This window comes from Equus caballus, chromosome 1, assembly GCF_041296265.1.
Source record: "Equus caballus isolate H_3958 breed thoroughbred chromosome 1, TB-T2T, whole genome shotgun sequence".
Lineage (NCBI taxonomy): Eukaryota > Metazoa > Chordata > Mammalia > Perissodactyla > Equidae > Equus > Equus caballus.
In genome coordinates, this window is record NC_091684.1 from 87,013,149 (window position 1) to 87,152,952 (window position 139,804).

General features: G+C 45.4%; 1 protein-coding gene across 2 annotated transcripts; it reads left to right on the forward strand.

Moving 5' to 3' along the window:
* Nucleotides 1-31,054: 31,054 nt before the first annotated feature.
* NID1 (nidogen 1) lies at nt 31,055-108,691 on the forward strand. 2 transcript variants are annotated; one of them, XM_001916503.6, is made up of 21 exons: nt 31,055-31,199; nt 31,467-31,738; nt 50,711-51,010; nt 53,109-53,335; nt 55,754-56,127; nt 58,682-58,831; nt 62,103-62,354; nt 64,594-64,794; nt 66,778-67,023; nt 68,026-68,169; nt 73,359-73,484; nt 77,024-77,173; nt 78,236-78,358; nt 92,293-92,520; nt 94,167-94,339; nt 98,310-98,436; nt 102,124-102,295; nt 103,265-103,422; nt 104,684-104,807; nt 105,525-105,637; nt 106,620-108,691. In XM_001916503.6, the coding sequence occupies exons 2-21, from the start codon at nt 31,514-31,516 to the stop codon at nt 106,739-106,741; spliced, it is 3,735 nt and encodes a 1,244-aa protein (XP_001916538.4). In that variant the 5' UTR covers nt 31,055-31,199; nt 31,467-31,513; the 3' UTR covers nt 106,742-108,691. The 2 variants fall into 2 exon arrangements, with proteins under 2 accessions (XP_001916538.4, XP_070120517.1); XM_070264416.1 differs by lacking the exon at nt 31,055-31,199 and having other exon boundaries at nt 31,257-31,738.
* The last annotated feature ends 31,113 nt before the right edge of the window (nt 108,692-139,804 follow it).

Consider the following 139,804-nt stretch of genomic DNA (forward strand, 5'->3'; position numbering starts at 1 on the left):
AGCTGCCCTTTGAGCTGAGTTTTAAGGGACAAGTAGAATTCACAGATGGGTAAGATAGAAAGGCCAGTCCCACAGAGAGAACAGCATGGGCAAAATCCCTAAAAGTGAAAGATCATGACCCATCACCGAGTAGATGACAATACAGGACATGTGTGGGCAAGCAGAGAGATGGTGCAAAATATCTGAGCAAAGGAATTTGTTTTCCTTTTGCTATGCTTAAGAGGTCAGGGTTTCTCCTGTAGGCAACGCCAAACCATTGAAAGTTTTAGACCTCACTGTGCTAGCAACGTGGAGGTGCAGGCTGGAAGCTGGAGACATCAATAAGCAGTGGCATTGGTCCATGTGAGAAATGATGCAAGTACAAAAAGGGATGACCTGGGAGATGGAGAGAAGGATGCAGAGGTGAGAGGGTGGTGCAGGGCAGTGATGAAGAGCTCGACCTCTGGAATTAAACAGACCCAAGTTTCAGTCCAGCTATCTGTCTATTAGCTCTGTGACCTTGAGCAAGCTCTCTGTGCCTCAGTTTCCTCATCTACAAAACGTTGCTAATAAGAGTACCTACCGCATATAATTGGTGTATTAAATTAAAATGTTAAGGATTACTATGATGTCTGGCACATAGGATGCCCTCAATAAATATTGGCTATAATTATTACTACTGACTAGGCATGGGGGGAAGATGGAAAGGGAGAAGTCGAAGAAGACTCAGATTTGTAGATGGAGCAAGCAGGCAAAAGATGATGTCACAGACCTAGATGAGGAAGCCAGGTGGAAGAGCACTCTTGAGGGAGATCATTGGAGTTCCAGTTTTGGAAGTGTTGATTTAAGATGCCTATGAGACATCAATGCAAATGTCCATTAGGCAGTCAGTGGAGAGATCTGGGCTGGCGTTGGACATCTGGGGGATTCACAGCACAAAAGAGAAAGTTTAAGCCAGTGGAGGACATGACATCATTTGGAAAGGGACCTTCAATTAGGAAGAGGACACCCGCATGCAGAGGGGGCAGGAAGAAGGGCGCCCAACACGATGCTGGGGATTGTCGCAGATGGAGGAAGGAGGACCTCCAGAAGCCATGCAGCCGAGGAGGAAGAGAACTCACTCAGAACCCACTGTGTGCCTGCGTTCTGCTGAGCAGCTCACTAAGATAGGTAAGACACCAGCCTGGCCCTCCAGAAGCTTACAAGAAGCTCCAGGAGCTCCAAGAACCTCACTTTAATGGGCTGCAATTCTGTTAGTTGTCTCTTTTCTTTCTTCTCTCCTCCTTATGAATAAATAAACTTCACTTGCAGTTTTGCTGCCCATCTCTGTCTTTGCTTATAGGTTAGTGGCTGTGTGAACCCACGGCCTCAGCCCTTGTAGAGAGGGCAGGTCTGCTGAATGCGTTACGTGGGTGGACCAGATGTCCTGTGTTGCCTTCCAGCTCTGCAGAGCTTCCTCCCAGCCGCTGTGGCACACGGCCCCAGACAGTCAGTACTTTGAGAAGTGAGTTAAATACTCTGGCCAGGAAGAAAGGAAGTGTTGGAAGTCTGTGGGAACATAAGGCAGCTGCTTTACAATCTTTGGCATTGCAAAAGATACATGCATTTCAAATTAACTTTAAAGCATGTCTAGTTTTGCAACGATGCCATACATGCCTGGGGCAGGCAAGAAGCTATCTTTATGCAATTCGACTGATTAAATATAACCATGTGTTAGGAGACTGACTGAGTGGGAACTCATGGGTGGGAACCCTCAATATTTGTTTACACCCCAGCAGGTTATTGGGAACTGTAGCTCTCCAGCCTCATTGCCTGGCAAATTCTCCCCCCACCAGGACGAAAGGGTACCCCGATGCCAATCTGCAAAAGATGGTCCTGAGCTCGCTCTATGAATTGGACAGCTCTGTCCTAGAATCAAAGACTGGGGTGCTTGCTATGATGGCTCTTGCCCACCCCCCTACCCCCTGCTGAGGGTGCGCAGATTCTGAGAACAATCTGAACAGTTATTTTTGTTACAGTGCAAGGAAATCTTGGCGTGCCAGTGAAATCCAGTTTAGTTAGCGGATAGGTACATAGTGATGAGTGATGAGGATGATGGCAAAAGAATGGCAAATACATCCCTAGGGCTTAATGGACCAGACATTGTTTTACACACTTTACATGCGATAACTTGATCCTGACAACAATCATATGAGGTGGGTGCTATTATTACCAAACTCGATATATAGGGAAACTGAGACAGAGAAGTTAAGTAGCTTGCCCAAGATTGCACAGCAGGTAAGTGGTAGAGCCAGGATTTGAACCCAGACAGCCTGCCTCAGAGTCCATACTCTCAGACTTTTTAGTTGCTGTATCTCTGCATAATCTTATATGTCTCGATTAGCTTTGCACAGCTTTTTTTAAAACTGAAATCTCTTTTATCCTGTCCTATTCCCATATTTACTTCTTTCTGAGAATTAGCTTGCTCTAGTTCCCCCCTTCAGTCAACCTTGGTGCCCTTCTCTCCCTAGGGCCTCAGAGCTCCCTGGGTGCTTCTTTCAGAAGTCCCTGCTCCTGGCAGGTCGCTTCTCACTCACTTCACTTGGACTGTCCCTTCTGTTTCCATCAGGGTGAGGAGGGCTGCATCCAAGACCATCCTCCAGAAGGAAAGGCAGAGAAGCCATCTGCCTGGGTTGGAGGGGAGTCAAGGAGACCAAGGACAGGTTGGAAAGCCATTGAAATTGGCCCAGAATGGCTAAAATGAAAAAGACCAATAATATCAAGCGCTGGCGAGCATGAGAACAACTGGAACTCTCATATGTTGCTGGTGGGAATGCACAATGGTAACCCCTCTTTGGAAAACAGTTTGGCAGTTTCTTATGAAGTTCAATACACACCTATCATACAGCCCAGCACCCCTACTCCTGGGTATTTGCCCAGGAGAAATTAAAACCTATATTCACATAAAACTTGTATGCAAACGTTCACAGCAGCTTTATTTGTAATAGCTAAAAACTGGAAACAACCCAAACGTCCACTAGTAGATGAATGGATAAACAAATTTTTGTATATCTATACAGTAGAATAAGACTCAGCAATTTAAAAAAAAGAAGAAGAAACTGTTACCAAACCAAAGTGGGTTCCCTCCTGGTGAGTTAAACCAGACTCTGCACCAGAAGTAGTTGTCTCACGAAGTAAAGTATATTTGTGGCAAATAGGAGACCATGAGGAATCATTTCCAGAGTCATGGTTCCCTGAACAAAGGGAAGCAGGGACCTTTTATTTCTGATGGGGGGTGAATATTCAAAAGGCAGAGGTGGGTATTCGCTTGCACAGGCTCAGTTGGAAAACACGCCTCCGCATGCACTGCAGGTTATGGTAATAAGACCTAAGGTCCTCCTGGAGAGATCTTAGCATGGAAAATAAGGCAAAGGTCAGAGGCAGAGCTCTGGTGGGGAGGCTTGGTCTGGTTCAGGGAGCATGGTGATTGAATCTCCCTGACATAACAAAAGGAAAAAGAACAATTTGGAAAAAGTTAAAATATCCAAACCCACCCTTGAGTGCCTTGGGGTCACTAGTTGGTGACAAAACTACAAATATATGCAACAACATGGATGAATATCAAAAGCAGTATACTAAGGGAAAGATGCCAGACACGAAAGATCACGTACTACATAATTCCATTTTTGTGAAATTCTAGAAACAAAATTATAGCAACAGAAAGCAGATCAGTGGTTGCCAGGGCTGGGTGGAGGAAATGGATTGACCATAAAGAAACACAAGGGATCCTTTTGGAGTGATGAAAATGTTTCCTATCATGATTGTGATGGTGGTTACACAGCTGTATGCATTTGTTAACACTTGCCAATTGCGTACGTAATGTTGGTGAATTGTACGTAAATAGTACCTCAATAAGGCTGATTTAAGAGAAGAACGAATAAGGAAAGCTTTCACAAAGAAGCAGAAAAGAGAGAGAGCAAAGCCTTACCAGCTAGGTGAACTAGGCAACGTGTAACTGCTCAGTGCTGCTATTTCCACACGCATAAAGTAAGGATGATAATGCCTAGGCCTCAGTAAATGTTCGGTTTCTGCCTCCTTTCCTTTCTTTTTTCCTTTTTCGGTACCATCAGACTAGGCTGGCTATAAATCTAGACGATCATCTAGCAGTGGGATGGGGCTTGTTGCTACAGCCTCTTTCCTCAAGGTCGTCAGATAGAAATAGTTCTCTCCAAAGGGGCGATTTCTCCCCCGCAGATAAAAAGACACGAAAACTCCTGTGTATTATAAGGGGAGCACAAATTGATACAATATTTTCAGAGTGGAATTTCCAAATATTAACAAAATATTAAATGCACATGCCCTTTTCCTTAGCAATCCAATGCTAGCAAAAAATTGCAAAAAATATCCACGTAGAAGGATGCACATTGCAGTTTTGTTTATAAAAGCAAAAATCAAAAACAACTCAAGCTCCATCAATAAGACTTGGGTCGGTGAGTTAAGGGACCTCTATTCCTTGGAATACAATGAGCTGGCGGACAACATAAAGTAATCTGTATGTACTGACCCAGGGAGACCAACTCAAGATATTGCTAAATGAAAAATCCACTTGTAGAGCAATATGTACAAAATGATACCGTTAAAGACAATGTGTCGGGGGCAAAGAGTGCTGGCTGTTTCTCAGCATCCCTTCTTTACTTCACTTAGCAATAGAATTCTGGCCTCCTCCCACCCCTGTCCATTTTAAGTGGGCAGCTAAAGACTGCATGAGCTTCGGTGGGTGTGAAGATTGCAGGGGGTGGTGGAGCTGGATCCTACATGTAAGGTATACACAAAAGCTTCCTTTTAGCCAGGTTTGGCAGCGGGCCTAAATTCTGGCCAATGGGACGTGAGCAGAAGTGATATGTGCAACCAAATGGTCACATCCTTCCAAAGGAAGCCAGTTGTTATTCCCTTCCTCTGTCCCCTCCCTGCAGCTGGACCCCAGAGATAGCACTTTGAGGCAGACAAGGACCCTGCTAGGGGATGAAACTTCATGGAACAGAGGCAGCTACGGGCTCAGTCCCACTCCTCCAACCGTTTCCAGAAAGGGAAAGAAATGTCTGTCTTGTTTGAGCTACTGTAGTTTGGGGTCTCTGTTACAGCAGCTGATCCTGTGTCCTAAGTAATACAGTGTGCGTTTACAGTATTACCACTACTACTAATGATGACCAGCGCACATCTAATGCTTATGATGCGCCAAGCACGGTTCCAGGCCCTTTACATGGAATAACTCACTTAATCCTTACAACAACTCTATGAGGTGGTTACCGTAATTGTCCCCATTTTACAGATGAGAAACTGGAGTTCAAGGAGGTCAAGCAACCTGCCCAAGGTCTTCCAAGGAGAGAGGCAGAGCCGGGCCATGCCCCTAGGCAGTCCAACTCAGAGGCTATGTTCCTAAGAGAAATCCCAAATTACTTCTGGAGTGTGGGATACAGGGAGGCGAAAGGAGAAATCTTCCTTTTTACGTTGTACATTTCTGAATGTTTGAATTTTTCGTAACAGTCGTGCCTTATTTTTATAATCTAGAAAGGGGAAGACATTTGTAAAGTCTAAATATTTTAGTGAAAAATAAACACAACGGAGAGAGGTAACGTTAACTTAAAATACAACTGAAACAAGAAAAAAATCCACTTATAAAGCTTAATTGCTCCCTCGGCCTCAGAGAGAGCAGGAAAGCTTCTCTTGTGATATTACAAGACGGCAGTGCGGGATGGATTGGATGCCGAGACGAGCGGAACGGGCCCGAAAATGCTCGGCAGACGGGCCAAACCAGCCAGCTGATGCCGTGTTGTCCAAACAACCGTTGAACGCATTTCTCATTTTTCATCATTTGTTTTGCCATAATATATCTTCAATGTAAACCCAGAAAAGAAAAAACCCCTCTCAGTCAACCACTCCTCCCCAGAGAGGGTCTCAGGCATACAGTCCTCTTTACATTCGTAAATATTTACCACTCTGGTTCCTGGAAGAAGAAAAGCGCTCAACTTTCGTAAACCTTCCTGTCCTGCGTGACAGCCCCGCGGAGAGGGTGTTCTGAGCCGAAATGTCGCACCATATTTGGACTGAAATGAGTGGACTGCTGGTTGTTTTCGTTTCAGATCTTCTAACTGGAACGAAGGATGTTAGGTCCATACAGTTACCAGGTCCGCAAGAATGAATGGACTCAGGGGTTTCTGCCAGTCTGTTTCTCTGCAGTTTCGTGGCAGAGAGGAAATGCATGCACATTACACAGACTGCCGCATAAGCCGCAAGCCCGCAAGTTTTAAGTGCAAAGGGCATTTTACATCTCAGTTAGACTACTTGTAGAAAATAATATCTGAACAAGTTTTAGGTTAAAAAAAATCCACCCACAATACAATGTGTCCTGCTTTTTTTAAAGATGATATGTTAGTAAGAGCTCCATAACCGTTGTTTTACTCATTGTTTTTAACGATGTAATAATCAGCTGTGTTTTTCTCCTTAATATTATCTGTGGAATGTTATGTGGACAAATGAAGACTCCACTTTGAGGGTAACGATTTTGAGTTATATTTGTTTTAAACACATACCTGCAAATATCTTCTCTCCCTCAGGATCTTTCTGAACACAGACCAATGACTTGGTCTCCCACTTAGTGTTTGATGTCAACACCCCATGGAGGTGGCTTTGTTATCTAGTTGGCTTATGTCTGAGTCATTCTTGTTGAGGACACTTTGCTTTGAACAGGATAGTTTCTGCTCCAACTCCGTTCAGTGAGGTAAGGATTTCATGAGCACCTTCTCTGTGCTCCCTCCTGTGGCAGGACAGAGAGAGAGACAAAGAATGCAGCGTCCAGTAAGGAAGAAGGACGATTTTTCACCACCATGATGACAGAAGTATAAAAGTGAAACTATTCTAAGGCATGAGTGATGCAGTCTGTCTTCTAAGGGGCAAGAAAAGGAGAAAGAAAACTTGAGGAGGTAACAATTGAGAGATGAGTCAGGGGTCACACAGCAGCTAAGAGGAGGAGAAGGGGGTGAGGCTCAGGAAGCAGCAAGGGGTGCAGAATGGCTGGAGGGTGAGGTCGGGGGCTGGGAGGGCCTTGTGGGCCCCATTGCAGAGCCTGGGCTTCCTCCACAGCCATGGTGCCTGAGCACAGACCTGGGACCAGAATTGTTCTGTGACAGAGCATTCATTAGTCTATGGTGAAATTGTTAAAAGTTCCATGTATTATAACTACATATTATATATATAATCACACCTATATAATTATACATACATACATATATACTTCATATAAAGTGAATTTTTCATAGTTAACTATATTCAATTAAATGGACTCTTTTATTTTGACACTGTGTCATTCCTATATTTTGGTGTGAAAATGTCCTGTCATTAATCAAGATGTGGCAACAACAAAAAGGGGGTGATTCTATGTTGGTCCCCTCAATTTTCACTTAAAACTTCATAGGCCTAGGGGTTCCACAGTTCTGGGAGTCACTCAAAGGGAAAACAGGGGACAGCTGAAGGACTGCGGGTTTGAACTGTCCTTTATGAGAGCTCAGGCTGGCGGTGGTAGGGAGGATGGGTGGGTGCAGGCCAACCGGAGACCACTGAGGATCAGGACAATAGTTCATGAGGGTTCCAACTCCCAAGGCCCATTTCTGTTTATATCTCAGCGTAGAAATCGCTCAGCGTAGAAATCTCCCTCTTAAGCCTGAATTCAGGCAACCCAAGTCACAGCTGTCCTAGAGTTGCTGGAGATGCCCCCAAACAGAGAGAGCCATCTGCATCCCCCGCCTCTTGATATGCATTGACTAGGGGTGGAAGGGGGAGGTGGGGTCTTTCCTTTTTCAGGAAATGGTTCATTTTTCCTCCTCCAGTAAAGATCCAGATAAACAACCACTAAAAACATCCAACCCTTTCCCATTCGGTCCTTTCAAAGCCTGAGCCTTTCATCTCTAATAGGAAATCCTTTATTTTTTCCCTTCATTTCAAATCTGAGCAGTTACCTGAATGTTCTAGTAGAGTTTTCAGCTCTCCCTTAAAACTGAGGCCCCCTAATCAGCTTGTATTCCCACCTCTGGCTCTTCCCCATGGGTCAGGAAGAGCGAGTGACAGGCCTGGGTCGAGCCCGGCAGGGACTTGAGAGAATCAGGTGGAATGATCCAGCAGCTGCTCTTGCTGCTGGTGCCACATTTGGGAACCACTGGCTAGTGTCCCCTCCCAGAGGTCTTCCTAGATGCCCCTCTCCAGGTAGCATGCCCCATCTCCTTACCCGCAGCTCCTTCTCTCCATCCCCTCACTCTGCCCCATTTTCTTCCCAGCTCCCATCAGCACCAGACACTGTAGGGGCCTGTTTATTATCCATCTCCCCACTTTTAGGAAGCATCATGAGAGGAGGGACTTTATTTTGTCTCCTACTGTTTCCGCAGAACTGTGCCTGACATATAGTAGCCACTCAGTAAATATTTATGCAATGAGGAGGGCACACAAAAGCAGAACAAATATAACACAAAGCAGAGTAATCCTGCTATAAAGGAGATACAGACACAGGGAGGAATTCATAGTCATGGGGGAATGAGGAAAGGCTCACCGGGGTTCAGAACATTTGATCCAGACCCAGAAGAATGAGGAAGAGCTCAACAAAAGCCGAGAGAAGAGTAGACAAGCAGTGCAAGTTATTATTATTATCAGACAGATACAGAATGCAATATAATGAATAAATGGGTCAAATAAGAGTTACATAATTTGCAGGGCTTCCAACTGGGGTTTGTATCGGGTACACCCTCCAAGGGTTGCACAAACTTGGGTAGTTTCAAAGGAATTTGTTTCTAGATCCTCAAGTTCCATTGCATTCCTTCTTAAAAAAGATCCACCTACTTCTTGTGAGTCTTAAGCTATTTCAAAATAAAAGATTATTTTAAAAATGGGAAAAATAATACAACTATGTTGTATATTTTTTAAGTAGAGGAGATAAAAACCATTTATAATAGAATCACCCAAATACATAAATTATTAGCATGTTGCTGATTTCCTTCTAGTCTTTTTCACCTGGGTATATGTTCTTACATAGTCATAAACATAATGCACAGACTTAAAAAAAATCTGCCTGAGAATACTTGAAAAGTTGAGGTGTCACACTGTGTCTTAGTTTGCTGGGGCCACCATAGAAGCATGCCACACACTGGGCAGCTTAAACAACAGACGTTTGTATCTCACAGTACTTGAGGCTGGAAGTCCAAGTCAAGGCATCAGCAGGGTTAGTTTCCCATGAGGCTGCTCTCCTTGGCTTAAAGATGGCTGCTGCCTTGATGCCCTTTCACATGGTCTTTCCTCCATGTGTGTGCACCCCTTGTATCTCCTTTGTCTCCAAATCTCTTCTTCTTATAAGGACACTGCTCATATTGGATTAGGGCCTATCCTAATGGCCTAATTTTCACTTAATTTTCTCTTTAAAGGCGCTGTCTCCAAATACAGTCACATTCTGAGATACTAGGGGTTAGAACTTCAAGGTATGAATTTTGGGAGAGACACAATTCAGCCCACACACACTAGTTTCCCATTTCTAGCATTTTTTTCAAAATTACCCACTTCTCACTTTACAAAAGAAAGTCATTGTCTTCACCCATGCCAAATCTTGCTGTGGTGCATTGACTTGGGGTGTGAACACCTTCTGGGCTCCAAATAAAGAAATAATTCAAAATCCTGGTGTGGTGTTGAGAAAGTCTGTGAGTTTAATTACAGGTAACAAATTCATTTGTGCATCAGATGGTTTGCAATTCTTTGACAGAGGACCTACTCAAATTGTCACCTGACATCTATTTTCTGTCCCCCCGCCCATCACCAAAAATTATCCTTTGCCTTTCCCCACACACTTCAGGCTGACTTGTGCTTATGAATTACTTTTTCTTTCAAGCCTGCTCTTAAGTTTCATATTAATCTGATTTAATCTGTAATCAAATATTGAAAAGGGGGTTAACAGGAATGTGTTGATCTCACACCCTCCTATATCCTTCCATAAAGGATTTGAGGAGACTTACAATGAAAATTACTACAAATTCAAAAAATTGAGAATGAGGATCATATAAATGGGGACAGAAGATCAAGATGAGGGGAAATGATAAGGGAGCTAATACAGCCCATCGGGTCTGCACAGTTTTAAAGGTGAACTTTATATTTTGCTCTGATAGCTCCATGAGTGGACAGTCAGTCAGTTAAATTTTTAGGGGGAAACCTATAGTACCTTAGGGAGGGTGAAACTTTTCCTGGCATTTGGATTTGATGACAATCTAATGCTCTGGGTAATATTGTAAGCAATGTCCTCAACAATCCACAGATGATAAATGAGAGTGTTCCTTACAACTTTCTCTTCCAGAATCTCCTTTGGTGAGCCAAGGGCAACTTTATGTGAGCCAAGATACAACACAGTGTGAGTAACTCTGAATGGGGCCAATAACCTGGTCAAGGTATACAGCTTTCTGATGTTCCAGAATGTTCCAGGGTCATCAGAAGGATGAGTAGACTGAATGTTTCACACAACCAGCCTTAAAACCATAACTTTCAACCAGGCTTTTGCTGACTGTTAACCAGAAAACCAATCTTTAGGAGAGACTATAAGCAGCCCTTGAGAGCTACCCATTAAGGATAGAGCCACGTTCTTTAATTAGTTCCATAATCCTATGGATTGAGGGTCAGCATCCAGAACTTTTAGGATGTTTTTGCCTATGAGTAACTGAAATCCCTACTCAGAATGGCTTGAGCCACAACGTAATTTATATTATCTCACATAATGAGAAATCCAGAGGTAGGGCTGGTTGATTCAGTGGCCCAACAAGCTATAGGGGTCTAAGATCTTCAATGAACTGCCTTATACTCGCTTCACTGCTTCCAACAAATTAGTGGAAACTGACCAGTAGTAACCTTTCCAAATTGCTTTTATTTGTTATAGGATTGTTCAAAATAAAAATTTTCTAATACAGAGTTACTTTATCTAAACATTTTTATAAATATACATGCCACGCATATAATATTCCTTTTGGGTATAGGTTAAAAGGTCCATACTACCCAAAGTGTGGTCAACAGACCAGTGCTGGTCTGTGGATTGTTACCACTCCTCAATGAGGCAAGTACAGAACCTGAGAGCAACTGTGATGAGAAATTTTATAGCCATTTGACAGAGTTATTTTATGTTTGTTCAATCTAATAATTAAAAATATGAGATTCATGTCTTTTTTAAAATTTCATTTTAATTGTATTTTACTAAAGTATCAGCCTACAACAGGTTGGACCTTTGAAAGCTGGTCCTTCCCCATGGGTAGATTGAGAAGCACGCCTCCAGGCAGGCACCTGCACTAGTCTATCAGTCAAGGAGTAGGCGTAGATGCTGCTCTCCCCAGAGGCTGCCATGTCCTCATCTGGACCGGATCCTGTCCGAGCAAAGTCCAGATTCAACCTGCAGGCACCGGGAAAGCAGAGAAGCAGAATGTGTCCTGAAGGGGAAGCTTGTGCCATCAGCTACGTGAGGGGTTGGGGTTCTCATACTCTGTAGAGAGGGTCTCTCTTTCTGGAATGGGTGCCCTGAAGGTGTCGTGCTTTACCCTTCAGCATGATTCCTCTCTCACAGGGTGGAAGTCTGGAGGGCAGCAGTTCAGGCAAGGGGGCGGCTCCACGCAGCCATTGGGGACCCTTGCAACTCACTGCAGCATCCTCCCTCGGTGTGCCCCACGGTTCAGGTAGACTGCTGAGCTCCAGTTAACACACCTGCATCCCAGACAATAGACACAGGAATTAAGAGGGGCTTCCCAGAAGTCCCTAACTAGGGAAATATGGAGGATACTTTTAACAAAACCATTCACTTCAAAGCACCCCTTGGTTTGTGAGTTCATTGGCACATATGGTTTCTAGGCCGGGTCTTTTCCCACTGGGCCACTCAGACATTAGTAGGACGTGGGTCGAACTGCTGTATATTTCTTCTCAGGATTAGAATGAAGAGAGCATTGAAATGTCCTTCTCTTTTTTTTTTTTTTTTTATTTATTTTTTTTTTATTAATGTTATGATAGATTACAAGCTTGTGAGATTTCAGTTGTACATTTTTGTTAGTCATGTTGTGGGTACACCACTTCCCCCTCCGTACCCTCCCCCCACCCCCCCTTTTCCCTGGTAACCACCGATCAGATCTCCTTCTCAATATACTAATTTCCACCTATGAGTGGAGTCATATAGAGATCGTCTTTCTCTGACTGACTTATTTCGCTTAACATAATGCCCTCGAGGTCCATCCACGTTGTTGTGAATGGGCCAATTTCGTCTTTTTTTATGGCTGAGTAGTATTCCATTGTGTATATATACCACATCTTCTTTATCCAATCATCAGTTTCTGGGCATGTAGGCTGGTTCCACGTCTTGGCTATTGTAAATAATGCTGCGATGAACATAGGGGTGCAACGGACTCTTGAGATATCTGTTATCAGGTTCTTAGGATAGATACCCAGTAATGGGATGGCTGGGTCATAGGGTATTTCTATTTTTAACTTTTTGAGAAATCTCCATACTGTTTTCCATAGTGGCTGTACCAGTTTGCATTCCCACCAACAGTGTATGAGGGTTCCTCTTTCTCCACAACCTCTCCAACATTTGTCGTTCTTGGTTTTGGATGTTTTTGCCAATCTAACGGGGGTAAGGTGATATCTTAGTGTAGTTTTGATTTGCATTTCCCTGATGATTAGCGATGATGAACATCTTTTCATGTGTCTATTGGCCATATTCATATCTTCTTTTGAGAAATGTCTGTTCATGTCCTCTGCCCATTTTTTGATCGGGTTGTTTGTTTTTTTGTTGTTAAGCAGTGTGAGTTCTTTGTATATTATGGAGATTAACCCTTTGTCGGATAAGTGGCTTGTAAATATTTTTTCCCAACTGGTGAGCTGTTTTTTTGTTTCAATTCTGTTTTCCCTTGCCTTGAAGAAGCTCTTTAGTCTGATGAAGTCCCATTTGTTTATTCTTTCTATTGTTTCCCTCAACTGAGGAGTTACAGTGTCTGAAAAGATTCTTTTGAAACTGATGTCAAAGAGTGTACTGCCTATATTCTCTTCCAAAAGACTTATTGTCTCAGGCCTAATCTTTAGGTCTTTGATCCATTTTGAGTTTATTTTGGTGTGTGGTGAAAAAGAATGGTCAATTTTCAATCTTTTGCATGTGGCTGTCCAGTTTTCCCAGCACCATTTGTTGAAGAGACTTTCTTTTCTCCATTGTAGGCCCTCTGCTCCTTTGTCGAAGATTAGCTGTCCATAGATGTGTGGTTTTATCTCTGGGCTTTCAATTCTGTTCCATTGATCTGTGGACCTGTTTTTGTACCAGTACCATGCTGTTTTGATCACTGTAGCTTTGTAGTATGTTTTGAAATCGGGGATTGTGATTCCGCCGGCTTTGTTTTTCTTGCTCAGGATTGCTTTAGCAATTCGCGGTCTTTTGTTCCCCCATATGAATTTTAGGATTGTTTGTTCAATTTCTGTGAAGAATGTTCTTGGGATTCTGATTGGGATAGCATTGAATCTGTATATTGCTTTAGGTAGTATGGACATTTTAACTATGTTTATTCTTCCAATCCATGTACAAGGAATGTTTTTCCATCTCTTTATGTCATCGCCTATTTCTTTCAAGAAAGTCTTGTAGTTTTCATTGTATAGATCCTTCACTTCCTTGGTTAAGTTTATCCCAAGGTATTTTATTCTTTTCGTTGCGATTGTGAATGGGATAGAGTTCTTGAGTTCTTTTTCTGTTATTGTTAGTGTATAGAAATGCTACTGATTTATGCACGTTAATTTTATACCCTGCTACTTTGCTGTAGTTGTTGATTATTTCTAATAGTTTTTCTGTGGATTCTTTGGGGTTTTCTATGTATAAGATCATGGCGTCTGCAAACAACGAGAGTTTTACTTCTTCGTTACCTATTTGGATTCCTTTTATTTCTTTTTCCTGCCGAATTGCTCTGGCCAGCACCTCCAGTACTATGTTGAATAGGAGTGGTGAAAGTGGGCACCCTTGTCTTGTTCCTGTCCTCAGAGGGATGGCTTTCAGCTTTTGTCCATTGAGTATGATGTTGGCTGTGGGTCTATCATATACGGCCTTTATTATGTTGAGGTACTTTCCTTCTATACCCATTTTACTGAGGGTTTTTATCATAAATGGGTGTTGGATCTTGTCGAATGCTTTCTCTGCATCTATTGAGATGATCATGTGGTTTTTGTTTTTCATTTTGTTGATGTAGTGTATCACGTTGATTGACTTGCGAATGTTGAACCATCCCTGTGTCCCTGGTATAAATCCCACTTGATCATGGTGTATAATCTTTTTGATGTATTGCTGTAATCGGTTTGCCAAAATTTTGTTGAGGATTTTTGCATCTATGTTCATCAGTGATATCGGCCTGTAGTTCTCCTTCTTTGTGTTGTCCTTGTCAGGTTTGGGGATCAGAGTGATGTTGGCTTCATAGAATGTGTTAGGGAGTTCTCCATCTTTCTCAATTTTCTGGAACAGTTTGAGGAGAATAGGTATTAAGTCTTCTTTGAATGTTTGGTAGAATTCTCCAGAGAAGCCGTCTGGTCCTGGACTCTTGTTTTTGGGGAGGTTTTTGATTACCATTTCTATTTCCTTACTTGTGATTGGTCTATTCAGATTCTCCATTTCTTCCTGATTCAGTTTGGGGAGATTGTAGGAGTCTAGGAATTTGTCCATTTCTTCCAGGTTGTTCAATTTGTTGGCATATAGTTTTTCATAGTATTCTCTTATGATCTCTTGTATTTCATTGGTATCTGTTGTGATTTCTCCTCTGTCATTCCTGATTTTATTAATTTGCGATTTCTCTCTTCTTTTCTTGGTGAGTCTGGCTAGGGGTTTGTCAATTTTGTTAATTCTTTCGAAGAACCAACTCTTTGTTTCATTGATCCTTTCTATTGTCTTTTTTGTTTCAATATCGTTTATTTCTGCTCTTATTTTTATTATTTCCCTCCTTCTACTGACTCTGGGCTTTGTTTGTTCTTCTTTTTCTAGTTCTGTTAGGTGTCGTTTGAGGTTGCTTATGTGAGCTTTTTCTTGTTTAGTGAGGTGAGCCTGTATTGCGATGAATTTCCCTCTTAGGACTGCTTTTGCTGCATCCCAAATGATTTGGTATGTCGTGTTCTCATTTTCATTTGTCTCCAGATAATATTTGATTTCTTCTTTAATTTCTTCAATGATCCATTGTTTGTTGAGAAGCGTGTTGTTTAGTCTCCACATTTTTGCACCTTTCTCTGCTTTTTTCTTGTAGTTGATTTCTAGTTTAATAGCGTTATGATCAGAAAAGATGCTTGATATTATTTCAACTCTCTTGTATTTATTGATGTTTGCTTTGGTTCCCAAAATATGGTCAATCCTTGAGAATGTTCCATGTGCACTTGAGAAGAATGTGTAACCTGCTGTTTTTGGATGAAGTGTTCTATATATATCTATTAAGTCCATCTGGTCTAATTTTTCATTTAATTCTATTATTTCCTTGTTGATTTTCTGTCTGGATGTTCTGTCCATTGGTGTTAATGGTGTGTTGAGGTCCCCTACTATTATTGTATTGTTGTTGATGTCTTCTTTTAGTTCTATTAAGAGTTGCTTTACAAATTTTGGTGCTCCTGTGTTGGGTGCGTATATATTTATAAGTGTTATGTCTTCTTGGTGGAGAGTCCCTTTTATCATTATATACTGTCCCTCTTTTTTTTTTTTTTTTCAAAGATTTTATTTTTTTCCTTTTTCTCCCCAAAGCCCCCCAGTACATAGTTGTATATTCTTCGTTGTGGGTCCTTCTAGTTGTGGCATGTGGGATGCTGCCTCAGCGTGGTTTGGTGAGCAGTGCCATGTCCACGCCCAGGATTCGAACCAACGAAACACTGGGCCGCCTGCAGCGGAGCACGCGAACTTAACCACTCGGCCACGGGGCCAGCCCCTATACTGTCCCTCTTTATCTTTCTTTATCTGTTTTGCTTTGAAATCTACCTTGTCTGATATTAGTATAGCGACACCTGCTTTCTTTTGTTCATTATTAGCTTGGAGTATTGTTCTCCATCCCTTCACTCTGAGTCTGTGTTTGTCTTTGGGGCTGAGGTGTGTTTCCTGGAGGCAGCATATTGTTGGATCTTGTTCTTTGATCCATCCTGCCACTCTGTGTCTTTTGATTGGGGAGTTCAATCCATTTACATTTAGAGTGATTATTGAGACGTGGGGGCCTACCACTACCATTTTGTGTCTTGTTTTCCGGTTTTCTTCAGTTTCCTTTGTTTCTCGTCCCATGGTTTAATCTGTTCTGATGTAGAGCTGCTACTCTCTGTTGTCGTCCTTCTACTTATCTCCTCTGCTCTTGGTTTTGTAGCCCCTTTCCTTTTTTGGATTTTTCAGGAATGAGGGTTTTCCTGAGGATTTCCTGAAGAGGAGGTTTTGTGGCAATGAACTCCCTTAATTTTTGTTTATCTGGGAAAGTTTTTATTTCTCCATCGTATTTGAAGGATATTTTCGCTGGGTAGAGAATTCTCGGCTGTAGATTTTTGTCCTTCAGATTTTTGAATATATCATTCCACTCTCTTCTAGCCTGTAAAGTTTCTGCTGAGAAATCTGCTGATAGCCTGATGGGGGTTCCTTTGTAGGTTAGTTTCTTTTGCCTGGCTGTCCTTAATATTTTCTCCTTGTCGTTGACTTTTGCTAGCTTCACTACTATATGTCGTGGAGTTGGTCTTCTTGCATTGATAAAGTTTGGAGATCTATTGGCTTCTGTCACCTGAAGATCCATCTCCCTCACCAGATTTGGGAAGTTCTCAGCCATTATTTCTTTGAATAGGTTTTCTGCCCCTTTCTCCTTCTCTTCTCCCTCTGGTATACCTATAATCCTTACGTTGCATCTCCTAATTGTGTCTGATAATTCTCGGAGAGTTTCTTCATTTCTTTTATGTCTTGCTTCTCTCTCCTCCTCTGCCTGCAACAATTCTATATTGCCATCTTCCAAATTGCTAATTCTTTCCTCCATATTATCGGCCCTACTGTTCAGAGCATCTAGATTTTTCTTAATCTCCTCTATTGTGTTCTTCATTTCCAATATTTCTGTTTGGTTCTTCTTTATCGTATCAAACTCTTTTGTGACATAGCTCCTGAACTCGTTGAGTTGTCGGTCAGAATTCTCTCTTAACTCATTGAGAATCTTAATGATGGCTGTTTTGAAGTCATCATCATTTAGGTTATATATCTCATTTTCTTTGGGATTGTTTTCTGTGTATTTGTTACTTTCTTTCTGTTCTGGAGATTTAATGTATTTTTTCATATTGCTTGATGTTGTTGATTTGTGCCTCCGCATGGAGATAGAGTTTAGTTGCTCCTTTCACTTGTTTCAGCTGCTGCGGTGGGGGGAGCAGCTGTTTATACTTCACCAACCAGGAACCCTGTCCGTAGTTGCTAACTGGGCCTGGGCCCCTCTTCGTAGCCACAGTGGCCCTTTGGATTCCCTCCTCTGCCGTGGGGGCCGTCACAGGGGGGCTTCAGGCTGCAGGTGCCTACTGTTGTTGCCCACCTAGATGTGCTCTCTCCTTGGGGTCTGCAACGGTGTTATGGGCTTTTCCAGCGGCCAGGGGTGGGATCACTTATATTTGTCGCTCCGTTGCTGTCGGCACCCACCAAATCTCACTTGTCCTCTATGGGTCGCAGGAGAGCTATTGGCATCTTCTACAGTCTGTGGTTAGTACACCTAGCTATGCTGCTTTTGCCCTGGGGTCTTCCAGCCTTGTGGCTGGCGGCTGGGTGCCTTCTACTGGTGCTGTGCAGAGGCTTTCCCTAAGGCTGCTGTGAGCCTGTAGGGTTTCCCCCTAGGCTAGTAAGCTGGGTCTCTGGAACTCTCTCCAGCCCCAGTCCTCTCCGAGATCTCCGGCAATCCCTAGCCTCACGGGGTGGGCAACGGCAGCTGGGGGTCGCCCCGCCCTCTGGGATTCTCTCCAGGCCTCTCCCGGAGCCGTGAATGCTCAGCGTGGCCCCTCTGCTAACGGCACACAGAGAGTTTTGTCTGCTGCCCGGGCGGAGCTCCGGCGCTTACCCTCCGGGTCGCAGAACCGGCCTTTGAAAGTTCCCCCAGCCCCGGTCCTCTCCTCTCCGAGATCTCCGGCAATCCCTAGTCCCACAGGGCGGGCAACGGCAGCTGGGGGTCACCCCACCCTCTGGGCTTCTCTCCGGGCCTCTGCCGGGAGCCCTGAATGCTGGGCGTGGCCCCTCTGCTAATGGCAGACAGAGAGTTTTGTCTGCTGCCTGGCGGAGCTCCGGCGCTTCCCGTCCGGGTCGCAGAACCGGCCTTTGAAAGTTCCCCCAGCCCCGGTCCTCTCCGAGATCTCCGGCAATCCCTAGTCCCACGGGGCGGGCAACGGCAGCTGGGAGACCTCTGTGCCCTCCGTGTCTCTCTCTGGGACCCTCCGGGCGCCCCGAGCACCAGGCTGGGTCTCCCCGCCAATGGCGGGGAGAGACTCTCCCCGCGGGCTCAGGTGTGCAACTCCAAAGTTTCCCTCTGCGTTTAGGAGTAATTGCGGGGGGTTTAGGTAGGGTTCTGGTCACCTGTTTCCACCGTCGCTCCTCTGTTGTGCTGTCGCTCCTGCCCTAGATGTGTGTGGATCCTCTGGGGGCGTCCGTTGGAAGAAAGCCACTTGCGGGTACTAGGCTGCCCGTCGGGGTCGGTGAGTTTTCACCTATTTCCACATCCTCCCGGAGGAAAGTCCATCCGCCTTCCGATGTATAGTCGCGTGGGTGTCTCAGACGTCCTGAGATGCTGTCTGGATATCCTTTGTCAAGCGATAAGTGTCCAGATAATTGTAGACTCGAAGGGCAAGAGACAAAGAGGACTACTCACGGCGCCATCTTGGCTCTCCAGCCTGAAATGTCCTTCTCTTATCCGCTTCCATCATCTAGGTTTAAATTTTCTTTATTCTCCTACCTTTGTGCCTAAGGAATGGATAGTTTGTAATCAGAATCAAATGAGCTGTATCCAGGAAATCCCCTTGTGATAGGAATTATCCCAAACGGAACCAGGAGAGAAAGTCCAATCCTGACATCAGCAGATCCTCAGCTTTGATCAGTGACTCTCCATCAGGGGTACTTTCTGGATTCTGTTTCAACTTTCAAACTGCACTTGCCTTCCCACCCCCTCCCCAGATCCTGGCACACCCCCAGGCTTATTGGAACCCAGGGAAGGTCATTCTGGTTCTTCTGCCCCCTTCCTCCCCTCCCACCTCTCAGTCCACCCTGGTGGGAATCACTGTTCTGGAACACAGCTGGATGTGCTCTCTTGAACCTGGTGGAGTTTCTGAAAGCTGAAGAGGTTGCCTGGCCATGCGGAGAAGTCAGCATTATTTCAAAAGCCAATGTCTCCAACTCTCGGGACAGCAACCTCTTCGGACAAAGACAAAAATTTCACTAGTGATATGAGTTGTCCATTTTTAGCTGTGTAATGGAATGAACCCTGTGTTTGAAGACTTGGCATTGTCTCCTGCTAATTGAGTGTCCTTGGGCAAGGCATTTACTCTGAGTCTCAGTTTCCTCATCTATAAAATTGAGATAAAAATACTGCAGATTAAATGGGGTTGTAGATGTACTTTGTAAACTAAAGAGTTCTCAGCCGAGATGAGGCGTTGTCATAATCACTGATATAATAGGGTGTAGGAAAGGGAGAGTTGAATTCTCCTGGGGGATCTGGGAAGGATTTTCACATAAGATAGATGAGAGCTGGATCTACGATCTACGTGTCTTTTTTCCCCAGTGGGTGGTGATTTCGTCCATGTCCTATCTGTCTCAACTCCCCTTGCCCGCACTCACAACAGAGGCAGCATATATCAAGGGACAAAAAATGTTCACATCCTTTGACCCAGTAATCCCACTCTGGGGAAGAGGATTTGAGGAACAAATCCCCAGAGAGAAAGAGCAACATTCCCTGCAGATGTTTCTTAATAAGAGCCCCAAAACTGGAAACAGCCTAGATGCTAACAGTAGCAAAATGATCAGATTAATTATGCTCTAATACACGCCACGTATGTAAAATAATAATGAAAGCTATGTCACAACATGAAAAATAATTACACTGTCATGCTAACTGAAAGAAAGTGAATACAAAATGGTGTATGGATACAATAGTGGCAACCCTGTATAAGATATTTGCATATTAGAACAGATTAAAATACAAAAAAGAAAAATACTTGTATTTGGGTAATAATCTTATGTTGGTTTAAAATTTTTTAAATCAACACCTGACTATCGTTACATTGGCAGAAAGAGTATTGTGTTTGGAGTCAGAAGATCTCACTTTAGCCTGAGCTATGCCATTTATTAGCTGTTGAGACCTTGGGCAAACATTTAAATACTTTCAGCCTCAGTTTCCTCACCAGTCAAGTGGAGACTATCATACTTACCCCACAGGGCTGCTGTGATAATTAGACGACATCATCTATGTGATCACATACTTTGTAAGTGGTACAGATGTGACCATCCTCTTTGCCTCTTGGGCAGTGAGGGAGTCAGTCCCAAAACCTCATCCATTTTCTTGGACCTGTGAAGGATAAAGGGAGGGAGCAGGAGCAGGGAGGGTGAGTCATCAGTCCTAATGCCTGTGAAAAGAGAGAGAGAAAGGAGGATGGGTAGAAAGACACTCAGGCAGCAACGTGAATTTTGGCCAGGCCAGTGGGGACTCCTTGGCAAAGTTACCTGATGGAGGAGCCTGCATGCTGCAGGAATGGACCTGTGCAGTGGCTCTCTGGGCTCAGGAAAGTGAGGCCTCGGCGTGATGTGGTGGTGGGTGCAGAGGGCCAGCAGCAGGGGCTGTATGTCAACTATGCTCACTGGATCCGGCCTACGACATTTTCATGGCTACCACATTTCCTTCCTCTTTTTCTCTTTATCGATTCCACCTCTGTAATATATGGATACCTTCTCCACTGTCCCTGATACTTCCATTTTCATGCAATTTCTTGACTAATTCCACCTAAACCAAACTGACAGAGTAACCTTCACAGAACACAACTCAGCTTACGTCACCACTCAAACACTTTCAGTGGCTTCTCATTGCCTAAGAATACATCATGTCATGTCTCTAACCTGGTGAGATAGGCTGGGCCAGGCCTGTCTTTCCAGCCCCCTCTACGCCTTAACCTGACTTTCCACGTCTATGGACTGATCATCGTTATATAGCTGCAATGCGACTGTTCGCGTAATTACTATTTCACCTGTGGAAAACACAGAAAGTCGGTTACATAGTCAGAAATTGTATATGGACCCTGGATTTTATGTCCAGGGCACACAGTTTGCTTTTGCAACCCAGTGGAATTTCAGGAAATGTGACTGGGGGTATAAGAGGCTTAATAAGCCCCCACTTGGCGTTTTCTGCAACCCAGCAGCATTTCGCTTGGACAGGCAGAAAACCATTGCCACCAGCGCAAGTAGTTTTCCTTGAGGCGGGGGGAGCCTTGGGAAGTCCTGCTCCAGAATATTCCTCAGCCAATCATGCCCCCAAAGATTCCTCTTAGAGCTTATTCCAGTCAGCTCTAACTTGTATAAGGTTTCCATGTCAAAAACCTCACTGTAGGCAGGCCTCCCACCTGTCCCTTTGGACAGTCACAGTTCTGTCGAGTTTATCCTTAATTTCATCTCCAACCTTGTTTCCACTTGATGACTTCCGGTTACCCCTCCTTTCTAATGAGTTCCCGGCTCACTATTTGCCATCTAAATGGATGACTGTGTGTGGTTTCCAGTGGGCAAGAAGCCAACGGCTGGAGCAACTCTGAGAGGAGATATGGAATAGGCATGATGCTTTAGAAAGATCTGGAAGAGGAAATCCCTGGCCTTCTGTGGGGAGACAAAGTTAGCCCAAAGGGAAGAAATCAGCCAGGTACCCTTCAGTCCTACAGTGGCCTAAATGTCATCACTCTCAAGGATGGCATTGGCAGATCAATTTTTCCTAATGTGAATGACACTGGAGAGAAACAGGTAGATCCAAGGAAATCTGTATATTACTTTTTTTTAAGATTGGCCTTGAGCTAACATCTGTTGCCAATCTTTTTTGTTTCCTTCTTCTTCTCTCCAAAGCCCCCTGGTACGTAGCTGTATATTCTAGTTGTAGGTCCTTTTAGTTCTGAAACGTGGGACGCGCCCTCAGTGTGGCTTGATGAGCGGTGCTGGGTCCACGCCCAGGAACCGAACCAGTGAAACCCAGGGCCGCCAAAGTGGAGCGTGGGAACTTAAACACTGCATGTTACTTCTGTTGCGTTGATATCTGTCGCTGAAATGTGACAGGTTCTGCTAGATTGCAGCGCATGCATCCCTGAAAATCTCAGCAGAAATGAAAACCATAGGGCTTATGGGGAAAAGGGGGTTAGGGGCACAACATGCCAAAGCTTCAGCTGTGAAATTTAAAAACAACACCACAGGCACCAAATGAAAATGGTAGAAAAGGTTAATACATGTTGGATGGTTAACAAATGCACACATACTACAACAACTATGGCTTTTTACCTTGAAAAAGACCTGAAGTTCACTTGTGAGAGTGTGCACCCAGTTCCCAGGCCCGCCACCTGTGTGCGAGAGGATGAGAACAAAATAGAGAGAAAGGAGAGATAAAGGGAGAAAAAGAAGTGAGAACAGAGAGCAAAAATACGAAGTAGGGGGGCTGGCCCTGTGGCCGAGCGGTTAAGTTCACGCGCTCCACTGCAAGTGGCCCAGTGTTTCGTTGGTTCGAATCCTGGGCGCGGACTTGGCACTGCTCATCAAACTACGCTGAGGCAGCGTGCCACATGCCACAACTAGAAGGACCCACAACGAAGAATATACAACTATGTACCAGGGGGCTTTGGGGAGAAAAAGGAAAAAAAAAAAAATACGAAGTAGGCTGAGCAGGAATTAAAGAGAGAGGTTGGCTAGGGCCACAGGGCCAGGATGGCCTTTGCAAAGGTGGCTGCTTGTGAGTCAGTGTGAAGGGGTGGAAGGAAGAGTATCTGAGATCTGACACAAAGTTGTAACCCAGATGGGGATGGGTGTGGCCCCTCGTCTTAGGGAGAGCCATGCATGTGTGCGTTTTACATGTTCCTAGAGAGCTCAGTTCAACTAGGTGCAGTTTTCTGTGTTCATGTGATAGTTCTCTTAGACAAAACTTTGCATAAGCAAATGCAAAAACACATTATGCTGAAATGGTTTCCTAATATAGCTTTCATGTTGGAAGAGATTTACATTTTTGAAACAAGTATTATAGCAGAACTGACTGTACTTGAATTCGAGAAGAAGACAATAGAATTTTGCTTTTGGTATTTCTGCCTTTCCAATGACAATGTCTGATTTAGTCTCATGCTGCAGTCGTTTCTCCTCTTGACTCTCTTCTACTAGATTTGTACAGATTATCTCCCACGTTTTCCATAACCAGAGGCAGCCATTTAACTCTGTCGTGAAAATACATATTCCGGTCATTTGGTTGATCCTTCTGGTTTTGATATTGCCTACTGAACTATTTTCAGGTACTTGCTAACTGGCAAAAGTCCTTATTGGGTTTACCCCTTGCTCACCCAGCTCCACCCACCTGGACCGCTGGCCATTCTCGGAACAGAGAGAACCCATTCTTGCTAAGGAACTTTACAGCTGCAGTCTCGGGGCCCAAATACGGCCCCATCCAGACCTCTGCCTGGAATGCTCCTTTGCCTGACACACATGTGGCTCACTCCCTCACTTCTTCGGGTCTCTACTGCAAAGGTACTTTCTTGAAGGGGACTTCCCTGGTCTTCCTAAATAAAACTGTCCCTTTTATACCCACCCACATCACTTTGTAAACCCTAACCCTAAGTTTTTTTTTCCTAATTTATTTTTATTTATAGCACTTTCACTCATCACAATCCGACAATATATAATTGCTTATTCATTCCTTTACTGCCCACCTTCCCCTACTAAGATATTTTGTTCTCGAGTGTGCCCCAATGGCTAGAACATTGTCAGGTCCATAGCAGATGCTCAATAAACATTAACTGATGAAGGAATGATGAGTGAGGTTATTAGGTGATTAAATTAACATATGAGAATCCATTGTTGGAGTAAGAAAATTAAGAACAGGAGCTGAGAAGCTATAAATATAAGCTTTTTAGATTAATCCTCTAATAGTTTCCTGTAACTATTTCCTATAACATCTTGTCTTGGGATGAACATTGTCTCGGAACATAACATAGCTATAAAAATATTCTCACAAATGATGTTGGAGAGGAAAAAATAGAGAAGAAAATTGATATTACATGAAAAATTTGAAAAATAGTGATTGGAAATGGAATTGAAAATATATGCAGATGCTTTACAAATTCTGAAAATGTGAAAGATAATAAGTCTTTGTTAATAATAATAGTAATAATTCTGGTGCTTAGGGAAACATTACTGAGTAATTTTACTTTCTAAAAAAATTAAGTGGAGAAATCTGGCAGACACCACCTTAGTCAACTGATCAAAGTTAGCATCACCAATAATGGGACAAAAATGACATCATGTGCCTCGTGATGTATTGCACAGAGAAGGACACCATGTCAGTTCCACTGTATTCCTGCCAGATTGCACAGCCTTACTCTAATCATGAGAAAACAATCAGAAAAACCTAACTTGAGAGACAGTCCATGAAGCTATTGCCCTGTTCTTTTAGCAAATGCCAATAACATGCAAGACAAAGAAAGGCTGAGGCCCTATTCCAGATAAAAGAAGACTAAACAGACAGGATAACTGAATACAATGCATGATCTTGGATTAGGTCCTGGATCATAAAAAAAATTTACTACAAAGAACGTTATTGGGACAATTGGTAAAATTTGAATATGAATTGTATATTTAGACAAGGGAATTTTGTCAGTGTTAAATTTCCTAACTATCATTATAGTACTTTGTTTTTAGGAGAGAGATGCTCAACTGTGTAGGCCTGAAAGGTCATGATACCTGTAATTTACTCGCAAATGGTTATGCAAATAACAATAACAATAATATACAAAGAGAGATTGAAAGAGATAAAGCAAATGTGGCAAAATGTTAACAAATGGTGCCTGTGGATGCACTCTCTAACAAATTTTCTCAAGTTTTGAAATTTTTCATAATAAAGAACTTTAAAAAAAAGACTACCAACAACAAAAAACCCAAGCAACCCAAGTCAAAATGTGCAAACAACTTGAATAGGCAGTTTGCCAAAGAAGATATACAAATGCCCAATAAGCACATAAAAAGATGCTCAAGATCGCTAATCAACAGGGAAGTGCAAATCAAAACCACAAGGAGACACCACCTCACAGCCATGACGATAGCTACTCTTAAAAAAACATAAAAACAAAACAGAAAATAACAGCTGTTGGTGAGGATGTGGAGAAATTGGAACCCTTGGGAATGTAAAATGGTGCAGCTGCTATGGAAAACAGTATGGTGGTTCCTCAAAAAATTAAAAAATAGAATTACCATATGATCCAGCAATTGCATTTCTTGGTATATATCCAAGAGAATTGAAAGGAGAGGCTCCAACAGATACTCACACATTCATGTTCATAGTAGCATTACTGGCAATAGCTGAAACATGGAAGCAACCCAAGCGTTTGTTGAAGGACGATTGGATAAGCAAAATGTGGTATATACATACAGTATTATTCAGCCTTAAAAAGGAAGGACATTCTGACACATGCTACAATATGGATGAACCTTGAGGACACTATGCTAAGTGAAATAAGCCAGTCACAGAAGGGCAAATGCTACATGATTCCACTCACATGAGGTACCTAAAGTAGTCAAATTAATAGAGACAAACAGTAGAATAATGGATGCCAGGGGCTGGGGGGAGGGGGAAATGGGGAGTTATTTGTTTAATAGATACAGAGTTTTGGTTTTGTAAGATGAAAAGAGTTCTGGAGATGAATAGTGGTGATGATTGCATAACAATATCAATGACCTTTAATACCACCGAACTGTACACTTAAGAATGGTTAAGATGGTAAATATTATGTTATGTGTATTTTACCATGATTTTGAATAATTTGTAAAAAAGACCATAGGAAGAAAAAGCATTTGGCAACCATCACAATAATAATTGATTCTGCAAGAATCATCAATGGAGTTTAAATTAAAGGGTAAAAGCTTGATGAAAAACAGGATATTTACAGTCTCAAATTACTCCCTACAACATACTTATTAATTACAAAGGAGAATACAGTAATTTTATAGTGGAAAAATCTAGGAGATGTGAATGTACTCCATGATCAAAATGAACACCACCAGGGGCCTACCCTCTGGTGGAGTGGTTAAGTTCGGGTACACGGCTTTGGCGTTTCAGGGTTTCACGGTTCAGATCCTGGGCACGGACACGGCACTGCTCATCAGGTCATGCTGGGGCAGCGTCCCACATAGCACAATCGGAGGCACTCACAACTAGAATATACAACTATGTGTTGGGGTACCTTGGGGAGAAGAAGAAAAAAAGAGGAAGATTGGCGATTGGCAACAGATGTTAGCTCAGGTGCCAATCTTTAAAAAAAAAAAATTCTAATATTCCATAACAAAAGAAAATGAACACCACCTGCATTAGGACCAATTGATTTCATGTGCCTCCTGATACGAGATGTGCTGAGAAGGACACCCACGACCTCTGTGGTACTCCAGCAAAATTTATGCAAAAATCTGATCTAATTATAAAGGATAAGTCAGACAAATCCAAATTTAGAGACAGTCTACAAAATAACTGGTGTGTACTCTTAAAAAGTGTCAAGATCATGAAGGATAAAGAATGACAGAGAAACTTATTCAAATTAAAGAAGGCTAAAATGACAACTGAAAGGAATTTATAGTCTGGGATATTCTTTCGCTATTAAAGGACATCCTTCTGACATTTGGTGAACTCTGAATAAGATCTGTAAATTAGATTATAGATAATAGATTGTATATAATATATAATTGTATCAATGTTAATTTCCCTTTTTTGGCCATTGTATTGTGGCTATGTAGGAGAATGTTCCAGTTTTTAGGAAATATATGCTAAAATATTCAGAAGTAAAGAGACATCATGTTCGAAACTTAGCCTCAAATAGTCTAGATAAAACTATGTGTATGTGTTTGTGTGTGCGTGTGTGTGGGGGGTGTGTGTGTGTATAGAGAGAAGAGAGAGACAGGGAGAAATAAAGCAAATGTGGTAAAATATAACATTTGAGGAAATCTGGGGGAAGGGTATATGAGAATTTTTTGTGTTATTCTTGCAAATTTTATGTAAGTCTGAAAACTACATAAATCAAGACAAAATATTAAAACAACAACAAAAGGCAAGTGAAACCTAGGCAGCTTCTGCTGGAGGTCTGATGATAATGAACAGCAAAACATCCAGAGGAAAACAGGACGTAGAAATAGAAGGATTAAACTCTATCCTGAAAACTTCAGCATCTTCCATACCAAACACATAGATGGACATAATTGTGTTTCCCCAAAGTACCTTTTATCCAAATCTTCTTTGAAAATACAATAAGTTGAGTACCAATCCTCCTGATTCTCGTCTTTTGTTAGAAGACGGTCATTTAATTTACGTTATCCTTATCTGAGATAAGAATTGAGCTTAAGTTGTTTAAAACAGCGATCATCTTATTCATGAATTAAGTGAATTCCTCTGGAATTGAACATACTTAACTCTACATGACATCTGGTAAATAAAGGAATCTTCCATGGCCATATGTGGTCAGTGGCCAAACCTCTCAGGAGAGTGAGATTAGAACGGATGTCTCCTTCAGTGAAATCTGTATTGCCTGGAATTCTGTCTGAATGAACCAAATAGAAAAATTACCTTTGCTTCTTATAGATATAGCCTGTTTCTTAAATTTTGTCTTCCTGACTCATCTAAATGACAGCAGTCAATGAAAAATTACAAGTCTTAAAAGAGCAGGGTATAGTTTTTTTTTTTAAAAAACAAAACATAACTGATGTATTATGTAATTGTGGGTGCACATATCGAATGATTCTGAAAAGTACTCGAGTTCTTAAACTGTTAACTTTTACTAATGTGCACACAGCATTGGGCTAGGCTCTGTGTACCTTAGAAAACAAATAAAACACATGATCCTTGCCCCAAAGAGCTTAAATCTGGGGGAAAAAACACACGAAGTGACTAGAGAAAAATACCTAATTATTATGTACACTTAGAAAATGACCAGAGCACAATATGAAAATAAGTATTCTATGATGAAGATTATGATTATACACTAAATGTATATGAAACTAAAAATTCTAAAGGAGTGGCCGGCACCCAGCCACTTTGTCCTGGTAAGAGACACAGCACAGGTGTCATGTCCCCCAAGCACCAGGCAATGTGCATTGAGTACAGGCTATGAATAGGAAATGACAGATCGCTTACAGTATGTACTAGACTGACTTAAGCAAAACGATACCAATGAAATTAGGAAACAGAAGCATATGTAAATAGAGCATGAACAGTATGTATAAACAACGGAGTAAATATACCTTGTGAATGGAAATTGAGGGAGAAACTTCTACAGAAAGGCAGGAGGTGTGGTAAAAAGAATATTAGCTTTGGTTTCAGACACACTGGGATTCAAATCCTGGATCTTCCACTAAATGTGTGAAACTGGGCCAATTATCTAACTTCCGCAAATCTCATTTTCTCTACACCTCATTTCCTTACATCCCCACATCCCTACACCTACTATGAGGCTACTAGCTTGTGCAATTGTTACTAGTATTAAATTCGATGCTCTATAGAGCATCTAATAGAAGCAGGCGTTCAAGAAGTGGTAAAGTGGCATCCATCGCTGCTCTCCGTGTATCTGTTAAGCATTCCGCTATGTGGCTGTTGTGTGTGTCTTCCCCAATAGACTGTGAGCTGCTCACAAAAGGGATTATGTCTTAATGGTCTTGATATTTCCAGCTCCTAAGGACAGTGTCTGACTCATGATGGATTCTTAGTAAACGTTTAAATAATAAGAATCATGAAAACTATACATTTAGATAATAATGATGGCCAAATATTAACAGAGTACTTAAACTTTGTGCCAGCTCTGTGCTAGGAGCGTTTCATGGATTATGTTATTTAAATCTCATAACAATCCTTTGACTGCAGGTATGAATATCCCATGCCAATGAGGAGGTATTGAGACTTAGAAACCTGCCCAAGTTTATAGGGCTAGTAAGTGGTGGACCCCAAGCCTCAGCCAGGCAGGACTCCAGGAGCTACTCTGAATCGGCAAAGTGGAGAACAGCTCTTGCTCCTGTATCAGCAGAGAAAAATTCCACGGACCAATAGGAGTTTCAGAAGCTGTCTGAGTACCAAAAAGGGAGAGAATTCGTGAGAGGGGTGAGAGCATTCCAGGCACAGGCAACGGCTTCAGAGTCGGCTCTGATGTGAGACAGAAGGTGGGATGGGGGTTTTGAAGGAGGAGAGGTCTGAGGCGGAGCACGCTGGGAGCTATGGCCACGCTGTGTGCAGGTGAGCACAGAGGACAAAGAAGAGCCTCCATACGGAATTCTCCGCCGTTGGAACCTGCAGTGCTGGGGCCCAGAAGCCCAGAGATGGTTGGTGCCTCAGTGGCAGCTGTGGGTGCCATAGCTTGAGCCAGGAAGTGCTTCTGGCGGGGGGATGGGCGTTCGGAGAGCGGCAATTCCGGGAGGGAGCTGAAGGAAAAGCCACCGGACTTGGCAACAGATGGCAGGCAGCATTAGTCACTCTTTAACAACGTGAAAAAAAAAATGTAGCCATACGGAGCCACTTAATGTAGTGGTCAAGGCCGTCCTGGAGTTCGACCACCTTGGGTCCACTGCAGACTTCCAGCTGTGTGACCTTAGCAAAGTGATTTAAACCTCTCTGGGTCTCCAAGCCCCTCTTCTGTAAAGTGGGGATGGTCTCTGTTTCCTGGGGTTATGTGATTGCAAAACGAATTAAAACCTGTAGAAACTTGATAAATGTTATCTCTGATGGCTAATGAATGTAAAAGAAAAAGAAAAGGTGTCATGAGGAGATCAAAGACTTTATGTTCAGAGGGTGTGTTTCATTTGTTTTTTTCTTCACGTTTTCTACTGACTCAGGACTCACACTCTCTAAATATTGCATAAAATTTGCTGTTTATTGGGAGATTATTCCGAATTGGGTCCCAGGTCCTTAATTTTAGCTAGTGACAGGCAATAGGGATGCCCTGTTCACTCCTCCAGGTTAACAGGTCTGAGGTTAAACACTATCCAACTCCCACAGTCTCAGCTTCTCTCCCCCGACTTCAAAGGCAGCACTGGTTTTGCAATGCCCCGGGCTCAAAACCTTGCACCCAATTTTACTTATTTTCTCCCTCCCTTCTCCCCGCTTATCAAATTTATAATCGGGTCTTATTCCTGCTTTCATTGTAATGCCTCTTAGATTCATTTCTTCTCAACGTCCACTTTTCCTTCCCCATCTCTACGTTTTTTTTTTTCTATTCAACAGTCCTCTGATGACCTCCCTCTACTTTTAACCCAAGGCCAAATTAATGATCAACTGATTATTCAGAATGCCGCTTACATCGCTAATCTCCGTTTGTCAGGAAATCTCAGTAGTTCTCTGAGTGTTAGGGCGAGCTCAGATTCTTAGGTTTGGTATTAAAGGTTTTACGTCGAAAAGTCTTTTCCCAAATTCTCATTTGGGGGATGGTGCCTTGAGTCCCTCCACAGCTCACGCCCCCACTTTCCAGAACGTCCCTTCTTCAGCCTCCCGATGAAATTCCACCTCTTCCGAAGACCCACTTTGCCTCCTGCATCCCACACGAAGCTCTCCGTGGCCAATTATTCCAGCCCTGTCCTCCTTTATCACATGGCGACCTCACCCCACCTAACACTGAATTATGTTATACGCTTGTGACCTTGTCTCGGAAGATGGGACTCGATTTCTGGCCGAACTTCCACACTACCGAGCACAGGATCCCGCACTGAATACAGTTGAAAGAACGGACAATGAGTAAACCAACATGCTCCTGGCCCAGTCCCTTCTTTGCTAATTCCCAGCACCACCCCTCCTCCTACCAGAGTGTGACCACATCAGCCCGACCTCCGGGCGCCGCCGAGGAGCACTGGGGCGGGCTGTGCTCCTGAGTCCAGGGCATTTCCACGTTGCCCGCTCTCCACGACTCAGCCCTGACCCGAGGACAATGGTGCAGAGCCCTGCTCTCCTCTCCCACCTCCTGAGGGGCTGTTCGGTGGGAACTTGGTTGGTTTCGGGATTGCGACCACCAGCGCCCATCACCCGGCCGGGGACAAGGTCGACGCAGCCAGAAGGGGTGGAGGATTTGGGGTCGCCCCTCGCTGTCCCCCTCGCGGCCATTGGGCAGCCTCCGCGGCGCGCCCTGTGGACGGGGCGGGGCCCTCCCCATCTCCCCTCGGTTCCCTCCCCTATTTCCCGGGGTGGGACCGTCGGGAGGCGGGAGGCGTGGAGGGGCTGCCGAGGGGCGTCCGGTTACGTCTCCGCCTTTTTCAGCCTCCGGCCGCCGAGCCGCTGGGTTTGCGGGACAGCAGTTGGGGAACATGTTGGCTGCGATGCGCCGCAGCGGGCCTGCGTGGACGCGGGCGTTGCTGCTGCAGCTGCTGCTGGCGGGGCCCGGGGGCTGCCTGAGCCGCCAGGAGCTCTTTCCCTTCGGCCCCGGACAAGGGGACCTGGAGCTGGAGGCCGGGGACGACCGCATCTCCCCAGCCCTGGAGCTGAAAGGGGCGCTCCGCTTCTTCGACAAATCCGACATCCACTCGGTCTACGTGAGTGCGACCCGGGGCAGGAGGTGGCGGCACTCTGGGGAGGGCGTGGGGGCCGAGCGGGCGTCGGAAGGAAGGCTGGGGCGGGCCGGGGGCGCCGGCGAAGCCGGATGGACGTGGGCGTCGTGGGCGGGGACCGGGACCCGCTGGCCGCGGGGGCTCCGGGTGCGGCGCTTGGTCTCCAAGCCCGAGGGGGCTCCCACCTCCACCCGGCCCGCCGACGACTCCCTCCCGCCTGGTCACTGTCGCCCGAGGAGTACGCGGGTCTGGGGAGCTCGCCCGTCTGCGCGGCCCGCGCGTGCCGCCCGACTCAGGGACCCCGGGACCCGGGACCCGAGGCAGAGTTTCCTTTCCCGTTGCTGTGGACGGCAGCGCCGCCGGGAAATCGATCTGCGTCTCGCCATTGTCCAGTGCCCTTGGGCACAGGACTCGGTCCAAATGGGCACAGGCGGGGCGCGGAGCCTCGGCAGGGCAAAGGCCAGAGCTGGGTCGCAGCCGGCGCGCGGGCCCCGGGACTCCCGTAGGTGCGGAGGCAGGAAAAAACCGCCCAAGTGGCCTCTCGGCCCCGGGAATTTAGCCGACAGTCCCCTGCATTTGTGTGTGTGGACTCTGGATATGTCTTGGCAATGATTCTGTTCTCGAGTTGAACTCGTTTCAGTCCAGAGTTCACGGCTGGGAAGGCAGGGTGCCCCGGTGATCCAATTTCCTGTAGCCGAGCATTGTCACCGTGGGGGGCCCCCAATGGGGAGCGGGGCCAGGTGACCTTTAGCTCTCTGGAGCCTTCTCGGAACTGGCCGGCCCGGGGACACTGTCAACTTTGTAGTCTTTTCGTGCCTCCGCCTTCCCCAGCCGCGCACCATGTGGATTTCATATAAAGCTGTGCGCATTCCAGGAGTGGGGGGAACACCACAAACAGCGGCTGGAGCCTGTCCTGCCCTTGAAATGGCTGTGCTCCTCTTCTGGCCGGGGCAGACTGCGCCCGGACAACACCCACGTGGAGCTTCTCGGCTTTGCCTAAGAAGAATGAGACCTTAAAGTGTCCCCCCGCAGAGAGTGTCGCCCTTGGTGGTTGACTGCCCAGACTTGCGTGGGCAGTCTGGTGAAGCTTATGAGACCCCTTCTTAGAGTAATGTTTTTAAATGCAAAAAGTAAAATCCACAGGATTGCCAAGGAAATCAATTAGGTTGAAATGCAGATCAAAATATTAAAACAAAAATTGTATGAAGTAATTTTTGCATTTATTTTTAATCACATTAAATAACAAGGTGTAGCAGTGAACCCAGGGGTGGGTCAGCTAATTACTGAACTTTCAAGATCATGAGAGCTGTAAACAACGCTCAGAGAGAACTGCCGTGGCTATAATGTGATATGAGAATTTGGGTGACTTCGAAGAATGGCAAGGTCATTAAGTGCTTTGTTGCTTATATTCATAATCGGAGGAAATGCTAATTATCAGTTAGGGGTTGTTGAAAATAAAAATGAAATGTCTTGTTTCCCTCTCAGTTAACAGACCCACTGAATTCTATTCCTGAACCCCTATGGGGGTCATTGGACCCCAAGTTAAGAACTCTTGTGTTAAATTTGGGGCCTCCTGCCCTCCTTTGCTTGTGGCATCAGACTAACCATATTACATTTTAAAGACATAGGAAATCCACTGTTAAAAGTTGATTCCTGTCAAACCATGCCTTCTGGGTCTATTTGGGTTGAATCTGCATTTCAGAGAGAAAGAATCCCAGAGCTCTCTTTGGGTCTTATATCTATGCTACAGGCTGGGTTCCAGGAAGCTGCCTCTGAGATGCAGATTAGCAGGCAGGTTTAGGGTGAGCGCCTCAGATCCACACCTATACAAGGGAGGGAATGAAGAAGGATTGAGCAGAGGGAGGAGCTGAGCTGCAATGGGGTCCCAATAAAGGTCTCAGCCAGGCCCTCAAAGGTGGGATGGCCTTTCCGAGCTGTCTCCAGTCTGTGTGAGAGGGCTGGGCCTCTGGGCCCTCACAGCAATCAGTCACTGGGTGACGGCTGCCCTGGAAGGAGGTGTGACCCTGGGTGAGGCAGTCTTTTCCAGGGAGGCAATCTTCAAAGAAGGCTGACAATTGAGGGCTGCATTCCCAGGAGCTGAAGAGGGATCTGGTGACACATCACAGCATCCGTCATTGTCTGTGGCTGTGTGGATGCTCTTCGGAGCTGAGGGAAACCCTCAAAGGCCCTGAGTGAAAAGGTGAACTAATGGGGAGTGTGAGCATGAACTAAGTGGTCTCTACTGTTCTGGAACCCCCACCAAGAAGGAAAACAATCAATGGATGAGTATGTCTACGTGTGTCCGAGACTTGCTAGTTTTACATTATTTAATCCTCAAAACAACTTGCCCCTTTTTTCAGATGAAGAAATAATAATAATAATAATAATTATTATTATTATTATTATTACCCAAGGGCATACCACCAGTTAAATGCCCAAACTAGGATTCCAGCCCAAGCCGGTGTCTGACTCAATGCTTTCAAGCATCAAGCTTCAAACGTGACAATAAACGTGAAGGATTATTGTGGGCTAGAGGAGTGAGGGAGACCTTCACAGGGGAGGTTACATGTAAGACTTGAGAGACAGGTCCCATTTCAGTAGGTGGAGGGGGAGTGGCGAGGGCGCTTCAGCTGGGAGGTGCAGTGGGAGGTACTGCAGGGGCAAGTGCTGGAGGATGAGAACAAGCTTAGCAAATGCTGGGAGAGGGAGGAGTCTGATCGGACTGGAGCAGAGTGTTTCTGCTGGAATAGGAGGTTTCTGTCTGGATAGGCAGGCGGGGGTCAGGAGATAGAATGTATCAGCGTGCTTTTGCTGTGTAACAGGCAACCATAAAACCTCAGTGGCACATAGCAATAAGCATTTGTTGCTCCTGTGTCTGGAACCAGCAGGTGGTGGGCTGATCTCAGGTGGCTTTAGCAGAGGCAGTTGGGACGATTTGGTTCTGCTCCACGGTTCTCTCACCCTCCACAGCCATTTTGTCTAATATGGTGCCCATTAGCCATATGTAGCTGTTTAAAATGGAATTCGTTATAATTAAATAATATTAAAATTTCAGCCTCTCAGTCACGCTAGCCACATTTCAAATATTCAACACTCTCAAGTGCTTTTTCTAGCCTCTGCTTGGACCATATCTCCTAACATCTCATGGACTAAAGCAAGTCACATGGCCGAGCTGAGGAACGGTGAGGCAGGTCACCCTACCCATAGTGGCAACAGGCATGGATACAGGGAGAGGTGAAGATGTGGGGCCAAATGATGCAATACACTGCATGGAAGGTCGTGAAAGATGGCCAGAAGGTCGGTGGTTGGCAGGTTAAGCTGTCTATAGCTGGTCTCAAGGCATGCCCATCTCTAGTAAGGTAAGTCTGGCAGCGGTTTGCAAGACAGTGTGGACAAACAGGGAGAGCCAGGGAGCAGGAAGCCAGTTCCATAAGCTGCTGGTTTATCCAGACATGTGAGGATGAGGGCTAACAAAAAGATGGGCAAGGAGAGAAGAGGGGGAACCTGAGAGGTGATCTAATTGGCATCAATAGGACTTCTGACCAGTCACCTGTGGGAAGTGAGGGAGAAGGCAGGAGGGAGGGGTTCTCAGTCTTGAGGAGTGAGAGAGTGATGAGATGGCTGGGAGGGCTGACTTGAGGGAAAAGGTGTCAGCCCAGATTTGACGCTGTGGCATTGGGGACCAACGAGGGGACCAGAACATGAAGATGCTCTGTAGCCAGCAGGCCTTGTAAGGAGCAACCGGGCTGGGGAGGCAAGTGGAAGCCTTGAGACACTGGTTTACGGGGGGAACTAGGATAGGAAGAAACGAGCTGAGAGCTGGCTTTAGAGCCCTTGGAAAGGATGCCACTAGTGAAGACCTAACATGGCAGTTCTCAAAGTGTGGTCTGGGGTCTCCTGGGTGTCCTGGAGACTTTTTCAAGAAATTCACAAGGTCAAAACTCTTTTCCTGATAATACTAAAATATTATTTGCTTTTTATACTCCCATGCTCTCGTGTGTATGCAGTGGAGTTCACCAGAGGCTACATGATGTGTAATATCTATCACAACAGATCAAATGTAGAAGATAGGAGAATCCAACTGTCCTCCATTAAGCTGGGCATCAAATTGATTTGCAAAAATGTGAAACAATGACACTTCTCTCCCTAAGCTCTTTCAAGTTTTATTTTCATAAAAAATAATGTTATTTATGTTAACATGTATAATGAGTTCATTATTAACCATTATAAATATTTAAATTTTTCTCAGTTTTAATTCTGATATGATAAATATTGATTGGTATAATCTGTATAAACACAAACTTTTGGGGGTTCTTTAATAATTTTTAAGAGTGTAGAGGGGTCCTGAGACCAAAATGTTTGCGACCTTCTGATGTAATGGTATCTAGACATTATACACCTCTGCCTTAATTTGAGAGCTGTTCAAAGGTGGGAGAAGGGTACTGCTGGGGTAATGTTCCCTGCATGGGTGAGGAGCCATCTTGTTTGCCAGACTTCCTCCTGTGGCCCAAGGCAGACCTCCTACGTGATAAGGTCTGATTCTCTTCAAGAGACAACCTCTTATTTTTGGGTGGTAAATCAGCATGGTTCCAGCGATGAAGCCAGCCATTCTTTGAACCCCATCCTGGGTAACGAGTGCCGAATGGGCCAGTCTGTAAATCTTCTCATCCAGCCCCCTGAGCCATTGGACACGTCACATGAGCTCTGCTGCCTTGGCCGATGAACTGACCTCCCTGGGCAAGAAATCTTCAATTACATAATGAGGTTGCACAGAACAATAAAAACATTTTCTTTCTTTGACTGGAATTTTATCATCTTGATTTACTAATCCTGGTTATCTCATGCTGATCAGAAGCTCTGATCAGCTCTGCAGACCAATAGAAGAATTTCTAGAACATGGTTTCCTTGCGTATTAAATTACTTGTCTTGATTCATAAAAATGGAGAAATAAATTAGTTATTATTTAATGAGTTCAGTTTGTTTTGGAAATAAAACCCTTCATGCTATAAAAAAACAATAAAAGGAAATCCCTGATAGCAAAAAGATTCTATCTTGATTCATCTCCCTGCCTCTAGTCTCTCTCATTCTCTCTCTCTCTTTCACACACACACACACACACACACACACACACACCCCGACACACACACACACACCTTCCACAAACAGATTTTCATCATACCACTTACATACAGGAATCTTTCCTTAAGTAGGGTAAATTTAACTCATCCTTCAAGATCTTCTAACTTTCTATTTTTACCCTAACTTCTCTGCCAATACAGGCCACTCACTGTCTTCAAAACTTGATTCATTCCATCAATGTTTATAAAGAGATTCTTGTATGTGTAGAGGGCTGTGTTGGTGCTGAGGCTATAAACTGTACAAGACACAGCAACTGAGTATGACCAGGTCCGTGCCCTGCAGGACGTCTCAGTGCCGTGAGGGAGCCAGAGATGAACAGCTGATTCCAATGCCCTGTACTATGAACCGTGATAGAGGATCGACCCCTAGAACTTGGGGGAGCTCAGAGGCTCCATGAGGAACTCCATGCAACCGGGTTCATTCCCTGACCCCTCTGTAGACCAGAGGTAAGTCTATACCATACTGTGATCAGGGCAAATGTTTCCTCTGCTGCCTGTCCACAAATAGATCGTGAAGCCTCTGGAGTCATAGAGTATAGTTTGTATTTCTTTTGTCAATTTTTCCTTTCTCTAGAGATCTTGCCAACCTCTATGGCTTCGCTGCCTGCTCCATGGCAGTGTCTCTGCCTGTGACCTCTTTCATGAGCACTAGTCCTAGATTTTCAAAATCATACCAGATGTTTCCACCCAAATGCCCATCTGTCACTTCAGGTTCCACGTGGCAGACTGGGAATTACTCACCTCCCTCCTCCCCTCAGCTTTTCGCTGCCACTTGCTTTTCCTTGTTAATGGTACCCTATGAGGGTTTTCACATTGCCCTGAGGCTGCCTGGCCCCCTTCCCTTCATTCATTTATTCTACAAATACTTATCAGGTCTACTATGTGCCAGGCACTGTTTTAGTCACTTAGGATACAAGTGAACAAAACAAAGAACACTGTCTTCAAGGAGTTTATATTCTAGCAGGGGAGCAGGAGCCGGAAAATAAACAGCAAACATAGTAAATAAAGTAAATTATTGTTGTGCGCCACATAAGGACGATTTGATCAACAACGGACAATACATACAAGGTGGTCACATAACATTAGCATCATACAACCTAGGTGTGTAGTAAGCTATATCTTTCAGCTTTGTGTAAGTACGCTCTATTATGTTCACACAATTACAAAACTGCCTAATGACGCATTTCTCAGAAGATATCCCCGTCATTAAGCGACTCATGGCCGTATAGTATATTGGTAGGTGGTACACTACTCAACATCAGGGGTCTGGGGTGAGTCTGGAGTTTGGAAGACAAGGCTGGGCTTTGGATATAAATTTGGAAGCCGTTGGCACATAGATGGCAGTGTTTAAAACAAGAGAACTAAGTGAACTCCACCAAGGGAGTATGTGTAGCTAGAGAAAGGGGTCCAAGGGAGCCTCTAACAGCTCAGGGATAGGAGGAGGATCCAGCAATGGAGACTGAAAGGGGGCGGCCCGGAAGCCAAGTGAAGAAAGTGTATCACGAAGGAGGGAGTGAACCACCATGTTAAATGCTGCTCATGGGCCAAAAAGATGAGCACTGAGGCTTGACCACTGGGTTGAGTAACATGGTGGTCATCTTGGCAAATCACCAGTTCTCCACTTAACCTTCACAGCAGGCCCTTGCATCTGCATCTTTCTCTTCACCTTGGAAATAACACTTTCCAACTGCATTCAGTTTCTTTAGTGCCCTCCCCCATCCTAACTTCAGAGGAAGGTGGACTCCTTGGCCTGGATTCAGGGCCTCGCCCTACCTTTCCAGCTTTATTCCAGCTTCGCCATAACACTTCCCAGAAAAGTAAAATAGGTCTTACTTTGACTCTTTGCTCATTCTTTTACTCTACCCCTTCCTCCATCTCTTACCCCTCAGATTCTCCCCCATTCTCCCAGGGCCAACCCGAATCCTTCTTCCTTCCTAACTGACCAGGGCCAGCAGACAACATTGATCTCTGTCCTTAGAACGCTCTGTAACTCTAATATTGTCTTATTTGGAGGTTAATATATTAACAAATGTTCATCTATCTTAATTTTAACTGTTCAGTTAGATTATCAGCAGGTAGCATGGAAAGAGCGAGGTCTTTGGAGCCCAAAAGATGTGATTTTGAATCTCTGTTCTGCCACACTAGTTGCGTGATCTTGGATAAGTTATCCAACCTCTGTAAGCCTTAGTTTGTTCATCTGTAAAACAGAGACATCATTGCCTTCCTCATGGAGTTGAGAACATTCATTGAATTAATGTCTTTAAACAGCTCACCGCGTGGTAATGTGCTCCAAAAGTGTGGGCTTTCTTCATCTCTTTATTCTATACTTTCCTCTGTAGTACTTTGGTATTAGATTATTGATGTAACTTTTGGGAAAGATGTTCCATATGCAACAAGCTAATGCTAGCTCTGCCAAAGACATCTACAAAAATATGTTGCTCATATTTCTACACTTAATATACCAAACTACAAAATCTGTCAAGGTGAAGGCTTCCTGGAATTTCTTAATGTATTGGAAAGTATAGCAAGGCAAAAGAAAGCATTGCATACAAATAGTGTTTAAGCATTCTGACATATATAGTGTTAGTGTAATTGGAGTGCAACTTATCTATACGTACGCACAAAATATTTCAGAAGCAAGTAAAGTAAACAGAAGCACCAGTTCTTTAAATGAGTCTTTAAAGTAATTTAAATTATGCTTGATTGCATAGACAAGCAAGTCTCTGATAGTTCATCCTGTTCCTTCGAAGCAACACTCATGCCAACAGGACCTGTCGACACTGTGGTAGTTCTGTATTGAGATCAAGACGTTTCTTGAGGCCACTTGGTTTTGTGGTGGTGTTGGCATTGTAGTGCTACTCATTGTGTCTTCCATTTGTTGTGTTTGAACATCCAGCATTTCCGATTGGTGTCCACATTGGTCTGTCAGGGCAAAATCTTTTCAAGGTTCCTACCCCTCCCTGTAGCATCCATAGACCTAACCACACGGCCGTGGACTTTGTTACCTTGCTCATAGTTCGATCTTCTGCTGCCCCAGCATCAACCCTGGCACTTACACTCAGGATTTAATTGCCTGGTTCTTCTGGCAGATTGCATTTTTGGTGTGTATTCTTTTTTTTTAAAGATGCCAATCTTTTTTTTTTTTTTTTTCTGCTTTATCTCCCCAAACCCCCCCGTACATAGTTGTATATCTTAGTTGTGGGTCCTTCTAGTTGTGGCATGTGGCATGCCGCCTCAACGTGACCTGACGAGCAGTGCCGTGTCTGTGCCCAGGATCCGAACCCTGGTCTGCCGCAGCGGAGCACGGGAACTTAACCACTTGGCCACCGGGCCAGCCCCTGGTGTGTATTCTTGAAACTTCCGTATTGTTTTTCTGAATGGCCGTTTCAATCTTGGTCTTTTCAGCCTTTTCTTCTTTCTCATATTTTTTGGCATTCCTATTAAGTTCTTTTACAGCAAACTTCAAGTTAAATATGTGTTTCTCCATGTTTGACGTGGTCCTGTGACCTATCTTGGGAGGCAATACCCAGGTTTGATGGAAGGGTGCATGGGGTCCTGTCCTCGTCCTGAGCTGCAGGCTGGCCTGGCTCCTAGAGATGGTATCTTATTCCTCTTAACATCCCTCGTAGAGCTGTCACATTTAGGGAGTTTGTGATCTGCCGATCCAGGCCAGGGCTGCCACCGTGGTTCTGCAGGTTGTTTGCAGCACAAGGCCTCTCGCCTAGGGGACAAGCAAGAGCTAAAGTCTACGGGCCACTCAGCGAGCCCTGAGCCTCAGAAAAGGCACCCGTTTCTAATTTGCCCAAAGGCACCCTGTGGTCTATCAGTGGCCCTGTTGAATCACAGAATACTTAATAGAGTGTTAATTTCCAGTGGAGGCTAAAATGGAATTGATTAATCGTGTTGACCAGCTTATAATTGAGGTCAAAGCACTTCATATCTCAGCCTCGTGTTATTCCGGGTCTCTTTTGTTTATAAAATGAAGAGGTTTGACAAGATCATCTCTAAGGCCCATTTTATTTTGGATCTTTGATGTTCTTTGACTCAGTGACCAGATGTTGAATAAGTACATTTACTGTTTCAGGACACTGGATACTATTTCTCATAAAATGCAGTGCAATGTTAAGACACGTCATCTAGTCTTTCAACAAATATTTAGTCTGTTGCCTAGTATGCCAGGCACAGTGCTAGGCTTTGGAGATACAGACGGAAACCAAACCAGTGTTGTTTCTGCTCTGGCAAAGTTTACAGTTTACTGAGGAAGACAGACATTAAGCCAATAATTACACCAATAATTGACCAGTTGCCACTGTGATGAACGCTATGAGAGAGAAGTTCAGAGTGGGGATATCTCGTGGTGAAACCTGAGCTAGTTGGAGGGGTCAGAACCTTCCCAACCTAGCTGGAACCAAAGGATGAGTAGAGGTCAGCTGTGTGAAAGAGCACAGGAGGCCAGACGGTGGTTCAAACGCAGGAAGCATTGCTGGACATGAGACCGTGAGAGTATGGAGAGGAGGAGCTGGCATGTCACGGGAGCGGAATGAAAGCCAATGTGAGTGAGGACGGTGGTGCAAGAGCTGAATCAGACCTGGCCACTCTGGCTCAGAACCTCCTGGGATTTTCCTTTGCTTTTAATGACATCCAGACTTCTCACCATGCATCCAGAAAGCCCCCTGTGGCCCAGCCTAGCTGGTCTCTCTGACCTCATCCCTTACCCTGTTCCCCTCACATGCCAGGCTCCAGCCACACCAGCTCTCTTTCTCTCCCTTGACCACAGCCAGCTTGTCCATCCAGCTCTTAGCACTTCTCTTCCTCTGCCCAGGACTCATGGCCCTGATTTCCCAGTGGCTGCATCTTGCTGTCATTCAGGTCTCGGCCCACACGCAGACCCCCATTTGTGATGGTTGGTTGCAGTCTATCGTATTTTCATCACAGTGTATAAAGCTACCTAAAAAATTAGCCTATTCGTTTGTTTACCTGTTGTTGCCTGTCTTTTCCATGAGAGTCTGAGCCCTGTGAGGGCAGAGCCTGGTCTGCCGCACTCACACCTTGTCCCTGGTACTGGGAGTAGTGCCTATGGCACAGGGCGGGTGTTCTGCCATGATTTGTTCAATGAGTGAATGAATGAATGCTAGGTATTTTTTACTTTATTCTGTGAAGCAGTGGGATGCCATTAGTGATTTCTAAGCAAAGAGTGATGTGATTTATTTTTAAAAGACTCCCCTTCTTCAACAAATAAATGGCATGGAAGAAAAAGAAGGAGGGAGAACTGGTATAGATGAGAAGAGATTTAAGAGCCATAGTAACCAAATGCAAGATGAGGACTTGGCTGGATCCTGATGGAAACAAAGCGATGGTAAAAGGACATCTTTGAGACAAACTGCTTTCAAGAAGAGATGAAGTAAAAATATTTCAAGAAAGAAAAGTACATATGCACATGTGTGGAAGGAACAGATGAAACAAGAACTGGAGCATGATCGTGGGAGCAGATTGATGAGGATATGGGTGTTTGTTGTACTATTCTTCTGTGTGTGTTTGAAAATTTCCCTGCACGACGCCACTCACACCACATGACATCACTCACCACTACATGACGCCACTCAGACTGCATGACACCACTCACCACTACATGATGTCACTCACACTACGTGATGCCACTCATACCACATGACACCACTCATACTGCATGACACCACTCACACTGCATGACATCACTCACCACTGCATGACACCACTCACACTGCATGACATCACTCACACTGCATGACATCACTCACCACTACATGATGTCACTCACCCACATGACACCACTCACACTGCATGATATCACTCACACTGCATGACACCACTCACACTGCATGACATCACTCACACTGCATGACATCACTCACCACTACATGATGTCACTCACCCACATGACACCACTCACACCACGTGATGCCACTCACACCACATGATGCCACTCACACTGCATGATGCCACTCACACTGCTGCTATGAATGTTCGTGTACAAGTTTTTGGGTGGATGTCTGCTTTCAGTTTGCCTGGGTATATACCTAGGAACGGAATTGCTGGGACATATGGTAACTCTATGTTTAACATTTTGAGGAACTATCAAACTGTTTTCCAAAGTGGCTGCACCATTGTCTATTCCCACCAGCAATGTATGAGGATTACAATGCCTCTCCATCCTTGTCAACACTTATTATTATCTGACTTTGTGATTCTAGCCATCCTAGTGGGTGTGAAGTAGTATTTCATGTGGTTTTAATTTGCATTTCCCTGGTGGCTAATGACGTTGAGCATTCTTTCACGTGCTTATTGGCCATTTGTGTATCTTTGGAGAAATGTTCATTCAAGTCCTTTGCTCATTTTTTAATTGGGTTATTTGTATTTTATTGTTGAGTAGTAACATTATTTAACAAGAATACTTCAGGAATGAAGCTCTATGTGTCATATTGTATAACATTAGGAGGGAACTGATGTCCGGTGATTGCTCTGCTAGCTGCTGGTGATAAGGAGATGACAGCTAGATCATGTCTGTAAAGTTACGTTTTCCCCCTTTGGAACAGTAAGCAAGCTATGGGGTGACACTTTGGCCTTATGCTGCTGCCCCTTGCCCACTGACCTTTTACCTAATGTTTTTAGCATCCATTGATGATTTTTACCTGAATCAATTATTAAACTAAAGGTTGCTGAATGGTGTTTTATTTCGTTTTGTTGTCTCCTTGTTTCTATCTTTCTACATTTATTAGCTAGCATACTTTTGTAAAGTATTTCTCTCACAAATTGGGCTTGTGGTTACACTGACATATGGTTCGTTCTGGAAAGGCAGATGAATGCTTCTTTCCCTATAATTCTTGATGTTCAAATTAAGGGATTGGTATAATCTGAATTAGGGGAGTACTGTGCTCCAGTTGGCACAGGTAAATTTCTGATACCTACATCCAAGGTGTCAAGGAGGAGCACACACTGCTCCCCAGAGGCTCAGGGTTCGGGCGAGGCCATTCCTCCCTTCCCTGATAGTCTCCTGTTCTGGAATACTGAAGGACACCACTCCCTCTTGTTCCATACATACACCAGAAGTTAAAATTTAAAGACCCCAACCATTTTCAAATGTTGGAAGGTAACTCCAGGTAGAAATTTCCTACAGAAGAGATTGGTAACTGATCCAAAGTCTCTCATTAGACGTTAACTAGATTAAGCTGAAAATGTCGACTCATCTCTTAACTATTACCCATAGGTTGTCCCTTGTTTTTATCTGCTAATCCTTTTGTTTTTATTTCTAATTCAAGCCAGAGCCATTTCCCTGGCTCAGTGGGGTTAATGGAAAAACATTGCAATTTGAACTCCAGAGTTGTGTTCTGGCACCTCTACTGTGTGATCTTAGGCAAGTCAAACAAACTGAAACTCATTTTTTCTCAGATGAAGAATGGAGATGATGTTATTGCCTACTTTACTAGGTTTAATGAGACAACTGGAGTAAAAATGCTTTGTAAACTGTTAAGTACCACACAAGTGGGTCAGGCCCCAGGTCCCCTCTGGACCCTAGGCTGAAGTCAACTTCTGCCTTGATTCTATCATGGATTTGGCTATTTCCTGGACTTCTTTATCAGATTTTTCTTTTCTTTGGCCCTTGTAGTTTTCCAGCTTTGTCTAGCTGTCCAATTTCTAACTGTGAAGCCATGTCATGAAGCTTTGCAACTTCCATGACTTTTGCTCCCAATATCTCTGAACTAGGCAGCTGACTACAGTAACAGAAAGAACACAAGTTATGGACTCTAGCAGATGTGGGTTCAAATCCTGGTTCCATCACTTGCTGGTTATATGACATTAAGCTAAATTAAGTCTCTTGTCATTTCCTTGTCTGTTTCAAATATGTGAAAAGAGGATGGTTGTATTAAATTTTTTTAAAATGCAAACAGTTTTAGTAAAGAGCCTCAAACTTAGCAGACACTCTGTAAATGCTGCTTTTTCAGTCTTTACCCTAAATTATTTCACTTTAAGTCTCTGCTTCCTCCTACCCGAGAGTTTCCTTTTGCAACTCCATGCAATTTCATTGTCTTCTCAGCACAGCTATTTGCATTTCTCAAATGTCCCCATTTGTTTCTTATTTGTGTCTACCTCAAGTATTCTCTAACCACATCTGTTTTGAAGAAGGCTTTCCCCGACTATTGCAGCAGCTTTCTGCCCTTGGGACCGCTACTGGCTCATGTAAGCCTGAAAAGATGCTTATTGTTTCACTTCTTCAGTGTGCATTTGAATATAATTTTAATTTATTGACTATCTGCATTTAGACTTTCTCCAGTGCTTCATGCTGTCTGTGAGTTCACTTTAAAGATAAACACGAGACAGGAAGTGCTCGTTTAAATGGGGAACACTCTCCCATTATGAGTTAGTGGCTCTGTCCATCCTCTTCTTAATGTCAGCAGAGTTGAAACAGTTGTACATAAGTGGCTCCAGCTGTTGGCCATGTGGTGCTTGGCATTTTCACCCTGGGGTGTTTTGTGATATAATGGACCTGTTCTTCCCCATGCAGCTGGTTAAGCCTGTTGTTTGCTGTGTCCCTTGTGGTGAGTGGACAGACATGTTCTGTAAAGGGGCGTTAAATTGTGCTAGTAACACACTGAGCTGAAGTTTAACTTTGCTAAAGGAACTTCTTTTTCCCAGTGTAAACTGTAAACAAGATTTCATTTACATTATATAATATAACGAGATTATATTTACATTGGTGAACGTGCAGGAAGTAGCTGTTTTTCAATAAAAAAAGTGGTGTATTACTTACGTTACTGAACCCGGTTCATCTTTGCCTGTCGCCCAGAAAACCAGCCACTGACACGACGAGATCGCAGCAGAGAGAGGATTTGAATCACAAGGCAGCCAAGTGAGGAAGCGGGAGAATGAGTCTCAAATCCACCTCTCGAAAATGGGACTCCGGGATATTTATGGGGTAGAGGGCAGGGTGTGGAGACAGATGATTGGAGGGGAGGAGAGATGAGGTGATTGATGATGTGCACAAGCGTAGTCGGATTTCATGCCTCTTCATAAGACGCCTGTTCACAGAATGGTGGTCTTAGCATGATCTGAGGGTGGAGTTTTCAGCCTCTTGATGTCAAAAAGGTCACTTGTCAGGCGTCTGTGTGGGCCCAGTTGATGGGCTGGTGTTTTCAACTGGCCTGAACTGGACAAGGGGTCCTAATTCCTGAAAAACAGCTCAAATATCCATTACCTTGGTGACCCCGGGTACCAGGGAGATGTTATCTGTAGGAACCTAGTGGGAGTTAGATAGCATATTGCCTAAGCAGCACAGTTCACAATGGGTGGGTAAACAACTAAAAGCTATAGTTAATAACTGCAAAAAAACCTTAGTTACTAGCTACCTAATCATCAATGGCTATCTGTTTACTGGTTTCACTTAGTCCACCAAGAACTTCAGCTAGGCAATATTTGGTTAGTGTGAGTTACCTTAAGAAAGTAATATTGGGGCCAGTTCTGTGGCCGAGTGGTTAAGTTCGTGCGCTCCGCTGCGGTGGCCCAGGGTTTGGATCCTGGGCACGGACATGGCACCACTCATCAGGCCACGTTGAGGTGGCGTCCCACATCCCACAACTAGAAGGACCTGCAACTAAGATATACAACTATGTATAGGGGGGTTGGGAAGATAAAGCAGAAAAAAAAAAAAAGAAGATTGGCAACAGTTGTTAGCTCAGGTGCCAATCTCTAAAAAAAAAAAAAAGAAAAGAATATAACATTATTATTATTCTTATTATTATTAGCTCTCTCATGAACTCCGACAGGCTTTCTTAGGAATACATTCAATCCACAAGGGTTTTGCAGAGTGATCTATACCGAGGGATGTGCTGGTGCCATTGGGAGTCAAGGTACCTGAGTTAAGGCTCCAAGGTGCTAATTGCAAAGACAGAGAGAGGGGCAGACATAAAGGACCTAGTGTTAAACTCTGCTGGGGAGGTCAGGAAGGCTTCACAAGGAGAAATGAGACTTTGCCAAGGACACGAGCTGAGTAAGGATCTTTGAGGCAGAGGGGACCACAGATGCAAAAGCCTGCAGTATTAAGTAGGCGAAACACCATGGTGAGTTTGGAGAAGTGCAAGTAATTTAAAAGTTTTCTTCAGCACTTGTGTTTCTAGTCCAGCCTCTAGTCACCAATATTCGCATCTTAACTAAACTCTGGTCCCATAAGCCATGTACTTTTTAACTAGCAAAAATGTGGTGAACAGAGAATAAGACTGGTGGCTGCTGTGTAATACTCAGTTTTAATAATTGTTTCTTTCTGGACTCAGGGTGCTGCACCCGGTGCCTCAAGGCTCTGAAACTTTTGATTAACTTTAATTGTGTAATCTGCTTTTGCCAGCACCTTCTGCTCATTAACACAGTCTGGCCCGCCCCATGCAATTAACACTCCTGAAAATCCCTAGTGGGGGAGGGGCAGGGGCTGCGACAGGGGGAGGGGTGGGCAAGTCTGGGGAAGGGAGGAGTTTAGACAAGGAACCACAGAACATTAGTGTTGGCTGATCTATAAAAACCAGCTGCCCACTTTTGGTAAACTTTATAGATCAATCATGTTCATTATCTATTTTTTTTTTAAAGTTTTATTATGGAAAATTTCAAATGTATGCTAAAATAGAGAGAATATTAGAATGCACTCCTATGAATGCTTCAACAAGCATCAAGTTATGGCTTATCTTGTTCCATTTCTATCCGCACCTAGTCCTCCTCTTCCCCACCTCATCTAAACTGGATTGTTTCTAAGCAAATCCCGAACAGTTAATTTCATTGTAAATATTTCAGAATGATCTCTAAAAAGTGACTTCAACTTATTATTAAAAAATAATAATTCTTTAACATGATTCAATGTCCACACAGGCTCATAAAAAGTATCATTTTACTTTTCAGTTAATTAGTTTAAATCAGAATCTAAAGACCACATGTTGCATCTGGTAGATATGTTTCTTAGGACTTCTTAAATCTGCAGGTCCTTCGCCTCTTTTTTCTTGTGATGTGTTTATTAAAGAAACTGGGTATTTGTCCTTCAGAGTGTCCTGTTTTCTGGATTGTGCTGATGGCATTCCTATGGTATCATTTAACATGTTCTTCTGTCCCCTATATTTCCTGTAAACTGGTGGTTAGATCTAGAGACTTGCTTGGATTCGAGTTATCAGTTCCTATTTATGCAAACCCTTTGTTTTGTAGCCGGTGTCCCACTCCAGTGGGAAGAGCCTCAGTAGCACATAGTGCTGGGACCCTTCATGTGGCTCACCCTCGGAGCTTGTGCACCTTCAGGCGTTATTTCTAAACAACCCAGGTTTACGGGCCCTATCCTGTATGAAACTACTGCCCCATTTCCTGGAGGAAGTCAGGAGAGGAGGGGACTAACACGTGCCAGCAGCATATAAGCTCTGCAGCTACAGTGGTGACCAAGACAGACAGGGTCCCAGCCCTGAGGGATACAGTACTGCATGGTGAGAAGACAGCCGGAGCCAGCGGGCACACAGTAAATGAGATCATTATGTTAAGTGACTTTTAGGCCCTTCTCTTTGTCTCCTTGCTTTTATGTTGAATTGCTTGATGGCACTTTAAAAAGATGGGGAAAAGGAACAAGGCTAGGAGAGGCATCATGTGCTTGAAAGATATGTAAAGTGAGACTGGTATCAAAACGAAGGGAATATTGTTCATCATCTGCCACTAATTGGTATATCTGAAAAAAAAATGTTTACTGGGGAGAAGTTTAAAGCTAAGAATCAAATGAAACTCCTGTGTGCTCTGTATATGATGTATATGATGCTCTGTACATGACATTTATCTTTGATGTCGTCCTTCTCCATTATCACAGACAGTTGAGTCGAATGTGCCGTAAAATTGGCTGAGAAACAATTTGCCAGCACTAAGACTAATGAAGATCCTCTGGTCTTTGTCCAAAGCATTTGCAGTTCTTCATGATACTTGTCTAAAAATCAGTTCCTAAAGCATTCCTTGTGAAAATAGAAACATTCCTGCGCCCAGACTCTCAATAATAAAGGACACCGGGAGTGTTTTCAAAGTTGTAGGACTGACTTAAATTTCACTGGAAGACAGCTTTTTAAAACGAAGTTGTCTGTATGTGGCCTCCATGTGATCACTTCCCACTAGCAGCTGGTAACTGCCAACTTCTGGCGGCTTGAGAAAGTGAGCTGTTTCCCACGCTCCCACACGGAAAGCCAATCGGGATGTTTGTGCTGGGAGATGTTTGGGGGGTTAGTGGGGAGAGGAGGGTGAGAGACCAGCTGGGCGAAGCTCCTTCCCTGACTGCCTTCCAGAAAATCATTGCTGGTGCCAAGTGATGATGGAAAATATGTCACCCACACAGTTAACAGCCCATGACATTGGGTCAAAAGGGAGGGTTTTGCTAAGTCCACACTTAACTCCCAAAACTCTCCTTCTTTTCCCATCCGGTGCCCAAATCAGCTCCACCACATTGAACCCTTTTATCCGGCTCTTGGCATATTGCAAGGTTCGGTCTCGAGTTCCTCTCCTTTCTTTCCGCCCCTGCCCCCTCCTCTAGTAACAAGGTCTGAAGGGACTGAAGGATACGACCGTGGAGGAGGAGGAGGAGGAAGGGAAATAAGTGCCCTGGAAAACCCACAGGCCTCCTAATCAGCTCCTGAACAGTTGAAAGGCCCTTTTTGGGATTCACGTTTTTCCAGTCTGCAGCCTCTTAAAATGCAAACTAAGGTGCCATTTGCACCATCTCTCCCATTTAATTAGTTTTTTTTTTTTTTTAATTCACAGATTCTCAAAGTAAAAGGACCACTGGAGTGGTGTTCTATGTCATCAGTGGACTGTGCACTAACAAGAAAGTGAGGGGGATCAAAGCCTCATTCTTAGCCTGGCCTCACAGGAGGCCCGGTACCCCCGCCACCAAGGGGCTGTTTATCCCTTTCCCATTTTCCCAAGGAGTGTGGGTTTTAGCTGGATAAGCACAGTGATATCTTTTTATAGGCAGTTATAACTGATTTCAAGAAGGCTGTACGCATAGTGAGAAAGAGGACCAACTTTGGAGTCGGGTCCCTGGGTTCAAATCCCAGGGCTACCACTTATTGGTAACTTGGGAAAAATTGGTTCACTTACTTCATTTTCTCCATCAGAAAAATGTGGATAATGGAAGTCCTTAGTTATATGGAGTACTTCTGAGGATTAGATGTTAATAGGATGCCTGGAACATGGTAAACAGTCAATAAATGTTAGCCATTATTCTAACACGTCGAACTATTCAAAATAATTCATGATACCCTAATGCCCCATTCAGATTTACTTCTTGACACTTTACTTCTTGTATCATTCTCTGTTTGTGTCCATCCTTCCTGTATCCTTCTGGATTGTGGGTTCCTTGAAGGTGGAGACTGCATACTACCCTTATGGACCCACAGCACTGAGCACAGCCCTGTATGTAGTGATTACTCGGTTTGTTGAGTAAATTAATGAGGGTGTTAATAATGACTCGTGTTTGAATGGTGCTTTGCAGAATACGAAGCACACACACACAGGAAGCCTGAGACTCGAAGTTTAAGACACTTGCCCAAGGTCCAGTGACCTGTCTATGCCAGAGTCAAGTCCTGCGATTCTTTCCCTGTGCTCCTCCCACCAGACCATCCTGCCTAGGAAAAGATGCTGAGTTTTACAATTTGAGACCATGTCTTTCTCCAGTTCTGTTGTATTTGACATACTGGGGGTATCTGTGTCAGCCTTCTATGAGTGGGAGCTCAGTCCCTCGGAGGAAGAAGTTGTTTTGCACGCCTTTTAACTCTGCCCTGGTTTTGCGCAGGTCACCACAAATGGCATCATTGCCACGAGTGAACCCCCAGCCAAAGAATCCCATCCTGGGCTCTTCCCACCGACCTTCGGAGCAGTCGCGCCCTTCCTGGCGGACTTGGACACGACGGATGGCCTCGGGAAGGTTTATTATCGAGAAGACTTATCCCCTTCTGTCACTCAGCTGGCAGCAGAGTGTGTCCAGAGAGGGTTCCCGGAAGTCTCTTTCCAGCCCAGTAGTGTGGTGGTTGTCACCTGGGACTCTGTGGCCCCCTACCAAGGGCCCAGCAAGGACCCTGCCCAGGAAGGCAAGGTAAGCACCGCCCAGGTACAAGTGCAGAGGGGCTGACAGGTTGGCTTTGCACGCTTTGGTCTTCTGGGTGTGCTGCTATGATGTACATCATTCTCGTGCTATTGATAAAGACAAGACATCCAAAACAAAATCCGATAGACTGGTTATTGCAGGTCTGAAACTTCCAAATCCTTATCTGCAAGGCTATATAACTGTGTGTTTTAATGATGATTAGAGGTAAAGAAAGCCAATTCCTGAGACGACTGATACATGGCAAGAAAAGGGTTGATAAACTGCATCCTCTAGCTGCTTCTTTGGTGGTGGATAGTGGGAGGTAATTTCTAGTTAAATAGCGAAGTTATTAATATGAAGTGATAGGTTAAAATAACCAAGTGGTCCTGGGGAATGTGGAGAAATAAAGACAAGACCCACACTCTAGTTGGGGAGGCAAGAACCATTTGCACCATGTGAGTGGTTCCGAACCAAGTGTAATTGTTCTCCAGGGGTGGGCGTCTCTGTGGGCGCAGTGGTCAGGAAAGGCTGTAAGGGTGTGGGGAGCTGGCACTGTCCTTGAAGGAAGGGGAATATTTGAGTAGGTTGAGAAGCCATCTCTAGATCTGAAGTGAATCTTTGGGACGTGCCTCAATTTCTCCTTGGAAAAACAGTTTCGCTCCACCATTATTTAATTTTTATAGGATTACAGGGTAGGGAGAAACTTGAAAGGTCCCAGAGACACCACTTAAATGGGAGATGTTCCAGGCTGGTAGTTCCCAAAGTGTGCACCACAGAATACTAGTCCTACGAGACAGTCCTTGAGAAAAAGGCCTCTCTGGCCAAATAAGTTTGGGAAATGCCAAAATTAATATCCCCCTCTTGGTGACTCACTCTGAAAAGCCCTGCAATAAAGAAACCTGCTTAGTTTTGTTTAATTTAGCAGTCCCCAAACATTTTGGCAATATCCTTTTTTCCCTCCCAAATAAGACACATCACATCCCATAAAACACACTTTGGGAAAGCCTGTTCTGGGCCTGCATGACACATTTTGCTTTGCCACCTATATCTGACTGAGTGCTGTGCTTGAAAACTGCTTCAAACGTTAAATTTCTCAAGTGTGTCTCCCTTTCGCTTGAGTGATGAACACCCAGCCCCTCATACAGAGCCCTTGCCTGCCTCTCGGGCCCAATCTCCCTTTGCCTTACCTCTCTGCACACCCTTTGCAGCAGCCGAATCAAATTATTTGCAATTCCCTAATCATACTTATTTATTCCTTTGTTTATCCACCTACAGTATCCTGCACTTGCTGTCCTCTCTGCTTGTGACCTCCTCTCCTGACCCTCACTCCTGCTCGTTCATTCAAACTCGACAGCCTCCTCCACTCCCACCCCTCGCAGCATCGGCCATCTTCTGATGGCTCCTATAGCACTTGCACACGACTCTATTTTAGAATCTATCCCCCGGTCTTGCAATGTTTTGTTCACGTGTTAGTCTTCCCATCTAGACTGTAAATTCCCGAGTGCAGGGAGCATGGCCCTTCAGATGTTATCTCACAGAGTCCTCCTACCATTTCTTTGCAATAGGTGCTTTTATCTCCATCTTACAGATTCAGGAGTCGAGGCTTAGAGAGCTTAAGTAACATGCCCAAGATCCCATAACCAAGGATGAGTAGAGCAAGGATTTGGATCCAGATGTGTTTTGCCCAAAGCTCATGTTCTTTCTTACCGTATGATGCTTGGGCCCAATGAATATATGCTAAATGATGAGTGTGGTTGAATATGTTTAATGGCCTGGAAACAAATTCTAAAGGTCAGAATTTGCTAAGTTACATGAGATTTAGGGCACCATCTACAGGTACCATCTCTATAATTTTTGGTTGACTTCAGAGTCACAGTATGCAGAAGGTATTCATTAATTAATTAGGAAATTTCATGTTGACATAGCCTTAGAGAGATTTAAGGGGAGCTATCCTGGAATACTTGATCTTTACTACAAAAGTACTTCTTTTAGAATAAAATGAGAATACTGCCATCTCTGTACTTTTTTATATATAGTCGGGTGAATAGCACATTTTAAGATCTGTACATGTTTTCCTGAGTAACTGAAGTTGAACTCATCTTCACAGAGAAACACATTCCAGGCTGTGCTGGCCTCCTCGGATTCCAGCTCCTACGCCATTTTCCTTTATCCTGAAGATGGTCTGCAGTTCTCTACGACGTTCTCAAAGAAGGAGGAGGACCAAGTTCCCGCTTTGGTGGCATTCAGTCAAGGTTTAGTGGGATTACTGTGGAAGAGCGACGGAGCTTATAACATATTTGCTAACGACAGAGAATCAATCGGGAATTTGGCCAAGTATGCTTTCTTTGTTCCTCACTAGATTCTCCCCTTAACAAGATTATCATTTTATTATTTTATTGAGGATAATGTAATGGGCATTATAGAACATTACCTAAAAATGTTCCCACGGATTTAAATTTTACATATAGTTTTTATATTATGTAGTACTTTTTTTCTAATGGACTCAATGGCATATACTCTTAGAAAGAACATGTATCCTATTTTTTTAGATATCATCCTCATTTGAAACAGTTTCTAGCATCTCTTCTACAAGTACAAAATTAGAAATAAAAGTTATTAAACCTGTCTCCTGCTATGAGCCCAAGGCTGAGAAAACCCTTTTCCCCCCACGTTGACCAGGGGAGAAATTCTTACAACAGAAACAGGCAGTTTTGTAGAATTTGGCAAAAGGAGAGAAAGCTCAGACTGCTTTTCTAAAATTAAAATCTTTCCTCTCCCATTATTCTTTTAAAAATAAAGAAAGAGCCTCCTCCCAATTTCCTGTTGTCAAACTGAGTCTAAAACTCCTCTGCCCTTTACTTAACGGTGGGCTCATAAACGCTTAACTACTGGCTTTGCGGAGGTGGGGGAAGCCCTCATTACAGCATCTGCCTATTTCCATGGTGTAAATACTCCTACCATGGCCAGTTTCCGGATACTCTTGTCATGTTGCTCAACGTGGAGTTGAGGAAAGATGAACCACTATATAGTATTCTCACCATACAGATGCAGTAGACTCAAATAACTTCAAAAGCATAGATAATAGTAAAAGAATTCAGATGCGATGTTTTGAGTATTTACTGCCTTTGTTTTTAATATAATTTAGTTAACTGTAAGTTTATATAGTTTAACTTTTTACAATGGCTGTGTTTAATAACTGGCTTGCAAAACTGCTAAAATTTAACAACCGGCTCTCATGAGCCGGTGCAAGCAAGCTCTGCCCACCACTGCCTTCACTGAGGTCCCGGGCAGACAGATCGATTAGATTCGGTTTCTGCAGGACTTTCTTGATTCCTCATCCCCCATCCCACCCCAATTTTTCGCTCAGTGATCTTCACCGAGTAATGTATGTCCTTTCTTTCTATCGTGTAATCTGGTGATTTTACTTAATTTCTGATAGGAACACAGACACATAATAGTAAAAAGGGAGCAAAGAGTAGAGGTTAGGGTTATTCTATTGTATTTTACAATAATAAAATGCCTTTAGATTCTGAATCTCATTTGCATTTCATTACACCCTTGAGCATAAAAAGGTAAACTGAGACCTGTCCAAGAGTCATAGTTAATAGAGTTACGATTTCTAATAAGCCATGTCTGTACTGTTTTCACTTAGAACACTTCTGACACCAACTGGGTGTCCTACAATTCAATTTAAGTCTGACACTAATTGCCTTGAGTTAGCACAGACCCCACAAGTTAGGGGCTCAGTCCCATCAGAGTGCCCCTACTTCAGATGCCAGTCACAAGTCCCAGGTTGCCACCTGTACTTCTGATCAACCAGCTGTAAATTGGGTGTTCCCATGGCCCCCTGCTCAGGTTTGATAATTTGCTAGGATGGCTTATAGAACTCAGGAAAACACTTTACTTACTGTTACTAGTTTATTATAAAGAATACAGCTCAGGAACAGCCGAACAGAAGAGATGCATAGGGCAAGGTATGGGAGGGATCCAGACGCGGAGCTTCCATGCCCTCTGCGGTGCACTACCCTCCCAGCGCCTCGATGCGTTCACCAACCCAAAACCTCTCCCAACCTCATCGTTTAGGGGTTTTTATTAAGCAGACGTGATTGGTTAAATCATTGGCCATTGGTGATTAACTCAGTCTCTGACCCCTCTTCCCTCCCTGGAAGTCAGGGCACGGGGCTGAAAATTCCAACCCTCCAATCATCTTGGTCTTTCTAGTGACCCGCCCCACTCCTGAAGCTATCTAGAGTCTCCAGCCACCGGTAATCTCATAGCATACAAAAAGACACTCATCGTTCCAGAGATTACAAGGATTTTAGGAGCTGTGTGCCCAAGACAAAGACCAAATATACATTTCTTATTATATCACACCATGCCATGGAAAGAGAATAACGGAGAATATGAATGACTCCAGTCACCAGGTTACTCATACGGTAGGGCGTATGACCAGCGATTAGTATAAGTCACATTTTAAGGCCTGGCAGTGTCCCTGGAACGCACCTCTCAAATGGCTGAGCGTAAGCCTTTGCTAGTGTTCTACTCATTCGGATACAACCTCACTGGATGGTCTCAGCTCTGTGATGACCAGACATGACCATGTCTGCTCTCTCACCCTCCAGCCTTGGCTGTAGGCAGAAGCAGGCGATGGGTTTCAAATTGACACAGACCCCCAGGGCTCCTTCTGCTTGGTTAGTGGGGGTTGTTTGTGGGTTGCTGGCCTGTTTCTAAGAAGTCTGTCCTTCCTTGTAGGAGCAGCAACTCTGGGCAGCAGGGTGTCTGGGTGTTTGAGATTGGAAGTCCAGCCACAGCCAGCGGCGTGATATCTTCAGACGTGAACCTCGGACTTGATGATGGAACAGAATATGACGATGAAGATTATGACTCAGTGACACATCTGGGCCTGGAGGATGTAGGCACCACATCCTTCCCCTATGAGACTCCAAGAAGGGGAGACACTGGCACACACAATAGGCCCAGTGTCCTCTCCCCCCGCCACCTGGCTACCGAGAGACCCCCGGGGCCTCCCACAGAGAGGACCAGGTCTTTCCAGTTGCCGGTGGAGAGATTTCCCCAGCAACACCCACAGGTCATAGATGTGGATGAAGTTGAGGAAACAGGAGTTGGTAAGGCCGTTTAAGTTGCAGTTGGTGTGCTCTTGGACACGGGTTTCCAGACGGAGGAGACTGAAGGGGTGTTGGTTGTGTGTATTACATGGTGGTTTGTAAGGATGAGAGCCCAGAGAAATGGGGGTGGGACCTCCCAGCTTCAGAACGTTGGTGGCTGGGCCCAATGGCCTCAGAGACTCCAAGTGGTGGTCTTTTGGGACTAGGGCTGTAGTTATGGAAACTGTGGAGTGTGTCCTCTTTCAAGTTTCCTATTATTCCTTTTTGTCTGTTTTAGAGAGAAAAGTGCTTTAGAATTATTTTGAAAGTCAGATTTTCTTATTTGTGACTTCTGAGATCAGAAATCTATTCACCCACCTGAAAAAACATTTTAGAAGTTCCTTTGGCTATTTACGCAGTTTATCTTTGACTTGTATTTCCTCTTGGTTTTGGAAGGAGAATGGTTGATTATTTTTCCTCCCAGGTCCTGTCAGTTTCAGAGTTGCTTTGTGAAGATTTAAAAATACAAAATAAGTAGATCCCCTTTTTAAAGATAAGTTTAAAGTACAATATCTTCTAGTCAACCATATTATATCAGATTTTTGCTACATTTTGAGGGAAAACCATTTGAACCCCAGCATGCTTTGATTTGTCTTATGAAAGACATTCAAACTAAACAGTGTTCGTTATTTTTTGCTCTTCTGGTTGACATATAATCCACTGAGATCCATATAAATGGGATGGGCCAAGCCTTTGAAGATGTTTACTATGACTCTTTACTGCTTCTCCTATGAAATTATCATAAGGCCTTCAGAAAAATCTACTCCATTCTACATTATTCACTCATTTTTATTTCTCCTTACTTGTTCTGATCTGTCTCATAGCAATAGGCATAAATGTTTGTTCTTATTGAGTATCCCAAAGCATGGACAGGATCTCGTGGCCGGGGTAGTCTGCTTACTCACTTCTGTGGCACAGAAATGGAGAAGATTCGCTTTAGTGGCGCGATGCGGACAGGGCTCATGTCTCAGGGCTCCCCTACACACACCGCACCCTGGATTTCCTGGGGTGATGCTGACGTCTCTTAGCGCGTGGCACTCTGCTCTTATAGCTGGGTTTCTGAGTGATCTCCCCCAGCTGTGTGGGGTAGGTTTACTTGCAGGTGTTCAGATTTGAATCGCATCCTGCTTTTTACCCTGTCTCTGAAATTCTCATTCGTGAAGCCATCACTTTGAAATGGGATCATATCTGGCCCCAACAGCTTATGGTGGTGTATGACTTGGTACTGAGAAAAGCCTAAATTTGAACCCAAAATGTGTCTTAAACAGATGTTTTTATGTCCCTCTTATCCTAGTTATTTCACTGTTTTTATTAGAAAGGTCAGTGTCTTCTGTAGCCAGCAATGCATTCCTGGTGTTATGTGAGCAGTCACCCACAGATACACAGGCCATAAGGGACCCACTGGGGCTGGGCCCACAGCTGGGATGAAGCAATCCGTGGGGTCACATGTGTTCAGCTCAAGGCCCAAGTGTTCTTGGCTCCAAACGCCATCTTTATGCCCACTGGAAATTCTGCATATGTAGGACTAATTGAATCTATCTGAGCTAAACTTTACTTTTATCTTCGCCCATAACAGTCAATTATAAATTGGATCATTATCTCCTCTAAAAATGCATCCCCTCTGTGCTTTTGAACTTCATTCCAAATTAATTTGCTCTGGATTAAGGTTAATGAGCTAGTTCATAATTTTTATAAAATGAACCTGGGCAGTAGAAATTTGAAATAGGGAGAAATTCTTTTTGTTTCTTGTGTCAAAGGCTTTTAGACTAGGTGTTACTTAGGAATTATTTCTAATCAGCTTTTCAGCGTAAGAGCTTCTGTGTTATACTCCAGGGAGAAGAAAGGGGCAAATGGGTTTTAAAATATTTTAAGGTCATTAAAATGGCAAATTTTATGTTATATATATATTTTACCACAATAAAAAAAGAGTAAAAAAAAATATTTTAAGGTCCCCCCAAAATGTGAAGCTGATCTTTCTGACTATATTAGATGGACATCATATTAAGATTGATTTTGCATGGCTGTAACCTAATATGGACTCAGTGACACTGACTACCTTGGATTATAGCATTTTTAAGTAATTCACCATTATGATTTCTCAAGCTCCTTTTAGACCCATTTGCCTTGGTGATTTGAGTCATGGAGCCACCACACTATAGTCATGTGCCACATAGGGACGTGTTGGTCAACAACAGACGGCCCGCACATATGACGGTGGTCCCATGTTAGTACATGTAGCCAAGGTGTGCAGTAGGCTGTACCATCTAGGTCTGTGTAAGTGCACTCTAGGATGTTCGCACAACGAGGAAATCGCTTAACGGCACATTTCTCAGAACATATCCCCCTCATGAAGTGATGCATGACTGTATATAAGTAGCCTCAGGTTGTGAGTCCTGCCCCTGAACTGCCTAAGCAGATGGGAATTCCTGCAAGGCTTTGGATGCACAATGTGTTGAAGCCCCTGGACCCCAGTCCTGTGAAGCATTTACAGGTGTGCTGTGTTTTCTCTGGGCAGTTTTCAGCTACAACACGCATTCCCGCCAGACATGTGCCAACAACCGACACCAGTGCTCCGTGCATGCAGAATGCAGGGACTTCACTACGGGCTTCTGCTGCAGCTGTGTTGCAGGCTACACGGGGAATGGCCGGCAGTGTGTTGCAGAAGGTACTTGCTTCGATGTGTTCAGTTTCCGTGGGGAGAAGGAGGAGGAGTGGACTTTTTGTCTGGGTACTTGTTTGCAAAGGTTGCCTTACCCGGATCTCTAAAGGTGGGGAGTGTTTTTAGTGGGATGAGGATACTGATTCTCTCATTCTCTATTCTTCCTCATACTTCTCCAATGGGCGTTCCTCAGAGAATGCCCATTTTCTAATAAGGCGAGGTCTCCTTCTTTCCTGTGCTGTTTCTCCATCTCTGAGATGACTGCCATTGGGAGCCCATCTTCACGAGTGCCCCTCGCCTGAGACAAAGGCTGAAGTGTTGAACTGATGCAGCCTGGACCAGGAATTGTTAACGCCTCTCATTGTCCTCAGTTTCTTTCAAACCTCTTATTTGGTCTCACTCACAGACTTGACTATCCTACTGGTTATTAGCCTCAGCAGGGCCACTGTGGGCTGGTGTAGACCAAAGTTTGTAGTGGGTGGAATCTGTTCCAGTCCCCCTTTCCCTCGGGTTTTCCTTTCCTCTGGCCCTGAAATCACAGCATGGTAATGGCAGAGCATAAGGGGGGCACCACAGTTAATTTTAGAGCACCAAACCCATTGTGGGGCCAAGTCCAACACGGATGCAGCTGTGGGCTGACATCAGTTCTGAGTTCTGCCCCCAAAGGACCAGCGAGGCTTGATGTCCTCAGAGGTCAGAAGAATCTTCTCAGTGAAAGTCTAGGTGGTCAGGATATTGGTTTACTCAGAGAGTGAGACCAGTGGGAGTCCAGGGCCATAAACTGGAATTAAAATAAAAACAACAAGAACCCCACCGTACTGAACCTGTGTTCCTTCAGACGCCAAGTCACCTCACTTCTCACCAGTCGTTTTCCTTCTGTGTTTAATGAAGAGCCGCAGTTGCTTTGCAGAATTTGCCTAATAAATAAGACTGCGTTGGAGGAATGTTTTCTGTTTTTCAGATCCCTTGCCATAGCTATAGTTAAATCAGTTATTTTAATTTGCTAGAAAAAAAAATAGTTTCTTTCTGGGCCACAATTAGATAAAGTGAGTTTTGTTAAATATTATCTTCAGCAATGAAAGGAAATTTTGTGTACTTTTAATTTTTGAGGATGTTTATGTGTTTTCTGTTTTCTTCTCAATCCCACCACCCCAGGGGGTGTGCCTTTGCTCCTTTGTTTTAGATTGGGCTTTTCTACTTTTCTCACCCAGGGAGAAGCTTCCAAAATCTACAATGAAAGCTTCTTCTCAAGAGCAACCTCATTAGCTCTTTCCACGTCAAATATCAGAGCTGGAAATGCTGAGACGTTTGGGTTTGGTGGCAAGCTCAGATGTGCCAAGCTTTTCTGCTACGTAATGATATTATATACACGCCCCGTAATAGTTTTGTGGTTTAAGTATTTGTTGGATTCTTGCTGCTTTTGAAACATTTTTATAGGTCAAAGTTTGGGAGAAAAAAATGTGTTTGCTTTCCTTAACTTGGCTTTCCTGCTTGTTTCTGCAATTGTTTGGGAGATGCATTTTTTCGATATTAGTCTTCTAACTTCACAGCATTCCCCAGTGTAATGACACAGTTTGAGAGCAGAAATATTCTGTGTGTTGAGCATGCCTTGGCTTCTCCATGACCCTGTTCAGCAGCTTGGACACATCGAACGCGGCAAAGCTCTTCAGAACGTGGGTGATGGCGCCCAGGTGTGAGCCTGTCTGTCCAGGGTTATTCAACAAACTTTCCTGAGAACTTGCTGAGACTGAGCGAGGGAGTTGGGTGTGAAAGTCCTGTCCCTAGTAATTTGTCATCTAGGAAGAAAAACAAGATGTATACAATCAATAACTGATAGAATTTAATTCTGCATCAAACCTGAGCAGTCCAAGGTGACATTTACCTCTTCCTTCAGTTTTTTTTAAAGATAGAACTAACACACTTGTTTAAAGTATACCATTTGGTGGTTTTTAGTATTTTCACTAAGATGTGCAGCTATCACCTCTATCTAATTTTAAAATATTTCCATCGCTCCAGAAAGAAACCCTATATCCATTAGCACTCTCACTTCCCCCGGAGTCCCTCGGCCCCTGTCCATAGCTAATCTACTTTCTGTCAATATGGGTATTCCTATTCTGGACAATTCATATAAATGGAACTGTGCAATTTGTGGCCTTTTGTGTTTGATTTCTTTCACTTAATGTTTTCAAGGTTTGTCTATGTTTTAACATGTATCAGTACTTCACTCCTTTTTTCTAGCTAAATAATATTCCATTGCATGGACATACCACATTGTGTTCCATTCATCAATTGGTGGACATTTGTGTGGTTTCCCATTTTGGCTGTTATGAATAATTCTGCTAATAACATTCATGTACATGTTTTTTTACAGACACATATTTTCTATTCTTTTGGTTATATACCTAAGAGTTGGAGTATGTATAGTATAGAAAATGAAAGTTCACCAAATTGCCCTGACTGAACCACTGTTAACAATTTTCTGTACATCTCTTCAGATATTTTCCCATAGGTATAAGCTGACATTTATTATTAAGGTAATTTTAAAAACAAAAACAGTATCCTACATATATTATCTGGCAATTTATGAAGAAAGCCTTTAAATTTGCCACAGTAGGTTTCACATCTTTCCCAGTTGTCTAAATGAAACAATCCACAACAAACACTCCAGTCCACAAGCTGGTCCTGGGTCAGAGGGCATGTTGTGTGGCCTATGATGTCTTCCATGCCCGGGCCTGCTCTGGCTTGGGCTGGATGAAGCTCCAGGACTCAGACTGGCGTCCCAACCCTGGGTAATAGGACTATATTGGAGCCAGAGATGCTTATTAAGATGTATTTTAGATTAGTCAACCAAATGTCCCCGATTTCCGGGACCATCCAGTTTAGCCCCGTTGTCCCAATGAAATTACTCGTGCTGTCCTTTATACTCTCAAAAGCTGTCAAATATATAATCACCTAGTTCTAGATGACCAGTGATGCTGTTCTTCTCCTGAGATTATTTTATTTCCCCTGAAGTTCCTCCATCACACGATGGCTCCCACTGGAGCTGCTTTCATGCTGTCCATTGTCAATCAGCATGGAAGAGGGACAGGACGTTGAAATTTCTAAGGCTCATGGCCACAGTTGTAGGTACTGTCTTCTTGGGAAGAACAACCACTTTCGCTTATCCCCAAACTCTTTACCCCAGCGCTGTTTGGCCTCTTTGCTTTATAGGTACAGCTCCTATCAGACATGTTATTCTTTTTTGAAAGGCTGGCTTCTTTCTTTGTTCCCTGCTCAGGTTCCCCCCAGCGAGTTAATGGCAAGGTGAAAGGAAGGATCTTCGTGGGGAACAGCCAGGTCCCCATCGTCTTCGAGAACACCGACCTCCACTCCTATGTGGTGATGAACCACGGGCGCTCCTACACAGCCATCAGCACCATTCCCGAGACTGTTGGGTATTCTCTGCTTCCTCTGGCCCCTGTTGGAGGCATCATTGGATGGATGTTTGCAGTGGAGCAAGATGGATTCAAGAATGGGTTCAGCATCACAGGTAGTTTATGTCAGACATTAACATTAATGGGCCACACAGTTGTGCCTGGGGGACCCGGGAGTAAATGAAAGGGAACTCCATGTCTGCAGGCAACTTACTGATAAGTATTTTTTGGCTACAGAAGTAAGATGTTGAGGTAAAATTATCAATAATTTTTTCACTAATATATGTGAGCTAAGACTGTCTAGAATTGCGTTTTGATCAGGGAGCAATTTCATGGTGGAGATTTAGAAGTCTCCGGCAGAGCAAATGATGTCGTCTCATATCCTTACAACCCAAAGTGTGCGGCTCACAGCTTCCCTCCTTCTGTTTATCAAGCCTGCCTCCAAATTCCAAACCAGTCTGAAAGTGATATTTGACATTTCTTCAGTATCTGCTCGGAGAAAAAGAACCTGTCATTTCTAGCTAAATTAAGCCTGATAAACATAATCCCCATGAGTCTTAGGAAACCTGAGTTTTCTTGGAGCTTCTTAGAGACTGTGTCCTGTTCAGTCTTTAGTGGACGTGCAGGCAGATGGTCGGGGGACATTTCCCTGAGTAGCGTGGCCTCCCGCATGCTCTGCCGAGGCCAGTCCACCTGTGCGTGCTCGAGGCCCTTTCCTGGGGGCAGCTCGGGTGGAGGAGCTTGTGTCCTTCACCTCCAACCACTTCCAGGACCTGGAGTCTGTTATGCTGGGAGGCAGGTACATAGCCCTGCCTCCGACCACCGGGATCTGCCTTCTCCACCACCAGCAGCCTCGCTGGAGCCTCAGCCACGGCTTTTGTGGAAACACTGCTGAAAGCAGGGTCTGCAGGCTTTACACGGGTAACCCTCCAAAAGTTATAGCACGTAAATGCACGACTTCCTGAAGCGTGGCCATTTTAAGAAAGGAGGGGCTATATATTTGAAAAAGGGTGAACTTACCCGTAAGATATGCTAATTTATGGCCTAATGTTTTTTCTCCGTATCCCTCAGGCATATATATCCTGCGTATTATAACCATGTTCATGTTCTAGTGCAAACACGCTCTTTCCTTTGCTGACATAGTTGAACTTTGCAGTCAGACCCACCTACCCTACTCCTTCCCTCCATAGCTTTTTACATGCGTGTTGCCTTGTATGTGGGTTAATTTGCCTTGGTGATACTTTGTAACATACATCAACTTCAGCAGGGCTGAGAGAGTCTTTACAAATTGCCTGCATAGCGCCTCTTTGTTTCTACCACAGTCCTTTCTAACTGCCTCAGGACTTGTGTTATCAGTTGGGTATCTGCCTGGAACTTGCATACTGTAAAGCAGGAGTTGTCAAACTTCTTCTGCAAAGGGCCAGATAGTACATATTTTAAGCTTTGTCTAAACATTTTAGGCTATACCATCTATGTTGCAACTGCTCAACAGAGATAATAGGCAAAAGAATGAGCGTGACTGTCATCAATGAAACTTTGTTAACGGGCACTGAAATTTAAATTTCATATCATTTTCACCTATCATGAAATATTCTTTTGACTTTTTTAAAAAAAATTGTAAAATGTAAAGACTATTCTTGGCTCCAGGGCTGCTGACCAGATTTAGCCCTGGGGCCCTAGTTTGCCAGCCCCTGTTGTAATGGGAGCGTGCAAACATGGGAAAGGGAAGAAGCTGGAAGAAGGGGGAAATATTTTTTCTGCCTGTCTGGGGCTGCTGCTCTGCACAGAGCACAGGGAATTCCTGCTCCCAGGGTGGTTTCTGGTTCTGGTGACGGTTTGCCTTGAACTCACCAATCCTGAGCAGGGCTTAGCTGTTATAACAGTCATCACCTTAAATGACATCTGGGAGCCATTCACATTTGGCAGAGCACTTTTTAGCATACTTTATCTCATCTAATTCCCACAAGATAGATTGTATCCCATTTTTTATCATCAGGAAATGGAGGCTCAGTGGGGTTAAGTAGCTTGTTCAAGTTCACCCAAGCAGTACTGGGCACAGTTGGAGTCAAACCCCAGGCCCCTGCTTTTCCCAACACTACGCCTGAGCCAGCCCATCTCAGATGCTGCTGTGTAGCTGGGAAGCAGCTTCTCTCCTCTGTGCATGACTCAGTTGGGCCACATGGATATCCCAGCTCTGTCCTCAGTGTCACCAGCCCCATTTCTATCAATCACACTGAAGCATCTGCAGAGGAGGTGTGGGCCCACCCCCACTTCATGGTGCAGCACTGTGAGTCCAGGGCAGGCATGAGGGCGTCTTCTCTGACCCCAAAGTGACGGACTGACCTTGCTTTCCAGGGGGCGAGTTCACCCGCCAGGCCGAGGTGACCTTTGTGGGGCACCCGGGCAAGCTGGTGATTAAGCAGCAGTTCAGCGGCATCGACGAGCACGGACACCTGACCATCGACACGGAGCTGGAGGGCCACGTGCCGCAGATCCCATTCGGCTCCTCGGTGCACATCGAGCCCTACACAGAGCTCTACCACTACTCCCGCGGGGGTGAGCCTGCCGCGGCCGGGACGGGTGCACTCACCTGGGCTTCCAGAGGGAAATACATGGATGAGACCTTATTAGTGTCACCTTTCCACTGATTATAGACAGTGCACACTCATCAGAGAGAATTTAGTGCCAAAGAGAGAATAAGTGTAACTTACAGTCGTAAAATCAGGACATTATTGTTCACTTTAAATGTATTTCCTTTCAGCCTTTTCTCTGTATATATGTATAAAATATCCCAACATATATATAATATCCCAATATAAATATCTCAACATATTATGTAATTTCAAAATCAAGTAATATAATTTTGTTATAATATACATGTATATATAGTTAACTTTTTATTTTAAATAATTTCAAACTTACAGAAAAGTTGAAAATAGCACAATTTTAGCACCATTTACCCAGGTTCAACAATTGTTAACATTTTGCCACATTTACTGTATCATTCTTTCTCACTCATATATACATATATATGTATATTTAAGAGTAAGTTGTAGACATCATGATCGTTCACCCTCTAAATACTTGACATGTTTTTCCTAAGTACAAAACATTCTCTTACATGGCCACAGTACGATGATCGAAATCAGGAAATTTAACATTGATGCGATACTATTATATAATGTCCAGTCAGGTGCATAGTTTTTATTTAAATAAAATTGCAATCATACCACATTATTATATCTTCACTTTTCCAATTAAAGACAAATCATGAATATTTTATATTTCATTAGGTAGGCTTTGAAAACACTTTTAAATGAATCCATACAATTCTATTGTGTGGCTATTAAGTTAAACTACTCTGTTTTTAAAGCTTAGGTTATTTCCAATTTGTCCTCTTAATGAGTTGAAATGACCATGTTTGTCATAAATCTTGACCAAATCTCTGATTCTTTTCTGACTTAATTCCTAGAAAAAGAAGTGCTGAGTCAAACAGTAGGAACTTTTTAAAGGCTCTTTTTAAATTGCCGTCTAGAAAGTTTGTACCAATTACCAAGGCTTCATGGCTTAACTGTGGGGGAGGAGAGTGAGTGCATCGGAGATGGAATGGACGGGACCCCAGTCTGCAGTCAGCCTGCGACCAGATGGTGTTTCTGGCAGCCCAGCACGTGGGAGCTGGACAAGAGGCAGCTTACACTAATCTTTTATTTATCCTCTGGCTTTTATTATGAACTACAGCAGAGCACACAAATATAAAGAGTCTTTCATCCTTTTTTTAAAAATAGGAAGCTGAGAGTTTTGTCGTATGGCTAAGTGGGGCAGACCGCCTCTCTTCTCCCCTACTGAGGTTTGCTCACAGTAGTAATTTTCCAGAAACTGGCTACTGAAACCCATTTAATGTCTCACTTTTTAATATCAGAAAACTGCTTAATCTAGGGTTATACATAGCCACCACTATTTCTTGAATCCTAAGTGAGATAGCCTACATAAAGCAGTTAGCGCTCTGCTAGTCATGTGGTAAATGCTTCATAAACGATAGTTTATCTTAATGATAGTATTAGCCTGCTTGATTCCAGAAGTTTTACTTACATTATCTTATCCTCACCCCATCCATGTTGTAAAAGAAATTGAGGCTAAAGAAGTTAGTCACCGGCCCTGTGATCACACAGCTTGTGAGTGATGGTGCCGCCTGAATTCAGGTGTATCTCCTGCCACGTATGTGCTCTTTCCACCAGACCTTAATCTCTGGGTTGATTCTGGGCGGCTTAGGAACTTACAGAGAAGCACCTGATGAGAAAAAGCAATAAGTATTACTAATGCGAGTAACACCAAGAATAGCATGGGAAATCTATGAGTGGAGTGAGTCCCAACACAGAGATAAATGGCCTTATTTGACCCATTCCATCTGATCCCTCGTCTGGTAGCATTGTGGGCAGGGAATACTGCGGCTGGTTTTAAAGCCCTTGATTAAGCCCCTTGCATCCTTAAGATCTCTCCTTTGTCTCCCCGCCTCGTCTCCCTCCTTCTTCCCCATCCCAGTGATCACATCCTCCTCCACCCGGGAATACACCGTGACGGAGCCCGAGCGAGATGGCGCTGCCCCTTCACACGTCCACACTTACCAGTGGCGCCAGACCATCACCTTCCAGGAGTGCACCCACGACGACTCCCAGCTGGCCCTGCCCAGCACCCAGCAGCTCTCGGTGGACAGCGTGTTTGTCCTGTACAACCAGGAAGAGAGGATCTTGCGCTATGCTCTAAGCAACTCCATCGGTCCTGTGAGGGGTAAGAGATGGCAGCTCAGATTGGGCATCATGTATGTGCCGGCACATCTGTCTCTGTGCCCTTTGACGTGTTGTTTTTCATCTCTCGGGAAGAAGAAAATTATGCTAAAATATCTCCTGGCAGAAATAAATGTCTTGCCATCTATGATTCTTAGAAAACTACCTGTCTCTGTTCTGCTAACCTAAGGCTTCTTCATTATCCGTTTTGGGCTAGAGCAAAGAGTGCTAACTCGTTGAGTTACAGAGTGGACCATCCAAAGGCGACAGCTGGTTTTGGCAAGGCACTTCAAACACTCTGATACTCAGCCTTGAAAGGAACGTGTGCTCTCTGCCGTGTGACAGCACATCGCAGTGCTGAGGTCTGGTCTCTCGGTGCTTCTGGCTGCATGGAAGGAGCTGGCATTTTGGGAGCTAGCATGACATCTGTCTCAGATTTCACGTCATCCAAATCTTAAAGCCCCAGGGGTTCTGTGTATTTTGAGTCTGGATGTTAAGATCTTTCTCTTTTTCAGTTATTTATGGTTCTCCTTCCATATCCAGGTCGCTTCTCCAGCTGCCCAAGGTTGTCCTTGCTTGACTCCAAAAAGCAGAAGGAGGGCAGGTGCCTTTCTCCCTCCTTTGACAACTGTAGCTCTAGGCAGCAGAGGTTGGCGCATCTTTTGCTTAAAAGGCCATAGAGTAAATATTTTAGATTTTGCTAGCTATACAGTGTCTGCCACAAGATCTCAGTTCTGCCATGGTAGCACAAAAGTGGCCACAGACCGTATGCAAGTGAGTAGGTGTGGCTGGTTTCCAGTAAAACTTTATTAACAAAAACAGGCATCAGTCTAGAGGGATGTAGTTTGCTGATCCTGCCCCAGGGTGACACAGGAGTCGGCTGGTTTCCTGTTCCAGGACCCCTGCTGCTCTCCTGGTCATCAGCTATGCCTTACTTTCTGTGGAAGGAGGAAACCTGCAAGACTTTCTGAATACTCACTTGGTTTCAATGGCTCTGCCTTCACAGATGGCTCCCCTGATGCGCTTCAGAATCCTTGCTACATCGGCACTCATGGCTGTGACACCAACGCGGCCTGCCGCCCCGGCCCCGGGACACAGTTCACCTGCGAGTGCTCCATCGGCTTCCGAGGAGACGGGCGGACCTGCTCTGGTATGGCCATCAGTTGTGACTTGTAGGGGCTGGGGGAAACAGCCTAGGAGGAATTATCCAGACTCTGTAAAGCAGAGAGCTGGGTGAGGCGAGGAAGCACGGGTGAGGTACATCCTGGTGGGCAGGCCATGCCCGGGCTGTTTAAGCCCCGCACTCGGTGTTCCCTTGGTAATGTGGGTTCCTGCCCTTTTCTTTCATCTGATCAGATGCACTGACTCTGAGCAACAGAGTAGGATGTATAAGGCCACACTCCACTTCACCTTAAGAACACACAGGTTTACAGGGAAGCTAAAGTCAGCACTGTTTATAACACTAACAAGATGACAGTAACTGTCACGGACCCAGGCGCTGTCTGTTAAGCACTTCACAAACACCGTCTCATTTAATTTGAATTGAATCAAGTTGAGTTGAACCATCTCTGATGAGATAGGTTCTTTCAATTCTGTCTTTTTAAAATTATTTTTAATTGTGGTAAAATACATATAACATAAAGTTTAACATTTTAACCATTTTAAGTGTACAGTTCAGCAACATCGAGTTCATTTGCATTGTCATGCAACCGTCACCACCATCCATCTCCAGAACTCTTTTCCTCTTGCAGAACTGAAACTCTATTCCCGTTAAGCAGCAGCTTCCCATTTGCCTTCCCCCCAGCCCCTGGTAACCACCTTTCTATTTTCTGTCTCTGAATTTGACTACTCTGGGTACCTTGTATGTGTGGAATCATACGTATTTGTCCTTTTGTGACTGGCTTATTTCACTCAGCATAATGTCCTCACGGTTCGTCCACGTTGTAGCATGTGTCACAATTTCCTTCCTTTTGAAGGCTGAATAATAGTCCATTGCATGTGTATACTCCATTTTTTTCAATCCATTCATCTGTCTATGGACACTTGGGCTGATTCAATTCTTTGGCTATTGTGAATAATGCTGCTATGAACATGGGTGCACGAATATCAATGTTTGAGTCCTTGCTTTCAGTTCTTTTCGGTATATTACAAGAAGTGGAATTGCTGGATCCTATGGTAATGCTATATTTGATTTTTTGAGGACCTGCCACTCTGTCTTCCATAGTGACTGCACCATTTTACATTCCCACCGCCATTACACAAAGGTTGCAATTTCTCCTTTTCCATGCCAACACTTGTTTTTTTGGGGTTTTTTTGATAGTGGCCATCCTAATGGGTAGGAAGTTCATTCCTATATTTACAGATGAGAAAATTGAGGCTCATTAAAGTGAGCCAGTGACATTGAAACATTGCAATTTGAGTCTCTGACTCAAGCCAGTATATTACTGTGCTTTCTCATGGCACTGATTTTATTACTTATAGTTTAACTTTAAATAATTTCACATAGATGGCTTGATATTTATATGTTTCTTACTAAATTTTAACCCACTACCAAGGGGCAGTTAGTTGACTCCTGACTCAGTGAAGAGTCCAGACAGCAGAGGCCACTAGTGCACGAATGTCCTAAATCTGCAGCAGACGGCTCACTGATGAATGTAAGGAATGCCAGAAGTAAGATTCCCTCGTGACGTGTGTCCGCACATATGTTTGGCCAGAAAGATGAGCAGCCCCCTTTAAGGCCTGGGGTAAGAATCTAGGGAGCCCAGCAGCCTTGAATTTGGGAAGGATGCCTTGGGTCTGGAATCCAGTGCCTCCAATTAATGGCAGATTTGGTGTGCTGATTTACCGTGAAGGTTAGCAGATCCTGCTGTGGGGTGTTGCTGTAATTGCTTCAGGGTGAAACTTCAGGTGAGATGCTCACTGGAACGTCTGACCTGATGGAGAGCAGGGACTTCGCTTACAGGAGCAGGCTGCACCGTTGCTTAGCCAGCTTACTGATAACTTTGTACATGTGCTAGAATTCAATCCGAGACTCACTTTCCTTGTACCATACCACTGGGGAGGGGACATAGTTCCCACTCACCTCTGATCATCAGAGTTCCCCAGATTTCCCCAAAGAGCCCAACGGCCTCAAATGGCTGAATTGGCTGAGGCCAGTTTGAAGCAGCATGATACTTTGTGTGTGTGAGCGGAGCCCTCCCTGGGCCATGAAGATGCGATGCACACCAGGCAAGGATGGGGCTCCCTCATTTCTCCAGCAGAAGCCTGCACCTCCTTAGCCTTTATGTAGCCCTGTGTCAATTTCCTAAGCCAATCGAAGCTTAGTCCAACATGGAGCTACCGCAGTGCGCTGCTGCTGAACCCCACCCTGGCTAAGTCCACTCTTGGGGTCGGAGCTTGTCATAGTGGGAGTGCTTGCTTCCCTTCACAAAGCATGACCAGTCATGCTTTCTGTAATCTGTTGCTATCAGAGAAAACCCTCTGAGGTCCTCACCCGGGAAGACAGGTGGTCGTGTGTGGACTTGCCTTTGTCCTATGGTTAGTCCTCGTTCCGGCAGATTAGCGCCATGGAATGTGGGTATATTCCCAGTCAGGCTACGTTTTGTTCCGGGTCACTAGAACGTGCTCCAAAGTGTTAATGCATTGAGACACTAGGCTGATGATAGGAAATTGCATTAAGCAGATCACTTCATGTATTATTTTGACCTGGAAAGTGCCTTAGAAGAGAATGAGGATGAGCCTTTGTAATTCAGTGTGCATGACGCTGATATAATGATAGATGACATCCCAAACAAGGCCGGTGTTGGTTAGACACCGCAGAGCGAGCCTCCAGGGTAATTAGGAGAAGACTTCCGGGTGGCTCACAGAGCTCTGGAGCCTGGCAGAATGGCTTCGTAGATTTCTCAGTTGGGAGTCTGTGGAGAGAGTTTTGGATAATCTCTCGCTGAGTAATTTTGAGTACACACAAGGCATTTAACAACTCAGCCATGAGACTCTCCTTCTTAAAGAGCCTGATCTTTAGAAAAGGGACAAATTGGAGAAACTTAAGAGTTGTTGGAAATATGTGAAAAGTAGCCACTCTGGAAAACAATCAGAAAGGAAGCAGTAATTACAAGAATAATCCAGGATTTTCCTATTGGGGTAGAGAATGATTTATATGAAAGGAAATCTCTCCCCAGAGAAGAGGTTGACTCGATGTTGAATAATAAGAACAATAATCTTCAAACAGATATTGTGATATTTTATGAGGAACAGTTATCACCAATTCACTACTTCCACCAAAGAAAGGATTAAAGTCTTATCCTCAGTTTACGGAAGGGAGGATTTAAATAAGACATTAGGAAGAATTTCTAAACTGTAAGCACGATGAGATCTTAGCGGGGAAATTGCTAGGTCTAGCTCTGAAGAAAAGGGGTCGCCCAGCTTGGATTATATGTGTAGACCTGCATGGAGGTGGAGGTTGTGGTAGGGGACCATCCGCTCCCTGATCCCGTGGGCCCCCAGGTCCTATTTTCCAGTGGCTCTCCAGGTAGGGTGTGAGGGCCACGCACCCTTCTAGTCACCTAAGAAGCTTTTTTGAAACACACAGCTTCCCTTTCCATAAACCTTCCGGGGGGAATGGAATTCGGAAAAGTTCCCCTGGTGATTTTGTTCTGTCCCTTTGACTGAAAACTGTTGCTCTGTGCTCTGTGCTCTGGCACTTGAGTGTGAGCCGTGGAGCCCTGCAGTCTGCATGGCGTGTCCAGACATCTGTGCCGGGAGTGTCTTCTGAGAGTTGTGGCGCAGAGACAGTGGAAGCCAGATGATCTTTTTCTCGCATGCTGTTGGAGCAGCAGCTGGTGGATGGAGTGTAAAGTCCACGCTTGCTGAATAGCCCCCACACCCACCGCAGCGCCAGCCCATGGAAGAGGCTGCCTTGGGAGGGCTTTGTTCCATAACCTTACAGCTGTGCCTGGAGCAGTCTCCTTGTGCGAGATCTTGTATCTTAAACATTTCACAGAAACGTACATTGCAGTATATTTTCAAGAAGCTGGATACCATTGGGTTTGGGTTTTGCCTGGCTATAGGTCAAACCATGCAGCTGGTGTGGCAAAAATGCTTGTCTTGTGCAGTGTTGTCCAATAAGCCAGCAGGGCATTTGTCTCACCGGTGGAGAGACTGGCTAGATTGCCCATCGGAGGCGTACGCGTGAGCTTTTGTCTCCCGAATGTGAAAGATTCCCATTAGGGCATTAAGGAGGGGTGGTTGAGATGGGGAGAGGAGTTGTGTGGTCTCAGCCATTATGAACTCCTCCTTATCGGCGTCTTAGAGTTCTAGAAATGACAGAAGTAACTGTGTACACTCTGAGAATAAGCTTGGCAAGGAAGGACCTTACCAACTTACCATCCATCAGTGGTCAGGTAACCAGGGTAATGACAGGTTAGCTTGGTTTCTTGTCTGGGCCACCAGCCTTCCTGTAGTGGTAGCCACAGACTGGCCCCAATGCCTAGTGGCCATCTGAGGGCCATGTTTCTAGAATTGGCCAAATCTGTCCCCATGGCTTGTGGTGTAGGATGAATCCCTAAAAATTATAATAATAGCTACATTTTTTGAGCATGCTAGGTGTTCCTCTGGCTTACATCCATTTTGTAACCCTTAGAAGAACCTCTCAAGATGAATAGTATTATGTGTATTTACCAACAGGGAAACTGAGGCTGAATAGTTAGGTAACTTGCCCAAGACCACACGAGCTGTAACTAAAGGAGGCAGGATTTGAATTTAGCTATGTCCAGCTCCAAAGCATAGGTTTTTGGGTTCCATAATATCCCATATAGTGGCTGTAGTGTTGTTCTGTGAGGGGACATCACCCCACTAGCTCATTTACAATCTTATGATTCAATGGCTTTCCTTTTAGTGCAGTCAGCTCCAGATATTCCAAAATTCACACTTAGGCTTTAAATTGTTCAGCTTTTCTTTGTAACTGTCATTGGAGAAAGGTAATATTTCTGAACAAGGCATGTTTAAATATGCTGTGTAGTTTCGGAACCTTATTCAGAGTCTGGACACTTGTCTGTACATCTTCCTAACAAGTATTTGCCAGTCGGATGTTAGCGGGCCCCAGGCTCAGCAGCTGGCTCCGGGAGAGGTGGGGGAGCACACGGGTACTTAGGAGGAGGGCCTGGGACCACTCTCTAAAGTGAGGCACAGAAAGAAAATCTTATTTAACACGACTTTTGGAATATAGAAACATTTGTTTTAAAATTGTCCATCCACAGGCCAAAATGCTTTCTATTTTATTTTACTTAGTGATGTTTGAAGAAGTTTTTTTAAAAGTCTGCATCTTTTGAAAACTTGCTGTAGATATCGATGAGTGTTTAGAACAGCCCTCGGTGTGTGGGAGCCACGCGATCTGCAATAACCACCCGGGAACCTTCCGCTGTGAGTGTGTGGAGGGCCATCGGTTTTCAGAGGAGGGAACCTGTGTGGGTAAGTTCTCTGGGTGACCTTTCAAAGCGTTTATTCACAGGGTGCATGTCAGTGCCTGTATAAAAGGCATTGCCCAGGTGATTGTCCTGGCTTCAATGGAAGGTGCCGGCTTCTGTGTGGGGCAGGGCACTTTACCAAGATGAATCAGATTTTGTTCCTTCCCTCCAACTACCTGGAAAGTCACATGGACAAGGAATAAGGAATGTCGTCGTCTACGCTAGTAAGACCGTCACCTCGCCTATTACGAGCTTTTGCATTACATCTCCTTCTTATGAAACTTTTTAATTCTTTTCGTTATTCTTTTAATAGCTATTAAAACAATTAGACTTGTTTCTCTTTATAGCTGGTGGCCTTGGGGTTCATGTGGAGGAACCACCTTATATGCGCTTGTCTCATTACCTGCTTTAGAGTAAAATTTTGTTGATTTATATGTAAATTTCCATTTTGGTCCATTCTGTTTATGGATTTCAATTTTAGAAGCCACGAGTAGCAGCATAACTTCCTGGCCTTACCGGAGTTAAGTGAGTTGAGGCTATTAAATTGGCTAATTATGCTTTAGGATGATGATGCTTTTTGTGGTGATGATGTCGGGCCAACCACAAAGAGCCAGATGGTTTAAATTTTTCCACTTTTTCCTAGTGCTGCACTTTGACCTGTTAGTTGCAAGAGTTTTAAGTGCAAAGATTCTTGTGGATTTCCAGGTCTAGAGGGCAGCGTGCTGAATGGGCCATCTGAACTCCACATTTCTTCCCAATTTCAATCAGATTCCTGTTTTACTGCATAGTGAACCGTCTCCTTGCCCCTTCCTTGCTGTTTACTAAACCCTAGCATACTTTCTGTTTGCTCCATCTATCTGTTTGCTCAGATGAGGCCGCCGAGGTCCCAGGGTGAGGTGGTGCCTTGAGGGCGGGAGGGAACAAGCAGTTCTCATATTTTGAGTATGACCCAAACATCTGTGAATTTAGCGAAGCCAGTCCCCTTTGCACAGAGTCGAGATTTCAGCTCTGCTAAAGTTACTCCTACCTTTTTTTTTTTAGTAGAGAATAACAATTTCTGTGTTCTTTACTTTTTGAGATGAAGGAGATTCAAAGGTTTATTTTTCAGGGCAGCACCATTTACATTACATTTCAGCTCAAATTTGGGTAATGGATCCTTTACCCTTTGGGTGGTGAAATGTGCAGTCCTGGGTCAGATGTGTGTGAGGCATGATGTCCTGGGCTTCTGTATCCAACCATTCCTGATGTCCACACTCACTGGAGGGGCAGAGTGGGGTGCAAGACAAGTGGTGTGCAAATGTCTACTCCTAGGCATTTGATTTTGAGGAAGACACTTAACCTCTCTGGCCTCAGTTCCTCGCCTGTAAATGGGGTGATTAGACTGGATCATGGGTTTACTGTGTCCCATGGAGATGCCTCAGGAACTGCCAATGAGGACATTAGGGAGACGTGGGCAGACTCTTGTCCTCTGTCCCGACCTCCCACCTTTCGTTTTCTACATATCCAACTCTGCTTTGTGGACTTCCATATTTGGCATTTTCTGTAAGCCTGTGACTTTCTCTTTTCCACTGGGTGAAACTTTTACAGCTAATCGGAATGTGCGAAGTGTGTTTACACCAAGGAAAGTCGGCCTCGGCTTGCCCGTAAATCACCTTTATGTGAAGACGTAGACACTCTCTCTGAGTGGACACGGCCCTATGATACGTGGCCTGGTGGATGGAGCGTGGGGAAATTTGAGATCCCACTGAGTCCTCACATGGGCATCCTTGTGCAGCGCACACACCGTGCACCTGCCCATCTGTCAGGGCAGGAACAGGGCTGGGCCTAGGCTTTAGTCGTGCCTCCCCCAGTGTTCCCATTCCCCCTCCCTTGCCTGTCACAATGTTAGGAGAAATCATTGTAAAGCATTCATTTTTGTGATCTTATTCTCAGAACTTAAAGTAATTAGAGGCTGTATGAAACCACTCGACTCTTTATTCCCTGCCCGCTTCTCTCCCTATGATGCGTGACTTCACTCCCTTGGTTTGTCCTTCCCTCTTGACATCTCCTTCCTTCTCCCTTGTTGCCTCATTTCCTGGCCCAGTCAGCCTACAGGTGTCTCTCAGGGACCACCGTCAGGTGGGTGGCAGCATCTCAGAGCTGGCCACCCTGCTCTGCTCATTCTGGCTCAGGGCACCATCCTTTTTCAAGGTTCTCTTCAGAAGGGAAGGAGCTAGAAAAGTGCAACCCCAACTTACAATTTAATTGTAATTGTAATTGATTTTTTTTTCCTGAGGAAGATTGGTCCTGAGCTAACATCTGTGCTGATCTTCCTCTATTTTGTATGTGGGTCACCACCACAGCATGGCCACTGACTCCCGGTCTGTGCCCGGGAGCCAAACCTGGGCCACTGAAATGGAGTGCACTAAATTTAACCAATAGGCCACAGTACTGCCCCCATTAATTTTTACTTCGTATTTTGAGCCCAGTTTTCTCTCCTTTCCAAAACTTGCCCCTCCATTCCTGGGCCACTGAAGTGGAGCGTGTGAACTTAAGCACTCAGCCACAGGGCCAGCCCCATGCTTTTTCTTATATAAGACCATTTTCCATGCCAAAATGATTTTCTTCTTAAAGAAGCTTTAAAAGTCACCTTTGCAACTCCAAACAGTTGAGTTCTACCTTGGAACCCCAGAGAAACTGAACCAGCCATTGGAAATCACCTCCTAGACTTCAGCCCTTGGCTTCCATCTTGAAGCAGAAGATGGGGTATTATTGACTAGCTCTGTCACTCCCCCGCTTCATAAGCCCTCACTCCATGAATTCTATCATCAGGACCCTTTAGAAAATAATAGTCCCATTTACTGGGCCTGCCTGTGCTTGGCATGCTGGAAGTAATTCTTACTCTCCAGAGAGGCTCCAAGAAGTTATATGATTTACCCAAAGCCACGTGGGGGACACGTATACCTGGTAGAAACCCAGGGCTTCCTACCCCAAAGGCCCACAGCCTTTCTACCAAGCCTGTCTCATTGACCTGGAAAGGTTTATTTCTCCTTCTTTGGTGGGAAGTGGGTGACTTTGACTTTGCCATTTGTAGTGGCTGTTCCACCTTCCCAGTGGGCCAAGGTTAAAGACACCGCAGAGGTCTCAGATCCTTAGCTCCAAACGCTCCACCAACAGAGTTGCCGTAGGAAGCACGTCCACTTTCAGATGGTCCACATCCACATGCAGATGAAGGGACGGTTGGGTTATGGGGACCTGGTATGGAGAGTGGCTGAGACAGAGCCCTGGGGTGAAACTGAGGTGGAAAGCCAGGCTGGATGACCGACCGGGTGTGAGTCTGTGGAGACTATGCAGAGGCAGAATCTGGGTGGGAGGAAACGGGAGGGGAGCCTGGGGTACAGCCCAGTGGGGAGCAGGGGTGAAGCCTGAAGAGATGCCTGGAGGTTGGGGTCCAGGTACAGTCGCCCCAGTGGACCACACTGCTGGTGTGGCGGGAGTTTGGAAGGGCACCGGGGCCGTTCAGGGGACTCCCTTCCAAACACTGTGTCACTCTCTTGTTTGAAGCTGTCGTGGACGAACGCCCCATCAACTACTGCGCGAGTGGCCTCCACGACTGTGACATACCCCAGCGGGCCCAGTGTATCTACACGGGCGGCTCCTCCTACACCTGTTCCTGTTTGCCAGGCTTCTCTGGGGATGGCCGAGCCTGCCAAGGTGCGAAGTTGCTCTGGGTGTTCTCTGTGTAGCCTGAAAAAATTCCCTAGGTGGTACTTATCACGTGCATGTTACCCACTCACCACCGAATTTAAGAGAATTATTCTCTCAACTCTACGGGGTAAAGGGGCTGCATTTTGTATCTCTCTAGTAGTTTGAACTTTGGGTTTCCTTTGGGGGGCTGTTCTCATTGGGGAAGACACTTGGCCTCCCCCTACTATTTGATGCCGTGTGACTTGCTTATACAAGCAACAATTAAACACCAGCTGTCTGCTGGGAACCAAGCAGACTATTTGTCTTTTTGTGTCTATTTTCACAAAAAGACAAATGATCCTTGCATATATGAAGGTTGAAGTCCAGGCTTTTATTTAACAAGATATGTGTATCTAGTCATTCACCTGGCCTGCTCTAACCTGCTGCAAGAGAAGTGAAGTCCTCTTAGTGAATAAGTGATTGCAGAGTCAGAGAATAAATGAGCCCACAGAATTCTTCCAGGCCTGAGATCAGCCCATCATTGGCTGCCAGGAGGATCTTAACAATGATTTTAGGTAAGATAACTGTGAACACAGTATCACAGTCCCTTGGTTTGCAAAATTACTTCACATTATACCATAGATTGTTTCTGAAAAGTCCAAGCTTTTCTAAGATAGATTATAATTTCTGATACTTTGTCTTCATTGCTGAACATGTGAATTTTCTCTTGTCGCTGAGGTTTTTCTGACAAGCTGTTAATAATCTGTCTCCAAACTCTCAGACAATTTTAAAGCTCTCATTTATGCTGAGAAGGGTCATTTTATGATGCAAAAGAATCCTGTTTTCCTTTTGCAAGCTTGATTTTTTATGAGAACATTATTATCAAAGTGAAACACATTTGTAAATGCACGAGGTAGAAATTAAGAAGTGAGTTAATATTTTGATAATTAAGGTTTAGTGAGTTCTAAATCACTGTTCCAAGATCAGAAACACTGTCCCACAGCATTGAGCAAGTGGCTTAAATTATTGTGTAAACTATGAACTCCAGAGGAAATCTCATTGTCCCTGGGCTTGGTGGCTGTTTTGCAGACGTGGACGAATGCCAGCCAAGCCGATGTCACCCTGACGCCTTCTGCTACAACACTCCAGGTTCCTTCACTTGCCAGTGCAAACCTGGATATCAGGGAGACGGCTTCCACTGTGTGCCTGGGGGTAAGATGTTGGGGACACTTGGAGTTGGTAGGTCATTGCCATATCTGTGAGTACTGAGGACATGGCCCTCGGAGAGAAGGTGAGGTGGGGAAGTGGGGGGCTCCATGGACAGTCCTAAAGGTTGTTGAGCTGGGAGATGAGAGCTCAGGTGGCAGCGTAAAGTCACGCAGGTTGTGCAATGCACAATTCCGGGGGTTGCCACACATGGACCATAGCTGTGCTGGCAGCCTGGAGTCTGGTCATCCTTGTAATGTGAGCAAGCCGTGCAGGGTACGAGCTGGTCTATTTTAGTCAGAGTTCACCAGAGAAACAGAACCAATAGGAGATATATATATATATATAGAGAGAGAGAGAGAGAGAGAGAGAAAGAGAGAGAGAAATGTGTGTAAATACATATATATATTTATATTTAAAGAGGTTTACTATAAGGAATTGGCTCACATGATTATAGAGCCTGGTCTGTATTAGTCAGGGTTCTCCAGAGAAACAGAACTAATAAGATATGTGTGTGTGTGTATATATATGTATTTATCTATAAAGAGATTTACTGTAAGGAATTGGCTCATGCGATTATAGAGGTTGGCAAGTCCCCAGATCTGCAGTCACAAGCTGGAGACCCAGGAGAGACGATGGTGTCATTTTAGTCTGAATGCCAGCAGGCTTGAGACCTAGGAAGAGCCAATGTTTCCATTCAAGTCCAAGGCAGGAAAAAGCCCAGGATCCAGTTCATAGGTTTTCAAGAAGGAAGAATTCTCTCTTACTCTGGGAAGGGTCAACCTTTTGTTCTATTCTGGCCTTCCACTGATTGGATGAGGCCCACCCACATTAGGGAGGGCAATCTGCTCTACTCAGTTTATGGAGCTAAAGTTTAATCCCATCCCACACACCTTCACAGAAATACCCAGAGTAATGTTTGACCAAATATCTTGGCACCCTGTGGCCTAGTCAAGTTGATACATAAAATTAACCATCACAGCTTCCTAAAAGTCATGGGGAATAGAGCTAGGGTGAGGGTGGCAGGTGAAAGACCACTGGCTGGGGACAGATGCAGGCTGAGGACACCACGGAAGTGTCCATATTACCTATTATACTTGGACTGTGCAGCTGCTAGAGCTGCCTGCTGACCTGACACTTGAGTGGCATCTCGTTAGATCGTAAGGATAATGCCAGCCCCAGGTCAGTACCTGGAATGAGCCCAGGAACTTAGGAGTCTCTCAACAAATGCTGGTGAGTGCGTAAGTATAATTGGCTGCCACTTGTATAGAACCTACTATGCGCTAGGTGCTTGACCTGCACTATTTCATTGAAGGTTCGTCATCATCTTTTTAGAGTGAGTGCTGTCACTTACAATCTCTATTTACACGGAGGATGCTGTAACTTAACAAGATAAAGGCACAATCAGGCTCCCACGGGTAGGAAGTACTAGAACTAAGACTCAAACCCAGGTCTGTTGGATGGACTCCAATCTGGATTCAGTCATCTAAACCACATGGTATCTGTCATGAGATTAAGAATATATTTGACACCTCAGACTGGAGTTAGCCAGTCATATTTGTTTTTAATTACTGCTGTTGTTGTTGGCCAGATATACTTATGCCACTATAAATGTTTCAAGAAGAGAGAAGTGAAAATTTCTGTTTCATCACTTTTTACAGCAGTGTTTCTATCTGTCTCCTTCACTAGCCTGTGAGTGCCTTGAGGACAGGCTGCATGTGTATCTCATTTTTATGTCCCCAGTATCTAGTGGAGTATGTGGCCCATGGTGGGGCTCACAACTATTTATAGTTGTCGAAGAAATAAATGAATGCACCAGTTTCGACTCCTACCAGCAGTAGATAGAAGTGTTTATTTACCCACACTCAGCAGGACTGAGTGTGACCAATTGTAGGCTAGTTGCCCATCTAAAAGGAGAAAAATATCAAATTAAAGTTTACATTTTGATATATAACACTATATGTTGCTGGTCTAAATTGTTTTCTTCTGCTTAGCACAGGGGTCAGCAAACTACAACTCACAGGTCAAATCTGGCCCACTGTCTATTTTTGTAAATAAAGTTTTATTGGAACATAACCATGCTTGTTAATTTACATATAGTCCATGGCTGCTTTCCTTCTGCTAAGTTAGAGTTCAGTCGTTGTGGCAGAGACCATAAGGCCCGCAAAGCCTAAAATATGTAGTACCTGGCCCTTGACCGAAAATTTTGCCAAGCTCCAGCCTAGATCAACTCAGGCAGGGCCAACTTTTTGTTCCTGAAATTATGGGTCAAAACTGTAGCACTGTCCATAGATTCTGAGAGGCAGGTTACGCAGAGAAAAGTTCATGATAATTTGAGTCAAGACATTCCAGCAGCTATTAAAAATGACTAACATTCATTATTTCCTTAGGCTTGCTTCACAACTCCAGTTCAAAAAGAAGCAGATGTTTCATTATTTTGGTTTTTTTTTTAACCTGACTCCTTGCCCTCTCTGTAAAGGCTATTGACTAAACAGAAACAAATCCAGACTTGTAGGCTGGGGTAAGAAGATGAGACAAGGATAAAACCAATAAGAGCTATTTGCTAGGATAGTTTATATGTTTAATTCTATTCCCTAATGAAATTCAACATCTAGTGATATACTCAAGAGAGAATGTGCACGAGAAATATATAAGAATGTTCGTTAAGTATTGTTTGTAACAGAAAAAAATCTAAATGGCTATCAACAGGAGGAATGCACAAATGAATTTTGGTACAATTCGTACAATGAAATAATATACAGCAGTTAGAATGGGGGAACCAGAGTTCATGGATAAATCTCAAACACATGTTGAGCAAAAAAAAAAGGCATGAAAAGATATCTATGGTATGATCCCATTTATATAAAATATAACCCTGCGTGAAAATAAAGCTACATATGCATGTACATATGCAAGAAAACTATACAATGCATGCATGGGAATGAGAAACAAAAACTGCAGGGTAAAGCTTACCTCTCTGGTGGGAGGGAGGGCACACAAAGGCTGCATTTGTATTTCTAATGTTTTCTTTTTTCAGCCAGAATATGAACACAGAGGTTTTCATTATATTTTTCTAAATTTTGTATGACTAAAATAGTTTATGAAATATTAACAGAAAACGCGTAGTGTCATCTGGACTCCTCTTGCCCAACGTAATGAAGGGCAGGAATCAAGCAGTCGGCACTTATTTGGTCCCTGCTCTAATCAGAGGGGACGAGTTTAAAAAATAAAACTGAGCTGTGCTGAGGGTGAGTCAGTTAAGGTCATAGAAAAAAATATCGAAGTATGTACAATATATGGAGTAGGAGTGAGTATTGTTTCATGAATAATACTTGTATACATGCTTGTGTACACATACAATATATGTGCATGGATGAGTGTGTGTGCGTAAGTGTGCGCATCTGTACTGAATTGCTGCGTGAAACGGATTTCTGTGGTTCACAGTGAGAAAATTTGAAAGCCACCAAATTAGTTATCTATTGTTATGTAACTAATTATCCCCAAAGTTAGCAGCTTAAAACAATACACTTATTATCTCACAGTTTCTGTGGGTCAGGAACTCAGGAGCAGCTTAGCCGGGTGGTCTTGGTTCAGAGACCATGAGGTAGTTGTCAAGACATTAGCCAAGGCTACAGTCTTCCCTGAGGTTCATCTGGGGTTGAAGAATCCACATGGTTGTTGGCAGGCCTCAGTTCCCCACAGCATGGGTCTCTCCCCAGGGCTGCCTAAGTGTCTTCAAGATCTGGCAGCTGGCTGCCTCCAGAGCAAGTGGTGAGAGAGAGAGAGCCCCCACGATGGAAGGTGGCACAGTCTTTTTTAACCTAATCTTGGAAGTGATAATGCTGTCACTTCTGCTGGTACTGTTAGTCACAGGCCAAGCTCTTGAAAAGGAAGTATGTACATGTGAGACTCCCAGGAGGTGGGAGATTGGGAGCCATCTTGGAGGCCAGCCACCGCAGCCGCTGGCCTTGCCTGGACCATGTCTGGGGGAATATAACTGGCTAGATTTTTGGAACATAAGAGAGCTTATTAGAGGATCAAAGAGGCGTATAAAAAGTCCTGGGCTGGAGATGTAAACCCTGGTCCTTAAGGGCAAATACCAAGCCTACGGATGTTTGATCATTTCCCATTACGCTTGGCGCCAGTCACACCAGCATCCTGCATCTAGATGCACACCGCACATCTCTAGAGAGAAAGTTAATTAAAGAGTTCAGAAAGTAGGGCTGCAAGGAGAGATGAAAACGTTTGGAAAATACAACCCAAAGGAAAGAAAACTGAGGAACAGTTTAATGTCCGCTTGTTGTTATTGTGTCTGTGTTGCAGCTTGCACCTTGATTCAAACAAACCCAATGTTAGAAAACTTGAATTTCCCAGTTGGAGCTGGAAGGGGCTCTAGAAATTCTGTAATTCATCTCCTTTGTTTTATAAATAAGGAACATGAGCCCTGAATAATTTCTTGGTTTACAAAAATGTTCCTTGAACTCTTTATATAAAAGAATTTTCTATAGCAATTTTCCCCCAAATTGAGTAAGACTCCTTTCAAAAGAAAAAGATTCTTAAAGCCTCCAGTGTTGGTTTAGATTATTTTTACTATAGATAAATCTAGGTACCAACTTCTTCTATAGCTAGAAAATTAAAACACATTTGCAAATTAAATACAAATAAAATTATAAATCATAAATTTCCTATTAACATCAATTTAATGTGCCAGAATGTTGTTTGTCTGAGATGAAATTGCCATTCCTATGGTTGCCCCCCACCCCCGCCCTGCCATGGTCACCCTTTCTGTCTTACTGGATAATTCCAATCGACCTGCAGAGAAGCTGTGACATTTCTCATCTGAAAGACAGAAGTGAAGACTTCCCTGGAGCCTACACCCTCTCTCGCTGCTGTCCCATTTCCCTCCTCTCTCTTACAGTTTAATTCTTCATAAAGGCTGTCTGGAGTGATGCTTCCACTTCCTCTTCTCCCATTCTCTCTTTCTTTCCTACGTTTTTATTATAAAATAAAACAGACACAGAAAGTCATGTAGAACAAAGGTATAGCTCAAGGAGTCAGTCTAAGATGAACCCCCTTGTAACTACCACCCAGATGGAAAGTAGAACTTTGCCAGCCGCCTCAGAAGCCCCTCCACTGCCCTGTCCCTGTCATAGCCTCCTCCCTCTCCCCAAAAGCAGCCCCCAACTTGACCCTTACAGTAGTCACTTCCTTGCATTTCTTCACAGTTTCATCGCGTGTGCATTCCTAGACACTGTAGATTCAGTGTTGCTCATTTTTCTGTCTGTAGTTCCCTCTTCCATCCCTTGCTTTTCCTTGTAGTTTGACTATAAAGAACCCGAGACTTTGAGCTGTAGCGTTTCCCACGGTCTGGATTTTGCTGACTGTGCACTCATGGTGCAACTCAACATGCTCCTCTGTCCTCTGTATTGTCAGCAAACCGGTTGCTGGGTCCAGAGGCTTGATCAGACTCAGGTTCATCCTTTTGGCAAGACAATAGGTGGTGGTATTACCTTATATCAGGGACACATAAAGTCTGCTTGTCTCATTCTTGGTGGTGTTAGGAGCCATTAATGATTATGGCCTAGATCTGTTAACTTCTAGGGAGTGGAAATGGTGAGATTCTAGCTCTGTTATTTCTTTCTCACTTATTAGTTGGAATTGATGCTCATTGCTTGGGTCCTTTAATTTATAGTGGGAAGCAAAATGGTGATAGTCTATTCTATTATAGTATTTTTTTTCATTTCTTGGTCGGAATACTTACAAAGAAATGCTTCCCCTTATCTACTCTTTGGATGCCCAGTGGTACATTTCATAAAGGAAAGGCAGGATAAATGCTTGGATCTTTCCCTTATTTACTAGTTGACAAGATAACAGATTAATTCCTTATCAGCCACTGAAGATGACTAATTAATTTTTAATTTTTAATATCATTATAAACTAGTGGACGTCAATTGGTTGTAGTTATTTTTCTTATTGTAGCTGAGAGTCCCATCTTTGGCCCGTGGGAACCTCTTCAAGTTGGCCCCAGGTCCTTTTGACATGATCCTAGTACATAGTCTTTAATAGTTTCCTTGCTCTCTGGTATGACAAGATGTTTTAAGTCCGTGTATATTTCCTGCCTCAGAACTAGAACCAGCCATTTCTCCACGAAGCCTGATTTCTTTTAGTGGGAGATGAATGTTTCAGGACCACAGTCCAAGTCCTTGGGATGCTCACACAGAGCTAGGAATGCCTTCTGAGTTCATAGGAATATTCCCAATTCAAATTCATGACGATTGGAATTTTCCTTAACCTTTTCTAAATTATTTCCATATCTCCTTTCTTCCACACTAAGATACTGGTTCTCAAGGGCACAGTGATGATAAGAATTAGAATAGACCCTAATTCCTTATTTGCTTTATCCTATGTTACACATAACAGGCTGAGAATAATAATACCACCACCGATATAATTTCTGAGAACAATTAAAACATTTTTTGGCTTATGCTTTCCACATCTTCCCCCATTTTTCTAGTTGTATGTACATTGCCTGACTTGTAATCGTCACATAGTATCTTCTCTCCCTTTCTGCCCTCATTTATTCTTAGCTCCGGGAGTATCTGTATATTTATCACTTGCTACCAGTCCGTATGTCAGTTTCTCTAGTTATTTGGTTGCCAGAAGCTTGTTCTTTAGCAGATTCCTAAGGAATGGTTCACGGAAACAAATTCCTTGGCTCGTTTTCTTTCCTTCACTGTCTCAAATATTCTTCTGACATAAAGCATGGCTGTCAGAAATGCAAATGATAATCTGAAGATGATTTCCCCTTTTTACCTAGATGCCCAAAAGATTTTTTCTTTCTCTTCCATAGTTCCCTTCAAAAGCCCAATAGTTTTACCAGAATTGTCTTGGTGTTGGTTGCTCTGGGTCCATAGTCTTAGCTACATGGTGTGCTTTTTCAGTTTATTATTTCAAATCTTTTTTTTTTAATTTCAGGACAATTATCTTGAATTATAGTTTTGGTATTTGTCCTCTTTCCTTGCTTTGGTTTATTTCTTCAGGGGCTCCCATTTTACATATCGAATCTTCTTTGCCCGTCTCCAGTGTTTGTCCCTTTCTCTCAAATCCACTTGTCTTCTTTCTTTTTGGCTTTAAACATTTCGCCATCCCCACCTTCTGTTTCTCCTAAACCGTAATCTGTTCTGTTTATTCACTTTTGTGTTCCTTCCAGTTTAGTCTTCATTTCTGAAATGACTTTTTTCTTTGATTTCTACTTCTTTCCTGAATTCTGTTGTCTCATTTCTGAGTTTTTTGAACTCTGATTCATTTTGTTATTTTATGTTGTATCATTTGTTATTGTCTTTTTGCTTATTTTGAAATGGAAGATTCCAGTGTGATCTGTTCCGTTAGTGCGTCTTTCGGGCAAGCCTGCACTGTCTGCAGGGCTGTTGTCCACTCCAGTTAGCCCTTCTATAGCAACTTGGTATTGGGGTCCACCTCCGTACTTTCCTGTCGCTTGTTTTGATGTGTGTTTTAGTTTTCCTGAACTTTCAGAAGGAGGCCTGGTACAGATAGCTTTTCTGACTACACAGAGCTTCCTCTTCCATTCTTTTGGTGAAGTGTATAAAAATATCTCAGCTTACTTTGAGATTTCCTGGCCTGCTCCCCTCCCCTACTTTATCTGGACCTTCCCTTTCCTTGTCTCTATCGTCTCCATCCTGCTTCATTTTAATTCTGTTCCCAGCACTTTCTCCCCAGCGTGGGGTCCGGCCAGCCATGTCAGTTTTGAGAATTCCTAGGGGCTGGATCTTCCACCCCCTTAGGCTTTGCATCCATCCCAGTGTGGAGTAGGAAAACCTACCCCCCAGTTTCAGCTGCTGTTTGCAAATTGGCCCACTGTGCTTTCTAGCGAGAGCCTGTCAGCTCTTTGGGGTTCTCCTGTTCCCAGGACTGCTGCGTGCCCTGTGCTTCCCTCGCCTTTCCCCACAGACACGGATTCCAGGTGCGCCTTGTGGCCCTGGCAGTGTGTCCTCATCTGCTTGTCTCGGGGCTTCTTCACAGGACTAACTCGTCACCTCATTTCATTGTAACTGTTATCCATGGATTTCGGGGTTTGCTATCTTGTTTCTCTCTCTGTAATTAGATTCTAAACTGGGCTGTTTCCTTCTTCCCAGAGTCCCCCATTCCCTCTCAAACTACACTTTCAGCCCTTGCCCTACACCCCCAGCCCGGACCTGCTCCTGTCAAAGCGCACAGTGACCCTCACTCTGAGAACTCAGGCATCGCCTTTCTTGTATCGCCGGGTACAGTTGGTCTCGCCTTCCCGCCTGAAACACTGTCATCATTTGATGTCCAGGACACCACACCTCTTGCTTTTCTACATCACTGGCTGGTCCGTGTCACAGGTGGTACGATTGGCCTCATTCAATGGATGAGAGCTTAGGGAGACTACCTAACTTGCCCAGGGCACCGGGATGACTAGTAGCATAGCTGGGATCAATCGCTACTTGTGTCTTAAGCACCTACTCTGTGCCCGCCACTGTGCTCGGCACATGAACAATAACGCCTGCGCTCTGGAGGAGTTTACACTGTAACTGGGCAGGAAAAGGGACCCTTTGAAAGTACTAGTGAAGCCGTAAGTGGTAACTAGCAGCTGGAGATCCGGGTGGGTAGAGAAGTTAGGGGAAGTGTGAGGAGACAGGCTGGGAAGGGAGTGGTGGAAATAATGAGGAGGAGACGTGGTCAGGCAGTTAAGGTGAGGTTGGGGAGTGGCAGATCCCGAAAACCAGGCCCCCCAGAGGCTTGAGAACCCCCCTAGTCTTGAGGCCATGGTCCCCTCTGACCTCCATCTCCCCCCTTGTAGCTCTCTCGTGGCCTCATTTCAAAATCAGCAGAGCCGTCACGGAGCCTTGTGGCTCCTCATCCCTCCTTTTTCTCAGTCTTCTCACCTAAACTCCAGGGAGCATCGTGCCAACCACCCTCACCAAGACCCTGAATTTCCTGGCTTCTTTTCCTTCCTCCACTCACAGCCTGAACACATCCAGCCTGCGGTCGGTCAGCTCGACACCCAGGCTGCTGGGCTCAGCCATGCGCTGTGCATACTGGGGACACCGTAGATTTATCACACTGGGTGTCGCGCAGCCCTTGACTGAGACGGACTAGGCGCTCCTCCTCTCAGCTCCCCAGCAGCCTCTTCAGACCCACTGCCAGCCACTACTCACACTGCATCAGCCTGATGAGTCCTGTGAACTCCCAGGGCCCTCTCACTTAGCTCTGATCCCTACTGCTGGCAGGGCCCCTGGCTCACGGCAGGTGTCAGTAAATGCTTATAACCCAAACCCATAAATGATTCAAGGCTCCATGGGGTTCCTGATCGAAGAAATATAATAAATACAGTGATTTTAAAAGCCTATACTAGTAGGATACTGAGAGAGGACAGACACAGAGAGATGCTCTAGGTGACAGGGACAAGTGAAACTCAAAGAGGCAGTTTCACACCATGAGATGACACAGACTGGAGATGCATTTTCTCTTCCTGCTGTTTTATGACCTTTCTGCTTTCCCCTCCCATTTTGCCCTTTTTAATTGCTAGTTCATTTCCCCGTCTCTGGGCATTCTCCTTCCTTTCCAGTCCTGTAAGGACTGGGGTAAAAATGCTGGGAAGGGACTTGAAGAGAGTTCATAAGTAGAGAGATCTTTATCCTCCTCCTCGTCATCACTATCATTATTATTAGTGGTGGTGGTGTTCTTATAAACGCCTAGGAACACAAGGATAGAGACCACATCAGAATGACATTGTCTCCTTTACTTGTAGATTCTCATTCTTGGAAATATGGCATTCTCAGACCAACAAGTGTCCATTTGGCAGCTAATGAGGCCAGGCTATGAGCCAGAAAGTGTCAAACCCAGCAGAGACCAGGCATCGTCCACCACACCCGTCTTAGCTCGTCCTGAGATGTGTGTGTGTGGAAGTGCCACTTGGGGCAGCCAGCCCCTACTAGGGGTGGACTGTGCAGGAAGAGGTTGAATAAATGGCGCCTCCCCAAACTCATTCCTCCATCCCACTGAGTATATCAGAGGTTACGATCGTTGTTTATTTAAATTAACACAGAGAGAGATTAATCAGACAAGGGATAGAATGGAAATCAAGAGATAAAAAATGTGTGTTTTTCTCTCACTTCTCCCTCTGTTTCATTTTTCTTTCATTCTCTTTGTCCTCAACCTCGAGAAAAGTCACTCCAGACATCCTGCTGTTCCCCAGATAAGAATCAGGTCTTGAATGCTTCCTTCCCAGAGAAGATCAAACTAGAATGAGTAAAATAATTTTGCTTGAGTTATCATTTTATCAACCAGAAGCAAGGCCAGGAAATATGTCTTTATTACCCCATCCTCACCCCACCCACAGTGGAAAATGCCCTGTGGGGGCCTGGGGCCCTCAGCAGGGGCTCCCACTGGAACTGCTCCCACTGCCTGCTGGCCAGGCTAAGAAACCATCCCAAAAATCCAATGATAACACAGCTTTCCATAAACACACTTGAAATTCCATTTTCTGAGTCACAATTGAGGTTTCCTCTCATTTTTGTAAGTTCAAGACATAGCACTTAAAAGTTCCACTGTAGGGGCCAGCCCAGTGGCATAGTGGTTAAGTTTGCATGCTATGCTTGAGTGGCCCAGGGTTCGCCGGTTTGGGTCCTGGGCGCAGACATATGCACCACTCATCAGGCCATGCTGTGGCAGCATCCCACATAGAAGAACTAGAATGACCTACAACTAGGATATACAACTATGTACTGGGGCTTTGGGGAGAAAAAAAAGAAAAGAAAAAAAGAGGAAGATTGGCAACAGATGTTAGCTCAGGGCCAATCTTCCTCACCAAAGAATAGAAAAGAAAAGAAAGGCTCTCTTTGACAAAAACCAAAAGCTTCACTGTAAATTCTAGATCACTTGAGATTTTGTATATTGGCCAAATACTATGTCAACACAAAACCCTTCCAGCCACGTAAAACAGAGCCACCCCTCTTCCCTTAAAAGTTTGGTTTAGTTGTCAGTACACAGAATACCAGGCCTGTTTTCTAGTTGGAAAGGCAGCACTGTATACAGACATTGATGGAAGGAAAATGAGTCTGTGGGCCACACATAATTTCGGTGCATGTGTTATGCTACTGTGTGTATGTCACCGTTGATGTAACAGGTCCAGTGTGTGTGAGCCATCCTGGGCACTGGGCCTGTGGGTGCAGAGGAGCAGGGGCCATGCTAGGAATCCAGAGACCCAGGTTCTAGCTTGAGCTGAACCACGTTCAAGTGCTGTGGCCTGAGGGAGCCCCTTCACCAATCTGAGCTTCCGTTCTCTCGTTTGATGTAAAAAGCAGAGTTGCCTGCCTGTTGCATAGGATTATAGTGAGAATTAAATGAAACATCTGAATGGAGACAGCTTATGTAGAAACTCTGAAATCCTGTACAAATGTCAGACATTAAGGAAGTAAACAAGTTCTACATCCAAGAGTGAACACAGCCCAACATTTTTATTCTGCACCAGATGGCTTATTTGTATCTTTGTTTGGCTCTTCCTAAATCAAATGTTTTGTTTTTTTAATATTAGCCTCTGGGACAAAAGAAAAAGCACACACTTTTCCCTTGACAGGTTTGACAGACCCTTTCCTGGCCTGCTAACTGCTTCTGATCAGGAAGCAGCCACATCTAACAGCTAATGCGAGAACCAGCAGCGCATGCACTGACTGTCACGGCGGAGGCCGTGTGCACATGCGGCCACGGATGAACCCTGAGTGCAGAACTGAAATCTCCCTCTGTGTGCACTGTCTCCTCACATTCCGCTCTCTCCTCAAAATAGCGCTGAGATTAGCTGCTGCTGCCTGCACCGTTCCACAGCTCAGGGGTGCAGCTTCATCGGCATTGTTGACGTGCCCGAGATAACACCAGAGGCAGTGGAACGGAGGATCAAAAACACTTTCAGACACAAAATTCTGTGAAATATATATTATCCATTCTATCATTACAATATATATTATTGTGAACACATTAATATATTAATTGACATATATTAATACATTAATTAGCAAATTTATGTAAAATTTTCCTAGAGCGGGGACTGACAACTACAGCCCCCACAGGCCAGCGCTGGCCCACGGCCTGTTTTTGTAAGTAAAGCTTATTGGAACACTCACTCACTGATGCATCGAACTTGGTTGCTTTCGTGCCACAACTGCAGAGTTGATTAGTTGTGACAGAGATCGTGTGGCCCACAAAACCAAAAATATTTACTCTTTGCACCTTAACAAAAAGTCGGTGGAGCCCCACCCTAGATCCACCTAAACACAGTCTTCCAGCGAAGGTCAAAAGAAGCGCTTGGCGCTCCTCTGCTCTCCGAGCTCTAAGGAGGGGCTCTCTTCTATGTGTCTCCTGTATCCTGGGCTCCTTTGTCAACTCCCTGACTGGATTGTAACTGTGCTTACTCGTTCCCTTCCCTCCAGACTGGGAGCGTTTTGAGGGCAGGCCCCGTGCGTTATTCCCTTGTGTATCCCCATTCCCACCCAGTAGTTGCTTCCTAAGTCAAGGTTAAGGAGATGCAGTCACTCCTTGCCCTTCAGAGCCTTGACTCTCCTCAGGGAGACAGGCAAGGAAGAGCCCCTTAGAATCTGAGCATCTGTGTGACAAGAGTGATGGGGCGGCCGAGCCCAGAGTGCCCTGGGAGCTCAGGGAGGCACACCAGGCCTGGCCTTGGAGGGCCCAGAAGGACTTCCTGAGCAGAGGAAATGCCTGAGCTCATTCTTGAAGGATTAACTGGAGAGGAGGAGGGGGTCACATAATGAGCAGCAAGTGGAAAGGCCAGGAAGAGAGCGCCAGCCAACGTGATTCAGTTTGGCTGGCGTGGAGCTTTCCGCAGCCAGTGTGGTTCCCGCCGGGGTCTGGGCATCGCTTGTGTGGGAGATGAATGCAGAGGTGACAGCCACACTGGCCTGGCTGGATGCCATGCTGGCTGGACTCCAGCTAGTGTGGAACTGGCTACAACTCTGCATTTTTGGGAGCTGTTTATCCCAGGCCGCAGCTTCTTATCAGCAATTCTCCACGGACACAGCAGTATTTCCCTGCTTTTTGAGTTGCACCGTTAAGAGGCCACTTTTCATGCCAAACACTAGCACGTAATTAAAGGGGAACACACAAATGTTGGTAAATGTGCCCTGTGGGCTTTGGTCCCCCAAATCATTGACTTTGACTCGATGTGGATAATCAAGAAGCTGGAGATGATAAAAAGGACAAGTTTAAGAAAAACTTAAAATTTCTTAAAACAAATTTCCAAACTGTCCGTCAACTGATGAATGGATAAACAAAATGTGATGCAGCCATACGATAGAGTATTATTCAGCCATAGAAAGGAATGAAGTGCTGGCACATGCTACAATGTGGATGAACCTTGAAAACATTCTGAGTGAAAGCAGCCACAGGCAAAAGGTCACACATTGTATCATTACGATGATATGAAATAACCAGAAAAGGTAGATCCGTAGGGATAGAATGCGGCTTGGTGGTTGCCAGGACTGGGAAGAGGGGACGTGGGGGCAAGTACTTAAAGGGTCCGGGCTTTCCCTTTGCGGGGAGGAACGTGTGTTGGAACTGGATAGAGGCAGTGGTCCCACAGCATTGTGACTGTACCAAATGCCACTGAATTATTCACTTTAAAATGGTTAATTTTATGTTGTCAGTTTGGTCTGAATTTTTAAAAACTGAAAAAAAATTGCCTAGGAGAAAGAAGAAAATGGTGTAATATAATCTTCTTGACCATCAAATCCGTTAAATAGTAACGATGTTTTAAATTTTAAAAAATTAATAAAACAAAACCCCTGTTGGGGTTCTGAGTCAGGTGTGGGGACTTCTGCAGCCACAGCCAGCGAACACTGGGGGATGACACAGCTGACGGTCTCTCCTTTTGCTTGTCTCTCCTGTAGAAGCGGAGAAAACCCGATGCCAGCATGAGCGAGAACACATCCTGGGAGCGGCTGGGGCAGCAGACCCACAGCGGCCCCGGCCACCAGGGCTGTTTGTCCCCGAGTGTGACGAGCACGGGCACTACACGCCCACCCAGTGCCACGGCAGCACTGGCTACTGCTGGTGCGTGGATCGCGACGGCCGTGAGGTGGAGGGCACCAGGACCAGGCCCGGGATGAGGCCCCCCTGTAAGTGAGAGGGCAGCGCCATGCTTGGGCTCCTGCCTGAGAAAGGCCTCAGGGACCAGAATCCCAGGACCATGCTCACCAGCCAGGCTGGGGGCCCAACCAAGGACACAGTAGTACTTTGTGCCTGCATCCTGAGCTGCTGCACTGGTTCAAAGCCCCTTCTCTGTTCCCTTCTCCCCCTGCCTCTCTCTTCTCTGTCTCCCTCATCATTCACCCCACTCCTCTCATCTCTCTCCCCCCTCACCTTCTTTCTCCTCTTACCCTCTTCTCTTCCTTTTCTGTGCAGACCTGTTCTGTGCAAATGACCAGTGCGACCTGCTGCACCAATCCTGCAATTAGTAGCAGAGAGGTGTGTGTGCTCTGGGTCCCCAGGGTAAACTCTCTGCAGTGGGCCACCTGGCCTTCGAACGTCTGTGTGCTGGGACATTGCAGGGATGGTGGAGACCAACGGAAACCCTTCCCCAGGTCTCGTTTACTCTGGCGGTGGAGCCTGTCCTCATCCTTGCATACTTACTTCCATCACAGCCATGCCCTCGCACTTTTAGGTTTTAGGTCCGTTTAGAATGCAAGGAGCAAACAGCCACCAAGGTTTCTGCGAGCTGGTCTGTGACAGCCATGGTCGTGGGGAGGGGCCGTGCTGGGCATCCTGTCTGAGGCCCAGCCGGGCTGTGTGGCTCTGGACAGAGACTTTCCTCAGTCTCAGCTTCCTCAGCCTCAATAAGACATGAGCAAAGTAATCTCTAGGATGGTTCTCAGCTCTAAAATCCTGCTTCTGTCATAAATGTTGAAAATGGTAATTGTCACAAGTTACCAAAATCTAATGCAATGAGTCCTTGAATCTCCATTCTCAATTTAGCCCATAGTCATAGACTGATCCCTACCAGATATTTTCCCAAAGCTGCTAAGTGAGTAAGAAGTGGTCACTCACACACTTCGTTAATTCATAAATTGGTTATTCTGGGACCCAGGTTTGCTGACACCCATTCTGCGCTCCTTACCCTGCAGTACAGGCTGCCTCCTGGGACATTCTCCTGCCAGGTGAGCCAGGGAGCCGTGCCAGGCGTCACGGCCAGCAGTTAGGAGACCAGGCTGAATCGGAGGGAGAATGAGCCTGAGCATCATTTTGTTCTTGAAAGCCCGGAAGGGGCCTGTTCCTGCTTGTCGGGGTCTGAGGCTCGCCCACCCCCTGGGACAGGGCATGTGGGGCAAGTCTGCTCTCACTGTCTCCTCTGGTGCTGAAAAGTTCAGCACCTTTCCACGGGCACGTGAGCCACTTCAGGGTTGCCGCAGTTGGTGTTTTGGTTCACTGCTGTCTCCACGTCCAAGCAGGGCAGAAATAGCTAGGTTATTTCTATTTCTATTACGGGGGAGGCTAACCCTTTATTTTCACTTGCCCTTTAATGTTAAACTCATGCCCTGCATTATCTTCTTCACACATTCCCTTTATTGACTGAGGCCTTTCTGCTCCTCGTGCTTTCAGATATAAAATGGGCATCATGTGCCTGTGCGGTTTGTGGTGCCATGAAGGTGACGAGACCTGGTGTGTGGGTGCATGTGCATGTGTGTGTGTGCGTGCACCCACATGCATGCATTTGTGCCTTCCTGCTGCACGCAGGCCTTGCTCACCGACGTCTCCTGCCCCCTAGGTCTGAGTACAGTGGCTCCCCCGATTGACCACGGACCCTCAGTTCCCACCTCTGTGATCCCCCTGCCACCCGGGACCCACTTACTCTTTGCCCAGACTGGGAAGATAGAGCACCTGCCCCTGGAGGGAAGCACCATGAAGAAGACAGAAGCCAAGGCATTGCTTCATGCCCCGGTGAGTGGTGGCTTACTGCACTTGGTGACAACTTCTGCTTCGAAGACCTGGAGAAACAAGCAGAGCATAGTCAGACCAGGGACCAGGGCTTGACCCCTGGAACCAGGGGCCTCTTCGTTCTGTGTGACCCCAGGGTCCATCTCTAGATGGGGCCCCTGGATTCCTGAGCTGCCTGTGCGGCTCGAGGAGGACGGGAGCAGAATCAGTAAGGCCTTTCAGAGTCCACTTTGGTAGCCGACTCCTTGGGTGGGGGTGTCATGTGCGTTTGGTATCTCGTCTGCGAGCATCTGCTGGCTTTGATCTTGCCGTTCCTGCTAAATTAGTGTAGTGACTCATCTTTCGGCAGCTGCTCCACTCAAGCCTCGTATCTGCCCAGAGGCAGTTAACAAGCTTTGGCTTAGAGCTTTTCAAAGCTTCAGAGATGCATTCTGGGAGCTGGGGAATTTTTGTCCATTAGATAGAGGTTGGACGCTTCTGAAAAGCCGTTCTGTTTTATCTGCAATCCTGACCTTCTGCCAAGAAACCAAACCTGAGACCTGGGGGCTCCCCGCTGCGGGATTCGGTCAGGATTGCCACAGTGGGGGGTCGTCAGGGTCCCCTAAGGAGTGACAAAGGAGCAGAGAGCCAGGCCCATGAGCTCTTGTGGAGGAGTGTCTAGCAGAAATCCTTATCATTCATCAGTGCTGGTAGCAAAGCCTGCTTAAAAATTGGGGGTAAAAATGCTGCTTGTGCCTTCCTCTCTGCCACAAACCCAGCATCCAGTTCTTCTTCCCTTCCTCCTTTCTCTACTCCACTGTCCTTCCTACTTGCCGTATTTTTCTCTTCCTCCACTGATTTCCACATCACAGACACACAGACCGCCACACCTCCTTCTTATTTGTGACCAGAGAGGAAACAGGAAGAAAAGAATCTTCAAAATAAAATTGCTTTTCAAAAGCTTCTTGCAAAGCAACCATGATTGGATTCATGTTCTTTCCCTGCACACAACCCTCCAATGTGCTCCCCCTTCACTCAGAATAAAATCTAGTTCCTTCCGTGACCTCCGGCTACCTCTCCCATCTTGTTCCCTACCACCATCCCCTGCCCTCCCCGGCTTCAGCCCTCTGGCTGTCTGGCTGGTCCTCAACATGCCATGCATGTTTCCACCTCAGGGCCTTTGCACATGCTATCCCCTCTTCCTGGCTATCTCTTACTCCCAGACACTTGCACATTTCACTGCCTCACTTCATTAACATTTCTGCTGGTACATCTGCCTCAGAGAGGCCAGTCCCGGCCCCGCTGTCCAGATGGCAACCTCTACTGCTCTCTGCCTCCTCATCCTGCTCCTCATCTTTCATCACAGCACTCAACACTCCTTGATACATTGTATATCAATGTATATGTCCTGTATCTGATTATATCTTCCCTCCGAGAATATGAGCACACCACAAGACCAGAAACTGCCCATCTATTTCATGGAGGTGTTTGTTTCACAGTGCTGTTCCTAGACCCAAAATGGTGCTTGGCACTCAAAAACTATTTGCTGAACAAATGCATAAGTGATCTTTGTGTTCTCCTGTTGCCTCATGGAAACATAAAGCCCTCAGAGAGCAATCCTCATTCCTCCTTTGTGTCCCCCAGCACGCACGCTCAGGTAGTGGCAATGAATTACATTCCCTGTGAAAGTAATTTTCCCCCGAGACCCAGGGGAAAGGCTAACTGTCAGGAGAGGCAATGGAAAGCGGAATATTGAGGGCGGATGGGTGGAGGGGAGGGTGCTGAAACAACAGGATAAATATTCACTGTGTCCTTTTTACTTCTTTACTCATTTTTACCATTTTAACTATTTTTAAGTGTACAATTCGGTGGCATTAAGTACATTCACCATGTTGTGCAACCATCATCACCATCCATCTCTAGAACTTTTTTCATCACCCCAAACTGAAACTCTACCCCTTAAGTAATAACTCCCTCCCCCCAGCCCTTAGCAACCTCCATTCTACTTTCTATCTCCATGAATTTAATATGGTACCTCATATAAGCGGAATCATACAGTATTTGGCCTTTGTAACTGAATTACTTCACTTAGCATAATGTCCTCAAGGTTCATGCATGTTGTAGCATGTGTCAGAATTTCCTTCCTTTTTAAGGCTGAATAATATTCCATTGTATGGATAGACCACATTTCCCTTATCCATTCTTCCATTAATGGACACTTGGATTGCTTCCACCTTTTGGCTGTTGTGTGTAACGCTCCTGTGAACATCGGTGTAAAAATATCTGTTTGAGTCCCTGCTTTCACTTCTTTGGGATAGAAACCAGACCTGGAATTGCTGCATCATATGGTAATTCTATTTTTAATTTTTTCAGGAACTGCCATACTGTTTTCCTTAGCAGCTGCACCATTTTAAATTTCTACCATTACAGCACAAACATTCCAATTTCTCTGCCACCTTGTCAACACTTACTATTTTCTGTTTTTTTAATAATAGCCATCCTAATATGTGTAAAGTAGTATCGCATTATGGTTTTGATGTGTGTTTCTCTAATGATTAGTGACGCTAGCATCTTCTCATGCACTTGTAGACCATTTATATATCTTCTTTGGAAAAATGTCTATTCATATCCTTTGCCCATTCTGCAATTAGATTGTTTTTCGTTCTTGTTATTGAGTTGTAGGGGTTCTTTATATATTCTGGATATTAACCCCGTATCAAATAGATGATTTCAAAATATTTTTTACCCTTCCATGGGTTGCCTTTCACTCTGTTGATTGTGTCCTTTTATGCACAAAAGTTTTTGATTTTGATAAAGTCAAATTTATCTATTTTTGCTTTTGATGTCATGTCCAAGAAATCATTGCCAAATCTGATGTTATCAGGCTTCCCCTATGTTTTCTTCTAAGAGTTTTTTAGTTTTAGCTCTTACATTTAGATCTTTGATTCATTTTGAGTTAATTTTTGCCTATGGTGTGAGGTAAGGATCTCTGTGTCCTTTTGTGACTTCTTGAGGGGGAAGTGTCTGCTGATAGCCTGATTTTCCCAGTGAAAGACCATCCTGGTCCTCTACTTCTATGGTCCCCAGAGCCTCAATTTGCACTTCCACATACATTTTACAGTAATCTTGTAAGTGTCTGCCAAAAAAAAACCCCAAAAAAGCCTGCTGGGATTTTTATATAGATGACATTGAATCTTTAACTCTATTCAGGGAGAATTAATATCTTAGCAATATTAAATCTTACAATCTATTAAACTAATTTATCTCTTCATTTATTTGGGTCTTCTTTAATTTCACTCTGCAATGTTTTGCAGTATGCAGTGTAGAATCTTGCACATTTAAAAATATTTACTTTAAATACTTTGTTTTTGATGCTATTATAAACTTTATTGTTTTAATTTTTTATTTTTTGCCAGTATGTCGAAATGCAATCTCATATTGACCTTGTATGCTGCAACCTTGCTAGATTCAATTATTAGTTATAATAGTTTTATAGATTCCCCAGGATTTTCTACATAAACAATCATATTGTCTTAGAATAGAGTGATTTTATCTCATTCTTTCCAATATTTATGTCTTTTATTTCTTTTTTTATGATCTTCAGGTAGACAAAGATTTCTTAGACAATATGCAAAAAGGATTAGCCATAAGAGGAAAACTAATAAATTGGGCTTAATAAAAATTAAAAACTTTTGCTCTTCAAAAACATCATGAAGGAAATGAAAAAGCAAGCTACACGCTGAGAGGAAATATACATAAACGTACAGACCCACAGACACATATCTATGTATACGTATATGACGAAAGATTTTTATCTGAAATATATAAAACCTCCTACAACTCAACTATAAACATTTTAAAATGAACAAAAGACTTGAAGGCACCTCATAACAAAAGGTATCCAAATGGCTGTAAGCGCATGAAAGAGTCCACTATCGTCAGTTACTCAGATGCTAGTGGGTGGACCACTCTCACCACTGGTCTGAACTTTCAGGATAAAGTCATCATTGGACTGGCCTTCGACTGTGTGGACAAGATGGTTTACTGGACCGACATCAGTGAGCCGTCCATTGGGAGAGCCAGTCTGCATGGTGGAGAGCCGACCACCATCATTCGACAAGGTGGGCAAGCCAATATCATTCTTCCTTTTTGATTTTGCTTCTAGCAGCCAAGTGGCTCTTGGGGAAGAGCCAAGGAGCGGAGTGTATGGTTGCTTACAGGATGTGGTGATTTGAGAGAGGCTGGTCCTCAGCCTCCGACACTGCCCTTTCCCACCTTCTCTGAAGAGTCTTCCTAGGACTCATCATTAAATCATGAACACTCCAGCTGGGAATTGTTGCTAGCTTAAGAAGGATAAAATTAAAACGAGTTAGGCGCCCATGCCTTTCTCTAACAGCTTATGTGGTCGGTTTTAATGAACAGTAAAAGCCAGACTCAACCATCCAGTCTGGATACACATTTGTCCCTCCGGCTGCTGAGCCTAGAATTGACCCTCAGAGTGTCTGCCCCACGGTGTGCTCCATTAGGGTCTTCCCAAAGGCAACCGGCAGGTGAGTCTAAAGTTGGGAGGGTCACAAGCATATTGGCAAATATTGTCCCTGAGAGTTGAGTCCATGCCCAAGACAGCTTTCAAGTTAAAGGGTTGTCACTTCAACCTGTAACATCGTGGTGGGAGGGGTCTCCTCTTTTCTACCTCACCCCCACTGGCACTTGCTCAGACTGCCTGTGCCAGAGGAGCACGGAAAATCAGGATGAACTTTCACAGACATTTCTCAGTATTTTGTTGCATTACGGATGACAAAGTGCGTGATACTTTGGCACAGCCTACCCCTCAACATTTAGCCTCAGTTCCTTAATTTTTGGATGCCAATTTAAGTCAAGGACTCTCCACGTTATTTTAATGCCTGCATTCAACAAGTCAAGACTGTTTTATGTGGTTACGTTTGATCAAGATTAAAGACCATTACAACCAAAATCCAAGGGCCTGTGAAAATTCCTCGCACAGAAAAGGTCGAATATTACATGTTGCTTATTCAGTGACTCATCAGCTGACTTGCAAATATTTTCAGTCAAAAGATATTGTCATGCCAATGACATTTATTGTGTAAAATCATCTTGCTTCCTCTGCAAAATACTCAAATCAAAGATTCATCTTTAAAATATAGGAGCCTTGTTTGGTGTTTCTTTTCACTTGGGGCTGAATGTAGCTTTTCTAGTTTCCAATTTAATGTTTCCCTAACAAGTGATGTTTTGAAAGGGTCCCTGTGCCTGTGGAGCAGCCCCTGGGGCATTTTTTTCCTTCCTTGGCTCCTTCACAAGGGATGATGCAGCAAGAATTAAACTGAGGTTGAGTTAAATATGTCTGCTTTTGGACATAGACCCCAAATCCTTTTCCAGAAGCCAGTGTGCTATTTAAATAATGTCTGCTAGTTCTCATGGTTTGGTTTAATGAACAGAAGTTTGAAAATATCTTTTCGCATCCTCTCTCTCTCTGTTAAAAGTGTTGTTGCTATTATCTATGATTTGACTTCAAAATCCAGTGGAAGAGGGGAGTAGGTCACTGTTTGCTATTTCCTGTTGCTTTTGGCACTGATAACCATCCAAGAAAGCTTTAAGCACAGTAAGAAACATTCCAGGCAAAAGCCTGCTGTGAAAACACAGAATTAAACCAGAATGTGATCTTTGTAGAAGAAAGATCACTGGGAATCTTTTTTTTTTTTTTTTTGGTGAGGAAGATTGGCCCTGAGCTAACATCATGTCAGTCTTCCTCTATTTTTTGTATGTAAGATGCCATCACAGCATGGCTTGATGAGTGATGTGTAGGTCCATGCCTGGGATTGAACCCTGGGCTGCTGAAGCAGAGTACATGAACTTAACCACTATGCCACTGGGTCAGCCCTGGGAGTCAATTTTTTTATTTAAAAAGAGAGAAAGAAACTTCCACTTAAGTCTTCATCAGGGTACAGGTTGGGCCACCCTTAGTGAGAGAAAACGGCAGTAGTTATCTCGTCTTTTTCTTTTCTTCCTTGTTTCGTACAGTCTGAATCCTGGGCTTCTCTTTCTTTCCTTGAGTTAAAGTCCTAACCAAGTGTCTTTAATTTAAAGCGTCATAATCCATTGCCTTTCGACATAAGCAGGATGGGCTATAGTGCCTGCCATCTTCCCGTCTTGCCCCGACTGTGCAGGAAAGGATGAAGTTCCCCAGGCCCTTCCTTTGGTCCCGTCACCCGCAGAGAAGCGTTTTCCTGGTTGGGGGAGAAGTTTGGTTGCTCTGGGGTTTGAAGTCGGGACCAGGGCTATTTGTCAGGAGACAGCATGACGTGGAGTTCCTTCCAGGGTTCCCCTGGGGTCTTGTAAAGAGACTCACTGAACAGCCCTTCCTCCCCTCTTCCGTGTGTGTCCAAACAGACGCCGGCCGGATTTATTCTGGCTTTGTCAGAAAGTTGGAAGGGGCCTTCGGAGGCCAGTCTTGCCATCTCTTCACCTCGAGGGACATGGGAAATATTTTAATACTTTATAAATCTCTACTTTGGTTTGAATAATAAGGACTTTGTTCAACTGCTGTTCCTAATCCTTAATAAGCTTCGTCTCGTGGGGGTCCTTTCGGGGGGGACTTTGACATTTCCAGCATCCACAGTGACGATGTATTAGGAGTATAGCGAAAGGAGGCTGAGGGCCTGAATTGCTTGTGTATACGTGTTGGGATGATTTCCTCCTTCCCAGATCCCCCAGGCAGGGTAGCTTCCTCCTCAGCCTCCTCCCCTTCCAGTTACACTTCCAGCCATGCTAAATGGCCTTCAGTTCTCTAATCAGTGGAGAGGAAAGAATCCCAAGTGACAAGAGTAAAACCCTGGTGGGGTTTTAATTTTTAATTTGATTTTATTTATAGTCAAGAAACCATTGCAATCTCGAACTTCTCACTAGGTTAGTTGGGCCCTGAAGGTTCATACCATAGTCAGCTTACCCTGTGGCAACCCCTCCTGGCTTGACAATCAGTTACTTATAACCAGTAAAGACTTCTGGGAGTGTTATTTGTGATCACTGACACCCTTTCTTTGTACACTTAATACTTGTATAAAAGTTATAACAGCTATGATTTCTTGCATATATTATTTCTCTGAAATGACCTTTTTTCCCCAATAATTAATAAATAGGGTAAATCTATTTGTTCCATTTCCCGTCTTAAGATCTTCCTATGCCTCCTCTTTGCCTGTGGGATAAACTCAAAGCTCATTAACACGGGCATCCTAGCTTCATCTCTGGCCACTCCCCCACCTTCGTGGTCTCCAGCCATACAGAATTACATACAGTTCACTTCAAGCCATGTTCACTCCTCCTTTTACGTATGTGCTTGTTTCACTGCCTGGAAAACTCTCATCCGATCTTTGCCTGACACACTCTGCTTGGTCCATCAGGAGTCACTTGCACGAGGTATCACCTCCCCCAGGAATCCTTCCCTGGTCTGCCCAGGCTGAGTCCAGTGTCCCGTCTCCAGGCTCCCACAGAACCCAGAACTCAGTCTGAACTGTGGTTGGCTGTGGACTCGTTGAAGGCGGGGCCACAGCTTAGGCCCCGTTATGGGCCTGGTTCCCAATGTGGTGAACAGGTGGATGCCCACCAAGTGAATGAGTGGTGATGGTTAATTTGTCACTTTGAGTGTTGCTTTTCTTATAGACAACAAGCATTTCACATTCCCATTTGTTTTCTCAAAGTGCAAGGATTGGGCTCCATGTGAAGTAGCACTAAGTAATCAGAAAAACCTAGTCTTGCCTGCTTGAAAAATGGAAGTGTTCTGTGTTTGCTTCTAGATCTTGGAAGCCCAGAAGGCATTGCCCTTGACCATCTTGGCCGCAACATCTTCTGGACAGATTCTTACCTGGATCGAATAGAAGTTGCAAAGCTGGATGGCACCCAGCGCCGGGTGCTGTTTGAGACTGATTTGGTGAATCCCAGAGGCATCGTAACGGATTCCGTGAGAGGGTATCTTTGTGTAAATCTGTGTGTGCATCTTCTCTGTTTGCATCTGCCCATTTGGATAGTCTCAAATGTTAGGTTCTAACTCCGGCATTGCTCTCCTGAAATGAGTGAGTCCAGGATAAATGAATCTACAGCTGGTGGCTTATAGATATCCACAGTGAAATGCCAGAACATTTATTATAATACCCTGTGATCATGGACTTGGTCCATGCCGTGGTCCACTTTCAGATCTTTTACCAAGAGACTTTGTTAGTTGACAGCTCAGAAATTGGGTATTTCCATTGGGTTGAATGGAAATCAACACCCAAGTTGTATCAACCCTGGAAGATCATCAGAGTAGCACAAATGTACCCCTGGGACTCTTCCTGGGGGCCAACCCAGTGTGAACACCTTGGAGACCCCTTCCTGTGGGTTTTGTCAGCACATCAACGCTTTCTCTCTCTTTCCCTTACTGCAAGCTCTAAATCGTACACACCAGGCCCTTGGCTCCTTGACACTTGGATTCCTTCCCTTTGAGACCACATCCCTTGTTCTGTGGCCACTTGGCCACCTCCCTGAGGGCAGGCACTGTGACCACCACCTCTGCCAGCATCCCCTTCTGTGCCTCAGCCCCTGGGTCTGCTGTGCCTCCCTGTATGGTGACAGCATATGGGAGTTCCCATGTGTTTATATCAGTTGTGTTGTTCTGTTTTGTTTGGTTTTTTAACAGCTTTGGGGAGACATCATATGTCAGTTATGTTTAAAGGGAGTGAATTCATTAGTAACAGAACAAACAAATTCAAATGAAGAACCAAACTCAAGTGTCTTAGTAAAGGAAAATGTGTCTTATCACCTCCGGATCCTTTTTAAGCATTCTGTTTCGGTGTCTGCTAACGTCTTCATTGCAGGTTCTTTTAAGTGTTTTTTTAATGAACTTTTTCTCATGCATCTTCATCATTTCTCTTCTTCTTTTCCTTCCTTTTCCTCCTCCAGGAACCTTTATTGGACAGATTGGAACAGAGATAGCCCCAAAATTGAAACTTCCTACATGGACGGCACAAACCGGAGGATTCTTGTACAGGATGACCTGGGCTTGCCCAACGGGCTGACCTTTGACGCCTACTCGTCTCAGCTCTGCTGGGTGGATGCAGGTGACGCAGAGCCCCGGGCCTGACTCCTGGGGTTGGAGCAGTGCTTTTTTTTTTTTTTTTTTACCAAACAATTATTGTTACCCACTGTGAGCTACGCCAACCTATGTGTCTGGCGTATCTGTTACGGGGAAGAGGGCATAAGACAACCGTTTTTCTTCCTTGTACAAAAATAGCTGCATATTTTTGCTCTGAAATGTATTGTTTCTGTAGGCTTGATGCTGTGCAGGGAGAGTTCTCAATCTTCTAAGTCAGGGGTCAGCAGACAACAGCCCGTGGGCCACATCCAAGCTGCCCAGTCGGTTTTGGTATAACCCAGCAGCTATATACGGCTTTTACATTTTTAAATATCACATTTTAAAAGGTAGTATTAATGCCTACATAATGTCCTTGATTTTGTCTTTTGGCTCACAAAACCTAAAATAATTGCTATCTGGCCCTTTAAGGCAAAGTTTGCTGACCCCTAGAGCCTGTCCTCATCCTGATACCCTATTAAGCAATTCATGGCTTACATTCCTGCAGCTCCCGCTTATCCCCTAGGGCTTAGCAGGACTTGAAGCAAAAGAAGATAAAGTAATGCAGTCCTGATGTGTGCCCTCGCCCTGGCAGATTTGGGGTATCTCTTGGCCAGGAATGTGGGCAGGATGCTCAGTCGCGGAGGAACGTCACACATCCGTCAAGTCTCTATTGAGTACCTGCTCTGTTCCAGTCACTGTCAGGTCCCTTGCAGGATGCAGGGACTGCATCTCACCCTTGGGGAGGACAAGGAGTAGAGCGCGCACAGTTAAATGAAAACACAGGTCTTACGGTAGTCATAGTGCAGGCATTGATGCGAGGCTGTGCACAGCTGCTAGACCAGGGGTGCAGTTTAGCACTTCTTAAGGGCTCTCAATTCTGGGAGGGAGGGTCTGGAGCTTCAGGGAACGGGGACTTGAGCAAGAGCTGGAAGACGACGCAGTTCCTACTAAGTCCCCCGCTGGCCCGGGAATGGGTGAAGCGACGTGAGGTTCCTCTGCCTTAGTTCACGCCTCCCCTTCACAATCAGGTGTGTGTGCCTGAACCGAGGTGACTGTGACCAGTGACAGGGGCAAGAGAGGATGAGGAGACAACTTTTGGATTTTGAAGAGCAAGTCTCATGTGTTCTCTAGGATCTGTCATTGTAATGCTGAATTTCTCTCATTCTCGTCCTCGTCACTCTTGTTTTTTGATACAAAGGGGCCATTTCTTGTATGAACAATGAGTGACTTGTTTTCTCTCCACATAGGCACCAATCGGGCGGAATGCCTGAGTCCCAGTCAGCCCAGCAGACGCAAGGTTCTTGAAGGGCTCCAGTATCCTTTTGCTGTTACGAGCTATGGGAAGAATCTGTATTACACAGACTGGAAGACGTACGTTCGCTGCTGCAGTGTGGGGGCCGGGGCCCGCCCTGCCGCCCTGTCTCTGGAGGCCGAGCCCTTCCCATCTGGCCTCTTGGCTTGACCTTCCAACCTCCAGAGATGCCCCGTCTGCCTCACCCTGCTGGTTGTCAGGAGACGGGAGACAAGGGTGAAGGAGAGGGAGGGCAGGGCCCCCAGGGGAGCAGAGGTGCCGTCTATCATCTGGATGCTTCCAGATGGGCAGCTTCAAGTCTGTGAAGTTGGACTTCCTGAGCATATCTGTTCTTCGCCCAGGAGCTGGCCCAGGGCCATTTGGCTGTGTGCTCCATGCCTTCTCCATGCCCCTACTTCATTATATTTCTTAAACTGCAATATTCCCACAGCCCCTTCTTGCCCACCCCTTCTTGCAAAAGGTGCAGGCTGGTGGGGGGCGGGGGGTGGTTAAACCGAGCAAGAGCTGTGGCCAGGGGCATCTGTATAGAAGGCAGGTTTCCCAGCTTGGAATTTCGAGCCGGCAGGGAGAGCTAGCTGATCTTTGTCCTTTTTTAAGAAGCCAGAGAAATGCAGGCTTGATCCAGCCCGGGAGGCAGGAGGGGTGTCTAGGAAGCAAGGCCAGTGTATCTGTTTAGGGCCTCCAGTTTATCCCCAAAACCACAAAGGAGGCTGCCCTGGGGAGAAAAGTCCAAGCATCACACGTGTTTTTACCTTCTGCCCCTTGGTGCTTTGTAGGAATTCTGTGGTTGCTGTAGATCTCGCTATTTCCAAAGAGACGGATACCTTCCACCCCCAAAAGCAGACCCGGCTGTATGGCGTCACCACCGCGCTGTCTCAGTGTCCCCAAGGTAACTCACCCAGGCTCTTCCTGGGTAGGGGCTGAGGGCACCCTGGGGCTCGGAGCCCACACCCAGGCTGCTACCTCCACAGCCTGTAGTAGTGCTGATCACATGGCAGGTGAGACACAGTCCCTTCCATCAGGGTGTTCATTATTTAGTGGGCGAGCCAGATAACTCAATAGAAGACATTAGGGAATGAAGTGGAAAGTGGGTGGATGAGAGAGGAAAAGGATTGACTCTTGGGCTGATTCCAGAAGAATGTGGTCTTCAGGTTCCAAATAGGGACATCAGTGTCAGGATCTCTGCTACTTTAAAAGTCCATCCATTTGGCCTAACAGCAACAACAATAATTAATAATAATAGTAATTGCAAACATGGATGGGGTGCTTACTGTGAGCTGGTAACTCCTATGCTAACTAACTAAGAGCTTTGTATTCGTTAGTTCATTTAATCCTCATGGCAACCCTAGGAGGTAGGTGCCATTATTATGCTCATTTTATAAATAAGGAAACTGAAGCCACTTGCCCAAAGTCATACAGCTGGTGGGGGCAGAGCCGGAGGGAAGCTGGGCAGCTGCCTCTGGAGTCTGTGGTGTGCTCCCTCTCCAAGACCGCTCCTCCCACCTGCTCCCCTTCTTGGCTTCCCTCCTCCCCAAGTCAAGTGTGAAGCCAGGTGGGCAAGCTAAATAGAGAGTACTTTGTGCTTTAAAATTCCACCTCGCTGTTAGAAGCAGAGCTGGACAGCCCTCCCTGTGATCTGTTTAGTCGTGTTTGTGGTAAATCTGCATAGCCCCCAAATCAGTGTTTTTGTCCACCTGGCAAATCCTTAATGACGAGGAAACAGCCAGTAGATAAGCTTAGCTGAGTGCCTAGTACAGCCTTCCCTGCTCCCCTGGAGCCCTCACAAGCCTGGCCTCACAGAAACCAAAAAGGGGGCTAATACAGAGGCCACACACTTAGATGGCTGTTGAGCTGGTTTCTGCCTTTTCCAGGTCACAACTACTGCTCAGTGAACAATGGTGGCTGCACCCACCTCTGCTTGGCCACCCCAGGAAGCAGGACCTGCCGTTGCCCTGACAACACCCTGGGAGTTGACTGTATCGAGCGGAAGTGAAGACAAAAGTGCCTTGTTCCCTCTCCAAGTATTTCACAGCAACACCTACTTGAAAGGGTCCAGACTGAAAACGGTCTGACCTGGTGGCTGAGTGGCCACCAGGCCCTGGTCAACCCAGCTTGAGCCCCGACAACGTTCCCCTCACTGTTCCCCAGAACATATGCCCTGGGCTTCTGGAATGGGAGTCTCTACCCATACACAAAGACAGAAAACTCCCTTGACCCCAGCTCTCAGATAAGCTTATAGAGCCCGAGTGAGGGTTATATGCCCCATCCCAGAGCTCTGGAACCTTTCCCCAACCTTAGCACCCCAGTGGTGAGCAGAACCCCCCCAGGCCTGAGTTGCCCCCTTCTGTGGCCTTATGAGCTCAGCCTCACTCTGAGCTACCGTCCTGTCAGCTGCTCAACGCACCAGCCAGGGCCACCCAGGCAAGGCTGTGAGTGAAGGAGGGAGTTAGCCCTCCCACACTTTTTCTCTTGGTGCTCTGATTTCCGTAGCTCTTTACCCCCAAGTTCCATACCACCTGCATCCTGCTCGAGGTCCCCATTATAGTAAGCGCGCCTTGCCTTTTGATCACAATCCATCCCGTCCTAGGGGCATATGGGTGTGTGGTAGATGAGAATGAGTAGCCCCTCCCAAATGATTTATTGGCATTTCAGCTGTAGCCTTTGGTAGTCAAAGGCTTCAATCGAAGGAGTATCCAGTGGTAGGACTCTCAAGGTGTAGAGTCAGATGTTTGAGGGTAGGGATTCTTTTGATGTGCCTTAAATTATGCCAAAGATTACCAAGTTATTCCTCTTCCCCAAAGCACCTGGATCCCAGCATCTGGTCTCCTGGGCAGCATGGCCCCACTGCTGGCACCCATGTCCAGCCTCCTCATGAAGACCCGTCTGAGACACAGGCAGGGAATGGTACCAGTGATGACCCCCGTCTAGTCCCTCACCTCTGGCGATCACTCATGAGAGCCAGTCTACAGTCAACCATGAGCTTGCCTCTCCTTTGTTTCTCCCTCTATCCGTGGCCCTTGCTGGCTATATTCTCATCCGAAGACACAATCCAGGAGGGCCAAATTGAAGACTTACACTCGTGATCCAGACCCTTGTGTGCTCACTGGTGTGATTAAAGGGACCATTGGCCACATTTCATGTTTATGTTTCTACCATTTGTTTAGAAAACATCTCCTGACCATATGAATAGCTAGTATTATCTTTTTACCAACTGCTTCCCGGAGTCCTAACACATAGAAATTTTGGATTGAAAGCTGAGCACAAGGATTTTGAGTGAGTGAAGACTGGGGTAAGAGGGTAGAGAAGAGTCAATGAAAAGCATCACGAAGAGATTAATCAAGAGCAGGAATGGAAAACCCAAGAAGAGAGGCTAGAGGAGGGTTAACAGTAGCAATAAGAAAAACTTTTAAATAACTCCAAAGAGAAAATGGCCCATGTTGCTAAAGAACCGTTATACTTGAGGACATGGAAGAATTTGTCTGACTTTCTCCTTAGGGGAGAGATCCCTCCCCTGCAAGCCTCAGTACACTTAGCCCTCCAGCCCACTGGAACCTGAATCGGGAGAGAGCTTTTCCTTGAATAATTAGAGTTTGTTTTGAGAGGCAAATATAGCCCCAAGAACACAAGGTTTGGGGAACACATGGGTCTTTTATATAGCCCAACCCCATAAATCAATTTCACTTTCTTTTTATATTTATCATTCCATATCAAGCCTTTTATATCAAATATTTGTCATGTTTTGTATAATTTTTATAACTACTTTATTCATTTTACTAGATTCATTCTAAAATTTTTTAAATGGTAAATCCTTAAACTGTGGAAACCACTGAAGGTGCTTATTAACTGTTCTCCCAGATTTATATAAGTATTGGGTGATTCCTTGAGTTTACAGCTGTATAAATATTAGAACAGAAAATAAAAATTTTTTTGTTCGTTAAGAAAATCTTCCTCTATCTTGTTTGAATGAAAAGAGTTACTGTCGGGAGGCTGACTCACAATGGAAAGATAGCCATTTAAGAATCTGCAGGGGCTGGCCCCCTGGCCGAGTGGTTAAGTTTGCGTGCTCTGCTGCGGTGGCCCAGGGTTTTGCCGGTTCGGATCCTGGGCCTGGACATGGCACCACTCGTCAGGCCACATTGAGGCGACGTGCCACATGCCACAACTAAAAGGACCTGCAACTAAGATATACAACTATGTACCGGGGGAATTTGGGGAGATAAAGCAGGAAAAAAAAAAAGATTGGCAACAGTTGTAAGGTCAGGTGCCGATCTTTATTCAAAAAAAGAATCTGTGGAACCCCCAGCATTACAAGGAGGGGTGGTTTGTTTCCCAAGTGAGTCCATGAAAGACTTAGGGGCTTGCAATTGATTTAAAAATTAATGCTATCAGAGGCCCCAAACCACCCTTTTGGACATTGTTTTCATTTTTTAGAAAAACGTGTCTTAGCTGCAGGCAATAGAGAGAGTTTCCTGATTCAGTTCTGAAGATGAGCTATGTTTATTTCCCCTCCTCACCTTTAGAAAGAACAAAGACACGTCCCTGACACTGGCCGTGGAGTGAGATCCCTGGTCTGTCCTAAGCTGCCGCCAGTGGGCAGTGCCACCCATGCTGGCCCCTGGGCGGGACGAGAAAGGGCCTCTGACTTGGACAGAGTAAAGGGGGCTCAGGAGTTGCAGGAATGAGGTGCCCAGAGCTGCAGTTGTAGAGAAGGGAATTGGTGATAAGGGCCTCCTTTGAAGTGGCACCATCAGTGGAATCAGTTACAGCCTGCCAGTGTGAATTTCTTGAAGGGGACAACTTGTATTAGGGCTAAAACTTACAGCGTTTTGGTTAAAACTTAGTTACCTAAAGCTGATATCAGGGATGATGATGGCATACGTAGGATGCTCCAGGGATCTATCCCTCCATCAAACCAGTGACTGAACTGGCAGCAGCTGTCTGAATAAGCCATTTTGGATCTCCAGGTCTAGTAGACACTTGGAGCACCGGGGAGAGAGCTGAATGTAGAGGTTGGTAAGTTTCGGTCAATTGCAGCTTTCCCTTGGGAGTGGCTATGAGACCCCAGCCCCATGCAGTCAGCTATCAGGACAGCCCCCCATGTTCCTAGTGTGGCTTGCTGGAGCTAGGCTGGGCAGTAAGGACCTTCTTCTCCAAAAATCAGTCTTGTGGGTTCTGATTGCTGATTGCTGCTTTTAATCGTTGGGGGGCAGCACATAGGAAAAAATCTTCATGCCAATGAATTTGGCAATGATTTCTTGCGTATGATACTAAGTGCACAGCAACAAAAGAAAAAAATAGACAAATTGGTCTTCATCAGAATTAAAAACTTTTGTGCACCACAGGACACTATCAAGAGAATGAAAAGATAACCAATCCATGGGAAGGGAGAAAATATTTGCAAATCTTGTATCTGATAAGGGTTAATATCCAGAATATATAAAGAACTACAATTTAACAATAACAATAACAAAAACAACCCAATTCTGAAGTGAGCAAAGGATTTGAATAAAGGATTTGAAAAAAGGATTTTGATTTCTGCAAAAAAGATATATATACAAATGGCCAATAAGCACATGAAAAGATGCTCAAGATCATTAATCATTAGGGAAAGGCAAATCAAAACCACAGTTAGATGTCACTTCATACCCATTAGGATGGCTATCAAAAAGATAAAACCCAGGGGCTGGCCCCGTGGCCGAGTGGTTAAGTTCGCGCGCTCCGCTGCAGGCGGCCCAGTGTTTCGTCGGTTCGAATCCTGGGCGCGGACATGGCACTGCTTGTCAGACCACGCTGAGGCAGCGTCCCACATGCCACAACTAGAGGAACCCACAACGAAGAATACACAACTATCTACCGGGGGGCTTTGGGGAGAAAAAGGAAAAAATAAAATCTTTAAAAAAAAAAAAAAGATAAAACCCAGAAAATAACAAGTGTTGAGGAGGATGTGGAGAATTGGAACACTTATGCATTGCTGGTGGGAGTGTAAGATGGGACAGCCACCATGAAAGTCAGTTTTGTGGTTCCTCAAAAAGTTAAATATAGAATTACCATATGATCCAGCAATTCAACTCCTAGGCATAATATACCCAAAGGAATTGAAAGCAGGGGCTCAAACAGATACCTGTACACCAGTGGTCCTGGCAGCATTGTTCATAATAGCCAAAAGGTTAAAACAACCCAAATTTTCCATTAACAGATGGAAGGATGAGCAAAATGTGGTACACACACACGATGGACTATTATTCAGCCATAAAAAAGAATGACATTCTGACATATGCTACAATGTGGATAAACTTTGAAGACATTATGCTAAGTGAAATAAGCCAGAGACAAAGGAACAAATATTATATGATTCCACTTATATGAGGTACCTAGAATAAGCAAATTTATAGAGACTGAAAGTGGGTTAGAGGTTACCAGGGACCAGGGCAGGGGAAATGGGGAATTATTAGTTAACAGTTTCAGAGTTTTTGTTTAGGGTAATGAAAAAGTTTTGGATATAAATAGTGGTGATGGTTGCACAACATTACGAATCTACTTAATGCCACTGAATTGTACACTTAAAAATAGTTAAAATAGGGGGCTGGCCTGGTGGCACAGTGGTTAAGTTTGCACATTCTGCTTCGGCGTCCCAGGGTTCACCAGTTCAGATCCCTGGTGCAGACACGGCACTGCTTGGCAAGCCATGCTGTGGTAGGCATCCCACATATAAAGTAGAGGAAGATGGGCACGGATGTTTGCTCAGGGCCAGTCTTCCTCAGCGAAAAGAGGAGGACTGGCAGCAGATGTTAGCCCAGGGCTAATCTTCCTCAAAGAAAAAAAAGTTAAAATAGCACAACCAGAACGACCTACAACTAGAATATACAGTTATGTACTGGCGGGAGCTTTGGGGAGAAGAAGAAGAAAGAAAAAAAAAGAAGATTGGCAACAGATGTTAGCTCAGGTGCCATCTTTAAAAAAAATGGTTAAAATGGCAAATTTTATATTTATTTTACCACAATTTTTAAAAATTAGTAATGTAATATACTAAAAACCATTGAATGTGCACTTTAAATGGGTGGATTGTATGGCATGTGAGTTATATCACAATAAAGCTTTTTTTAAAAAATCACTGTAATTTTTAAAAAAGAAGCTTGTTACCTAAGATTGGCAAAATGCTGATGTTTGTTGTAGTCAGCTGAATTCTAAAGATTCCAAGATTCTAATCTAGGTATTTCCATGAAGGGACTTCGCAAATGGAATTAAGATTATTATTAATTAGCTCATCTTTAAACAGGGAGATTCTTTATCCTGGACTGTCCAAGTGGGCCCTTCAAAACAAAAGAGGAAAGCAGAAGGGTCAGAGAGAGAAGGCAAAAAAAAAAAGCAGACAAGATGAAGATGAAGGGTAAAAAGGACTCACCCAGCCATTGCTGTCTTTGAAGACAGAGGAAGAAGTCATGAGCCTAAGAATAAGGTCACCTCTAGAAGCTGAGGAACATGTCCTGGCTGACAACCAGCGAATGGGGACCTCAGTCCTACAACCACAAGGAACCGGATTCTGCCACAACCTGAATGGGCCTGGAAGTGGATTCTTTCCCAGAGCCTCCAGAAAGGGACGCAGCCTGCTGACGCCTTGATTTTGGCCTGTGACACCCTGAGCAGAGGACCCAGCTGAGCCACACTGTGTGTGAGCCCACCTTACCTACAGAACTAGGAGGTAATCAATGGGCGTTATTTTAAGCTGCATAATTTGTGTTAATTTCTCACAGCAGCAATAGAAACCTAATAAACTTGTTGCAGCTGGATGTTGGTATACGGGATTATGCTGGATACTTTCCATTTACCCATCTCCTCTCCCCATCCTGATCTGGACCCCAAAAGGCCAATCCATATGGAGCACATCTGTGTCTCCCTTGCCCCCTTAGCTTCCTAGGAGGCGATGGAGGGAGAAAGAAGAGTGAGACCAGCTGTTTACCCCCTACTCCCTCTCTGCCGAGTTGCAGAGGGCTGGCTGTACCCCTTGACGGAAAGACACAGCCCCTCTCCAGGTGTCCCCTAGCCTACTCTCTCTGCCAGGGTCCCCGGAACCATTCCATCCCCTAGTCTCTGTGGACCTCAGGGAGGTAACAGCCCCCGGCACTCTGCCCTAGGACTGCTCTGTTTCTCTGAGGTTCCCCACACCCTAGCCATAACTTTAAACCTCCCTCAAATTACCCAGTGTGACTACCTCTGTTTTTTGTTGAGACTTAACTGGCACAGGAGTTACTAACCCTATGATGTCTACTTCTGAGTGTGTTTGAAAATGTCTGTAGTTTAGTTTAAAAAAAAACATTAAAAAGTTATCTTACAATCACATCTCACATATACTCATGTCCAATTAGGATACATGTTCATTACAGTACAATTAGCAGGTATAAATTATAGAGACGTACACAAAAATATATCCAAAAAGTGCTGTTTGTTTTGACAGCTCCTTTTGATTGTCAGACTCGGAGCCCTGTAATGGCAGACAACTAAATCTGCTCACACTAGGGGATTTCTAGTTCAATACAGCGATTTCTCAGTCCCCACAGGGTTCGAACTCAATTGTATTCAGGTGTGTCATTGCCTTGCCCTGCCCTCCCTTGGGTTCTCCTCCAGACCCGAATCTAAACTCCCTGGAGCTTGTGGTGCTGCTGCTTTGGACCCTTCCAGCCCAGCTCCACCCGTCTCTGGCTGACCTTCCACTCCAAGCGACCCGCCAAAGGTGGTGCCTGCACTCATGGCTCTGTCGCCACGGGGGTCTCCCTCCGCGGGTCTCGGGGTCCTTGATGTCCTATTCTCACAGCTCACTCTACAGCCTCCTCATCCCGGCCTCCTGGCCCGGCTGGACCGCGTCGTCTCCTTCAGCCCTTCTCCAGCGGCTCTGGGTCAGGGCAGGGTCCAGCCGTCCTTCCTCCCCGGAGGGATATGGGCGTCGGTGGGCTGCCCCCCTCTCTCGCTCCCCTTTCTTGGGGGCTGCCCCTGCAGAGGTCCATGCAGGGATGGGGAGCCTCCACCCCACCTGCAGCCTCCACTCCCCCTGAATTCAAGAGCAGGCTGACCCCACAGCCCCTGCCTTCCTCCCTTCTCCCCTCTGCCGGCCTCCTCTGCTCTGAGCTCTTACAGGGCAGTGAGGGGTGGGGGCCTCCCCTGCCTGCACGCATGGCCCAGTGAGTCTTTTCTGTCTCACACCTTGTTCACTGCCATTCCAACAACAGTCCCCCTGGGAGCAGGTGGAGGCCCGGTGGTGTAGTCCCAAAGGCAGATCCCCGGGTCGGGGTGTAGAGAGAAAGGACACCCCATAGATTGATGCCTCAAATGGTCAGTTTCACACACATACACACACAGAGTCCAATAAAGAAAGAATAAGGGCATAACTGTTCTAAAAAAGCTTCTCAGAAAGAATGAGATGTTGGGTGTTTTAAAAGACGGACACGTTGTGCAAATGTATTTGCTTCCATCAGCAGTCCCAAAGCCAAATGAATCTCCTTGTCTATTACTTACGCCATTTCACTTCAATACTTACAGCAACTAAATGTCCTTACCTGAGGAATAAAGTTTTGGGATCTGATTATCAATCCCTGGAGGGCTGCCACTCTTTCATTTATCCGCTCGCGGATTTAGTTTAAAAAACAACCACCATGCACTGAGCTCCCCAACTCAAAAAACCTAAACGTTAACACGTAGAATTTCTGCCACTACAAGAGGCACGAAATGAGCAGACACAGACTTCCCCTTCTGAGGATGAGAGGGTCTGTGTGCGGCCTGGATAAGTTCAGTGCTGTAAAACAGAGAGAACGTGTGGCGGCCGCTGCAGCAGCCTCTGAAGAATGGGAGGGCAGGAGGTTACGGTAGAGATGTGGAGTCTGTCTTCATCTCAGACCCGAGAGAAGCAGGTAAGGGCCGTTCACCCGCATTCTCTCAGGAGCTGAGTCCTCCGGGTGCCCAGCGCGGTGCTGAGAAGGGGCTGCTGCAAGTGCCAATACAGTCCCTGATTCTGGCATCTCCAACCCCAGGGGAGGGAGGGTGGCTCACGTCTGTGCCAAGTTGTCCTCCAGCTGCTGATCCTGTGGGTCTGTGCTCCTCACTGCTCCACAGGGGCCTCCAGTGTCCTTGGTGCTGACACCCACATGTAAGCTGCAGCCCCCTGGGCCCTCAGCTGCCATCGTGCACCTGAAGGGCTTCCAAAGAGATGACATAGCACAGGGCAGATGTCACCTCCCTGATCCCCTTACTTCTTTTCACGGCACCGCCCCCAGTACTGCATGAGGGTGACAGGCCCTCCTGAAGCAAGCAGGGGAACTGGGAACAAGGGTAGGTAGTCCCTATGAAGGCAGCCTGCACATCCCCCATCCTTGCTCCTCTGCCCCCAAACCTGCCTGCCCTGCAGCCCTGTCTGCACCCTGCTCTTCAGTCCCCACCCCTGATGGGGCTCCTCTGCCCTTCCCCCCACAGGGCACCTCCCTCCAGGATCCATTCCTTTCCCTCAAGTCTGGGTTATTCAGTCCAGGCTGGTCAACAAAAGACTTTCAAAGACAAAAACATATCAGGTTATGAGAACATTTTATAGGGAATGGAATAGAATGACAAAGAGAAAAAGGATGATATTATTCGTGTCTCAAACAGCTGATGGTGGGTATGAAATCACTATTGTATTTGGGCTCCGCTGGATGCACTTGTAAGAGTGATGGAACAGTTTTATTTTTTAAATGCCAATTCCGACAGTACACTTGAAGTTACATCTCTTTGTAACTAAGCAAACCAGTGATGAAAAATGTTTCAAAGACGATAAAATATGTAAGAGGAAACGTGGTTTTGCAAAATTCCTTTAGTGGGTACTCGAGCAAGCACGGTTAGGACGTGGAAAGAGGAGGAGATGGCTAGGAGCCCTCCCTAGCTGAACCATCACTGCTGGGCTGTGGCTCTGAAGTCAAGCACAAGCACTGGCTGCACCCCGCACCACCCGCCTCCCCCCACCGCCCCCAGCCCCGGCTTGAGTCAGGATTTGGGACACTGCCTGCAGCTGCCGTCCAGAGGATTAGAGTCCCTTTAAAACAACACAGAGTTAAGAGATGGAAGGGCCAAAAGGGTTTAAAAACGGGCTCTAAGATTGGCTTCCTGCTTGCTGTAAGTTCCAGTGGGGGTGATTCAAGGTTTTACTCTGGGGCTCAGAGGCAGTTCCAGAAGTGACCACTAGAGGGCAGGAAAAGCCTCTCAATGCCTGCTGGGGCGGGGCGGGGGCCGGAGGGGGGGTGTGGGAGGGGTGAGGGTGGAGGTTGAGGCTCCCAGGCCTGGCTGCCCAGACAACTTCCCCAAAAGAAGCTGGGTTCAGGCCTTCCCGTCATCCTGCTCAAGAACTTTCTTAATATTGGTCGGTTACCTAACCTGCTACCAAAGGAAGTCCAATGTTACAGTTTCCCAAAAGTGTTCTAGCCTCTTCATTTTAAGGCAGATTTCCCCCAATAGCCCAGCGCTTTTCCTCCGAAGTCATCTCTGACTCAATAAACACTTACAGACATCGGTGGCACTCTGGCCACAGCAGTGTGACCAGCGTTATGAGGAATACACAGAAGTATTCCCAAGTGTACTTCTGTGTACACCCAAGTGTGTTCTCATCTCTTCAGGGACCAGGTTCTGAGTGTATCTAAGTGGAGAATGACACAGAACACAAGGCTAATTCCAGAAAATGCAGCCCCTTTGCAAATAAGACATGGTCCTCACTCTGGATGCTTAGTAGATTTTAATGCCAGGTGGTGCTAAGTGACTGGTTCCAATATTAAGGACTTTAAGAGATGAGCGAGGGGAGAGGGCTCAGTAGGGATCCCAGAGAGAGAAGCTCTCATTTGCCGAACGTACAGGGGAAGCAGAATTTATTGTGCCCCTTGTGCAAATCAGGAAACTATGGCCCAAAGTGAAGTAAATTGGCAGATGTCACGCAGTGAGCGTCAGAGCAGAGTCCAGCTCCAGACATGACCTGCTCTACAGGCCGAGCTTGACACGCCTTCCCACCTCCCTTTCTACAAAACACTTAAAATAGAATCGTGCTTTTATTTTATATTACTTTATTATTTCTTTGTATTTAACACATTTGCATTTAGCAATCTGGAAAATAAAGGTAAGATACGAGGAAATGAAATCACTAGAAATCTCATTATTCAGCAATCATCTCATTAATACATTGATATCTTATCCCAGAAATGTTGTAAATACACACACATAGAAAATCTATCCCTAAAAATGGGATCCTGCTGAACATACTTTTTGGTATTTTTGTTTTCCATTGAAATAAATGTGCATATGAACATCACTTTTAATGACTGCATAGTATTGTATTCTAGTATATGAATGGACAATAAACCCACCAACTCTTCGTGAAGAACATTTAGGATGTTTCTTTTCTTTTTCTTCTTTTTTTGGCTGTGGTAAATAACGCTTAATCAACTCCCTCGTACTTATGTCAAAATGTCCTTATTCATCTCTCTAGGATAAGTTTCTATTCACTAGTGTTCAACATTTTAAGGCTCTGGTAGATACGGCCCATCTGCCCTAAAGAAAGTTTGTCCCGATTGATACTCCCACCGGCAGGAGGGCTGGAGAGTGCCCACTCTCTGTGTTTTTGCCTTTGGATGGTTCAGTTATTTTCATCTTTTGCCAGTTGGAAAGATAAACGTGGGAGGTGGGGTTTGTTTATTAAAACTTACATCACATCCTTTTTTTTTTCCTGCTTTTTCTCCCCAAATCCCCCCAGTACATAGTTGTATGTTTTAGTTTTGGGTCCTTCTAGTTGTGGGACGTGGGAAGCCACCTCAACGTGGCCTGACAAGTGGTGCCATGTCCACGCCCAGGATCCGAACCAGCGAAACCCTGGACCACCACAGTGGAGTGCACGAACTTAACCACTCGGCCACGGGGCCGGCCCCCACATCCTTTTAATTGAGTTAAACTTTTAAAATGTATACTTGTCATTTTAATTTCTTTTGTCAATTGCCTCTTCAAGTCCTTAGTTCTTTTTTTTTAATTAGGACCATATTATTGATTGGCTTATTGATTGTATAAAGCCCTATACATTTTAAAGTTATTTAGCCTTTTGTCATATATGCTGCAAATATTATATCCCAGGGTTTTTTGGTTTTTTTTTTTCTTTGGTGAGGAAGATTGGCCCTGAGTTAACATCTGTTGCCAATCTTCCTCTTTTTTTTCTCTCCCCAAAGCCCCAGTACGTAGTTGTATATCCTAGTTGTAGGTCATTCTAGTTCTTCTATGCAGAATGCTGCCACAGCATGGCCTGATAAGTGGTGCGTAGGTCCACGCCCAGGATCTGAACCTGCAAACCCCGGGCCACCAAAGCAGAGTGTGCAAACTTAACCACTCAGCCACAAGCCAGCCCCATCCTAGAGATTTTTGAAGTTGTTTTTTGGGTTTCTTTATCATACAGAAGGTTTTAATCTACATGTCATCAGTTCCTGCTGCTTCTGCTGTGTCATGTGCCTCTCTAAGCAGCGTGACCCAGAATGAAAGCCCTGGCCTAGAAGGCCAGGCCCATCTAGGTTCCACCCTGTGGCAGATCGTATTTTCCAAGATGGCCTCCACCTGGTCTCCCATTCCACATTCTTACAATGTTGTGCAGACGTGATGTTGACATTCCTCCCATTGAGAAGTAGGGCCTCTGTTCCCTCTCTTTGGATCTAGGGGGGGCCTGTGACCACAGAGGGGCTCCCGTGTGACTTCTGAGGCAGGGCCATGCAAGGTGAAACAGTGCCACCTGGCCCTCTTGGGATTCTCTCTCTAGGAACCCACCCTCCATGATGTGAGGAAGCTCAGGCCACATGGGGAGGCTGCCTGGGGAGCCCCCACTGAGGTCCCGGCCTGCAGCAGACATCAACTACCAGACACGCAGGTAAGAAGACCCCCCAGTGACTCCAGCCTGGTCACTGTCTGACGGCAACCCCATAAGGACAGCCCAGGTGACCCTTGTCAAGGCCCAGGACTGAGAGAGAAAAGAATCGAAGGATGGTTGTTGTTTCCAGTCCTGTGTTTGGGGATAGTTTGTTACACAGCCATGGCTAACTGGCATTTGCTGGAGACAATTGATATTAAATGCCCGGAAACCACACATCTCCCTGGCCCTTACTCAGTTTTCTTATTTGGAAAATGTGAGTAGACAAAACGAGCAGGGTCTCTCTCTGGGCAGCCAGTCGCAGCCATAGAACTTTAACCCTGATCCTGCCGCTGCCGGCTAACACACAGAGTGGATCTTCTCTGTGACTTGTAAGCAACATATGGCCTCTTCTCTCTTGAGAAACAACTTTGATTCCATCTGCTCAACAGGAAAAACCAGAAGGAGGGGAAGAGCAGTCACCTGGTCTCTACTCAGTCATGCAATTCATCTTAGCAGGTGAGCGGATTGGAAACGGCCTTGTGCCCTGCTTCACTCGGTCCTATTGGGAAATAACCCGATTGGAGCAGGAAACGCCTGCGAGGTGTTGAGACACGAGTAGCATCCTTCAGAGGAGGAAAAAGAAAGCGACTGGTGAAGTTTGAGACAAACAGCAACATTTGGTGTGTTTAGATGTTCCATCGGGTTACGGCTTGAGCAATTCGTAAGTGAGCGTTGCTTTGCCAGCCCTTCAGTTACGGTGAACTGGGAGGAGCTATTTGGGGTCCTTCTGCGTTGCCTCAAGCCCGTGTGCGCTGTAGGAGTGACAGGGACGCGTGCGGGAGTCCTGGGTCCGCCACGTGTGCCCTTCTCCTCTCTGAACCATCTTGTTCTTCTCTGCAGAATTAGGGTATTAGTGTCCATCTCATAGTCGCTGTGGGGCTGCATCTTACGCTGTCTTACGGCAAATGAAAGTGCCTGGCCTACAGCAAGAACACAGCAAATGGCTATTTCTTACAATTGTACAGCACTTAAAAATTCACAAAATGCTTTCACTTCATTAAGCCTGTGGGGAAAGCAGGGTAAATCCAGCTGTCCGGTTCCTGGGCGATGACCCTGAGGCCCAGGAAGGTGGAGTCGCTTGCTTAAGGTCTCACAGTTAGTGAATTTCAGCTCTGGGACTCAAACTACCTTTCTCCAGTGCCAAAGGCCATGCCATCTCTGTCCTTCCCTCCCAGAGTGACTGGTATCCAGTCACGACTCTCATGGGGACTTCTCCAGCCCTCCGAGGGCACAGCCCTGAGATGTTCTCAGTACGGAGCCAGTAGCTTCTCCTGGCCTTCTGGGGTTCCCACCTTCCTTTCTTGGTGCCCAAACCCAGGTGCATAGTGTGGCTCCTGCCTCAAAGGTCCAGAAAGCACACCCACAACCATAAAACAGAAGTAACTGGGAAGTTCTGAAATTTATCCTCACCTCCATTAACATCAATGATCCCAGAGCCTTTTTAAAGATCAAATATAGAAACCCAGAGTTCTAAGTCCTGAGTCCATAGATATCAGCTGAAATCTACATGCTACAGAAGCAAGGATTTGTGGAAGGCAAAATAAAATACATTAGTTTTCTTAAGTCACAAAAAATCTTGGAATATGAGATCACATCATTAGCCAATTGGAATAGAAGGATGTATACATCATTAGATAATTTCCTAAAGTAAGACTTCCCTCTCATTTTCAAATGCATGCCCCACCTGTGACAAATTGAGGACACAGATACAAATAGGTATTTCCATCTAGGATAAAACATTTTAATTTTTTTTTTTTAAGATTGGCACTTGAGCTAACATCTATTGCCAATCTTTTTTCTTTTTTCTTCTCCCCAAAGTTCCACAGTACATAGTTGTATATTGTAGTTGTGAGTGCCTCTGGTTGTGGCATGTGGGATGCAACCTCAGCATGGCCTGACGAGTGGTGCCATGTCCGGGCCCAGGATCCGAACCAGCAAAACCCTGGGCCGCCGAAGTAGAGTACGTGAACTTAACCACTCGGCCACGGGGCCGGCCCCAGCATTTCAATTTTTAAGTAAAAGTTATTTCATGATGTTACGGAACATTTGGAAATTAGACACAAGGAAAAAAAGTCATCGCTAACCCCAGTCCCCTAAAATAATGCCCATCCTCTGATCATCAGTGGTAATGACGGCCTGTCTGTTATAAGGTTGTTTTTTAAGAAAACGTCCTCCCGAGGGGTAACATATACACTGAAAGTGCACAGGTCAGAAGGGTGAATTTTCCCAAAATGAATATCACTGTAGAGTCACTTTTGACAGTGAACAAGAATTTTGGGGAGAAACAGATTATCAGCAATGAAGTTACATCTGAATCTTTGGGGCTTTTCCCAGTGTGGTTACTAACAAGAGCAGCGGAGACCACTGGGCTGCCACACTGGCCCTCTGGCCCCCCGAGAAGCCATCGCTGAGGGGCACAAAGGAGCCTTTGGGGACATGGCACCAGACACACTTGGTGGCAGCTGATAACCGTAACCTTACTTTTCCAAATAAGGCAAAGGGCCAAGGGTCAAACAGATGGAAGGGTTATAGGCCTTAGATGTCACCTGTATTAATATATCCTGTTTTGTTCACATTTGATGGGGTGTTGAGGGAATGGGGAGGCATTTAGTGAAGAAGCTAGGTGTGATCAGCTCTTAGAGACCTGGGGCTATGCTCTGTTCATGGCTTTGGTCAAGCAAAATAAAGGAGAACAAATGCCTTTTGAGGGCCCACTGTGGGGTAGTCATCACCTGGCCCCTTCTTCTGGCCTCAGTTTCCTTACCCGGCTTTGGCATCAACATGCTCTTTAGGAGGCCGGCCCTGTGGCCAGGTGGTTAAGTTCACGCGCTCTGCTTTGGCGGCCCAGGGTTCACCGGTTCGGATCCTGGGTGTGGACATGGCACTGCTCATCAGGCCATGCTGAGGCGGCATCCTACATGCCACAACTAGAAGGACCTGCAACTAGAATATACAACTATGTACCGGGGGGATTTGGGAAGAGGAAGAAGAAGAAGAAGAAAAGAAGATTGGCAACAGATGTTAGCTCAGGTGTCAATCTTTAAAAAAAAAAAAATGCTCTTTAGGACTAAAGGGCTGAGTTGCACCCCCTGGGGGAGGCTGGTGGTGAGGAGGTTGGGGGCGGCCTGTGGAAGGAGCTGCTTACTGAAACCTAGATCTTCCTGAGACACTTCCCAATTTGTCTTTAAAAATCTGCACAAATTTTGCTTTACACTCAGTAAAGTTTTAAATGTGAAGCATCATTTTAACTCCTTTACCATCTGTTATGGGTTGAATTGTCCCCTCAAAAAGATATGTTGATGTCCTAACCCCCAGTACGTCAGAATGTGACCTTGTTTGGAGATAGGGTCCGGACAGAGGTATTAGGCTCAGGTAAGGTCGTTACAGTGGGCCTTGATCCAATATGATCTGACATCTTTATAAAAAAGAGACATATGGACACAGAGACAGACACACATACTGGGAGAACGCCATGTGAAATGGAGGCAGAGATTGAGGTGATCTGTCTACAAGTCCAAGAAAGCCAAGGATTGCCACCAACCCACCAGAAGCTAAGAACAGATTCCTTCTCATAGCCTCAGAAGGCCCCAACGCCGCCAACGCCCTGATCTTGGACCTCCCCACTCCAGCACTGTGAGACCATCCATGTCTGTGGTTTAGGCCACTCAGTCAGTGGGACTTTGTTAGGCAGCCCTAAGAACTAATCCACCTGCCATCTGTTCACTAACACACGTGTGACATGCTCTCTCTCGATTCTTACCAATGTGGGAGTTCCCGGGAATCAAAGAACATGTGGGTTTCAGAAAGGAAACCAACATTAACTGGAAATGTGCGGGGCCCCGAACTAGGAACTTTCACGTCCTTCAGGTCATCCAGAACTCGGGACCTCCCCTGTGAGTTAGACAGTGGCAGCCCTGTTTTAAATCAGAGCCCCTGAGGTGGGATCAGGCACCAGTGTTCTCGTTGAGTGATTCCAATGTGCAGCAAGGTGAGAACCACTGAAAAAGTTTATGGGAATAAAAACCTGACGGGATTTTGATAGGGATTGAGTTGCACCTATCGATCAATTTGGGGAGAATTGCCACCTTAATAATGTTGAGGCTTCTACTCCGTCAACATGGAATGTCTCTCTACTTATATAAGAAGAGCTAAATTCCTGAGCAACTATTACACTCTGGCCCTTCCCCTAAATCGTGTAGAATCTGCGTTTTCCTGATATGGCATCTGAGCCCAGAGAGGTTAAGAAACCCATGAAGATGACACAGCGAGCACACTGGAATTCCGGGCTTGATCTGTCTTGCGCTGTTTCCACTTCATTCTGTTGCCTCTTCTCACTGTTAAGGTGGCTGACAGCCCCCTTCCCCACCCCACCCCACTCCACCCAGCCAGTTCTGGCTTAGGGCATTTCATTTGTGTAATCAGTTGCCTGAAAAAAGAGAGAGGGATTGATAAAAACAAAAGGAAGATCAGGTTATCTATCGTCACATGAAAATATGTGCAAAGCGTAGAAATGAGTGAATAGGGAAGTCACAGAACACTGTGGATCCTACAACCTATTTTTTGCACAAAGACATGTGTGTTTGCACTTAGGGAAGAGATTCTCAACAGCGGCTCTCCCTGGGGAGAAGGAGGGTGGTGGTGGGGTTGGGGAGCAGGATTTTAACTTTTTGTCTATCCTCTCCTCTGTTGTCATTAGAATGTTTTGCTAGAAGCGTGCATTCCCCTTACAATGAAAAGAATTTCTGGTTGAGAGAGATGGGGAAACATTTTCCCCACATTGCCATTTGCAGAACCTTGAAAATGGGAACTTCCTTGTTCCCCTTCACAACTGTAGTGACCGTGGAGTAATTCCATCCTTCTGAAGGCCACTGGTACAGGCTGTACCTTGCAGGCGTGACGGTGGGGGAGGAAGATGCACACACCCACACACCTGAGGGAACAAGCCTCTACCTGTCACCCTCCAGGGTCCTCTGCTCAGCTGACTGTGAGCATAGTTGAAGCAGCTGCTCTCAGGACCAGGCTGTAGGTTGTCCCTCCAGGGTGCGCAGGCCACTTACCCCATCGCCAGGGCTGTTAGACCCATGCTGCTGCGGACTTTGCAGCAGTTCCTGTCTGGGGATGAAGGTACCATGTAAAAGTGACAAAGAGGAAGCTGTGGCTGTGACAATGAGAGTAGGGTATGCGGAGGGCCACCTGCCCTTTGTCCTCTGGGGATGGCATGCACCTGGGCACCCCTGCAAAAGGTTCAGCAGGACAGGGGCATTCCCTTGTGCTGCCTTGGGGGTTCCTGGAGACTACAGAGCAGAGGAGACCCTCACTCTGATTTTCCTTCTCCCTTCCGTCATTGCCCCCATCCAGCAGCCTCCCCCCTCCCAACCCCCCCCCCCCCACAGCACCCACCCTCCCGCCAGTGCACTTCTCACATTGCACTGAAATGACCTACTTTCTTGGCCACTTCTCAGCCTGGCCTGTGAGTTTTTATCATTCAGGGTACATAGCAGATACCCCTAAAATGTCAGATGGATGGACAGATGGATGGAGCTAACGCAATGGAAGCTGACATATTCCCACCCAAAATAAATGTTCCTCCAGCACAAACTCTCTCCCACTGCCTCGATGTGGCCCCAAGGTCAGCCTGCTGCCCAGTGAGTGTGGGCCAGAAGAGGTGTGTCTCACTGTACACACACAGCATACCCTGGGAGACGCTGTCTGTCCTTCCTGGCCCTCCTGAGTGGCTGAAAAGAGAGCCACTTACAAGAAGAAGGAGAGAAGCCACAGACGTGAAGAAAATATTTGCAAAACACACATCTGATAAAGGACTTATATCCAAAATACACAAAGAACTCTCTTTTTTTAAAAAAAGATAAATCTTTTTTTTTTTTTTTTGCTGGGAAAGATTCACTCTGAGCTGACATCTGTTGCCAATCTTCCTCTCTCTTTTTTTTTTCCTCTCCCCAAAGCCACACTACATAGTTGTATATTTCAGTTGTGAGTCCTTCTATTTCTTCTATGTAAGCCGCTGCCACAGCATGGCTACTGCCAGACGAGTGGTGTGGTTCTGCGCCTGGGAACCAAACCTGGGCCGCTGAAGTGGAGTGAACTGAACTTTAACCACTAGGCCATCAGGTCTGGCTCCACAAAGAACTCTTAGAACTCAACAATAAGGACACAAATGGGCAAAAGATTTGAACAGATATCTCACCAAGAAGATATGCAAATGGCAAATAGCATATGAAAAGATCCTATATATGAACATCATATATAATTAGGGAATTATAAATTAAAACAATGATGAGATACTGCTAAACGCCTACTAGAATGGCCCAAATCCAGTACACTGACAACACCAAATGCTGGCAAGGATGCGGAGCAACAGGAACTCTCATTCATTGCTGGTGGGAATGCAAAACAGTATAGACCCTTTGGAAGACAGTTTGGCAGTTTCTTACAAAACTAGACTTACTCTTGCCATAGGATCCAGTAATCACACTCCTTGGTATTTACTCAAAAGAGTTGAACGCTTGTGCCCACCTATTCATAATTGCCAAAACTTAGAAGCAACAAAGATGTCCTTCAGCAGGTGAATGGATAAACAAACTGTGGTACATTCAGATAACGGAATATTATTCAGTGCTAAAAAGAAATAAGCTATCAAGCTATGAAAAGACACAGAGGAGCCTTAAATGCATATCACTAAGTGAAAGAGGTTAATTTGAAAAGACTACATACTGTGTGATTCCTACTATATGACATTCTGGAAAAGGCAAAACTATAGGGACAGTAACGAGATCTCTGGTTTCGGGGTTGGGGGGACGGGGGATGAATAGAGGGTTTCAGAGCTGGGAAACTGTTGTGAGTGATATTGTAATGGTGGATGTATGTCATTACACACTGGACACACCCACAGAATGTACAACACCAGGAGCGAACCCTAATGTAAACTATGGACTTTAGTTAAGAAGAATGTTTCCATATTGGCTCATCCATTGTAACAGCTGTACCACACTGATGCAAGATGTTAATAACAGGGGAAACTCGGGGCGGGGGGTGGTATATGAGAACTATGTAGTTTTTGCTCAATTTTTTTTATAAACATAAAACAGCTCACGAAAATAAAGTCCACTGAAAAAAAAAGAGCGAAAGAGGGCAGCCCCTGCCAACTACTTGTTTGGTGCGTGGAAGCGTCAGGGTCGCCACAATAACTTCTCGATGCTACAACCATTAGCATCAAATACTTACAAATCGCGGGTCTTCTCTGGGCCCGAGGCCACACTAGTGGACGTAGCACAGAGGTGCAGCAGGACAATCTTCAGGATGGTCACTTCTGCCCTGCGATCTCCAGTCTGGCCAGCTCAGGGTAGGCTCTGGGTCCTGCCCTTGCTCTGTGACGGGGAACCACAGGAACGCTGTGGACTGAGCAGTCCCGTTCTAAAGTTCTTGAACCCCCTTTAGCAAACCAGGGGGCTGGTGAGCCGCCCTGCTTCCCTGTGAATACGTCTCTTTCACCTTTCACCTTCCCTGGGGTTTCCAGGGATGCTCTGGGTGAGGGAGCTCCTGGGACAGAGAGCAAGTCAGTGCTCTGCTCTGAGACCTTTGCGTGTGCTCAGATGTGCAGGCCCCTGAAGAGCTGAATACAGGAACGATGCAAACCTTTGCCTCTGGGCAGTGGGACGGGGCTGGGGAGGCCAGAGACCAGAAGCTGCTGCCTTTTTTGCATGAACCTTTCTATCTGCACTGACTTTTAAACTATGCACATGACTGTCCTGAAGTATTTAAAACGAAGTAAAATAAAACACAAGGTCAAAGGTTTCATTTTGGGACTGGAGGTTAAAGTGGTGGGATTGTTGTTGAAGCTGTGGGATTGTGCTGGTAGGGAGGATGCCCCGGGGCCAGGCAGAGGACCACATCGCCTGTGTCAGTGTCCTGGGGCTGCCATAACAAAGCACCACAAACAGGGCAGTTTTAACAACAGAAGTTTATTTTCTCTCAGTTCTGGAGTCTAGATGTGTGAGATCAAGGTGTTGGCAGGATGGCTTCTTCCAAGGGCTGTGAGGGAAATGTCTGTCCCAGGCCTCTCTCCTTGGCTGGTAGATGGCCGTCCTCGTGTTCACACGGCATTCTCCTTGTGTGCATGTCTGTGTCCCCTTTTTATACGGACACCAGATATATTGGCCTAGGGCCAACCCTAATTGACCTCCTTTTAACTTGATGACCTCTAAAAAGACCATGTCTCCAAATAAGGTCACATTCTGGGGGTTAGAACTTCAACGGATGAATTTAGGGGGACACAGTTCAACTCATAACACCAGCCCCTGGGAGAGGTTCTTCAGTGAAGAAACTGCTGGGTCCCCCGTCTCCTGAGCGATGCAAAGAGAACAGAAATTCTTCAGTCGCCTCAGGAAAAAGGCTCCTGGTGCTCAAGGAAAGTTAAATTAGCAGAGCCCAGGGTGGATGGTTTCAGAAAACGCCTGGCTCTCAGCCAGGCTCACTTGGTCTGCGGCCACTCAGCGCTCCCTTCCCCTCTTCCAGCTGGTGCTGGGCTTCCACCTGGTTTCTGCCTCCATGACTCTGTCTTACTCCTTTGGGTCAGCCATCCCACACCCGTGCTCTGATCAGCAACTGCTGGAGTCCAGGAATGAACAGGAGGAGGGTCAAGTATAACAAAATATGGCTGCTCTGGGCAGCGGGGGCTGTGGCGGGCGGCTGGGTGATCAGCCAGTGTGGCCAGTGTCCCAGACGGCACTCTAAAGCTTCTCACAGTGGCAGTTCTGGGGAGGCTGGTAATCTGTTTGGCCACTGTAAATAAGTTGTTTGAAGTAAGTTAACTGAATTGTAGATGGATGGGGATTGGTTATATGAGTGGAAGAAGTATAAGTGTCATTCTCTGGACCCACACCTGCCACCCAAGGGCCATCGTAGCAGAGGCCACTTTGCCTGTGCAGGGCCGGGTGCAGGTCTCTGAGAAAACCCCTGGTCTGCATCAGGGATGGTGCAGAGCTGCGGGCTGTACCGCCCCGGCCCTCCCCAGACCAAGAGGGATAAGCCTTCTTTGTCCTGCTGAGGACTGGTTTGGGGATGGGATGACAGTACCACTGCCATGAGCACTATTGGCTGCTGTGCCAGTGGTGGGCTATTGGCCATTATTTACAGGGCATCACTAAATGGGAAACAGATGGGCCACCGTTCTAGGCTGTACCTGCCCAGCGCATTGGGAGTCCACTGTGGTGCCAGCGGTATCTGACTCACATCTATGTTGTCACTGAACGATGCTAAATAGACAAAATGCAACAGAAGACCTAAAAGAAAGCCAGGGGGCCCGTTGGGAGTTGAGAACTCTGTTTGGGTGACTGGACCTGTGTTCACCGAGGGGATTATTTTGCTTGGCAGACACCGTGGCCCTAAGTGTCAACAGATGGGTGTGCTCATCTACAAATGAGACCTCCTGCCTAGAGGTAAGTTGACTTATACTATTTTAGGACAAATAATTATATTTAATAAATATGAATATTTTATACCTTACCTCGCTCCAAAAAATAATTGAGACAGCTGCCTGTATCTTAAGGGAAATTGGTTTCGTATGTTAAGGAGCTCTGTGTTCTGGATGCCTCATTCAAAGGCTTGGTAACCATTTTCATACTAGGTTCTTTGACCTTGGCCTGAAAGGGAAAGAGGAAAATGAAACAAAACAGCCTTAAGCAAAGTAAACGGTCTCAGAGAGGCCTTGGGGTGCCTGAGGAGCTGGGGAGGAAAGGGCTGCCTTGGCCTCTCTCCCCCGTGGGACCCACGGCTCTGGGAAGAAGGTCAGATCACTGAGCTGCCGCCTTCAAAGGCCAGAAGCTGGCCACCCCGTTTAGAGCCCACATTTTAGCAATGCTTTCACCGGCGTTATGATCATCCCAGCTACAAACTTTGTCCTTTAATGTTTTCACTTCCTAAGTGCTGCCTGCCGTTGACACACCCCAGTGATACAACTGAGGAATTCTTCTATTTGGAGGAGCTACAAGTTGTTGGTCACACATTTAGTTATCACAGAATTTCCTTTCACATTTGGAGTTTCAGCTAAGATGAGACTGGCCTCCTCCCCCGGGTCAGTGTATCATCAGCTCATCATTGACAAGACCTTTGAAAATGCGAAAGACTACCGTCACGGGCAATTAGGAATTTGGGCTCAGGTTTAGTTAGTGATTAGATCCCATTGGCTTATTATTTTATTCATTTACTACTCAAAGATCCACCCAGTGGTTACATATTACTGCCAAAACTTCATGACTGCTTAAAAAAATTTTTTTATTGAGATGTAACTGACATATCACATTATATTAGTGTCAGGTATACAACTTAATGATTCGATATTTACATGTATTGCAAAATGATCACCACAACAAGTTTAGTTAAAATCCATTACCACACATAGTTTTAAATTTTTTTCCCCCTTGTGATGGTAACATTTTTTTTCCCCTGCTTTATCTCCCCAAATCCCCCCGGTACATAGTTGTATATCTTAGTTGCAGGTCCTTTTAGTTGTGGCATATGGGACGCCACCTCAACATGGCCTGACAAGCGGCGCCATGTCCGCACCCAGGATCCGAACCCTGGGCCGCCACAGCGGAACGCGCAAACTTAACCACTCGGCCACAGGGCCGGCCCCGTGATGCTAACTTTTAAGATGTACTTTCTTTCCAACTTTCAAATACAGTAGGCAATACAGTATTATTAACTACAGTCACCATGCTGTACGTTACACTCCCAGAACTTATTTATAACTGGCAATCTGTACTTTTTGACCCCCTTCACCCCTTCACAGCTGTTAAATTCCCAATAAAATGTATTGTTTGCTTTACCAGAAGATAAGAAGGCATCCACACGCCTTGCTGGCTGAGCAGGAGGAAGCCGACACCTGTGGGTTTACTGTCTATAGGTTTACATGGTGCGCTTAATGGGGAGCCTCTGCTGGCACCAAACATGCTCCTACGCTGGGAGCACAACCCTAAGGGGAAGGCTGTTCACGACCCTGGGTCATCCTGGTCACCTGGCTTCTGCCAGTACCGAGTAAATCCATCAGTGGGACAATCTCACTTCTCCATGGCTGAAGTCCAGTCATGCAGTTTGTCCAGGAGCCGTGCATTGTCATTTATTACTGGGGCTTTTGGGGATGGCCAAAAGAACACAGCTCTGGAGTCAGAAGATGTGGGTTCAAGCCCTGGCTTTCCCTCTTTCCCGGCTGTGTCACTCCCCCTCTAAGTCTCAGCTGCTTCTTCTATAACAGTGAACCACAGCCCTGCTGGACCTGCCCAGAGGGAGGCAGCTGGCCGAGGGCTGGGCCTACGTGGGCCCTCAATGACCATCTGCTCGTCAACCTCACAAGCAAGGTTATCGTTGCAAAGGAGCTTACAGATCGCTGTGTTCTGCTGCCTGCCTTAACTGAAGTGTTGTCCGCAATGATACTGTCTGGGAGCTGCTCTCAGGAACCATTACCTGGCTCTAACGGGCAGTAGTGACACACCTATTCAACATGGCAGACCGTCCAAGAAGAATACAGTGGGCAGCACAGAAATCGAAGGTGAGCCAAGCTCATGGGGCCAATCGCTGGGCCCTGAGTCATGAATCACCAGGAACTACCAGATGATGCACTCAAATGGAGGGGCCACGCCCAGGTGAAGAGGAGGAGGCTGGAGTAGGAGGACTCAGTCCTAACCTGGTCATAGGAGGCCTGGAGTCCCCAGCCTGGTCACGTTGCAATGAAATCTTGTGCAAGGCGCACTGTGTGACATCATGCCAAACACTTCCCCAAACGAAAAGCCATGAAGGACTTCTCCGCAGAGGGAAAATGGAACTAAACCTAGTTAGGGTGAAGGTCCAGCCACAGAAGCCCCCTGGCATACCTCCACACACTGCCAAACTAGCCTGTCCACAAGGCAGCCCGACACCTGGGGCTGAGTCCGGACTCACAGGGACATTCACATGCTTGGGACCATCTTTGGCCGTGTCAGCGACCTTTGTGCACTCAACAAAAATAATAATTTTTGTAATCACATCTTATCCATAGTTTGGAAAACATCAATTATTTATGTCTCAGGCCTGATTTCCAGTTGACGATACTTTTCTTTTAGCCTCAGCTCAGTTTCTTTTTTACAGGCCCCAGCTGTGAGAAGACCCGTTTTCATCCCCGTCAATCCGTCTGTGCTCTGTTCTTGCAGCATTACCACCCTCCCTCCTTCCTACCTCCTTACGTTCTCCTCTCAGCCTCTCCTCCACCAGCCTGGAGCATGTGTGCGCATGCGTGCGAGTATGTGCAGCCGACCCTGAGAGAGAATCTGGTAGATGGGACGAGAATTTACTCATTCAATCAACAAACATTGATCAGGCACTTCCTGTGTGCTGGACCACATATAGCAGTGAAAAAGATGAATCTCCCTCTTCCTCGTGGGAACGGCCCAGCGGTGCACTGCCAAGACCGGGGTGATGGCACTGGGGAGGCTGGCAGGCCACGTCTCTGAAACCAGGAGGAGGCAGGGCGTGCCTGGGCTGGCCCTGTCCCCCTCACACCTGTCCCGTGGAGGACTCTCCTTCCGCCCAGCATCTGTGCCTCGGGCTCCATCCTTGGAAACACTGCAGAAGCTTCATTTCTCCCACAGGGTTTGCATTTTGTGATGATCTAAGCCTTGAAGTCTCAACATCACTGCAGGAGGTTTCCTTTTAGGGGGAAGTTGTGAGGGGTGCGCGTGCATGTTCCAGGCCATCACGGGTCTTGAACTTGGACTGACCTCTTTCCTTCAGGAGCCAAGCTGGCTCCAATAGTCGCATCACCCGAGGAACGGTTGTGATGCCGCGCTGTTCACTACCGTGGAAGTCAGAGGAAAGCAGGGCTTGGCGTTGGACTGGGGGCAGGGGAGAGCTGGGAGGCACTGCAGAGAGGGGGAGAGCAGGTAGAGCAGGTAGAGCAGTGGTGGAGGCTGTGAAGTTGGTTAGGGTGGGAGGGGCAGGTACCCAAAGGTTTAGGACCAGAAAATGACCTTCACTGAGTGCTGACTGTGCGCAGGCGCTTGTCACTGAGGTAGCCCATGTGGGGTAGTGGAGATAGCATGGTGAGGTAGCCCCTGCTCAAATCCTCCTCCTGCTCATCTCCAGCTGTGTGTCCCTTGGTGAGTTACTTAACCTCTCTGGGCCTCATTTCACTCATCTGGAAAATACTTTTAATGATATCTACTTTAGAGGGTTGTTGTAGAGATAATGTTTGGAAAGGGCCAGGCACATCGAAGGCACATAATGCTTACAGCAAGTCTGGAAGGTTTATTCCCTATCAGGAATTTTAGAGATTTTGAGTGGTTCTCAAACCTTAGCCTGAATCGGAACTACCCAGAGGGCATGTTAGAACAGACTTCTGGGCTCCACCCCCAGAGGTTCTGATTCAGTAGGTCTGGGTGGGGCCCAAGAATGTGTGTTTTTAAGAAGTTCCAGGTGGTCCTGATGCGGCTGGTGTGGGGAACACGCTTTGAGTATCACTGTGCTGGCTTGAACTAGTGATATTAGAGAGGAGAATTGTGAGGTTCAGGGTGTCTGTTCCTTGCCCATGGTCAGTAGAATCTAGGCCTCCCAGCTCCTGTCTCAGCCAAGGTTGGGAGACGGGAGAATGAAGCACCCGGGGGCCATCAGGACGCAGGAAGTCAGACTCCAGGCAGAGGGCCCAGGACGGATCCAAGGTTCTAGCGAGAGGAATGAGCTTCACAGGGAGCAGAGCTCCACTACACGAGGAGGGGAACTGGCCTCAGTGCCGGCCTGAGTCACCACGGCAGCCCAGGTCTCTGGGCTCAGGAAGTACGTGTGAGGGGAGTAAGTGTGTGTGTGGGTGATGTGGGTGTGTGAGCAGAGCAAGTAGTGCATAGGTGGTGCTGGGTATAGGAGATGAGTGTTTGTGGGTGTGTCTGTGGATGAGTGTGAGTGAGATGTTTGGGTGTGTAAGTCTGTGTGGACAGGGTGTAAGTGTGTGTGTCTGTGTGTCTATGTGTATGAGTGATTTTTGTGTGAGAGCGTGTGTGTGAGTGAGTGTGAAAGTGTTTTTATGTGTGTGTGTGAGTGTGTGACTTTGTGTGAGCGGGTGCATTAGTCTGCTCAGGCCGCCATAGCAAAGTTCCGCAGACTGAGTGGCTTAAACAGCGGAAATTAGTCTTCTCACAGATCTGGAGGCTGGGAATCCAAGAGCAAGGTATTGGCAGTGTAGGGAAGGAAAAATTTTTCTCTGCCTTTCTAGGTTCTTGGGCTAGTCTAATAATTAAATTGACGTAAGACAGATTGACAGGGGAAAAATAAATTTAATGTCATACTTACAGGAGCCTCATAAAAAAGTCAGACCCAAAGGCAGTCAGGCAATTGAGGCTTATGTGCTGTCCTGAGTGAAGGAATGGGATGGGGCCTGGGGGTTCAAATGTTCACCCAGCCATGCAGGCACGTCTTTCAGATAACAAAGTAACCTTTAGGGAAACAAAAAAAAAATTAGACAAACGAAACTACAACAAACTAAATAGCTTCTGCATAGCAAAGGAAGCCATCAACAAAACGAAAAGACAACCTACTAATTGAAAGAAAATATTTCCAAATCATGTATCTGATAAGGGGTTAATATCCGAAATATATTAAAACAAACAAACAAACAAAAAACCTCATATAACTCAACAACAAAAGAATAAACAACCCAATGAAAAAATGGGCAGAGGATCTGAAGAGACATTTTTCCAAAGAAGGTATACAGATGGCCACCAGGCACAGGAAAAGATGTTCAGCATCACTAATTATTAGGGAAATGCAAATCAAAACTACAATGAGATATCACCTCAGGCCCATCAGAATGTCTATAATTAACAAGACGAGAAATAACAAGTGTTGGAGAGGATGTGGAGAAAAGGGAACACTTGTACACTGCTAGTGGGAATGTAAGTTGGTGCAGCCACTATGGAAAACAGTATGGAAGTTCCTCAAAAAATTACAAATAGATACACCATATGATCCAGCAATTTCACTTCTTAGTATTTATCCCCAAAACAAGAACACATTAATTTGAAAAGATATACGCCCCTCTATGTTCATTGCAGTATTATTCACATAGCCAAGTCTTGGAAGCAACCTAAGTGCCCATCAGTGGTGGAATGGGTACAGAAGATGTGGTCTATGTACAATGGAATACTACTCAGCCATAAAAAAGATGAAATCTTGCCATTTACAACATGGATAAACCTTAAGGTTATTGTGCTAAGCAAACTAAGTCAGACAGAGAGAGTCAAATACTGTACGATTTCACTCATATGTGGAAGAAAAATAAACAAACACATAAATAGCAGAACAGATTGGCGGTTACCAGAGGGAAGGGGGTGGGGGGAGGGCAAAAGGCATAAAGGGGCACATGTATATGGTGGCAGATGGCAACTAGACTTGTGGTGGTGGACACGATGCAGTCTATACAGAAGTCAAAATATAATAATGCACATCTGAAATTTATATAATGTTGTAAACCAATGTGACGTCAATTAAAAAAAAGAGAGAAAATTAGCTCTGGTAATTGCTCTCTTTCTGGGCCAGGCCCCTTTGTTAATTCTTTTAGGCAGCTAAGGGAGAGAGAAAAGTTTTTCCTGAATCTGTGGGTCTTGATCGCCTCAGCTCAAAATAATCCACATGCCAGAGTGGCACATTTTGGGGTGGATATTCTGCTGCCTTTCAGCAGGGTTGGCTTCTTCTGAGGCCTCTCTCCTTAGCTTGTCGGTGGCCGTCTTCCCCCTGCCTCCTCATGTGGCCTTCTCTCTGTGTGTGTCTGTGTCTGAATCTCCTCTTCTTGTAAGAAGACCACTCATAGTGGATGAGGGCCCCCTAATGACCTCATTTAACCTTAATCTTTAAGGTTAAAGATTTAACCTTAAACCCACTTTAAAGGCTCTGTCTCCAAATACAGTCACATTCAGAGATAGTGGGGGTGAGACATCAACGTGGGACTATTCGGGGACACAATTCAGCCTGTGACAGCGTGTGTGTGTGCACTTGCAGAAAGCCCAGCAGTTCCGGGGACACCCCGACCAGCCGCCTGTCCCGTGGGAACCCTGGTGTGTAAGAACCTGACTCCTTCCCGCCTCATCCCCGGTCTGTGAGTCTGTGGCCAGGCTGAAGAGCTCCGAGCTGTCACAGGTGAACACGCTTCTTCAGGTCTCAAGATTTGAGATGAATTCCTCAAGTTCGTGCACGGTTTAGCCTTCTGTCCACGCCACACCTTCCTCAAGCGCCGTCATGGGACAATGTCACCTTCACGAGCCCACCCGTGCTGACGTTCCCTGTGGTGGAAGAGGAACGGCTTGACCAACGTGGCTTCCCCTCGAGGACAGTGCCAGTGGTGTTCGCGCCAGCTCCCTGGCTTGACTCTGCCCCTGGGAGCCTGCCTCCTGCATTATCACCCAGTGTGTGTCCCTGAGGCCAGATTCCCCAGTTTTTTCTTTTGTAAAGCTAGAGAAGACATTTTGAGACTCTTGCTGGTTAGTTAGGCTTGTTCTTTCATAGTGAAAGAACTGTTCGTGGCCTTGAGGGAGGATGTGGCAAGAGTTAATTCCAGGCCTTCTGTCTGGAATGGATTATTACCTAATAGGCCTGCTTTTATGGGAACTGAACAAAGAGCTGCTGACAGTCTCAACTGGTGGCTGTTCCCAGGACAGCTGGACAATTATTTTGCTTCTGGGCACAGCATGCACAAAAGGAGGGGCCTGGGGACACACGGACTTTTCATCTGAACTAGAGAAGTCCTGAACCATGAGCCACCAATAAAGGGTCTCGAAGGGGCTCTGGGGCTGCAGGATTCTCCTGAGGGTCGACGCACAGGCCGCAGGCCAGTAAATGCCACAGGGCAGTCAGCACAGGGCCTAGCCCAGGGTCCACTCTGTAATTGTCACTCACTAAATGTTTGTTGACCGAATGACTGATTGAAAGCATGAAAAATACGATTTACAGGGAGGAGAATGTGTTCCAGACAAGAAAGAGAGGACAGGAAGTACTGGAGAGAGATTATTACTAGCTTCCTTCGGGAGAGGTAGCTGTGGTGGTGACACTGCCTTTGAGGAAAGCTTTCAGTCAAGAGACACATCAGTCTGCCTAAAATTACTCATTAAGTACCCATCGTATGCAAAACATTGAGAGGCAAATAAAAGATGTTTTCTCAGGAATTTCTATTTCCTGCTTATGTGTTATATTTAAAAAACCAAAATAGCAACTATAGACATGTATTAGTCAGCGTTCTCCAGAGAAACAGAACCAATGGGATATACGTAGATACATAGAAAGAGGGGTTTTTCCCTCTAGCTTTACTGAGATATAATTGACATATAACATTGTGTAAGTTTAAGGTGTATAACGTGCTGATCTGAGAAAGAGATTTACTATGAGGGATTGACTCAGCAATTATGGAGGCCTAGAAAGTCCCACAATGGGCCACCTGCAAGCTGGAGGCCCAGGAAAGCTGGCAGTGCAGTTGGAGTCCAAAGCCGGAGGCCTGAGCACAGAAGCGCTGATGTCCAAGGGCCAGAGAAAACGTGGCCCAGCTCGAGAGGAAAGAGAGAAAATTCACCTTCTTCTGCCCCCTATTCTGTTCAGGCCCTGAACAATGGGATGCTGCCCCCTCCGTTGGGGAGGGCGACCTTCACTCAGTCTATCTATTCACATGCTAATCTCTCTCCGGAAACACCCTAACAGACACACCTGGAGCAAGGTTTCACCAGCTCTCTGTTCATCCCTCAGCCCTGTCAAGGTGACACATAAAATTAACCATCACAAGATGTAAGGAAAATGACTAGTAGGGAAACTGAAAAATAACGGTAATTGACTATAATGAGGTTGTGGGATTCTGGCTAAATTCATTTTTTCTTCCTTTTTTACTTTTTGGCTTTTAACATTAAAATAGGTTTTTTAAAGTAAGTTAAACCTCTGCTGTTGTGATCAGTGCAATCAACTTGGGCCCTTCCTGGAAACCTAATCTCAGTCTTAGAGGATGGGGGGGTCAGGAGGTGGGGGGACGACCCAGCAAGGGCCAACTCGAGCCAGAGTCAGCCTCTCTGTGGAGCCACAGCTGCCCAAGGTGTCACTCATTTTGCCCCAACGACCTGAAAATTTGGCTTCATTTTTTACTCCTCTCTCTCCTATTCTTCCACTCATTCATTAGTCAGATATTTATTAAGCAACTTCCTGTGAGAAATGAGCCACATCGGGCCCTGAGCGTAACAGAAAGAGAATCAGGCCCAGGGTTCCAGCTCTGGCTTGTAGAGGAGACAGATATTTAAACAAAAGGGGACAGAACAGGAACAATTACATGATTTTGGAGCTCAGGGCTAGGAACCTGAGCGTCAAGGAGGGGAGGCTTCCTGGAGGAGGTGATACATTGGAGGCAAGTCTCAAAGAAAAGTTAGAAGACATATAGTCAGATTTTCTACAAACAAGGAACTCTGCCAGATAGGCATGGAGGTTTCAGAGAATTGTGGAAGGTAATGCATGTTGTTTACATGAAGAGGCTGTGAGGACACCAGCCTGGAGCCAAAGGTGCCAGAGGGAAGGGGACACAAAGTAGGTGTGGTCAGACTTGGAAGGGCCTGGACTGCCCTGCAGAGTGTGGGATTATCCTACAGACAGCGCATTGCTTGAGTCATAAAGCAGAGTGAGGACATGGTAACATTGGCGTTTTAGCAAGAAGGGTAGGGACGCCAGATCAAGGGCCAGAAGAGCGGTGAGAAGGCCAGGTGCAGGTGGGGTGGTGAAAGTGTGATCTAAGGACCTAGCAGTGGGTGTGGACAGGATATTGTGTTGCTGTGACTTGCAGGTCAGTCGGCAGGGGAAGGCCAATGGGTCCAGGCAGTCTTGAGCAGCCATCTCCCAGCATCTGCCCTCTGTCTGCTGGCACCAGCTTCTGGGTGCTCTTCAACCCCCAGCTCCTGGCTCTTTGCCTTCTCTCCCAGGATTTCCTAGTGAACACACCGCAATGCCAGGATACTCCCTTACGTCCTCACGGACCCATTTGTTTCTGCAGCTGACACTGTCCTCACAGGGGCCCCGGGGCTGCCCTCCCACCTGTGTGGCCGGAATGCATCCTCCAAGGGTCAGTGTCAGGCTCACCTCCTCTGTGAGACCTCCTCATGGAGGCTCCTCGAAGAGTGCTCTCCCTCTCATGATTCCTATAGCACTGATTTCCACACTCCACCGTCGTTGTTTTCCACCGTTATTTACACATTTTGACCTCGTGTCACGTCTTTTAAGTATAGAGTGAGCTCTTTGTGGGAGAGATGACATGATTTAAACACTTTTCTGTAACTCACGGAAGCCGGCACAATGCTGCCTGCACAGTAGGAGTCAATAGATCATTGACTGATTGATCACTTGTCAACCTGCCCACCAGAAGGCTTATCCACGGCACCGTAGCTCTGCTGTCTTCAGCATTACTGGGTGGTGTGCGGCAGTGAGAATGGGCCCTGGACGTGAAGTCAGATGCCTTGGCCCTTTACTGGAAACTCACAACCTTCGGCCAGTCATAACCTCTCTGGGTTCTCATTTCCTCATCAGCAAAATGGCAAGGACTAATCTGTGGTTGCTAAATACTTTTCACTTTTTATAGGCACTGGAACCCCCTTTCAAATGCGGACCTGTTTATGTGCAATAGATGAAAGAGAAGCTGCTGTGGACCAAACCGTCATCTTCCCTTCTCCTCCTCCTTCCCTTCCATCCACAACAGACTTAGAAACAAATTTGAAAACCCCTAGACTGGGTGGTCCCTTAAAAGGTAAACTTCTGGCGCCAGCCCCATGGCCAAGTGGTTAAGTTTGTGTCCTCCACTTCAGTGGCCCAGGGTTTGGATCCTGGGTGCGGACCTAGCACCGCTCATCAGGCCATGCTGAGGTGGCGTCCCATATAGCACAACTAGAAGGAGCACAAGTAGAATATACAACTGTGAACTGGGGGGCTTTGGGGAGAAGAAGAAAAAGAAAGAAGATTGGCAACAGATGTTAGCTCAGGTGCCAATCTTTAAAAAAAAAAAAAGGACAAACTTCCAAGACTCACACACCTCCGGGGTTCTAGGGTGGCAAAGATGACCAGTTTGACGGCTCTAGGTCTGTGTACCACTCATGTCTATACATGCCATGGGTGGGTCTAGGCTAAGGCCTTGCTCCAGCCCATGCTCACTAATTATAGCAAAGCAGTTACTGCAAAATTTCCCGAGGAAACCAAAGCTAGGGTTTGGTTTCCACTTAGCTTGAGCAACTTCCTTCCAGGGCACTCAGCCTCCTCAACAAACCATTCTCTTTCAACACAGGCCGTCCAATAACACACAAGGGTTGTGATTGTACATTGGACATAAATGTATAAATGCACTTTGGGGTGGATTGGATGTTTACATGGATTTGATCGTTCACCTTGAAAATCTTGAGAATTTGGACTAGGTTGAGGCCACAGTTCATGGGCAAGGTGGAGGCAAGGCACAGCTAAGGATATAATGATAGATTTAAACTAAATAGTGTTAGATCGAGGCCCAGAGGACATTTCACATTTCACTGGTAGTCACCTAAAAATAACTTAAACCACGCTAAAGCGATCCGAGGATTTCGTTACCTGAAGACTCCCTTTCAAAGTTTCGTCTCCTCTGCAGGACATCTGAGTCCCTCCCCTCCCTGAGGCCAGCCCACCCAGCTCGCCCCCCACTGCTCACCAGCAGGTTGGGCAGGAAGCTGAGCCTTTGGCCTAGCCAGGCTCTGAGGAGAAACAGGAAACAGCCCAGTTAGCTAAGTCGGTGCGTCAAAGAGGCCCGAATTCCTGAGTTTGCTTTCCTATGACCTGTTCCTAGTCCAGACTAGTGTTTGAACTAGTTTTGGTTGATGGGCTCCAAGAGCTGTTTTCAGATTTTCTAAGCTTTTCCCCTTTCTGTGGAAGCTTTGACCTCAATTTCCCAACTTCTGCTTGCTGGTCATCACTTTTGTCAAACTTTCACTTCCAGGTTGTTAGGGCTTTCTCTCTCGATATATAAACATATAGATATGTGTATATACATAAATAACTTCCAACTTCAGCTTTTTATGTCCCTAAGGAAACAACTGTGGTCAGAGATAGCCCACT

Excerpts from the sequence above, each read along its gene's own strand:
- NID1 (XM_001916503.6), top strand. The coding sequence starts at position 31,514 with ATGTTGGCTGCGATGCGCCGCAGCGGGCCTGCGTGGACGCGGGCGTTG. Across the intron at positions 68,170-73,358 it reads AGACGGGCGGACCTGCTCTG|ATATCGATGAGTGTTTAGAA; the intron begins GTATGGCCATCA and ends AACTTGCTGTAG. Across the intron at positions 98,437-102,123 it reads GACCACCATCATTCGACAAG|ATCTTGGAAGCCCAGAAGGC; the intron begins GTGGGCAAGCCA and ends GTTTGCTTCTAG.